We start from the raw sequence: 139743 nt of genomic DNA on the forward strand, positions 1-139743 counted from the left end.
ACCCAGGAACCACTGGAGTTGCATTTCAGTCTTGGGTGAAGATGAAATTAATGATGAGATAAATGCATTCTGGGGATAAGGGTTTACCCACAGGTGCAAAGTCATGTCCTAAGCAGGGTACTTGTGACTTACGTCATTGTGATTTGTCCCCAGATATCCGTATGAGTAGGGATGTGGGGTAGGTGTCAGGTGTCAGTGAGTGAGCTGTTGAAATGAACAGGGCAGATGAAAAGGTGATCCACCTATCAGGTTAGAGAGGAATTACAAGGGGAAAACAAATGCTTCAAATTTAAAGTAAAATTAAGTAGGAGCTTCAGTGAATCCTTTTTTCAGTCTTTTTTGGGCCACACCTGCAGTATATGGAGGTTCCCAGGCTAGAGGTCGAATGGGAGCTACAGCTGCCGGCCTACACCACAGTCACAGCAACGCCTGATCCGAGCCGAGTCTGCGACCTACACCATAGCTCACAGCAACACCGGATCCTTCACCCACTGAGAGAGGCCAGGGATGGAACCCACGTCCTCATGGATACTAGTCGGATTCGTTAACTGCTGAGCCATGATGGGAACTCCTCAGTGAATCCTTTAGACACACACATCCACGTGTATTGTTGACTTTTCCAGGTGAAAACACAAAAAGATTGAGAGTTCCCTGGTGGCCTAATGGTTAAAGATTCAGTGTTGTCATCGCTGTGGCTCGGGTTCAGTTCCTGGCCTGGAAACTTCCAAATGCTGTGGGCATGGCCAAAGGAAAAAAAAAAAAGGTAGAAGCAGTTTGATTGTCCAGGATCAGGCCTGAATAGTCTTTCCATACATTTCCTGGCCTGGTTCTATTATTGCAGATGGATTCTGCCCTCTGTTGATTCCTCAATTTTTTTTTTTTTTTTTTTGGCCATGCCCATAGCATCAGAAGGGAAGTTCTAGGGCCAGGGATAGAACCCTTGCCACAGCAGTGACAACTGTCAGATCCTTAACCCGCTGAGCCACCAGGGAACTCCTTAGACCAACTGGTTTTAGAAGAAGTATTCAGGATGGAGTCTGAGAGACATTCCCCAATAGTATTGGCTCTGGATTATCCCCTGGATGTGTTCTGGCTTCTGCGGAGGTCCTTACTGTCTGAGGTTCATTCAGCTTTTCAAATTAAAGAACTGCAATTCTGCAATTGACCGGCAGATGGACTAATTGACATAAATTGGGAAGACATGGAGCAGAAGCACCTGGTATCCTAGCCTGGCTGCTAAATACCACCCAGTTTCTATTGGGCTCAGGAAAATCTTAATGGCCTGTAAGTCTGAGCATGATCAAGGTGGGAAGAGAACTTGTCTGACTGCATGCTCTGATCTCTTACCTTCAGCTGTAGGGCCAAAAGTCTGGATGACAACAGGGAGCTAGGGAACCTCAGGGCCAAGGTGAACCTTAAGTCAGCTCAGAAGAGCTGCCTCCAGAGACCCTCAGGATCCTCTAGGCTGCCCCATCCTCTTGGGCTCTCTCATTCCAGGCCTCCACACTCTGGGTCATCACTGGCTGGAAAATAGGTCTGTCTCCTCATTCAACAGTGAAGCCCCTGAAGGTGGGATCTGGGCTGTCTCGGCCCCCACCACATCTCCAGCATCATCACAGAGTGACAAACAGATGACAGCAAATGAGCACATCCATTGTGTAAAGAAGTCACGGCACCAATTTAAGAGAAAACACCAACTACTGTGTATCGGCTCTCTACTAGGACCCAGACTTGTGCTAACTGCATTATTATTATTACTTGTGATTAATAGTAACAACACCAAATAAACAAATTAAACCATTAAGCCAGAGTTCCCACTGTGGCTTAACGGGTTAAGAACCCAACGCAGTGTCTGTGAGGATTCGGGTTCAACCCCTGGCCTCACTCAGTGGGTGAAGGATCCAGCATTGCCATAAGTTGCATTGTGGGTTGCAGATGCGGCTTGGATCTGGTGTGGCTGTGGCTGTGGATTAGGGGTCAGCTGCAGCTCTTATTCGACCCCTAGCCTGGGAACTTCCATATGCTGCAGGTGCGGCCATGAAGAAGAAAAACAAAACACCAAGTCATGAGATGACTTGCTTTCCTCTAAATCCTTCACCCCTCTGATGAGATTTCTTTCATCTCTCCTCTATTTCTCTTCTCTCCCCTCTTTATGCACCTCCCTACCATTCCCCTTTCTAGTCTTCCCTCCTGGCAGTTTCTGTTCTTTACCCCAGTTAGTCCTCCTTCCAAAACTCCTCTTCTTCCAGCACGGCACCCCCTCCCATCCCGCCTTCATCCCATCTTCTCTCCATGTAAACTCTATCTTGGTGAGCAACCGACTAATGATTGTGAGTGCGGTGTGGCCAGAAACCAAGGCCATAGGGCCAGAGATGAGTCCGTTTTAATTGTTGGGAAATTAGCTTTGGTAAAAACCCCGGCCCCCGCTCCCACCCCCGCCATGCCCCTCCCCCAGGGCGTGTCCCATCCAGTTTGGGCAGGAAGCTGCTTCCGCTAGAACAGTTCATCGCTGGGATAGCATGGAGGGCCGCTCTCTCTGAGGACGGGAGGACGGCATCACGAGGCAGCTAGGGCGGGAGCATGAGGCCTCAGAGGACGCTGATGCGCTCGGCCAGCCCCTGCATCTCATGGTCCGGGGGTGGGAGGGTCCCACCGAGCTCCCCATAGGCTGGTAGCCCCGGCCCGGGCAGTGGGTGCTCTGCCACGAACTGCTCCCAGCGCGCATCGTCACTCTCGTGTGTGATGTACCGCTCGCCCATCTTCCCCTCTAGCTCTCGGAGGTCCAGCCAGGTCTGGTACTCCTGGGCCCGGGAGAAAGGGGGTTAGTTTGGGTGCTGCATCAAGGGCAGGCAGCCAATAGGGGCCAGAGCTCCGCCTCCACTTTATCCGCCCAGCCAGTGAGAAGCCAGGTACCAAGGGAGGTGAAACCACACCCTTTGCAACCTACACAGCCAATTAACTCCAACCTCTCCTGCAGCCCAGCCAATGGAAGGGCTCAGCCACGTTCCTCACCTATGAAAATGTACCTACCGCCTTCATTTCCTGCGCAGCCAATGAGACATGTGGTTCCGCCATTTCCTCTAACCCTGTTAATGGGTCGGTCCCACCCACATGGCTCTCACCCCCGCCCCCTGCCTCACCTGTAACCACGGGTGACTGAGAGACTTGTCCACGCTGTAGCGCTTGCGCATCTTCACCTGCAGCAGGTTGTTGATGAGGTCGATGGCTGCAGAGGAAGGAGAGAGACAGCTCAAGCTCTGCGGAGTGAGGGGCCCCCGCCTCCTGCAACAGGCCACCCCGGCCTACTGGCCTGCCGTCCAGGCTTTCTTTCTGTACTGGCCCAGGTGGCTTGGAAGCTTCATCTACACTAACCCCACCCATTTCCTCATTAAATTACACATTTATCTCTCCCCCACCCCCCCGCCACGTGGCACACACCAGATCCTACATTGCTGCACTAAGTCTCTACCTCATTTTCCCCATTCCTATGTCACCTTCGAAGTTTTTCATGCACAGGTACACCTGTACTATTCTTCACTTAGTATTTTTCTTTAAGCCGATTCATTTACCCATTTACCCAAGATAACTGGGATGGAGACAAAGCAAGTTGCAAAATATTGGGTATAGTATGCTGCCATCTGAGTAAAAAGGGGAAATAATGGAATATATGTCCACATATCTGCTTGCATACGTGTAAAAAGTTGTAATAGCCATTGCCTTTGAAAGCATGGCAGACAAAAGAGTAAGAGAATTTTCACTTTAGATTTCCCCCCCCCCAGTTTTTTGGCCACACCCAAGGCATATGGAAGTTCCTGGGCCAGGGGGAGAATCAGAGCTGGGGCTGCAACCTACGCCACAGCTGTAGCAATGCTTGGATCCTTGACCTGCTGTGCTGGGCCAGGGATTGAACTGGCACCTCCACACAAACAAACCGGATCGTTAACTCAGTGCGCCACGGAGGGCACTCCTAGTGAGTAACTTTTGTAAAAATTGATAAAATTTTGTTTTAAATCAATTCGCTTTTTTTGTGTGTCTTTTTTTTGGGGGGGTACACACCCGCAGCATATGGAAGTTCCCAGCCTAAGGGTCGAATTGGAGCTGTAGCTGCTGGCTTACACCACAGCTCACGGCAACGCTGGATCCTTAACCCACTGAGCGAGGCCAGGGATCGAACCCAAGTCCTCATGGATACTAATCGGGTTCATTGACCACTGAGCCAAAACGGGAACTCCCCTCAATTCACTTTTAATTTTAATTTTTATTTTTATTTACTTATTTATTTATTTATTTTGTCTTTTGTCTTTTTAGGGCTGCACCAGCAGCATATGGAGGTTCCCAGGCTAGGGGTCGAGTCAGAGCTGTAGCTGCTGGCCTATAGCCACAGCAATGCAGAATCCCAGCCGCGTCTGTGACCTATACCACAGCTCATGCAATGCCAGATCCTTAACCCACTGAGTGAGGCCAGGGATCGAACCCGCAACCTCATCGTTTCTAGTCAGGTTCATTTCTGCTGAGCCACAACGGGAACTCCCTTAAAAAGTAAATTTTAAAAAGTGAATTGGGGAGTTCCCAATATAAATCATATCATATATAACATATATAATATATAATTATATTAAACGGAAACTTCCATCACCCCGGTCAATGGAAATCCGGTCAAAGGTCACATGCCATGTCACAAAAATCAAAAGTAAAGCATGTTATAAAATGGTACTCAATGGTATCCTGCAGAAGGCTCAGTTGGAGGCCTGTTCTTTATGAAAAGGAAGATTAGCAAGTGTCGGGCATTCAGGACAAGCCAGCACTTGTCTGAGGCTTCTTCCTTGATCATAAGCTTTGAAAGACAAGGCCTCACTGTGTAAACACTCTGAGTACAGGCCTTGTCACCACAGGCTCCCTCAAACACATCCATCCACAAAAATCCACTCACGCACACCAGAGGATGAACTTTTACCGAGGGATTCTGAGTGGGTCCCAAAGAAACCCCTGAGGATGCCCACTGACTCCAGGACTCAAGTCAATCCATATCCTCATCGCTTAGTGCCCACGTCTCAGGCTACCGCCACCTTTTCCTGCACTGCAGGACCCCTCTCTGCCAGCTTCTGAGACCACACCCCTCCAGGGCCCTACCCCCTGCGCTTCACAGACCACTCAACAACCTTCTCTCCACACGATCCTGCTCTCCCACTCACCCCAGCATTCCCAGAACCTAGGACAGTCTGTACCAGGCACAGAGTAGGCACTCAACACGCATTTGTTGAATAAATCGTTATCGTCATGAGTAAATGACTGTCTCCTTAACTAACCTCCCTCCCTATTCCCTCTGTCTTCCTGAGCTCCTGGCTTCAGGACTTTTCCCTTGTTCTAACTTATTTAGGGCTCCTTGACACACCCCAGCATCTTGGCCCTGCCTTTGGGTCACCCTCACACCTGGCTTTGCCCCAAAGCCAAAAGGCCTTGAGGCTTGACTTAATTTTCCCAGGGCCATCCCCAAGGTGGCAGGTGCCTCACAGAGCCCAGCACCACTACCAGGCCATGATGCCAAGGCCCCTATAAGCAGAGATCCCAAGGTCCACCTTGGTCCTGGCTCCCCTCTCCCTGCAGCCCCATGTGTCTCGAAACTTCCATCTGCTCCCAGGTTCTAGGTGTGACTTTGTCTCAGGGCCAGTCTTTCTCCTGGACAACTTTGGAAATCCTCCTGCCCCTCCTCTAGCCAGGCCTCTAAACCAGCTCCTCTGTTGCTGGATCCAACCCCAGGCCCATCTCCAATCCCAATCACGTTCCCAATTACCAGCAAATTAGCCGAGCCTCTGCTCCTCAACGCTGCCCCCTGGTGCCACCGCTTTTGCAAGGCTAACCCTTCTGGAGTCACAATCCCAAAGACTGACTCCAAGGCCCCGGCCAACGCCTTAGGTGGATCTGTCCCTTCTCCTGGACACCCCAGACCTTCCTCAATTCCAATCCCTCTTCTGGCCTCGCCCTTGACAATCCAAATCTTGCTCAGCCCCTAAGGCGGCAAGTGTCTGTCCTAGCTCTTCTAGGGCACTTCCTTTCCAACTCACATAACCTAGTCTAGGCCTGAGTCTTGCAACCCTAGTTCCATACTCTTGAGTCTCCCTACTGCAAGGTTTCAGGTCCCAGGGCCTCCCTATTTAAAAGACCGCCCTCCCCACGGTCCCGCCCACAGCCAGGCTCCACCCCCATGGCGCCAGGCTCTTTCAGAGCCCACCCCTCCTGCGGCCCCGCCCATTCTTCTCACCACGCCCCCACCACAAGCCCCGCCCCTCGCCTCTCCCCAGGAGTGCCCCCCCCACCTCCAGCAGAGATGCGGCTCCAAGGGCAGGCTGGGTACATGAAGGCTGCGTTCTGGATCTGGTCATTGATGTCCTCGTCCTCGTTGAAGGGGAACGTGCCGCTGAGGCTGACGTACATGATCACGCCCACCGACCACATGTCCAGTGAGCGGTTGTAGCCCTGGTTGAGCAGCACCTCGGGCGCCAGGTAGGCCGGCGTGCCCACCACCGAGCGCCGGAAAGACTTCTCGCCAATGATGCGCGCGAAGCCGAAATCACACACTTCACCTGCGGAGGTGAGGGGTAGAGGATCTGAGGGGGTATGGAGGTCGCCCCTCTCGCTCCTCCCCAAGTGTGCCCCCACCACGGTATTCCAGACAAAATCGAACGCCGGTTCGAATCCAGGCTCCTCCAGTTCACCAGCTGGGTGACCCTGGGCAAGTGATGTCCTCTCTCGGTACCTGTTTCCCCTTCTGTACGAGGAGGAGGATCCCACCAGCGCCTGTCTCAAAGGGCTGTGGTGAGGGTTCCACGAATTCATCCAGCTAAAGCTCATAGGACAGTAAACGCCCAGCATGCAGTGAGGGCTCGATAAACGCTCCCTGCCACTATACCTCTGTCACGCCGACCAGGTCTCAATCTCCTCGTGCCTCTGTTTCCTCTTTTGCACAATGGAGATGCTAACAGTCCCTACCTTAAAGGGCAGCTGTATGGACTGAAAGAGTAAATACATGGAAAATGTTAGGAGCATCGGCGGGCACAGAGCGAGCCTTGGTGATCTCAGCGGAGGGACCTAACTTCTCCCACTCCCACTTTTGTCATCTGGATCGGGGATATTAACTGCAGCTGCCTCTCAGGCTTCCCTGGGGATGAAATGGGACCAGGCATGTAAACTGCTGACCATGGTATCCAGACAGTAACAGTTATGAGGTTACCTTTCTCTTGTGGGAGGCAGTCTAGGGTCATGGACAAGCTTTACGGCCAGCGAGGCCTGGGTTCGAGGTCCTGTCTGCTGCGTACCAGTCCACAGGCAGCTGCCACCTCTATTCACACACTGTCTCTCCCCTTCTCAAAACTCTTCTCTGGCTCATAGTGCCCCCATGGCTCTGTTGCCTTCAAAAATAGCCATCCCCAACTTCTGACCCAAATCTCAATGTTTCCTAAGAACTTTTGCCTTTTTGACAGACCTTATAATATCATCTTTTTTTTTTTTCTTTCTAAGATCCACCCTCTCCTACCTATCTTACAATGGAAATATTATATGGCCATAAAAGAAGTGAAGTATTGGGAGTTCCCATTGTGGCTCAGTGGGTTAAGAACCCAACTAGTATCCATGAGGATGAGGGTTCAATCCCTGGCCTCGCTCAGTGGGTTAAGGATCTGACATTGCCTCAAGTTGCGGTGCAGGTCGCAGATGTAGCTCGGATCTGGGTGTTGCTGTGGCTGTGGTGTAGGCTGGCAGCTGCAGCTCCGATTCGACCCCTAGCCTGGGAACTTCCATATCCCAAAGGTGTGGTCCTAAAAAGAAAAAAGAAAAAAAAAAAAAAAAAGTGAAGTACTTACACATACTACAGCATAAATGAACCTTGAAGATATTAACTAAATGAGAGGCCAGTCACCAAGGACCATATATTATACTATTGTATATTCCATATATATATATATATAATATAGATTATTCCATTTATATGAAACACCTAGAATAGGCAATCCACAGAAAGTGGTTGAGGGTGGGGGGATGGTAGGACTGGAGAATGATGGCTAAGAGGTATGAGCTTTCTTTGCAGTGATGAAAATGTTCTAAATTGATTGTGATGGGAGTTCCCGTCGTGGCTCAGTGGTTAACGAATCCAACTAGGAACCATGAGGTTGTGCGTTTGATCCCTGGCCTTGTTCAGTGGGTTAAGGATCCGGTGTTGCTGTGAGCTGTGGTGTAGGTCGCAGACCAGCTTGGATCCTGTGTTGCTGTGGCTGTGGTGCAGGCTGGCAGCTACAGTTCCCATTCGACCCCTAGCCTGGGAACCTCCATATGCCGCAGGAGCAGCCCAAGAAAATGGCAAAAAGACAAAAAAATAAAATAAAATAAATTGATTGTGATGATAGTTGTGCAACTCTGAATACACTAAAAGCCACTGAATTTAGACTTTAAATTGGTGAATTTTATAGTATGTGAATTACATCTCAATAAAGCTGTTAAGGGAGGGAGTGGGATGTACTGGGAATCTGAGGTTAAGAGATGTAAACTATTGCAGTTGGAATGGATAAGCAATGAGATAGCACAGGGAACCATATCTAGTCACTTGAGATGGAGCATGATGCAGGATAATGTGAGAAAAGGAATGTATAAATATGTGTGTGTGTGTGTGTGTGTGTGTGTGCGTGCGTGCCTGGGTCACTTTGCTGTACAGTAGAAAACTGACAGTACACTGTAAACCAACTACAATGGAAACAATAAAAACCATTAAAAAAATAAAGATGTTAAACAAAAACACAGATCTTTCTACCACAGGGCCTTTGAATAGGCCGTTTCCATTGCCTAGAACACTTATTCCCCCTTCCCCCAACAAAACCACTCTTTCTTTAGATAGATTTTTCTCTGACCCTCCAACTGGGTTATAAAGTTATGTGAACTCAGAGAACTGTGTCACAGATATAACACAGATATAACCTTTTTGTGACAATTTGATCAACATTTACTCTTCCCTCTATGATCTACGCTGTCCAGTATGATGGCCACTGGCCACACATGGCTGCTGAGCACTAGAACATGGCATGTGCAAATGAGATACTATTTCTATTTAATTTTAATTAATTGACATTTAAAAAGGGATCTGAGATTTAGTTATTAGAAAACTTTTAAACATATTTGGAACAACTTGGGGGGGGTCTGTCTACTTTCCAAACTGTTAATTTTATGAAATCTAACACCAAGCATTTCTGATGGACATTTAATATCTGAATTAAGATGTGATGTAAGTGTACAATATATACCAGATTTGGAAGACTTAGTATGAAACGAAAGAATATTTCATTAATAATGCTTATTTGAGTACATGTTGAAATGGTAATATTTAGATATACTAGAATAAAGTATATTATTAAAATTAACTTGGGACTTCCCGTCGTGGTACAGCGGAAACGAATCCGACTAGGAACCATGAGGTTGTGGGTTCGATCCCTGGCCTTGCTCAGTGGGTTAAGGATCTGGCATTGCCATGACCTGTGGTGTAGGTCGCTGACCTGGCTCGGAACTGGCGTTGCTGTGGCTCTGGTGTAGATCGGCAGCAACAGCTCCAATTCGACCCCTAGCCTGGGAACCTCCATATGCTGCACATGCGGCCCTAAAAAAAAAAAAAAAAAGACAAGAGACACAAAATAAATAAATAAATAAATAAAATTAACTCCAGTTTCTTTTCTTTTTTTAAAAATGTGGCAACTAGAAAATGTAAAATTATAGATATGGTTCATATTATACTTCTAGTGAATATTACCGCTCTAAGCTGGGGTTTCTCAGGCTCTGCTCTGCTGACATTTGGGAAAGATTAGCCTCTGTTCTGGGGCTGTCCTGTGCACCGTAGGATGCTTAGCAGCATCCCTAGATGCCAGTAGCGATTCCTCCTGCCAAACAGCTGTGACAACCAAAAATGTCTCCAACACTGTCAAACGTCTCCTGGGGGACACAATTGCCCCCAGCTGTAAACCAGTGGGCATAGAGGTGGGGATGTCTGCACTTACACAGTTCCTAATGCCTCCGCATGGTGCGTGGCATATAGCAAGGCACACAATAGTTTTTAGTTGTTGACTAAAACGAACTTTTAAAATAAAATGAACTAAATCATTGCAAAACATGGATAATAAAGAAAAAACTTCACAGGGCTGTGAAAGGGCTGAATGAGAACCTATAGCTAAAGGCTCTTAAACCCAGCAGGCACGCAATAAAATGTAACTGTTAAAAGTCATCAGCCTTGCTCAATGTGGCTCACGCCCCAAGTGGATTTTCATCGACCAGTCAGAGGCTCATCAAAACGGTTTTCTTGGAGTTCCCGTCCCGGCGCAGTGGTTAATGAACGTAACTAAGAACCATGAGGTTGTGGGTTCGATCCCTGGTCTTGCTCAGTGGGTTAAGGATCTGGCGTTGCCGTGAGCTGTGGTGTAGGTCGCAGGTGCGGCTCAGATCCCGAGTTGCTGTGGCTCTGGCGTAGGCCGGTGGCTATAGCTCCAATTAGACCCCTAGCCTGGGAACCTCCATATGCTGTGGGAAGCGGCCCTAGAAAAGACAAAAAGACCAAAAAAATCCCAAAACGACTGTTTTCTTAAGAGACACACAGAAGAAATTACCAGTCCCCCCCCTTCCCCGCCCCAACCCTATTCTCCACTTCTCACCTTAATAAAACCCCTCAATTTAAGGAGCTACATGGCCAGGCAGAATGAAAACTACATTTCCCAGCACGGACCCCCCACCCCCACCCCGCAGCCAGCCATGACCACGTGATCAAGCCTTAGCCAATGAGATGTAAGAAGTATTTGGCACCCAAGGAAGGAAAGGGGTGTGTCCATTTCCTCTACCCTGTTTCTTTCCTCTCTCCCCCTACTATTATGTATCTTTTCACAAGAGGAAGAGGGGTGGTCTTGGACAATCAAGACCAAGACACAAGCCCGCAGGAGCTGTGGTGGCAACTCCATGGAACTGCTTTTCCACCCTCAAAATGCTTATGCTGGACCCTACGTGAGAAACCAGCCTCCATCTGATTTAAGCCATCACTATCTTGGGTTTCTGTGTCTGATTCATTATCTTGATTAATACAGTCCCCACCCACCACCAGTATTGGATGACCTTTCCCAAACCAGGAGGGGACATGTCTAACCTGAGGAAATGGGTCCGCTGACGCCAACAACACGTTTTCCGGTTTCAAGTCACAGTGGACGATATTCTTGAAGTGAAGGTGTCTCAAAGCCACCAGGATCTGAGCGGAGGAGATGAGGCCAGTAAGACAGTTGGAAAAGTTCCCTGCTGAGATTCTGCATTCAGCAGCCAGCTCTCCAAACTATCCATGCCCCTCTCTCCCCCTAAATATGCCTCCCAGGGCCAGGGGAGGCACTGGAGCACCAAAGAAGACTCTCAGAACCCCAGAACCATTTCTGCCAGAGATTGGAGCTGGACATACAATCCTAAGAAGGCCAAACTGGAGTGGTGGGTTTGGGAAGATACTGAGACTCTCTGTGGATCTTGGTGAAAAAGGGCTATGAATAAAGCTGTACTTTCAAGGAGGTATTACGCGATTCCATTAAAAAAAATTTTTTTTTCACCCACTGATAACCCGAAATATGAAACAATACAAACAATACCAGTGTGTCATAAATCAAACATTAACACCCTTAAGAGGTGGGAGGGATTCAAGAGTCAGTCTACCGAGGTAGTAAACCTGGTTCCACACTTACTACCCTATTGTCTTGGGCATCACTTTACCTCTCTGGATCTGTTTTCTCACGTAAAATGGGGGTAATAACAGTAGCCATCTTCGTGGGTTGCTGTGAGCTTTAAATGAGTTGAAGCATAGAAAGTGCTCAAGGCAGTGTCTGGCACACAGCAAGCACCCCATGTAAGCTGTTATTATTGTTGTTGTTTTGGGTTTTTTTTTCACTTTTTCGGCTGGACTGCAGGATATGCAAGTTCCCAGGCCAGGGATTATATCTGAGCCATTGGAATTCCTGTTGTGGCGCAGTGCAAACAAATCCAATTAGGAACCATGAGGTTTTGGGTTCGATCCATGGCCTCGCACAGTGGGTTAAGGATCTGGTATTGCTGTGAGCTATGGTGTAGGTCGCAGATTTGGCTCGGATTGCACCTTGCTGTGGCTGTGGCTTAGGCCAGCAGCTGTAGCTCCAATTAGACCCTAGCCTGGGAACCTCCATATGCTGCAGGTGCGACCCTAAAAAAGACAAACAAAAAACCCCAAACAAATTCACTGGAAGTACAAATTCTTCATGAAGCATGAAGTTGTAATCTATGTCTTAGAATTGAAATATCTATACACATTATTTTTGCTGGATGATTTAAAAAAATTTTTTTTTTATTGTGGAGTCCCTTGGTGGCCTAGAGGTTAAGGTCCAGCGTTGTCAACTGTTGTCACTCAGGTTTGATCCCTGGCCCTGGAACTTCTGCATGCCTCTGGCATGGCCAAAAATAAATAAATAAATAAATAAGTATGTAGTTATTTTATTGAAGTGTAGGTGATTTACAATGTTGTGTCAATTTCTGATGTACCACAGAGGGATTCGGTTATATATTATATAACTGAATATATATTCTTTTCCATTATGGTTTATCAAAGGATATTGAATATAATTCCTTGTGCATGCCGGATGACTTTTGAGTATGGAAATGCCACTTTTTTAAAATTTAGGGCTGCACCCACAGCATATGGAGGTTCCCAGGCTAGGGGTCAAACTGAAGCTTCAGCTGCTGGTCTACACCACAGCAATGCCAGATCCGAGCCACTTCTTCAACCTACACCACAGCTCATGGCAACACCAGATTCCTAACCCATTGTGCAAGGCCAGGGATCAAACCTGCAACCTGAGGGACACTAGTTGGGTTCATTATTGCTGAGCCACAATGGGAACTCCCAGAAATGCTACTTCAAAGCTACTGCTGGGGTCAAACTTCCTCATTCTACAGACAAGGAGACTGAGATCCAAAGATGTATGTGGACATTCTCTTCTACAGATCTTTGGGATTTTCTTTTCTTTGGCTGCCTTGCAACATATGGAGTTTCCGGGCCAGGGATCAGATCCAAGCCACAGTTGTGACCTAAGCCACAGCTGTGGCAACAATGGACCCTTAACCCACTGGGCCCAGGTGGGGATTGAACCTGCATCCCTGTGCTCCCAAGACACCACCGATTCTGTGGCACCACGGCAGGAACTCCAGATCTTCAGTTTATTGATTTTTTTTTCCCAGTAAATATGGTGAACAAAGAGGGAGGATTGGAAGCTAGAAAGACTAAGGTTCACACCTCAGCTAGATCACTGCTTAGGTGTGTGACCTTGGGTGAGACCCAGGAGCCTCCCTCCACCTCAGCTTCCGCAACTGTAAGATGGGAGTTACAGTGATACCTACCTCAAAGGTGGTTGTGAGGCCTAGGCAAATTCATGAGGTAAAGGGTTTAGCACAGGACTTGGAGTGGGGCAGGCAAGAGGCAGAAAGCAGAAATCTGCAGAGAGAAAGAGAGAGAGAAGAGCACGTGCAAAAAGAGAGGAAGAGAGAAAAGACCAGAAAGAAAGAGAAACCACCTTGGTTTTCTTTCCCCATCTGAAGTCTGGATGAGCCTGCCTCAGTGGGTTTCTGTCCCCACCCGCACACCACCCTGACAAAGGCTTGGGAGAGCCAAGGTGCTGGGCCTGGAAGAAGGAAGCCAGCACAGGGGACTTCATAACCAACAGAGTACATGTCCCAGAATCAGGTGTGGTACCAGTCAGGTAGAAAGCTCTTCCTAGGAAGGCTATGGAACCCAGAAAACGCCCTGAAGAAAATGAAGAGGAAAACAAATACTGGGATAAAAGCCGGGAACAATACAAGCAATGAGGAGCCAGTGTCCTTCATAAACAAAGAGCTCTTACAATTCAATAAGAATTATCCAACTGAGGAGTTCCCGTTGTGGCTCAGTGGTTAACAAATCTGACTAGGAACCATAAGGTTGCAGGTTTAATCCCTGGCCTTGCTCAGTGGGTTAAGGATCCGGTGTTGCCGTGAGCTGTGGTGTGGGTTGCAGACGTGGCTTGGATCCTGCCACGTTGCTGTGGCTCTGGCGTAGGCCGGTGGCTACAGCTCCGATTAGCCTGGGAACCTCCATATGCCGTGGGAGCGGCTTGAGAAATGGCAAAAAGAAAAAAAAAAGAAAAAAAAAGAATTATCCAGCTGAAAAATGGACAAAGAGTATATAAAGCACAGTCCAATAAATATGTGAAATATGCTCAACCTCACCCGTAATTTTTAAACCAACAAAGGAAGCCACATGAAGTATTATCTTACCACCTTTAAGACTGATGATAATATTACCCAGAGTTGGTAGGGAGTGAGAAAACAGACAACCTCAAACTCTGTTGGTGAAAACAAAGATTGAAAGAGGCTTTAGACAGCAACTGGGTAACGTCCTTTTTAAAAATTTAAAGCGCATTTCCCTGGACTCAGGAGTCTACTATTTGAAACATGTTCTACTGAAATTCTCCCACCAGAGCCCGCTGATGTTTGTGGATGAATGTTCACAGGATGTTTTTTGTAGGAATGGAATAGTGAAACCAATCTACATACTCAGCACCTGGGGAATTTGGTGATATTCATCATGGGGTGCAATTAAGAAAAAGAGGCAGTTCTGCTAACTATGTACTAAAATAGAACAGTCTTCCAGAAGCCCTATTAAAGTGAGGAAAGTAAGAAGCAGAACAACATAGTGTGACTTGTGATGCGAAACCAACTAAAGTGCATGCACACACACACACACACACGGATAACACAAATTAGTTTGACGTTACTAGTTAAAAGCACAGCTTCTAGATTCAAATCGCATCAGCTGTGTGACCCTGGGTCAGTTACTTAAAGTCTCTGAGCCTCAGGACAACGGGAGTAATTGTGCTACTACCACATCGGTTGCTATGAAGATTAAATGAACCAAAATAGGACCTGGCATACACTAAGTGCTCAGCAAAGTCAGGGACCATATTATTTATCTTCATCATTATCAGCAACCCACTCTCAGTGATCACTGTCCAGAGCCAGGCTGTCTTGGTCACTGCTGTGTCCTCACACTGCATGGGGCCGGGCACAGAGCAGGGGCTCAGGCAGTGCTTATTGAGCAATCTAATAAATAAATGAATGAATGAGCTCCCCAGAGAAAGGCCTTTCTCCTCTTCCATTTTTTCTGCATGAATAAAGCCAGGCCTAGGGAGCCTGACTCATTATATAAAGTAAAAAATATATATAAAATAAGCGTTTATTTTTTAATAATAATAATAGTTATCACTTTATTATTTTTTTGCTTATTATTCCGGGATGTTTCTATTGTTATTCATCTATTATTATTACTCTATTAATTGTTCCATTATTACTCTATTTAAAAATTATCATTCTAATTTTTTTCTATGACTGCTTTTATTATTACCCTATTATTACATTTCCTATCATCCACTATTATGACTCCCACTCTGGGTCGTTTGCCTTCCATCCGGGGCCTCTTGCAGGGCAGGTGGGAGCCTGGGCGGGGAAGCTGAAGTGGGCGGGGAATGGAGCAGTGGGCGGGGCGGGGCAGGGGGCGGGGCGGGCGCACCTGGGTGATGAGGAACTTGGTGAGGCGCTCGGGCAACCGGCCCTTCTCGCTGGAAAGGATCATCTCCAACATGTCCCCGTGCAGCTTCTCCATCACCACAAACACCTTCTCCGGCGTCTCGAACATACACTCCAGGTTGACGATCCCCGGGTGCCGCAGACTCTGGGGTGGGTTGAGTGGGGGCGGGGTGGGGGGGTCAGAACGCAGGCTGACTAGGAACTTGGGACCCCAGAGGGCAAGCCGTGGGAACAAGTGGAGGACAAACAAGAAGGACGTCCCCAAGGGTCGGTTCCTCCCCTGGGGGTAGGTAGCATTGGAGGAGGGGAAGGGGCTTCCACAGACGCAGGCAGAACCACCCTCCAGCCTCCTGCACCACAAGGTGTCCAGAAGGATTTTTTCCCTTCTCTTTTGGGGGGGAGTGGAGGCTGCACTCGTGGCATATGGAAGTTCCCAGGCTAGGGATGCAGCTGCAGGCCTACATCACAGCCACAGCAATGCAGGATCTGAGCCGCCTCTGCAACCTACACCACAGCTCACGGCAACACAGGATCCTTAACCCACCGAGCAAGGCCAGGGATAGAATCTGCATCCTCAGAGACACTATATTGGATTCTTAACCAGCTGGGAACTCCAGGAAGGATCTTTCCATAATGAAATTCTGGCAAAGGCCCAGGGTCTCAGGAGTGAGAGAAAGCGTGGAGAAATGGGAAGGAGCTTTGTACATCTGTATCTTTTAAATCCAGGCCCTCCTTCCTCTTCCCCCAAATGGGGTTGCCTGGAGGAACCCCACCTCTCTCACTAAGTTTCTCACCCAGCCTCCTCCCTGGGCTCCACGCTCCAGTCCACCCCCTTTCCACCTACCTTCCAACAGCAGCCAGAGGCATCTCTCTAAAATGCATATGTGAGGAGTTCCCGTCGTGGCGCAGTGGTTAACGAATCCGACTAGGAACCATGAGGTTGCGGGTTCGATCCCTGCCCTTGCTCAGTGGGTTAAGGATCCAGCATTGCCGTGAGCTGTGGTGTAGGTTGCAGACACGGCTCGGATCCTGCGTTGCTGTGGCTCTGGCGTAGGCTGGTGGCTACAGCTCCGACTGGACCCCTAGCCTGGGAATCTCCATATGCCGCGGGAGCGGCCCAAGACCAAGAAATAGGAAAAAGACCAAAAAAAAAAAAAAAAAATGCATATGTGACCCTGCCCCCTCCTTGTTCAAAATCCCTCCATGGACACTTGTTCAAAATCCCCAAGACCCTCAGGAGAAAACGCACAGGGTGTGAGCCCCCCCATCTCCCTAGCCTCACTGCCTACCACCTTCCTACACAGAAACCGTGTAGTAGCCTTGAACTCCTTCAAGTTCCTGAAGCCTTTGTGTTCCCGCTCACCTCTGGACTTTGCATAGGCTGGTCCCTCTGCTCCAAACACCCCCACCCCTTCAGTCTCAACATGCATATTGCCTCCTCTGGGAAGTCTTCCCTGAAAACCCCCAGACTGGAGGACATGGGAAGGAGGCAAAGGAGGAAGCAGGAAGGGAAGCCCCTTCCTGGGCAGAGCTGGGCCCCAGACCCCAGGGGTCACCTGCAGAATGGCCACTTCATTCCGGAGCTGGCTCTCCTGCTTGGTGGGGAAACGCAGTTTGTCAATGACTTTTACCGCCACGTCCCGGCCCGTCTTCCGGTGCTTTCCTGGGCAGGGAACAGTGGGAGGGAGTCTAAATGAGGGGAACAGGACCTTGCAGTGCCGGCAGGAAGAACCCCCCACCACAGAGACACAGCCAGAGTTTGGACAGAGGTGGATGAAGGGCCAGCAAGGAGGCTTGGTGGCGGTGGGGGGGGGGGCCGGCAGGATAGATGTGAGGGGTGGGGGGTGGGGCCTGGGAATATAAGTGGAAGGAAAGAAGGTAAAGACAGAGCTCTGAGGAAGGGAACCTATAACATGGGAAACTAGATTTGTAACCAGTCAGAATCTAGCATCTAGCTCTGTGGCCAATCAGTGCAGAATTTACCCTCCGTATTAATACCGGGAGAAATTGATCGGCCTTTCCCAGTGAGAAAAGGTGAGCCTGCGACCATCTGCCCCCAGGATCTAGCGTTGTAATCAATCAGAAAAGGAGGCGAGCATGTGGCCAATCAGAAGAGAAGGTCTGGAGCCCAGAAACCCCCAAGGCCCCTCCTCCGCTTTTTTTGTCCTTTTAGGGCCGCACCCACGGCATATGGAGATTCCCAGGCTAGGGGTAGAATCGGAACTACAGCTGCCGGCCTACACCACAGCCACAGCCACATCAGATCTGAGCCGCGTCTGCGACCTACACCATGGCTCACAGCAATGCTGGATCCTTAACCCACTGAATGAGGCCAGGGGTCGAACCCGCAACCTCATGGTTCCTAATCAAATTCACTTCTGCTGCGCCACGATGGGAACTCCCCCAAGATCCCCCTTTTGAAGCATCCTTACCGCCATAGACCACTCCGAACTGGCCTGAGCCCAGCACCTCATCGGGGAAGATCTGGTAGACAGTGGCAATGTCCTGCGGGGGTGGGGGGGACAGGGAGGGTTGGGGGTGCACCTGAGATGGGAGGGGTCAAGGAGACTGGGGAGGGCAGGGGAGCTCAGAGTCTATTTGGGAGAGGGAGGAGGGGCAAAGGGCGGGCCACGGGTGTGGGTGGGGTCTCACCACATTCTCTTGGATCTGGCTGTTAGACACTGAGATGCTCAGAGAAGCTTGTCCTGTAGAGAAAGGGAGGCAGAGGTGAGGGGACCCCAGGCTCAAGATCGTGTTCACCCCTAATGCCACCCTCTGCAGCCAGACCAATGTGCAACTTCAGGCTACTGAATGATTCACGCGTCCGCTAAGAACCTCAGTTTCCTCATCTGGGACAATGGGAACAATGCAAAGACCTTCTTCCTAAGGCCAGCGAGAGGAGGAAATGAGATGTGTTGAGAGGGCTCAAAAAGTGATAACGTGGAGTTCCTGCTGTGGCACAAAGGGATCACAGTGTCTCTGCAGTGACAGGATACAGGTTCAATCCCCAGCCCAGGACAGTGGGTTAAAGGATCTGTCGTTGCCACAACTGCGGCAGAGGTCGCAACTGCAGCTAGGATCTGATCCCTGCCTTGGGAACTCCATAAGCTGCAGGGTGGCCAAAAATCTTAAAAAAGAGAAAAGTGATGTCATGATTGAGAATTCATGGAACATTCCGCTCCGCAATCTCGGCACCAAGGGAAGTATGATGATCTCATTTTACAGAGGAGGAAACTGAGGCTCTGGGAAACTCCCAGCTGACTCTGGCATCTTCCCCTTCATTTGCCCCATGACCACCCCTGGCAGGGCCAGACGTTTCCAAAGTCTTGATCCTCCTGTCATGTGAACATCTGTCCCCTTGCTGAGGAACATCTGGTCCTCCCGCTCAGCCTCCTCCCTGGTCTCCCCATTCCACTCTCTCCTATTTACCCTCCACGGGGAAGCCAGAGGGATCCTGCCAAAGCACAAACCTGGTCTTGTCCTTCCCCTGCTCAAAACTCTGCCATGGCTCCCCAGGGCCCTCAGGAAGAAGCCCAAGCCCTCTAAATGGCCAATCAGGCAGAGCCTGGTTTCTCTGCCTCTTTGACATCACCCTCTCCTGAGCTACTCATATTCCTGACATGCTGGGCCCCTTACCGGGTCCCAGATACAGCAAGTTCTCTCCTATCTTTTGCACTTGTGGTTCTCTCTGCCAGGCATGCTTTTCCCCTCATTCTGGACTTGGCTAAATCTTCTTCTCCTCTCAGTCTTAGCTCAAATGTCACTCCTGGGGCCATGTCAGGTTCCTCTAGCATGGGCTCTATGCCCCACTTGTCATTCACCCAGGATGATCTGCTGAATGTGTCACGTGCCCTGGACTATGAGCTCCATAAGGCGGGAAACTGGGACTTTCTGATCATCCTTTGCCTCTGCCTGAAAGGAACAGCCATTTGCTTCCCACTGTCTCACCCCTTCTTAACTTCAAGTCTCAGTTCAGATGTTGCCTCCTCCAGGGAGCCCTCCTGGATACCCAGCCTGCATTAGGCACCCCGTTCTGAGCTCCCACAGTCCTCTGTCTCCCCTGTCCCAGCCCTGCCCACTGCGAGTCATCACTGTCTGGGGACAGATCTGCCTCCTTTCCTGGACTGCAAGCTCCATGAATTAAAAAGACTCAGAGAGGGGAAGTGACATGCCCAAGGCCACACAGGAGGTCTGGGGCTTAATGGTTTGGACTCAGGCCTGCTGAGTCCAGAAGCCAGTCTCCACTCTGCCATTCCCTACCTTCTCCCTGACTCTTCCCTTCCCCAGGGCCCCACCCAAGCCCCCTGAGATCCAACCTCCCCGGCACCTGGGGTGGGGGACTCACTGTGGGGCGCATGGCCTGGGGCGCTGGGTGCATCCTGGAGGATGACGGGCATCAGGGCCTGGCGGATGGCCGTTTCCCAACCCCGGGCGGCCTCAGCCCCCTGCCCGCTGGGCCCTCCTGGGGCCCCACCAGGGGTTTCGCCCACAAAGTAGGTGGCGTTGGCAGTGACAATCTCGAAGCAGTGTGGATTGGTGCCTGGTGGCACAAGGCTGAAGTTCTGGGCAGGCTCCACGGTGAGGATTTCAGACAGTGGAATTTCCTGGCAGGACACAGAGCCAGTACAGGTGAGGGCTCCAGGCAGAGCCAGAGGCTCCGCACTTACTCAGATCAGTGCACAGAATGTGGAAGGACTTAGTTTGCATGGGGTGGTCAAGAAAGGCTGCCTGGCAGAAGTTACATGGAAGCAGAGGTGGGAAAGGTAAGAAAAGGCCAGCTGGTGGGAGAATGGAATTGATGGGGGAAGCATGTGCAAAGGCCCTGAGGTAGAAAGGGCTTGGGTTCAAGGGACAGACCATATCCCCATTACATGGATGGGGCCTGGCTTCTTTCTTTCTCTTTTTCTTTCCTTTTTTTTTGGTTTTTTTTTTCGTTTGTTTGTTTGTTTTGTTTTTTCCTTTTTAGGGCTGCACCTGCAGCATATGGAAATTCCCAGGCTAGGGGTCAAATCAGAGCTGCAGCTGCTGGTCTACGCCACAGCCACAGCAACATGGGATCCAAGCCGAGTCTGCAACCTACACCACAGCTCATGGCAACGCCAGATCCTTAACACACTGAGTGAGGCCAGGGATCAAACCCACATCCTTATGGATACTAGTCGAGTTTGTTACTGCTGAGCCACAATGGGAACTCCTGTGTGCCATGTTTGATGAATAAATGAAGTTAATCAGACTACGCCCAGGCCATGTAAGGCCTCATGAGCCACAGGGAAGAGCCTGGGCTTTGTCTCCTGGGCCCTGGGGAGCCATGGAAGGGTTTAGAGCAAGGTGGGGAGCTCCAAACTGGCTGTGTGTGAAAGATGGTTGGGACAGGATAGGACATAGGAGACCAGAAAGGGGACAGAGGGGGCCCTAGGGAGAAGGTGCAGGTCTATGGGGAGGGAAATGAGTGTGCTTTGAAAACTGTTGAAAGACGAAGGAAGGGAGGAAGACACAAAGGAAAGAATGAGAGAGACTGACTCATGTAGTCAATAAAACCAGGAGACAAAGACGTTGTGGTGGGGATTGTATTTTAGACAGCATGGCTGGAGGACGACAGGCAGGATGAGAAGCAAGCAGCCCTGGGAAGTGTAAGGAAATTGCTCTCAAGGTAAATGGCGAGGCTCTGGATTTTTTTTTTTTTTTTTCACCATGCCTGAGGCAGGTATAAGTTCCCGGGCCAGGGATTAAACCCAAGCCACAGCAGTGACAACACTGAGTCCTTAACATGCCGAGCCACCAGGGAACTCCTTGTCTGGGTTTTATTCTAAGGACAGTGGGAGCCATTGGAAGGTTGTGCTGATTTTTTTTTTTTTTTTTTTTTTGCCATACCTGCGGCAGGTAGAAGTTCGCAGGCCAGGGACTGAACCCACATCACTGAGCTACAGTCACAACAGATCCTTAACCACTAGGCTACCAGGAGAATGGCTCTGACGATTTTAATCAACTCCTCTGGCTGCTGTGAAAGACTATGAGGGCAAGGGCAGAGCAAGGGCCCATGATGAGACTGGCCAGAACACAGCGCTGGCTGTGGGAGGCGCTGATGAATACAAAGAAAAAATTCAATAAATCAATTATAAAGTAATAGTGCTTACACACAATTACTGAGAGTTCACCAGGTAGCATACACTTGCCCCTAAACTAATTGCCTCGGGTAGATTATCTCTTTTAATTCTGGCAACAGGCCTGGCTATTCTTGAGGCTTTTTACAAGTGAAAGACTCCGGGTGCAGAAAGGTGAGGTCACTTTCCTGTGTCCCCCAGCTGGAAAGTGATGGAGCGGGGATCAAATACAGGGCAGGGCATCCAGGTGAGTGGCACCTGCTGATGGCATGGAAGCAGGCAAGCCGTAGGTGGGCAGAGGGGGTGATTCGCAGGTGTTTGGCTGAAGCAACTGGGAGAGGAGGGGAGAAGACAGTGGACAAAGAGGGGAGGCCTGGGGGATCTGGGAGCCAGAAGGCCCACCTTGTAGTATCTGTTGGTTGTGTTGTTCTGGAAAAGCGTGATGCACTTGCAGTCCAGGCGCCAATAGTGCCGCTTCCTCTGTTGGGAGAGGTGCTTGAGTGAGGTGGTCTGCTGCCCATGCTGCTTTGGCTCCTGCTCTAATTCCAGCCAAACCCCGCCCCAGACTGTCTTAGCCCCGCCCACCCCTAAATCCTGCCCCGCCCCTTTAGCCCCAAGCCCGCCCCTCTAATTCTAGCGCTACTTCCGGCATGACCCCGCCCACTCCCAACCACAAACAACCCCACCCCCGCCCCCACTGGCCACACCCCACCAACTCACCAGTGTGTCCTTGTTGCTGTAATGAACCACCCAACCCTCACGCAGTGTCGTGCTCGATTTCCGTGTCGTGTGTCGCACTGACTGCACCACTCTCATTAGGGGGATGTACCCCAGGGAACTGAGGATGGGTGAGAGGAGGGGATAAGAGGTTACACGCAGAAAACATGGCTCCTGGGGCCATAGTGTGTGAAGCCAGGGGCTGGGGCATCTCTGGGCAGCCGGGATGGGGTAGGGGTGGGTTGCCACACATTTTTTCCCCTGTGAGGAAGGGGACTCTTGCAAGGATCTTGAGAGGACCACCTTAAGAGGCTGGGTTCTGAGGTCCGGCTGCCTGGCAAGTTACCTAACTGCTCTCTTCCTGTCTGTTTCTCCACCCAAAGAGGTTGCTGTGAGGGGTGAAGCCTTTCTTAGGAGCTTAGCACAGTGCCTGGCACACAGTGTGCCTCCAATAAGTGCTAATTAGTATTGACCCCACTGATTGTGGAGCTAGCTGTGTGACACTGGGCAAGTAACTTAACCTCTCTGTGCCTCATTTCCTTCATGTGTGAGCGATCTATTATTTCAGGGAGGAAATGAAGGCTGAGAGAAATTAGGTGAGTTGCCCAACTCCAGAACCAAGAACTTCTTATTTATTTATTTATTTTTTCTTTTTGCCTTTTCTAGGGCTGCTTCCCGTGGCATATGGAGATTCCCAGGCTAAGGATCTAATCGGAGCTGTAGCCGCCGGCCTATGCCAGGGGCACAGCAGCATGGGATCCGAGCCGTGTCTGCAACATACACCACAGCTCACGGCAACGCCGGATCATCAACCCCCTGAGCAAGGCCAGGGATCGAACCCGCAACCTCACGGTTCCTAGTCGGATTCGTTAACCACTGCGCCATGATGGGAACTCCAGAACCAAGAACTTCTTGATCTCTGTGCTAGACCTGGACTTGGGTGGCCTTGGCCACTTCTCTTCATCTGAGACTCAGTGTCTTCATCTGTGAAAGGGGCTGCCTCTCCCCAGATCTCCCCTCCAAGTCCCTCAATTCTGATAGCCTATGATTCTGTTACTAACCACTCCCAGGAAAGATCTGGGAGAGAGAATCTGAGGCTCCCAGGCAGTGAGGGCCGGGTAGCACTAGTAAGAAACTCTTGGTGACCGCTGTGACCTGTACCACCATCCCTCCTCTGGCCTCACCTCCCTTCTCTTCCGCTCCTCCCCTGCATCAGCCACACACATCAGCTTCCTTGCTATTCCTGCACATCTTTGCTTCTACCTCAGGGCCTTAGCACTTGCTGTTCCTTCTGCTTGGCAGGCACTTCCCCCAGATACCCTCCACACGGCTCCTTCCCTCGCCTCCTCAGAGAGGGCTCCTTCAATGACCCTAAATAAGAAAGTATCTCCCCATTTTCTATCCCCTCCCATTTCTTCTAAAATGTTTATTTTTTATTTACTTTTAAACAATTTCATGGCAGCACATGGAAGATCCTGGGGGCAGGGGCTGAATCCAAGTCACAGCCGAGGCAACGATGGATCCTTTAACCCACTGTGCCTGGCAGGGATCGAACCCGTGCCTCTGCAGTGACCTGAGCTGCTGCAGTTGGATTGTTAACCCCCTGCAGCACAGCAGGAACTGCTTAAATGTCATTTCTGATAGGAGTTATCACTATCTGATGCTATGGATGCCTGCGTTTATTAGCTGTCTCCCCAGCTGCAGTGTCTGCTCTGTGAGGTCAGAGTTTTACCTGGTTTATTCACAGCTGTGCACCTGGAGTCTAGAACCCAGTAGGTGCTCATTAAGTATTGACTGATGCTCCGAGGAAGTGACAAATTTCCTCCCCATGTTTACTTTTCCTTGGCCCTTTGGGGTGAAGTCTCAGCTCCTTTCCCTTATTGATTACTGGCTGAAGCCCCTGAGCCTCAGTCTTCTAACCTGGAAATGGGGATAATGACCCTAACAGTCCTTATGGGAAGGATTTAGTTCAAGAACAAATGTTTACATCAGTGGTTGTTGAATTCCACAGGTTCCCTTCCACGCATGTCTATTTATTTATATATGCATTTACTGTATTCATACAGTGTATTAACACTACGGTATTAATATTTTTCTGGGGGAGGGATAAATTAGGAATTTGGGATTAACATATACACACTATTATATATAAAAATTGTATATAAAACAAGGACCTACTCTAAGCATAGGGAAATGTGTTCAATATCTTATAATAACCTGTAACGGACTCTGAAAAAGAATATATATATATATATATATATATATATGACTGAATCACTTTGCTGTACACCTAAAACAAACACAACATTGTAAACAAGTATACTTCAATTAAAATTTTTTTTTTCCTGGAGTTCTATGGTGGCCTAGTGGTTAAGAATCCAGTGCTGTGGCTTGGGTTCACTCCCTGGCCTGGGAACTCCTGAATGCCTCAGGTGTGGCCAAAAGAAATTCTTTCTTTTCTTTTTGTGGCTGCACCTGTGGCATATGGAAGTTCCTGGGCTAGGGCTCAAACTGGAGCTGTAGCTGCTGGCCTACACCACAGCCACAGCAATGCCAGATCCTAGCCTCATCTGCGACCTACACCACAGCTCATGGCAGCGCTGGATCCGAGACACATCTGCAACCCATGCTGGTGTTTGCAGCAACTCCAGATCCCTAATCCACTGGACAAGAAGACCAGAGATCAAACCGGCATCCTGATGGAGACAATGTCAGGCTCTTCACTCACTGCACCACAATGGGAAACCCCCCTCCAGTTTTTTAAAATAAATAAATAAAAATAAATATTTTTTTCCTAAGACATAAGGAAAAAAGTGAAAACCTTCAAAGGATGTGATGAAAAGTCGAGAAATGGAAATTCAATCTTTTTCTTTTCTTTTTCTGGCTGCACCATGGCAGGCTGCAGTTCCTGGACCAGGGATCCAACCCATACCACAGCAGTGACCCAAGCCACAGCAGTGACAATGCTGGATCCTTAGTTGCTAAGCTACCAGGGCACTCCAGAAATTCAATTATTTTCTTCTCATAATTCGGAACGGATCATCTCTTACTCTCCCCGCTTTGGGGATTCAAGATTCAAATACTTGGGAGAACTCCTTTTCCATTTTCTGAGCCCTTAGAGCCTGGCAGGCACTTTACCTGCATGATCTAATGGAATCTGCACAGTCACTCTCTAAGGCACGTCCTCATTCCCCAGGAGGAATCTAAGGCACACGGACAAGTGACCAGCAGTTTCAGGGATGGAGCCAGGATCTAGCCCAGCTCCCTTGGCCTCCAGCACCCTGAGCTTTCAGCCCTGCTGCCTTCCTACCTCCTCCATCAACAGGCATCCCCAGAGAGGAAGCCAGGCCTTTCCTGGGCACTTGGAAGACAGACAAATATCCTTGTCATCAAGCACTTGAACTCACATTCTAGTGGAGTTGAATATGAATTCCCTTTCTCACTTAAAATGTGTAATTAAGTAAAAGTTACTATTATTTTTCAGAGCTTCCCCGCCAGAAGAAAGCCTCTACGTGTTAGCTGGTTGGGGCTATTCTCCTTTCCCCATTTTCCAGATGGGAAGACTGACGCAGCAAAAGGAGAAAGGACCTGTCTTTATTATTATTTTTTTTAGTAGTTTTTTTGTTGTTGTTGTTGTTGCTTTTTAGGGCTGCACCTGCGACATGTGGAGGTTCCCAGGCTAGGGGTCGAATGGGAGCTACAGCTGCTGATCTACACCACAGCCACAGCAATGCAGGATCTGAGCTGTGTCTGCGACCTACACCATAGCTCGAGGCAGTGCCAGATCCTTAATCCACTGAGTGAGGCCAGGGATCGAACCCGCAACCTCATGGTTCCTAGTCAGATTCGATTCCGCTACACCATGACAGGAACTCCTATTACTTGTCTTTTTAGGGCCGCATCTGCGGCATAGGAAGTTTCCCAGGCTAGGGGTTGAATCGGAGCTGTAGCTGCCTGCCTACATACACCACAGCCACAGCAATGCTAGATCCGAGCTGCACCTGGGACCTACAACACTCATGGCAACGCTGGATCCTTAACCTACTGAGCAAGGCCAGGGATTGAACCTGTGTCCTCATGGATGCTAGTCAGAATCATTTCCACTGAGCCGCGACAGGAACTCCAAGAAGAGACCTGTTTAAAGCCATTCAAGTCAATCTGAGGCCAAAATGGTTGAAAGAAGATGGGTTTTCCCTTCCTTTTTAAGATTTCAGGGCTCTGTGATAAAAGCTAAACTAACACTTACTGTGCACCATGCACTGTTTTGTAATAATTCACTTTTTTTTTCTTTTTAGGGCCGCACCTGCGGCATATGGAAGTTCCCAGGCTAGGGGTCCAATTGGAGCTGCAACTGCAGGCCTATGCCACAGTAACTCCCAGATCTGAGCCACATCTGCAACCTACACCGTAGCTTGCAGTAATGCTGGGTCCTTAACCCACTGAGCGAGGCCAGGGATAGAACCCGCATCTTCACGGACACTATGTTGGGTTCTTAACCTTCTGAGCTGCAATGGGAACTCCTGTAATAATTCATTTCATCCTCACAACAACACTAAACGGTAGATTCTACTTCATCCCCATTTTACTGAGGAGAAAACTGAGGCCCAGAAAGGTTAATCTCTTGCCTAAGGCCGTACAGCACTCTGGTTCCAAAGTCCATGTTCTTACTCATTCTTTGTACTCTCCCTTTGCAAGATGGACTGTTTCTGGAAGGATCCATGACAACATGATCCCAGTGGCATCCTGTGGGGAGAGGGGCTGGGCAGCTGGAAGCAGGGAAGTGGGAGGGACAGACTATACACATTTTGAGTGACCATGTTACTAGCTCCCCCCTCAAAAAAAGAAGAAATATAATGTAAGTTAAAATAGGCTTAGAGGTCCCTGGTGGCTCAATGGGTTAAGGATCTGACATTGTCACAGCTGGGGCACAGGTTGGATCCCTGGCCCAGGAACTTCTGCATGCTTTGGGTGCAGCCAAAAAAAAAAAGGCTTGTTCAAAATGAAAAAACTTGTTCGAAATGTAAATCAGGAATAAAGGTCAAGTTTTAAAAAAAATAAAGTTTGGGGAGTTCCCACTGTGGCTCAGTAACAAACATGACTAGTATCCAAGAGGATGCGGGTTTGATCCCTGGCCTCGGTTAGTGGGGTTCAGCGTTGCCGTGAGCTGTGGTGCAGGTGGCAGACGCGGCTTAGATCCCGAGTCGCTGTGGCTGTGGTGTAGGCCAGCAGCTGCAGTTCTGATTCGACCCCTAGCCTGGGAACCTCCATATGCTGCTGGTGTGGCCCTAACACAAAACAAAACAAAGTTTGGGTGCTTGAAAAGGTTCACCTCAGGAACCTGGGGGATTTGCGTGTACGGGGTGCTGTCAACCCATTGTAGGGATGGGGAGGGGCCTTCGCTGGAGGGGGCCCTGGGTACCTCTGGGCCTTGCCTCCCTCGCCTTCCTCCTCCTCACTGGCGTGGAGAACATTTTCCGAGTGAGAGCCCGGGACGAAACCGGAGTCGTCCGATTCATCTGTGAGGGAGCTTTTGTCGGCCTCGCTGAAATCGGTGGCCTCCTCCATCGGCACATCTGGGGGGACAGGGGCATCAGAGGGGCCTCCACCCAGGCCTGCCCCCCTTTCCCGCTCAGCCCTCAGCCTCTTACCTCCATTGATGAGCGCCTCCCCCAGGCAGTCATTGGGGACGCGGGTGGCGCAGCGTTTGTGACAGTTGAACTTGCAATCTGGCGGCAGGACAGGGCACGCCGAGACAGGTGGGAAAGGGAAGAGAGGTCACCTTTCTAAGGGTTGACCCTTGACCCCCAACCCCCAGTCTCGAAAGAGTTTGCTCTTGCTTTGGGGGGCAGGAAAGCTAGCTGACCCTTCCCTGGTCATCCGTCCTTTGAGCCGCAGTTCTGACTATGGAGGGGCGCCATTAAACAGGAGGGCCAGATGAAGCATCTGTGGCTTTAGAGCCCTAGGACCTGAAGAAGAGTCTGATGGTCTAACAGTGTAAACATCCATTACCCTAGACTGCGGCAATTCTAGAACGGAATCATGTCCAACATTCTATGGTTCTAGACTCTGGACTCTCCCGGGCAGGTTTCCCAAGCTTTGGCACTAGGAACATTTGGGGTTGGACAGTTCCTTGCCGTGGGGGGCTGTTCTGTACATCATAAGAGTTTTAGCAGTGTTCCTGACCCCTGCACACCAGCAGCACTAGCCCCATGTGCCAAACAAACATGTTTCCCAGTGTCACTAAACATTCCCCCTTGGTCAAAGCTATTCCTGGTTGAGAATCATTGCTTTAGAGTTTGATGAGTCTAAGGTTCTCGGGTGCTATACATCAAAGAGCCTGGGATTGCGTGAAAACTGATTTTTCTAAGGTCCTCTGATTCTATATTTCTAAGACTCCAGAATTTGGTGTCCAAGTTTCCAGAACTCTACACATCTACAACTTGACAGTTGTATGACTCTTAGAATGCTAAGATTCTTTGATGTCTGAGGTTTTAAGTTTTGATGTATCTGAACTGTAGAATTTGGTGACTCTATGGTTCTATGATTTTAGACTTCTAAGGCTCTAGAAACTGATAGGCCCAAAGGTCTAGAATTCAGTACACCCAAGAATCTAGAACTTCATGTTTCTGTGGTTCTTTAGTTCTAGAGAGCTAAGATCTAGCATTTGATTGTTCCGATGAATTCTAGAATTGGATGGCTCCAACTTTTTATGGATGTAGACTTCTGCTATTCCAGAATTTGATCAAATTTCTGGGAACCTAGATTTCTAGGACTCTAAGATTCAGTGGGCTATATGATTCTAGATTTCTAAGATTCACATGTGTGGGTTTCTAGGTTTCTATTCTCAAATCCTATCGTTTTAAAATTCTCATATTCTGAGAATCTATAATTTGATAGTTCTAAGATTTATGAGTCAAATGTTTTGTGATTTTTTTTGCTGACTCCGATGATCCAGAATTTTTTTTTTTTTTTTGGCCACCCCCGAGGCAGAATGGAAGTTCCCAGGTCAGGGAATGAATCCAAGCCACAACTGTGACCTATGCCATGGCTATAGCAACGCTGGGTCCTTCATTGGTACAGTGAGCCAGGATTGAACTGACACCTTCACAGAAACAAGCCAGATTATTAACCCACTGTGCCATAGCAGGAACCCAGATCCAGAATTCTTTTTATTTTTTTTATTTTTATTTTTTTGTCTTTTTGCCTTTTCTAGGGCTGCACCCGTGGCATATGAAGGTTCCAGGCTAGGGGTCTAACTGGAGCTGTAGCCGCCAGCCTATGCCAGAGCCATAGCAATGCCAGATCCGAGCCACATCTGCGACCTACACCACAGCTCATGGCAATGCCGGATTCTTAACCCACTGAGCAAGGCCAGGGATCGAACCCAAAATCTCATGGTTCCTGGTCAGATTCGTTAACCACTGAGCCACCACTGAGCCATTAACTCCAGAATTCTTAAAACCTACATTTCTTAGGTTCTGATTCAAGAATTCTCAAATTCTAGAGTTTCAGAATTCCATGCTAGGTGTCCAATGAATGTAGATTCTTAAGGTGCCAGGATTCCAAGTTTCTAAGGACTGAGGCTCTAGGATTCCAGAATTTCAAAGGTTCTGGAAGGCCAGAATTCAGGGCACTCCCCTTCCCAGGCCCTGTGCTCCTAAGGGTTGGAACAGACTCTTTTTTTTTAATTTAAAAAGTTTTTCTTTTACCTGAGGCATATGGAAGTTCCCAGACCAGGGATCAAACCTGTGCTGCAGTTTCGGCCTGTGCACAGCTGGAGCAATGCCTGATCCTTAACCGGCTATGCCCTTCGGCACTTCCAGGATTAGAGTAGATTCTTGCATCCTGCCACAAGCCCAGCTGAGATCCTAAGCCTCTGAGTGTGTATGTTTGTGCCTGGGGGGGGCTTCTGACTCTGTTCCCCCCGCCCCAACCCTGGGGGCCCTGGCTGACCTTTGCACTGTAGGCCTTGGCGAAAGAGGCCCTTAAGGAGTTTCTTGCAAGCCTGGCAGACCGTGGGCCGCGTGTAGCTGTGGATGAGGAAGGTGTGTGGCACCTTCACCTTGGAGAGCAGCATCTTGTCCAGCTCGATGGGGCGACCGGTGTAGGAGGAGGCAGACGATGAAGAGGAGGATGAGGGGGGGCGGCGAGGGATGAGCTCAGTGGTGCTTCGGCTCTACCCGATGGCAAGAGTGGAGGGGATGCTTAAGTGCTTTGCCGCCACCCGGGACCCCATCACCCCCCAACACCCCCCCCCCGTCCAGGTCACCAGCCCTCCCCACTCCCCCAGCCCCTCACCAGCTCATCAGCCATGCAGGGCAGGGACTCAGAGGTGCCGAGGCGCACCGAATGGCCACTGGCCAGAGACGTGGATGACAGGCGTCGCTTGCGGGCCCCACTGCAGTTGTTGGGGATGCTGAAGGCGCAGCGCTTGTGGTAGTTCAGTCCACAACCTATTGGGGGCGCCAGACAGAGACATAGGCACCACCCGGTCTGGGCTGGAAAGCTCTGCCCGCCTCCCGCACCTCCTCCCTTCTCCTTTTCTGAGGATCTGGAACACGGATCCCTCAGGATGCCTCCTCCTAGTGTGATTAACATCAACGGAAAACTTCAAAACCCATTCAGACAGAATTGCTAATGGCTGAGAGCCTCTGGGAATAAAGGTTTGGGCCACCCCAGTAGGCAAAGCACGATGAGCAGGTGCTGGCTTTGGGCAAAGAGAATGTCCCCGCTACGTGACCAGCTGCAGCCAAAAGGACTGTCAGCAATTTTTTTGTTTGTTTGTTTAGGGCCGCACCTGCGGCATATGGAGGTTCCCAGACTAGGGGTCCAATCGGAGCTACAGCTGCCAGCTTACACCACAGCTCATGGCAACGCCGGATCCTTAACCCAGTGATCAAACCTGCATCCTCATGGATGCTAATCAGATTTGTTTCTGCTGAGCCACGACGGGAACTCCAATCTTTTTTTTTTTTGGCCACCAGCAAGTAACGGCTTCATATGGAATCTGTTTCCAGCAGGGACTGAACCTGGGCTGTCACAGTGAAAGTGCCAAGTCCTAACCACTGGACCACCAGGGTACTCCCTGAATAGTCTTGGTTTTGTTATGAACATGTGTGTACCAAATATTTTCGTTTTCTTCCCTTTTCTACCCTCTGATCACCTAACACAGGCTATTACTAATAATCAACTATATATCGTGATACTTAAATTATATCATAGGAGAAGAGGGAACATCACCCAAGGACATCGCCTTCTGGGGAAAGAGCGCATTTTCGTTGTATCCTATCAAGTGGAAGTATGACTTTGTTCTTTCTTTTCTATTTTTAATCCTTGACCATGAAAGAGTCTGGCTCAGCTTGTCATTTCCCACTGGACTTCCTGTACCCTTTGCCAATACATCTCTGGTGATTCCAAAGCATTCCAGGGAGTTCCAGTTGTGGCTTGGTGGGTTACGAACCCAGCTAGTGTCCATGAGGTTGCAGGTTCGATCCCTGGCCTGGCTCAGTGCCTTAAGGATCTGGTGTTGCTGTGAGCTGTGGTCTACGTCACAGACACAGCTCAGATCTGGCGTTGCTGTGTGGCTCTGGTGTAGGCCAGCAGCTGTGGCTCCGATTTGACCCCTAGCCTGGGAACCTCCATATGCCACAAGTGTGGCCCTAAAAAACCAAAACAAACAAAAAAATGTAAATGAGGCCATAAGGGTGGGGCCCTGATCAATGAGACTGGAGTCCTTATAAAAATAAGAGACATTAGAAATCGCTCTCCCTCAAAAAAAAGGGAGAAAGAAAGGGGAGTTCCCTTTGTGGCTCGGCGGAAACGAATCTGACTAGCATCCATGAGGATGTGGGTTTGATCCCTGGCCTTGTTCAATGAGGATCCGGTGTTGCCGTGAGCTGTAGTGTAGGTCACAGACACGGCTCGGATCCAGCGTTGCTGTGGCTCTGGCATAGGCCAGTGGCTATAGCTCCAATTGGACCCCTAACCTGGAACCTCCATATGCTGAGGGTGTGGCCCTAAAAAGACAAAAGACAAAAAAAAAAGAAAAAAAGAAAAAGAAAGGAAAGAAATTGCTCTCTCCATTCACCGTAAGAGCACACACTGAGATGGCAGCCATCTGCCAGCTAGGAATAAGGCCCTCACCAGGAAATACACCTGTCAGAACCCAGATCTTGGACTTTCCAGGCTCCAGAACCATGAGAAATAAATTTCCACTGTTTAAGCCACTCAGCCTGCGGTCTTTTGTTACCACAGCCCTAGCAGACCCAAGTGCAAGCTGCCAAGGGGTGGACTCTGACGGTCCCCTTTTTGTGTCACTTGGCTAGTCTGGCATTCCCCAGTTATTCAAATGTCAATTTACGTGTTACAGCGAAGCTATTTGGAAATGTGATTCAAGTCCACATAAATGAAGGCGATTATCCTAGTTAATCTGGGTGGGCCCATTTCAACCAATGGAAAGGTTTAAAGAGCAGAGCTGAGATTTCACAGATGGAGAAGTTCCATTTGTGGATAGCAGCGTCTGCTCCAGCCCGAGAGTTACAGCCTGCCCTTCCTGACGGCCGCCCTGCAGATTTCAGAATTACCGGACCCCACAATCCTGTAAGCAAATTCCTTCCAAAAATCCCTTATTATATGCCTCCCTACTGGTTGTTTCTCTGATTGATCCCCCACGGATATAGGCTCCGCCCTCTGCCCCATCACCTTTCTCTCCCCAAGCTCCGCCCCTCACCTCCCCTCGGCGCACCACCTCCCAGTCTCCACCCCCCAGCTGCGTTCCAGCCAGACCCCGTCCCACAAGCCCCGCCTTCGACCCCACCTCCAGGACCGCCCCCCAGCTCTGCCTCTGGCGCTCACCTCCCCGCCTCTTAGGCCCCCCCTCCCGACCCTGAGCTCTACCCCGGCCCCGCCCTCACGCCCGCACCACTCGGCCCTGCCTCCAGCCCCTCTCACCATCACACTTGAGGCCCTGGCGCACCAGGCCGAAGAGCATCTCCCCGCAGTGGTCGCAGAAGGCAGGCGCTCGGTAGGAGTGCACCGTGAGGGCGTGCGGGCGGATCTGGAAGTCCTCGAAGGTGGCGGAAGCTGCAGGTGGCCGGGAAGGGCGGATGGTTGAGCGGGGACCATTGGAGGCCATTTCGGCCTCTGTGTGTGTTCCCAGAGTTCTGTGCACAGCCCTCCCCGTTGCAAGGTTTGATCTTTCCTTCAATCATTTACTCGTGTACCACATTCTACCTGAGTTCAAATCCCAGCTCCGCCACTGGCCAAAACCCCGGTGAGCCTATGCCAGGGACTGGGTGGAGGGAGAATGGGGAGTTGTTTGATGGGTACAGAGTTCCACTTTTGCAAGATGAAAATAGTTCTGAAGGTTGGTTGCACAACACTTGTGAATGTCATTAACGCTACTGGACGGTAGACAAAAATGGTTACGATGGTAATTTTATGTTATGGATATTTCATCACAATTAAAACATTTTAATTTGGAGTTCCCATTGTGGCTCAGTGGAAACGAATCTGACTAGTATCCATGAGGACGCAGGTTCGATCCCTGGCCTGGCCTCATTCACTGGGTTAAGGATCCGGCGTTGCCTTGAGCTGTGGTGGTCGCAGACGCGGCTCAGATCTGGCTCTACTGTGGCTGTGGTGTAGGCCGGCAGCTACAGTTCTGATTCGACCCCTAACACTGGAACCTCCACATGCTGCAGGTGCAGCCCTAAAAAGACAAAAAAATTTAATTAAAAAAAAGGAGTTCCCCTTGTGGCTCAGCAGGTTAAGGACCCGACATTGTTTCTGTGAGGATTTGGGTTCGATCCCTGGCCTCACTCAGTGGGTCAAGGATTTGGTGTTGTAGGGTAGGGCTCAGCTGTAGCTTGTTTTAGACCCCTGGCCCAAGAACTTCCGTATGCTGCAGGTGTGGGCTGTAAAAAAAAAAAAAAAAAAAAAACAGATACAGATACTTGGGTCCCACGCTCAGAGTTTCTCATCTACTGGATCTGGGAATAGCCTGAGGAGCAAGAGAAGAAAACAAAACAAAACAAAAGAACAAAAAAAACCCCACCTATATATATCTCACTTTTCTCATCCTGAAAATGGAAATCCAACAAATATTTACAGGACATTGTTCTAGGGGCTAGAGACACCACACAGAAAAAAGAGACAAAATCTCTGCCTGGCCTCTACTGTGGGAGACAGACAAAATAAATAAAATAAAATAAATGGGAGTTCCCGTCTTGGCTCAGGCTCAGTGAAAACGAATCTGAATAGCATCCATGAGGAGGCAGGTTTGATCACTGGCCTTGCTCAGTGGGTTAAGGATCCAGCGTTGATGTGAGCTGTGGTGTAGGTCGCAGACACAGCCTCGATCTGGCTTTGCTGTGACTGTGGTGCTGGCTGGCAGCTATAGCTCCAAATAGACCCCTAGCCTGGGAACCTCCATATGCCGCGGGTACAGCCCTAAAAAGACAACAAAAAACAAAAAGAAAAGAAAGAAATGTTATTTTAACAATCACCCAATCCAGCAGTTACTCTGTGCCAGGCACTGCTCTGAGTACTTTAATCAACTACTTTAGCCCTCGCAAGAGCCCGCTAACACTCATCCCTGTTTTCTTTTTCTTTTTTTTTTTTTTTTTTTTTTTTTTTTTTTTGTCTTTTTGCCATTTTTGGGCCGCTCCTGCGGCATATGGAGGCTCCCAGGCTAGGGGTCTAATCGGAGCTGTAGCCGCCGGCCTACACCAGAGCCACAGCAACGTGGGATCCGAGCCGCGTCTGCGACCTACACCACAGCTCTCGGCAATGCCGGATCGTTAACCCACTGAGCAAGGGCAGAGACCGAACCCGCAACCTCATGGTTCCTAGTCGGATTCGTTCACCACTGCACCACGACGGAAACTCCAACATCCCTGTTTTCTAGATGAGAAGAGTGGGGCACAGATAGGTTACAAAACTTGTCTAAGGTCACACAGCTAGCAAGGTACAGAAGCAGATTTGAACCCAGGCCAGAGGGGCTCTAGAGTCCATGCTTTTAGCACTGTACTTACTGCCTCTTGTGTAATTTTAATTAATTTATTTTTTTGTCTGCAGCCACGGCATATATATATAAGTTCCCCAGGCCAGGGATGGAACATGTGCCACAGCAGTGACAACACCTGATCCTTAACCACTAGGCCATCAAGGAACTGCATCAAGATTTATTTTTTTGGCCACACCTACAGCATGTGGAAGTTCCTGGGCCAGGGACCAAACTCATGCCACAGCAGTAACCCAACCCATAGAGCAGTGACAACACCAGATCCTCAATCTGCTGCACCACAAGAGAAGGCCCAAGGTTTTTTTGTTTGTTTGTTTTTTTTGTTTTTAGGGCCACACTTATGGCATCTGGAAGCTCCCAGGCTAGGGGTCGAATTGGAGCTGTAGCTGCCAGCCTACGCCGGAGCTACAGAAACACAGGATCCAAGCCACGTCTGCGACCTATACCACAACTCATGGCAATGCTGGATTCTCAACCCACTGAGTGAGGCCAGGGATTGAACCCGTATCCTCATGGATACTAGTTACGTTTGTTACCACTGTGCCACAGTAGGAACTCTTGAGATTTTTAAGTAATAAAATGTATAGTAGGTGAGATGCCAGTACATTCTTGGAAGAAAAATCAGGCAGGGAAGGGAGATGGAAAAGATGCAAGAGGTATGATTTTAAACATGTGGTCAGGGAAGGCCCCCTTAAGGTGACAGTAAGACAAAGACCTGAAAAAGGTAAGGGTCTGAGCTGTGCAGGTATCTAGGAAAGAGCACGCCCAGTATCATAAAAGTATCTCCTTATAGTTCTTGTTTTTCATGGGCTAAATGAATATATTCAAAGCTCTTAAAAAGAGTACCTAGGAGTTCCCGTCGTGGCGCAGTGGTTAACGAATCCGACTAGGAATCATGAGGTTGCGGGTTCGGTCCCTGCCCTTGCTCAGTGGGTTAACGATCTGGCGTTGCTGTGAGCTGTGGTGTAGGTTGCAGACGCGGCTCGGATCCTGCGTTGCAGTGGCTCTGGCGTAGGCCGGTGGCTACAGCTCCGATTCAACCCCTAGCCTGGGAACCTCCATATGCCGCGGGAGCGGCCCAAGAAATAGCAACAACAACAACAACAACAACAATAATGCCGAGGGAGCGGCCCAAGAAATAGCAACAACAACAAAAGACAAAAAAAAAAAAAAAAAGAGTACCTGGTGCAGAAAAAATGCTCAAGCTAGTATTTTAAAAATTTCATTTTTGGATTAAATCTTGTTCTTCTCCCCACCCCCACCCTTGCCCATATTTGTCTAATATTAAGCTATTTTTCTTCGTATTATGCAATGGAAAGGGGACTCTGTTCTATGTACCAAGCCCTGTTTACACACTCAGGATAAAGTTCTGAACAAGACAGATTTATACCCCACTGTCAGAGAGCTGACATTCTTTTGAGGAGACAAGAAACATAAAAACATAAATAAACAAGGAAACCTCAGACTTTGGAGGAAATGCCATTTAAGCTGAGATCCAAATAAGAAGAAGGTGCTAGCTATGAGAATATGGGGTGATGGTGGGTCGGTGGGGAGAAACAGGGCAAAGGCCCTGAGGTTGGAGGGAGCTTGGTTTGCTCAAGGGACAGAGGGGCAGACAAGATGGCTAGAACAAAGAAAGTAAGGACAGTGTCAAGAGAAGATGAATTCCGGGAATTCCTGTGTGGCTGAACGGGTAAGGACCCGACGTCTCTGTGAGGATGTGGGTCCGATCCCTCAGTCATTGGGTGAAGGATCTGGTGTTGCCCTCAGTCACAGATGCAGCTCAGATCCAGTGTTGTTGTGGCTGTGGCATAGGCATAGCTGTGTGCTGCAGCTCTGATTCGACCGCTAGCCCGGGAACTTCCAGGTGCGGCCGTAAAGAGTAAAAAGAGAGAGATGAATCTGGGGAATTGGCAGGGGCCAGGTCACCGACAGCCCTGAGGCCACGTTGAGGAGTTTGCATTTTGTTCCAAGAGTAATGAGGAGCCACAGGAGGACTCTGAACAGTGTGGTGTCATGAACTGACTTGGGTGCTACTGCAATAGTCTAGGCAGGAGGTGATCCAGGCTTGGACCAGTGCAGGTGTAAGAAATAGATTCGGGATGTATATAAAGGTAAGACCAATAGGTTTGATGATGGATCAAGCGAAGGGGTGAGAGAAAAAGAGGAGGCGGGAGTTCCCATCGTGGCGCAGTGGTTAACGAATCCGACTAGGAACCATGAGGTTGCAGGTTCGATCTCTGCCCTTGCTCAGTGGGTTAAGGATCCGGCATTGCTGTGAGCTGTGGTGTAGGTCGCAGACGCGGCTCGGATCCTGCGTTGCTGTGGCTCTGGCGTAGACTGGCAGCTGCAGCTCCGATTAGACCCCTAGCCTGGGAGCCTCCATATGCCGCAGGAGCGGCCCAAGAAATGGCAAAAAGACAAAAAAAAAAAAAAAAAAAAAAGAGGAGGCAAGGATGCCCCAAGGTTTTGGGCATGAGCACCTGGGTTAACGGTCATACTCTTCACCAAGCTGGAACAGACTGTGGGAAGAGCAGGCTTAGAAGGGGAAAATCAAAATTTCTCGGAGTTCCCATTGTAGCTCAGTGGGTTAAGAACTTGATGTTGTCTCCGTGAGGATGCGGGTTCCATTTCTGGCCCCCTTCAGTGGGTTAAGGATCCAGTGTTGTTTGAGTGGCAGCAAAGGTCGCAGACGCAGCTAGGATCCGGGGCGTTGTTGTGGCTGTGCAATTCCGATTAGACCCCTAGCCTGGGAACTTCCATATGCCGCAGGGGAGGCCCTAAAGACAAAAGAAGAAAAAGGAAAACACGCACAGCTCAATGAATGGTCAAACTGTATCTGCAGTGTCACCAGGATCCTGATGGATAAATGAAGTTTAAACCTCTGTGCTCCTCACGCAACTCCACCTTCCTCAAAGGTACCCACTCTCCTGGCTTCTCACAAAGTATCCGTCTTTGAATGTCCTACGTGAAACTGTTCGTCCGAGGTCTAGCCTCGGTTCGCTCTGCGCGAAGTGTGAGATTCATCCGCGTTGCGGCGGATCATTTCTGCTCAGGGCTGTGCGAATTCCACCGGATGCCGGCGCCACAGTACATCTGCCCGTTCCGGGCCGGGACTTTGTACACGTGATTCTAATTTGCGGCTGGGGCTTAGGCCCACCGGCCCTTAACGTGAAGAACCAAGTTTCTGGGCCCAGCTCGCCGCCCGACTCCTCTGCTGCCCCGCCCCCACCCGAAGCTCCGCCCCTCGACGGGCCGCGGGTTCTTACCCGACAGCACCACCTCCACCAGGTCGCCCTCCTGGATGTCTCCGGCCGAGCGCACCAACTGCAGGAGGTTGGCTGACGTGGGGTCATGTTTGAAGAGCAGGATCTTGTCGTAAAGGCCGTAGAAGCCACACTCGGGGAACTGGGAGGCGGGAGAGGGGGGCGGTGACGGAAGAGCTCAGAGCTGCCTGCCGCAGGCAGCGGTCTAGAACCCTCCCGGGGCAGGGCCCTCTGTTTCCCCCGGAAACTCAGAGACCCCGCAGCCCCTCGCTTCCTGCCGGTTCCCTCCCAAGCCCAGCTCGAGCCGGGCAGGGTGCCAGGGCCCCAGGGCCCCAGGTGTGCTAGGAGAGAGCGCCAGCCAGAGTTTGGTGGCCGAGCTAGTGTACTGGGGTGGGAGGGACAGTGGCTCCAAGGAGGGTAGGCACCGAGAATCTTCTGGAGATGGGGCGGGGGAGGGGGGCTGAATTAGCAGCCCTTTATTTCCCCCTACCCCCCCAGCTTCCTTCCTGGATCCATTGTTGTCCCTGTTACCTGGCTCCAGGCCCAGCACTGGGGCTGGATGAGCTGGAAAGGGGGGGATTTACGACTCCAGGTTGGGGGTGCTGGGGGTTGCAGAAAGGCTAGGGTTCAAGGGAGCTATAGGGTGCCACCCACCCAGAGCCCCAAGGACCCAGGTGTCCTATCCCCCAGCTGGGGGGGGGCAGGAAATGAAACCTGGTGGAACAGAAAGTGAAACCGCCCAGGTGGAGCCCGGGGAAGGAAGGAAAGGGGCCCTAGGACACCTGGACAGGGAGGGCAGAAAATAAACCCGGAGTGAGGCCCCGGAGGGCAGGCTGAGGATTTGAGCATGGGACACAGCATTTCACCCAGGGGACAATCTGCATCCCCCGCCCTCCTCCCCCAGGCCTGTTTTCCCAAGGAGCAGACTGAGTTGCATGTGGGAGCTGGGCCTGATGGTTTGGGGGTTTAAGCAGATGGCAAAGGAAGATTTCGCTGTTCTTGCGGCTGGGAGGGGGGCCGCAGGTGGCCAGGACCCCCTGGGCCTTGACTGCCTGGGCAGTCTTCTTCTGAGCTTCAATTTCCTTGTCTGTTAAATGGGAGACTTGGCCTAGTGCCTAAGGTTTTCTCTGAATCTCCCAGATTTCATTTCGAGGCGTCTAAGATTCTAGAATTTGAATATTTGGAGATTCTAATATGCTCACAGTAGAGGATTACTCATTCTAGAGTCCAATAAATTATCATTATATGCTTTAGGATTTTAACAACCTAAATTAGCAGTAGTCTAATATTTTAATGTTCTAGGAACCTTTGGATATTAGGATTCTAATATTAAAATATCTCAGCATTAAAGGGTTTCAACCCAGCATTCCAAAATTCTAACTTTTTTTTTCAAAATTCTAACATTTTAATGTTCTAGGATTCCAACAACACAAAATAGAATATTCCAACATTTTAAGGCATTAGTATTTCAACAACCTCGGGTTCTAATGTTTGAACATTTTACTATCAGAGGAGTTCAATTACCTAGCATATCCCAGCAATTTAGAACTCTAATATCTTAACATTTTTACAGTCCACAATTCCCACAATAGAGAAGCCCACTATTCAGTCTAACTTTCAGCTTTCTAGGATTCAAGCACTGAGTCCCACCGGATTTTCCTTTGCAGTGACACCCCCCCCCCCGCCCCGCTAGGCTCCCACCTTGGTGACCCCTGATATCCAAAGCTAAGAGTGGGTGGTGGGGAAGGCCCGTTTTAACAAACCAATCTCAGAACGGAGGGGTGGGGACACTGATCAGGAAAGGGGGCAGAAACCTCAGAGCCTTTGAGGATTGTCAAGAGGCCCCTCCACACACACGCACACACCTCAGGCCTGGGACGGGAGCAGAGACTGGACTCTGAGACCTCATTCGGCCCTGGCAGCTAGTGCGGGCACCCACACCCACACATGTCACCTGATCGCCATGGCCAGCCTGGCTTCAATATCTACTCTTTCCACCAAATGGGAGGCCTGGACTGGCCAGGCAGGGAGGTGTCCCCCCCCCCCGCCCCCCTCACCCCTTCCTCTAGGCTTCTACACCTGGCCCGCCCATCCCTTCCTCCCTGCTGTCTGCTGCAAACAACAACATGCAGGGACATGCAATTTGGGGAGGCCTCTGGGGCACCCCACCCCTGGGGCCTCCCTCAAATGGGTAGTCAGGTGAGGAGACACCTGGGGGCCCAAGCCCTAGGCCCACACCTCACTCACCAAAGGCTTAGCTCCCCCCCCTCCCTCCTCCCCTACGCTGTGCTCCAGGTCGCCTCTGCCAGCGCTCCCCTCCTCTAGACCTCTCCCCGAGCTGGACGAGGGGGGGAACACTACGCTCTCACCTTCTGGTCCACGATGGAGCAAGCCAGCTGCTTCACATGGGCCAACTCGGAGGCTGTGGGCAACAGCACGAACTCGCGGGTCAACCCGATCTGGATGTGGAAGGAGACCCCGGAGCCCGGGGCCGGGACATGGGGCAGCAGCGGTGGCGGCGACTGCAGTTCCAAGCCGCCGGAGGGCAGAGGAGACCCTGGGCCGGGAGAGCCCGGGAGCCCAGCGGGATGGGAGGGGGCGGCGGCCATAGGGCGAGGCCCGGGACCAGCCGCCCGTCTTCCACCCGGGATCCGGCTGGAGGAGCCTGGGCAGAGAGGCTCGGGTCACTGGGTCCGAGGAATCTTGTAAGCTGGTGGTTAGACCGCGGGGATCCCGGGGCTCTGAGAAGAGAAACCTGGCAGGTTGAGGGGACTGGAGGATGGTGAGACCCTGGGAGATAGAGAAAAGCTATCTAGTGGATCAGATGCCCGCCCGAGAATCAAGGGATCACAGACGATCAGACAGTAGAAAGCTAATGGTTTGGGGGTACCCAGCGACCAGGGGAATCCAAGAAACCAAAGAAGAAAATCTAGCAGGTCGGGGTCATGGGGAGCAGAAGAGCTCAGGATCTAAAGGAGCCATGGGGAGAGAAGAAACTGGAAAGGGAGCAGGGGAAGCCAACACAGTGGCTCTAAGAGGACTCATCTAAGGGGGCCCGAGGGATTCACCAGACCTTGGGGATGGAGAGCAGGAGCCTCAGAGACGGGATTCGAGTGGATCCCGGGGATCCGACAGCGGGCCCGGGGATGGGCAAAGGGATTCCGAGGGCCGGGGTGCTAAGGTGGGAAAATCTCACGGGTTTCGGAAGTAGGAGAAAAATTCGGTCGGGACCGCGGAGAAGGGGGTGTTACCGGCGGCAGTGGGGTGGCGGGGTGGGGGTGGGGCAAAGGAAGGTGGCCGGGCGCCCAGGGCTCTTTTTCCCCCTCCAAAGTTTAACTCCGCTGCGGCGGCCCAGGAGGAAGTGTCCGGAGCGACGGCGCAGTTGGCCAACCGGCGCTGGGTTCGATGACGTCAGAGAGGGCGGAGCCTGCTGAGGGGCCGGGGACGGAAGAGGAGGGCGGGCTCAGCGCCTCCGAGTTGGGGGTGGCACCCCCCCTGCCCGCCCCCGACCGGGTCTGGGGACCTGGGAGGCGAGGCGGATCCGGAGGCGACACTGATTCCTACCCCCCAACGCACTCAGGTCGGGAAAGTCGGCTTTTCTCTGACCTAGAGAAGGAGGGGCGAGCCACCCGCACACCACCACAGGGCGCGATGCCGGGGCTGAGGAGGCGCCTGGCCCTTTAAGGAAGGGGGCCGTCTCGCGGGGCTTGCATCCGGCGCCCACCGCAGGGGAAAGGGTGGGAGACGGGGTCAGAGCCGGCCCGCTCTCCGAGCTGGGCTTCCCTCTTCCCAGAGTGTCGCCACGCCCCAGTCCATTCCACAGGTGGGAAGACCGAGGCTTCCTGAGGGCAGAGGTTCTTGCCTCTGGTCTCTCTCCAGCGACCTTGGCCAAAGAGCCAGGAGCAAACAGGAGGAGCCAGGGCTGTGCAGGCAGTCAGGCACAGGGCAGGTGGAGAAGGGGGATATTTTCCATCTGTCAGCTCCCCACTCCACCCCAGTTCTTAGGGTGAAGAGCCAAAGAAAGGCCTGGGGGTGGCTGGAAGGGCCATAGCAGCAAGGGAGCATCACACCCACACTTTGTAGCTGGAGAGCCCATTGTTCTCACGGGGAAGTGTGCACGTGTCTTCCCCTGTGTAACTTTAGGTTGGTGGCCTCTGCTCTCTGAGCCTTTCTGTCAGATGGGAAAATATTAGGACTGACTCCAGAGGGTCTTTGTGGGGATTAATGAGATAGTAGAAGGGTGACCGAAACACAGCAGACGTGGAGTGATGATGGCTCTGGCTCTAGTGCTCAGATAAGCCGGTGAGCACGTTGAAGCGCTGGGGTGTTTATGGAAGGGTATATTCAGTCATTCCACAAATATGGATTGAGGCCCTACCTACTCTGTGTCAGGCTGTCATAAAATGCCTCCTCTAGGAGCAATTCGGACTTGATTTCTCCTCCCCAGCTAATAATAGAGTGGTGGGACCTTCCCATTGTGGCGCAGTGGAAGGAAACCCCGCCTAGTATCCATGAGAATGCGAGTTTGATCCCCGGCCTCGCTCAGTGGGTGAAGGATCCAGAGGTGCCGTGAGCTGTGGCATAGGTTGCAGATGCAGCTGGGATCCCAAGTTGCTGTGGCTGTGGTGTAGGCCTGCAGCTGCAGCTCCAGTTCAGCTCCTAGACTGGGACCTTCCATATGCTGAGGGTGCGGCCCTAAAAAGCAAAAAAAAAAAAAAAAAAAAAAAAAAAAGTTGCTACCATTTCGTTTACATACAGGAAGCTGAACCCTCTGAGAGGCAAAGTGACATGTCCAGGATTACCAGGCGGGTTGCTACCACCCACGGCTTCTTCACGAGGCCAAGGCCTGGTTGAGCTGCAGAGGCATCCCAGTGGAGATGGGCCACCGCTGCTTGGGTTCCAGACCAGCAGGGCTGGTTAGGAATGAGGACCTCAAGATGAGCCCCCTTTCCCAGTAAAGGGCTGTTGGGGGCAGCTGAGGTCGGTACAGTAGCGATTCTGTCACCACATCCGGGGGCTGGCTGGGGCTGGGGAAGGAAGTCTAAGGCTGGAGCGAAAACCTAAACCACCACCTGGGGAAGCTACACAGAGCTGAGGAATGAGGGGGGAGCGAGGCTGCATGGCACCCATAGCTGGGTTCCTTTCCGTGTCATCTGATGGCCATCTGCCCACCTGTACCCTTTGTCCAGGCAGGGGGACAACCATCACAGTGAAATACTAACGTGAGTTCCCAGGCCTTCAGCTGTTCTTTTTCCCAGGGGCCCTGGACAGGAGCCAGGCCCTGTTCTGGGCACTGGCGTGTGGCCGTGTGACACGGATGGGCATTACAATCATGCCCTATTTACAGGGGACACTGAGGCTCAGGGAGGTGCCCCTGGCTGGTAGGGGTGGAGGCCTCCTAGCAGCAAGCAGAGGGAGTCCCAAGGGCCTGGATGGGAATTGCGACGACATGCCGGGCCAACAGCCAGCTCCTTGAGCCCCCACTCCCGCCTCTCATCCTCTGTAACACATGCATAAGGCTCTGCTCCCTATTTCGAAGTGAGGACCTAGTGAAATGGCTCAGGATGAGCCTAGCACAGGGGCTGGCTCCTGCTGAGGGCACAGCCCACCACTGCGACTTGGTCCCTCAGGGAAGGGAGAAGGGAGTGGACTTGGCAGGGTGCCCGCACCTCCTCCTTGGGACAGCTCCCAGCTGGGCAGGGGGGTCCACGCGGGCAGGTCCTGGATCTCCCTTCCCGCTCCATGAGGCCCAGGCATGGGCCAGGGAGAGGGGGCCTTCCGTGCTGCACGTTAGCACTCTGGCCCCACCACCAACCATCCAGCACACATGGCACCAGGTGGGGTGTGGGGGGGACACGACAGGAGGAGTCTTGAGCTGAAGTGTCACATCACATCATCTGCTAGTCAGGGCTCTTCCCCGGGCGGCTTCTGCAGCCCCTGGGGAGGGAGCGCTTAGGGACAGAAAGGAGGGGCCCAGGGAGATTCGGTCCTGTGCCCCTACTTCCGTCCCTCCACCCACACCCCACCCAAGCTCTGGGCCCCTCTGTGGCACCCCCGCCCTACCACAAAACCCCAACCCATCATATCCCCTCTCTCCAAGCCCCACCCAGCGCCAGTTACTTCCCTGAGAAAGTCCCAGTCCCCTCAACAGTCAGCATTGCCACCCGTCTTACTCCAAAGGGTTTATTGAGACAAGTTTCACATACAACAAGTCCAGGGCAGAAGGGATGGGGCTTATAAACAGGAACCTGGAAGGGGGCTGAGGGCACAGGGTGGAACCCAAAAAAGAGTGAAATAAATAGAGGAAGAGCGTGAAGGGCAGGGCCAGGAGCAGAGACGACAGACTATCACACAGTGATAACGACATGGGTGGGGGTGGGGCTCCATTAAAATCCCATTTATTTATACAGATATACAGGGAGTTATGGGGGACTGGGGGACCCCACTCCACCCTCCATGCCCCTGGGAGGGGCAAGAGAAGGCCATCTCTCCCCATGGGTGACCCCATGGGGGTTGGGGGAGCTGCCCTTGGAGGAGGGTTGGGGGAGGTAGGGGCGGGCACCTCCCCCGAGGGCATCACCTGCTCCCCAGGCAGTGACCGGCCCCAGAGGCCATGGGTAGTGTCTGGAAAGCTGTGCTGAGGAAGCTGGAGGGGGAGGCGGTTTGCTGGGCGCGCCTCTGGGGTTGTCTTGCCAGCAACCCTGCCGGCAGCTGGCTGCCCGGCCCCAGCCCCCTCTGAGCGAATGGGGGACTCGGGCTCCTCCCAGCACAACTCCCACCTGGGTCCATGGAGGTGGGGAGGAGGGTCAGGGGTTCAAAGAGAGAACCTGGCACCTTCTGGCATCTTGGAAAAGCTGATCCCCAAGGACACCCAGCCCTGGTTGTGTGGCCCCCGAGAAGGCAGCTCAGAGACCCGGAGAGGGTGTCAGGGTGAAGAGAAAATTCCCAGAGGCCATCCTGGAGGGCGATTCCTGAAGGAGGCTGCCGCCCCGGCTGGAGGCTCGGGGAAGGGCCGTGGGGAGGGCCTCCTGGGGAAAGGGCCCTTAGCACCACCAGGCTCCAAGGCAGGCAGGAAGAAGCCGGGCCTCCAGGCCTCTGGGCCTCCAGACTGAGGCTGGGAGTCACCTACGGGAGACAGCAGGGAGGGGGACTGGACCAGGACCTCCAGGGCGCAAGGGGTCAGGCAGCTCTGGCCGCTCCCCTGAATGCCCAGGGGCTACCCTGGCGCTTCTCACAGGGCACCCTGACCAGGACTTCGGGATCTGACAGCCTCCAGAAATGCCAGGCCGTCGGAATGCACATGCAGCGGGCTTCTGCCCTCCCAAGCCAAGCCTCCCCCGTCTGGCCCCTCACCTCAGTCCCACCTGCCCGGCCCGCTCCGCAGCCAGTGTGGCGGCCTGGGCGGGGCCGGGTGGGCATCATACGAAGACCTTGGCCAGGGCGTCGGCGCCAGCACTGGCAATGAGGGCCTTGCTAGGGTGGCAGGCGACAGCGTGGATGGCCTCCTCGTGCTTCTTGCGGTGGGCCGTGATCTCCTGAACGCACGTTTTATTGTCCAGGCTCCACAGTCGCAGGGAGCAGTCATGGCCTGTGCAGGCGTGGGAGCAGAAGGGCCGTCACCCAGCAGCTCCAGGTCCCCGGCTCCTTGCTCGGACCCATCCCCTGAACCTGGCCTTGTCCGAAGGCCTGGGAGTCTGGTGGGGGCCCAATCCTCTGCCCAGTCACCTCCAGACACCCGGCAGGAAGGAGAGCCCTTCTCTCCAGTCTATCAGGCAGCCATCTGGGAACCTAGTGTTTACTGAGCACCTGCTGTGTACTGCGCTTGGGAGTGCAGTGAACAAAACAGGCACCTCTCCCTGCCCCTGTGGAGCTGACATGCCAGGGTGCGAGACAGCACACAAGAGAACAGAGTAGACAAGGCCGTCGGGTCACAAGTGCTGTGAGCCCAAGTTGGTCAGTGCGACAGGATGGCCGGGGGGCAGGGACAGCCAGGGGCAGGGCCTGAGGACTGACAGCCTGAGTGGGGGTGCTGGCGGGTGGGGGCTGGGGGAGAGTGGAGAGTGTCGGGGCCAGGAGCCCCTGCGGGGAGACGGCCTGACTTATGTGTTACCAGGTCAGGGGCTGTGGTGGAGGCTGGTTCTATCTGTCTGCCTGGGGGGACTGGGCCTTGTACTGAGTCTTCGCTGCCTGGGACTGATCTCACCTGACACCCCACTGCAGGCTCGGCTCTGGTCAGGCCGCTGTGACTGTCAGCGCACACCCTTCAGCCCCTTCTCCATCCGCCCAAGACCCAGCCTATCTGGTCGGGGGGCAGCCCTATCGTCTCTGGGGCTCAGTGCCTTTAGCCACAGAGGACAGGTGCACCCAATGCTAAAATCTCTTGTGTGGACTGAGTCAGGTGGACCCGAACTTCAATTCCTGCAACCCACTGTTCAGTGACCAAGTCTTCTGTAGCCTCAGTTTCCAATCTGTGCAATAGGGAAAACAGGACTGGGCTCATTCAAGTCAAGCGAGACGAAGTGGGAGCAGGCCTACGGTGGGCTCCCAGGGCCTGGCTGTCCTCACTACTGTGACCGCTGTCACTCCAGCCACGGAGGGGCTTCGCTCTAGCTCCCCAGCCTCAGGGAGCCCCGGCAGCACTCCCTCGGGACCCATGCCCAGGTCTCCTCCTCGCCCTCTCCCCAGCCTCCCTGGAAAGGCTCCCGACTTACTTCCTGACATCAGGAAGACACCATTGGGGTCCACGGCTAGGCAGGTGACTGCATCCAGGTGGGCAACCATGGAGTGCACGGATTTCCCTGAGGGACAGAGGGTGGGCTGCAGGTTACTTTCCATTCTGCGCCCTGCCTGGGAAGGGGAAGGGGCTAGAGGGGCCACCAGTGAGCTTCCAACGTGGACCCCAGGAGTCACCCAAGCAGGTCTGCTCCTACCCCCTGTGAGCACAAGGGCGGCAGGAGGCAGGGCGGTGGTACCAGGAAGGCTGGGCCTCACCTGTCCGGTTGTCCAGGAAGCGGATGCCTCTGTCGTCATGGGCGGTGATGGTGAGGGGCTGGTTTGGATGACTCACCACCTGGTTGATCTGGGTTGGGCCTGAAAGGAAAAAGGGAGAGGCGAAGAGGGCAGGGGGCATCAGGGAGACCAGGGCAAAGGATAGGAGAGAGCCGCAATCCCAGGCAGGCCTGCGCCCCAGGCAGCCTGGCCGCTCCCTGCCCTGGGAGCCCATGCTCCCTCTGTGCACAGGACACAGCTGCTGGGGGAAGAGCAGGGACAATGAGCAGGGACAATGGACATGAAGACTGTGGCCCAGGGGTGAGGCCCTCACGAGGTCTCTCTCCTCCGCCCTCCCGAGCGCCCTGTGCGTCTGTAAGGGCAGTGACTGGACCTCATCTCCTTCCCACTCAGAGCCCCCGAGGGGGGCGTTGGGGGGCACCACCTTCTGCTGACTGGGCACCAGGTCACCAAAGCCACAGAAGCGGCGCTTACCGCTGCTCCCCCGGGAGTCCAGTGTAAGGAGGGCACTGCCAGCCTCCAGGTCATACAGGACAGTGTCGCCAGAGCGGAAGGAGGTCACGATGTGGGCCGGCTCGGTGCTGGTGAAGGCCACTGAGGTGGGGATCCCGTGATCTGGAGGCGGAGGGGAGAGAAGGGCGCCTGAGCCCCAGGCCTCCCGGGGGCAGAGGGGCGGGGCGGGCAGCTGGGGGCCCCCTCAGGACTCACCGCTGGCTGTGGGAAAGGTACAGAGGCAGCCGGGGCTGCTGCTGCTGGGGTCCCAGATGCGGACCGTGCCGTCGGCAGAGCAGGAGGCCAGGCGCTGGGAGGCGGGACTGAAGGCCAGGCCCCACACTGCGTCCCCATGGCCCTCCAGGACGTGGCTCAACACACTTGGGTCTACACCCGCCCGAGGGAGGAAAGGGGCTGCATCAGAGCCGCTGGCCTGGGAGCCCCGACTGTGGCTATCCACCCAGCTCCACAGCGGGTCCTCGTGCCCTCAGAGCCGCTTCCGCTCTGAGTGCTGGCTGCTCTGTGAAGGTCTGGGGGCTCTGAAGGTGCCCCAGAGTGGTCGCTCCAGGAGGGAGGGTCTTCCCTGGTTCCCCGCCATCCCCCTGCCCACCGCCCCCCGCCCAAGGCAGTGCCCAGCACAAAACCGCTGCTTGAGATATACCTTTTAGGACTTAGTTAAGGGGACAAGGAACTAGGATGGCTTTGTGACTCCAAGACCCTTCGCAGCCTGGCCCCTCCAGGTCAGCCCCCACGGTCTTCCCTGCCCACAGGCACAGCCTTGCTGCCTCTCTCCTAAGCCTTCTGGTCGTTCCCACATTGCCTCCCTGGTCACTCAAGGCCACACAGGGTGCTCTGGTCACACTTGCTGTGTAACAGCTTGCTTGACCTGGAGCAGATACTGCCTGGGACTGACGCTTGACCTTGGACAGGGCTGACACTGTCCTTCAGAAAAAAGTACACAGGCCTTCAGGGGAGACAACAGGCCTCTAACTCCGCCAAGACAGGCTGGAGCACAGAGCCGTGCGTGATCAAAGGGCTCTGGAAAGAGGCGTCAGAGGGCGGGGACACAGCCACCGAACAGATGCGACAGTCGGGTCACTTGCCCACTTAATCTTAGAGGTGCCCCAGGATAAAGGGCAAACTCCCTGCCGTCTGGCCCAGGCAACATCTCCCGTCTCGCCCGCTCTGCCCTCTCCCCGCTGACTCCTCTGCTCAGGCATGCAGACAGGGCTGAGCATCCAGTGCTGCCAGCCTCCCCACGCCTTGGCCTGGGCTGGTCCCCGGCCCCGAAGCTCAACCCCGATCAGCATCTCTGCGCAACCCTCCCCCACCGCCACCACTCCTGCCTCATCCAGTCCATCCTCGGTCACGTGCTGAAGCCCCTTGTCCCACCCTCTACCAGACCCGGAGCCCTGGCGCTCCCGCCCCAGTTCCCACAGCATCAGGCCCCCGGCAGCGGCAGCTGGGTGAGGGGAAGGAAGGCAGTGGGAGGAGCTGTCCTCACCGTAACCGTCGTAGGGGTCCATGTTGAGGTCTGGAATCTTCCAGCTGTGGATGCGGGCATCTGCCCCGCCACTGTAACAGTGCTCGCTGCTGCTGCCCATGGCTACCGCCAGCACGGGCCCCCTGGAGGATACCGAGGAGGGGAAGCAGGAGATGCCAAACTCCTCCCCCAGCCCCCACGGGACCTCGAGGGGCTCCACTAGCATTTTTCAAAGATGGCCAAACAAACAGAACCCAGCACCTGGACCTCTGGTTGTGCCTCCCCCCGCCGCCCCCCGGCAGGCTGCCTGTGCCCTGCCTTCCCCCAAGTCCTGAGTCTGTTTCCTCCTTCGAAGACTGTGCTGAGAAGCGGCTACGGAGGTGAAAGAGTCTGCAGAGCGCCAGAAGCCAGGCTGCCTTTGGGGGCCACTCCCTACCTGTGAGCCCGGAAGGCGTGGATAGGTTCCACGTCTAGCGCAGCATTCCTGTGGGGAGACGGAGGAGCCAGCTGTCACTGGGAGCCGCTCGTCACCCTGCTCCCTGCGCCCAGATGCCCCCGCCACACCCCTCCACGCCGGGGCTGCTGCTCTCACTTCTTGGCCGTGACCGCCTTCTGCAGGTTCCAGAGCTTGAGCGTGCCGTCCTCGGAGGCGGTAAGCAAAGCTGACTGGCTGTGGTGGAAAGCCAGGGAGCGGATGCCATCGTAGTGTGAACGGAGGGTGAATTTGGGGTTCCAGGTCTTCTTGAAGGCATCTTTGCTGTCAGACAGCTGGGGTGGGGGCAATGCCTCAGCATCTGCTCATCCAGCCCAGACACTGGGACCTCGAGAAGTCGTCCCTCCCCCTGCCAGCCCCATGTGGAGCACCCCACGGACTGGCCTCCAGCCGGGGACCCCTGCCCCTCCCTCCTGGCCCGCAGTGTCCCCTCGCTCACGCAGCAAGTTCCTGCACTGTGCAGGACTGGGCTAGCTCCTGGGGAGACAGAGGTGACTCTGATCCCTGGGGATCTCACGACTCATAGAGGGAGCCTGGCGGAGACAAGGAGAGGTCTCTGCAGGATTACAAATGCACCGAGAGGGGTCCCAGGCAGCCCCCTCCTCTCCTCTGCGGGGCTCCATGCGGCTTTCCCAAGGAAGTGACAAACAAGCAGGACTTCACCAGATAAGAGGGGGGAGGAGGACCGAAACTGCATGTGCAAAGTTCCCGAGGCAGAGGCAGCAGGAGCGGTCAGGAGATAGACAGGGCCGCCCTCCGCATCTCATCCTAAGCGGCGGGGCATGGTGGAAGGGATCAGAGAGGGAAATGGTACAGATTTCTCCAGCTGCCCTGCGGGGAGCTCAGCTGGGGAAGAGAGGGAGGCAGAAAGGTCCCGAGGGAAGTCTCCCCAGGAGATGTGAAGCAGGGACCAGACGCTGGGGAGTGAGACGGGGACAAGCACGCTCATGGGGAGAGACTGGGGAGCAGGCTCAGTGGGCCTCGGGGAGCAAGGCCCAGAGGCGTCCTGCGGGCCCTGGCGGATGGGGTCGCTCTCCAGGTGGGCGACCCGGGGAGGGCCACTCAGGAAATGAGCAGATTTTCAGGGGAGCCTCGGGGCCCTGCACCAAGACGGGGTACACGCCTGCTGAACCCCTTCATCTGCGCTCTTTCTCAAAGTCCTCACTTCTGCCACAGCTGTTGAGGGCTGGAGGGTCTAGCCCCTCGCGCAGGCTGCCCGGGGTAGGGCTGCAGCGCTCAGGCCTCACTTCCAACAGCCCCAGCAGCGCCCCAGCCTTGCTGGGATCACCGGGCAGGCAATCCCACTGCAGGTCCTGCCACGGGAGCGTGCTCACGCAGACCCACGTCAGAGACTCCTGGCCAGCCAGAGGCCTTGCACCGTCTCAGGCCCAGGACACCGGCCCTAAGGTCTCCTTTGCTTCCAGCCCATGGCCCCGAGGGCCTCACGCATCCCAGACTGGCCTGAGCTTTGGTTTTGTGGCCTGAGGTCACCTTCCCCTCCAAAGCCAGCTCAGTCCCACCTCCTGCACAGATGCTTTCACTTGCACTACTGCCCCCCGCAAGCCCCTTTCAACTCTGACACCGGATGTTGACTCAGCGCCCCCTTGGCTCCCGCCTCCTGCCCATGGCAGGTCCTGGACTTGCGGTGCATGGAAGCCGGGGTGGGAGGCAGCTTTGCTGAGAGGAGAAGCCTGGCAGCATGATTAAAGCACAGGCTCCAGAGCCACACCAGTGACCACGGTCAAGTCCCACCACCTGTCTGCACGGGCACCCCTCTGTGAAGACAGGATGAGCCGTCAAACGCTCTCACATCCTCCTCTGTCACGGGGGAGGGGCTGAGCGCAGGCGGACACCGTCGGAGCCCAGCAGGTCCCGCACCGCGCGGGACACCTGACCGGGGCCTGCGGGGGGTGGGGCACCCTGAGAACTTACATCGCAGCTGAGGTCGTTGTCGTTGGTGACGGTGAGATCTGCCAAGTCCCCCAGGCTCACCTCCCCGCCCCCGATAGTGTCCATGATGAAAACGTCTGAGGAGAAGCCAAAGGAACCTGGTAGGGGTGGGGCGGGGCGGGGCAGAGCGGGCAGGGAGAGCGAGAGAGAGCCAGAGAGAGGCAGAGCCATCAGGAGTGAGGAGGAGAGACAGGCAGAGGACCAGATCAAGAATCACAGCTGGAAAGAAAGAGACAGAGACAGACAGACAGGGCAGGACAGACAAAAAGAGAGGGAGACAGAGACAGACAGACGAACGTTTGGGACAGGGAGGCTGCAGACTAGAGGTCGGGCCTCGACCCTGAGGACACAGGAGCCCTGGGCTCAGCTCTGCAGCCTCCCTCTGCCATGGGCCCCTCAGGACTGGGCCGGGGTGGAGCAGCCTCTTACCTTCGTGTGGCCGGGGCTGGGGTGTGCCAGGCGGTGGGCCTGTCACTTTGGGGGGCAGCCCATCCACATCCCGAAGGTCGGCCAAAATTCCCTGGAGTTTGACCCGCCGACTTTCTGCAGGGATGAGGTGGGGCAGGAGTCACCGACCAGGTCAACGAGCCACGTGCAGGTGACTCTCTCCCCACTGCCGGAAGCCTCTCCTGCAACCAGGGGTGGCTAGGAAGCCCGGCACCCAGGGTGAGGGACAGACCGAGATGGGGCCCTCCATGGCCGCCCTTGCCGGGGCCTCAGTCCCCAGCCATCCTACGTGACCCCCGAGGGCCTCGTGGCTCCGAGTCACAGGACAGGAAGCAGCAGCAGCACTGCCCATCTGGCCCCCCCACTCTGGCTCTGCATCCTGTCCCTGAGGTCCACCAAGAACGGGCCGCCCGAGTGGAGGGCTAGAGGCCCTGCCTCAGGAAGAGGCCTGCCTGGTCCCCACGGGGATTTTCCAGGGAAGGGGCACAGGCCTCCCGCTCCCCTTGGCCTTCCTCTCAGGAAGCGTATCCGTCCGGTGGAGCCCTTGGGGCAGGAAGCAGCTGCCTGTGGCCATGTGCCCGCGGTGAAGGAAGGCCGGCCAGAAAAGTCTCAACTCACCCAGTTCATGGTGGGTGCCCTCTCCAGCGCACCGCCGAGGGTCTGGAGAGCCCTCCCCGTCCTCCCCGGAGCCCAGGAAATCAAATTCGTTGATGGCATCCTCTGAGTCATCCTCTTCGTCTTCATCCTCCATTTCAGGTACCAGGGCCTTGGACGGCAGCTGGGGCGTGAACACCAAGCAGAGGTCAGGGGCTCTTGCCTAGAGCCCAAGCCCCCAGGTTCTGGGAACAGAGAAGCAAGGGTTTCTGGCCTGGGCCGCCTGGCAGCGTCCAGCCCCAGCCCCGCACTCGGACGCCGAGCACCCCCTGCTGGGCACTTGACTAGCCTGCTCCTCACTGGCTGGGGTGGGGCGCCTTCTGCCTCTGCCCCCAGCTGTGACCCCCACACCCATAGGGCCGTCCTGCTGGCTTCTTCTTGGGCTGCTCGGGCTCCCGCTGCCCCCCACGCTCAGCACGGTACTTCCGAAATAACGTCAGCTAATACGACCACCTCTTTCAGGGGTGAGAGAGAATGTTTGTTTGTGTCTATGGGCCTAAGTGAGGGAAGGAGGTGCACACTCAAAGCCAGATTGGATTCACTGAACAGATCCACAGGTACGAGAGTACCAGGAAGGAGCCCCTTCCCCTCTGGGTCAGCCTCTACGCGTCACATCCGTGATTTCACAACCCCATGAATAGTTATCATTATTATAATTTCTTTCGTCTTTTTGAGGCCACACCCATGGCATATGGAGGTTCCCAGGCTAGGAGGAGAATCAGAGATACAGCTGCCGGCCTACACCACAGCCAGAGCAACACAGGATCCTTAATCTACCGAGTGAGGCCAGGGACTGAACCGGCATCCTCATGGGTACTAGTCAGATTTGTTACCCTGAGCCACATCGGGAACTCCCATTATGGTAATCACTGGTCCCATATTACAGATGAGGAAACGGAGGCTGAACAGAGTGCAGCCCTTGCCCCAGGTCGCAAGGTCCAAGCCATTTCTTTTAAGACGGCTCTTGGGTGTGTGATTACCTGAGGTTCTTCGCATCTTCCTTATAACTTTCTAAATGGGCTAAATTTTATACACATATATATATATATAAAACACGCAGGAGCTACTTTTAGAACTAGAGAAAACACCTTCGTTCCTCTTTTTTTTTTTGTCTTTTCAGGGCCGCACCCGTGCCATATGGACATTCCCAGGCTAGGGTCGAATCAGAGCTATAGCCGCCGGCCTACACCACAGCCACAGCAACTCGGGATCCGTGCCGCATCTGTGACCTACACCACAGCTCACGGCAACGCCAGATCCTTAACCCAATGAGCAAGGCCAGGGACCGAACCCGCAACCTCATGGTTTCTAGTCAGATTTGTTAACCACTGCGCCACGACGGGAACTCCTCGTTCCTCCATTCTGAGAACCAGAATGCTGGTGGGTTTGCCCGTTTCACACAGTCGGTCTTAACCAGGGGTAAGAGCTAAATCATCCTGTTTTCCTCACTTCACGAGCCTGGCCCCCCACCCAGACTTATGAATTTAGGAGCAGCACGGCTCCTGCGCTCCCCACACAGACACCTCGGGTACACGGCCTCGTGAAATGATGCTCTGCGTGTGATTCTCCACCCTCGGGTGGCTTCAGCATCACTCCACTGCACAAAGCGCCATCCGGAGCTGCACACTTGGCACTTCGAAGACTGCACTTGTGCACTTACATGCCTTAAGGGAGTTCCAGAATTTTCAAAGACAGTTTTGATATCTGAGTTCTGCTCTAAGTGCTGGCTTAAGACATAGAGCACCTCGGCACCAGGATTCTGAGGCCTCCGGGCCGGCTCCTCCAGGAAGCCTTCTCCCTCCTGGTGTTCCCTGCCTGGGCCCAGCCTCCATCAGATGGTGGGTTCCTCTAGGGTGGGCTGACCCTCACCCCGAGCTGGGTCTAGAGGGTATGAACATGGAGGCAGCCCGCTCGGGCATCCTGAAGGGCCAGCCCCGCACAGGACTGCCTTCCTCTGCCTTTCTGGGAGAAGACCTGGGGTCAAGGTCCAGACAGCACGCCCAGGGAAGCAACGGTGGGGGTTGGAGCTCTACATGCGGGTGGAACCACACCGGGCGCTCTGAAGGGCCTGCCCACACCACAGGAGCTGTCGGTGGCACCCCACTGCTGAGCCCTGGTGTGGCAGCTTCCGTGCAGCCAAGGGCTTTCTATGCATGCACTCATTTTAGTTAATTCCTTGACAGCCCAGGGACTATGAGCCCCTGAGACGGAAACTGAGACAAAGAGAATCGTGTGCCCAAAGGTACATAGCCAGGCCGGCGGGCACTCTGGGAGCCACAGGCAGGTCATGAGGCCCTGGGGAAGCAGGAGACCCCCGACAGGGCCCGTGGGACAAGACGCCGTGACTGAGGCAAAGGCCTGAGGGAGAACGCAGTCATTTTCAACGGGAGGAGCCGAGAGGAGGAAAGACTGCGCAGCGGAGGTTGCGGTGAGACCCGACAAGCGGGTGAAATCCCAACAGGGGGTTGGGGGGGGGCAGGGTGCTGGACCAGGGAGTTGAGAGACCCCCGCTTTTCCTATAACCCCCAGTTCCAGAGTCTGGCTCCACACAGTCCTGTCCCCTCAGTGTGTTCACTGAGCGCCTAATCTGCATGGGACCCTGTGCTGAGCCACACTGGGGACACTGGACACAGAGCAAAGGCTGGGAAGGACAGACCGATGAGGGAGGAGGGAGACAGAGCTGGCATGAGACGGGGGCGCCTGCCTGTGTGGGCCACTGGCCACAAGCCCCTCCACCTCAGGACCAGACCAAGTCTCCATATTCGTGCCGCCGGCACAGAGCTCGGCCATGAAGCTGCTGGTCACTGGACAGACGAGGCCAGACCCTGCCCAAGAACGGCGCCATCAGAATGGTGGGAGCTGGGTGGCTTTCCGAGCCCAGGAGTGGGGCTGAAGGGTGGAGGCAGCCATATCTCAAGGCCATGCTGAGGAGCACCCAACTCTACCCTGTGGGCAGTATCCCCAGACCTGGGTCTTGACAGCGACAGCAGACTGGACGACGAAGTCCTGGACAGGACCCCCCCCCCCCGCCCGCCTCCAGGCTGAGCCCTGGGCCCGGCCACGTTCCCTCAGGGAGCTGGGGAGAAGAGCAGAGGGTCGCACAGTCCCTGCCTCGTGGAGCTCAGCACCCACTGCGGGAGACAGAGCCAGAGTCACACCCAAAATGTCTAAGCACGGCTGCGGTAGGGCTGGCCCAAAGTGGGGAGCACTGTGAGAGGGCGTGGCGGGGGCTGGCCCAGCCTGGAGGGCGAGAAGGGGGTGCAGCGGAAGAAGGGGCCAGCTCCAAGAGAAAAGACCCAGGCGGCCCCAAAGGTCACGGAGGCCACAGCACAGGGGACTCTGCTCCAGGCAGGGATATGATGAAACCACAGAGGCAGCCTGAGGGCGCCCACAGAGGTGCTCTGCTCTGGGGCTCGAAGCAGGGGTCCTCTTGCAGAAAGGGGGAGGGAGGGCCCACTGGGCTCACGAGCTCACCTTCACCCGCTGCTTCTTGTGCTGCACGCTGTCCAGCTCGTCGTCCTCGTCACTGTCCTCATCCTCGCAGTTCTGCAGGAAGGGGATCTGCTCCAGCACTGAGCCACCCAGGCGCTCTTTGCCATCTTTGCCGGCTGCGTTCCTGCCCAGGATGGGGGGCAGAGGAAGTGTTAGTCCTGCCCAGTGACAAAGCTGTTCAGGTGGGAGAGCGCCGGGACTCGGGTCGTGCCCTGGGCCTCAAGCCCAGCCTCTGAACCCTCGCTGGGACCACAGACCGGGCCCAGCTCCTCATTGAGCTCCGAGCCCCGAGTTCTAGGGAACTAGCCCCCAGCCCGCCCACAGGGCCCCACACGTGCTGAGTGAGGAGAGCTGGATGGGAAAGTGGCCCCGATTCCCACAGCCCAGTCAAACCGTGAGCCCAGGGCAGGCGAGGGGCAGGGACACAGCCAGCAGGAAGAAAGGGGAAGTGGTCACTCCACGAACCCCCAGCCCTTCCAGCCCGCTCCCCTCTCCACCTCTGGGACACTGTTCAAAGGCTCCAACGGGATGACAAGTTTTAGCAAAGGAGGTATTTGCCGAACCTGACTCCAGGGCAGACAGGAGGGCAGAGTTCAAAGTTGAGATATGTGCAAACATTGTCCTTTTTGGCCACTGGGCTGAGGCTCTCGAGAGTCCTTGTCAACTGCCCAGGTGTCTGGCTGCCACTGGGTGGAGCTCGCCCCTCCAGGAGATCCAAGTGTGGATCCCAGATCCTGCGCTCCCTTCCCGGCCTCCGGCAGAACGTCATGCCTGGGCCGCCTCCCGCACGGCTGCCGGGGCCTCCTCGTGTGTGGGAGACCCCTGGGCTCAGCGCTCAGACCTCCCTGCGCCAGCTACACCTGGCCTCGGTGACTGCCAAGCCCCGGGCTTTTAAACCCACCACTGCAGGTGCACTAGAGGCGCTTTAGGAGTTAGGGGCTCCCCACCCCCAGCACTGGGGTCAAACAGGCACCTCGAACTCCACGGCCCTTGATCCCCCCTCGTTCTCTCCTTCTCGGTCAACACTGCCCCAGCGGCTCAGACCACACCCTTTAACTTTTTTTTCCTCTCCCCCAACAGCCAATCCTTGAAATAGTGTCGGCTCACCCTAAAAACCTACCCCAAAGAGAAAGCAGACCGCTCCTCCCCCTGCCCCGCTAACGCCTGAGTCTCCGCCGGGCCCTCCAGCAGCCCCTCCTTCTCGAAGCACAGGACAAGCACACGACGTAGTAGTAGTACGGGTATCAGATGATGTCACACCCCTGCTTGAAACCACGGGCTTCCCACAAGCCTAGACTCTCAGCTCCACATCGTGGCCTTGAGGCCCTACATGCTCTGCCTCCTGAGATTTCAGCCCTGCTGCAGACCACAGCGCTCACTCCCTGCAGCCTCGGCCAGCTCTGAACAGGCCAGGTCTTTTCCACCTGGGAGCTTTAAATTTGCCGTTCCCTCTGCCTAGAACACTCTTCTTTCTCCCAGCTACCTGGGCGGCTGAGCCTCAGTTCCATGCACTTCCTGCCCAAACAGCACCTCCAAGAAGAGGTGCTCCCTGCTCACCCTCTCCCAAGTGCCATGACTGCCCGTCACTTTCTCACTGCCTTTCACACGGCACCTCGCGTCACCACCCTGAAGGTGTTTACTTTGATCAGGCGATTAGTGATGAGAGAGTGAACAAGTGCTCCTAGGGCTCTGTGGCCCGGGGTCTCCCTCAGCAGGGGCTCCGGGGGGGCCAGGGAGCACCAGCCTGAGGCTCAGGAGGGGATGGGCCTGGAGCTGTGGTGCACACCAGCACCAGGGCGGCACCGGGGAAGGGGTGGTGCAGGGGACCCAGGACAGAAGGTTCTGGAACAAAGAAGCCCACGACACCCTCCAGGAAGGAAGTGGCTCCCAGAGCACTGTTGACCTTCTGACCCCAACCCATCAGGAGGGAGAAGGCGCACACGGATGCACCCACCAGGCCCAAGGGCTCACCTCTTGATCTGCTCCTCGATCTGTTTCACCAGCAGCGACTCACCGCCACTGAGTCCCCCAGGGCCCGGTGTAGTCCTGAGGCCCCCTTCACTGGGCTCCACGGCCCCGTTGAGCTCCAACGAACGGCCCAGGAGGGACCGCACGCGCTTGGACCGCATGTCCAGGATGGTGTCTGTGTAGCCCACCTCTTCCAGGTACCTGCAGGGAGGCGGAGCCAGGGCAGGTCAAGGGACCTCCTGGCTTCTTTACATACTCTGGGGGCCGATGCAAACTGGGACGGCCCTCTTGGAGAAACAATTTAAGACGCCACACCGAGATTTCAAATAAGCATACCCCTGATCCTGCTGCTTCCCTTCTGAGACTGTTTCCAGGGGAAGCCTTTATACAGAGGCACCGTGCCGTCACAGGCGCTCAGAGAGCCCAGACGCAGGGGCCAAGCTACACGTCCACCTGTGGAAGCGAGCGACTGATGGATACTATGTGCCAAAGAAAGAGGCCCATGGTAAACGGCTTCGCAGGATAAGTTACATGTTCCTTAGAACTCAAGTGTTTATTAAAAAAAAAAAAAAAAAAAAATTTACGGAAAAAAAGAGGAGTTCCCGTCCTGGCTCAGTAGTTAAGGAACCTGACTAGCATCCATAGGACACGGGTTCGATCCCTGGCCCTGCTCAGTGGGTTAAGGATCCGGTGTTGCCATGAGCTGCAGTGTAGGTTGCAAATGAGGCTTGGATCCCACGTTGTTGTGGCTCTAGTGTAGGCCGGCAGCTATAGCTCCAATTAGACCCCTGGGAACCTCCATATGCTGTGGGTGCAGCCCTAAAAAGACAAAAAACCCAAAACAACAAGAACAACAACAAAACCTGAAGCCATTTGGTAAATTGGTCCAAAAACTTAAAAAAAAAAAAAAAAAAATCAATTTTGGGTATCTGTGGCTTCAAAAGACTGGCAGACAAGAGTCCCATGCTGGTCCTCAGGAGGCGCCTACAGAGCCCTCTCCGTCGACCCTGACTCTGTCCCTGTGGGAACATCAGACAGCCCCCGCCTTCGCCTGCCGTCTCCTCTCCAGGGCCTGTGTGGAGTCCCAGGCGGAGGGGCAGGGAAGCGGGCTGGGGAGGGACCGCCTGAGATCACACTGCAGACCCTCTCTGCGACCTTAAGCAAACAGATACCCTCTCTGCACCTGCTTTTGTCATCTGTGAATACAAGGGGAATGCTAGCAGTCAGGTCACACGGAGATTTATGCGAGGAATCCATGTGTGCGAAATGTTTAGCACGTGCCAGGCACCATAACAGGTACCTGGCAAGCGTCCCTGTGATAATCATTCTGTTGTCACCATTTGCACACACCTTAAGCTTGCAATTGAACTCACAGATATTTAGCTTAAGGAAATCAAGGAGATGGACACGTAATTTTCTGGTATTTGTCACAATGTCTATTAAAAACATCTTCAACAAAATAGATCAGAAGCGATGGCCACAGGAAATTATGACTATCCACGTGACAAACTATGATAAATGTCTTGAAATGATGTGACACAACTAATTTACATGGAAAGATGTTCACAACACTTAGCAAAAGCAACACATTACAGAACATTGCGAAGGAGAAACCCTCGCTTCTCTAAAACACACACACAGGCACAAATACATATCACAGCAGAAGAGACAGCATATGTGCCAAAATGTTTCCAGGGGCATGAAACTCCTTGGGGGGTGGAATTACGAGTGACTTTTATCTTTGTGTTTCCCAAATTTTCTAAAACATCCAATAAAAAACAATTTTAACATTACCCTCAGAGGAAAAAAGGCACAGAGGCACTCGGGGTCTCCTTCCAAAGTGCCTGCCTCCTGCAGGAAGTCCTCCCTTGCTCCTTCCCAGGGAGAGGGAGGGGGACGGGCCATCGCGCTGTAGCCGGCAGGGATCCTGATAGCTCAGGGTCCCCAGTGGAAACAGGAAGGACGGTGGCGTCCTCGGGCTTATCTCCCGAGCTAAACATGCCTCCCCCACCCCGTCCCTCCACACACTCACTGTCGGAGAAGCTGCCGCCCCTCCTTCCACACCAGCGGGCTGTTCTCCAGGGTGACCGACTCCACGGGGCCATTGGAGACTGGAGGGCAGAGAGAAAAGAGGCAGGCCTTCTCAGGCAGGGCTCTGCCATGCCCTGCCACCTCCTCCCCCTCCCAAACCCCAACACATCAGTCACCGTCACCATCACAGTTCCAAGGGAGTCATGTCCTGAGAGCATCCGAAACCCACCCTCTCCCCTCCTGGCGCCTCCTCTCTAGTTTCTTTTGGTCACTGCCCGAACCAGCCCCAGACCATCTTCAGACTCCATCTACTTGTGTTATTTTCCCACACTGGGGGCAGGCTCCGGGCTGAACCAATGGGCGGGCTGGGCTCTTTCCCCACTGTGTGGCCTCGGGCAGAGCAGGCTACTGACCTGAGCCTCAGTTTCCTCTCCTGAGAAACAAGGTTAATAACCCACCTCAGGATGGGTGTGAGGATTAAATGAGGCAACCTGTTTATCTTACCCACCGAGTATTTACCGGGCACCTACTCTGTACCCAGCTAGGCGCCGGGCGACATCAGTCAGCCCCTGGCCTGCGGAACTCACGCTCTGAGTGGAGGAGTCTGACGTGAGAACAGTGGTCACTGTGAGCCTGGCCTCCCCGGCCTCGACAGGCCGCCCAGACCCAGGTCCCTGTTCCCCGGTACCTGCGTCCCTCCGCCTGGAAGGCCGTCCTTACTTCCTGCTCTCTTTCCAGGCGCTCGGACTACCGGGGCCCTCGAGTGTCTGTCTATCTCACAGAGGGATCCAGGCAGGACTCCGAGGGCTTCTGCACCCCACCCCACTCCCCGGGGCGCCCAGCATGGTCCTTGGCAGAACATCCTACGGGGACGGCCCTAAGAGTGAGACCCGGCCCCACCCCGCCCGGCCAGCCCTGCTTTCTGTGGAGCACAGGGAGAAAGAGGCAGCCGTCTCTATTCTCCTCGGTCACATTCAGTTTTGCAAGGAGGGGGCGGAGAGGATGGGGGGGTACCTTGTTCTGACAGTTCGGGTTTCTTCTCTCCCTGGTTCAGGTCTGTCCCAAATTTCAATTTATGATATTTGGCCCTAAAAGAACAAATGATTCATGAATGAGAGACACATAAGAATAGACAGGGCCAGCACTGGCCTCAGGCATCCCAGATCGCAGGTGGTCCCTCTAATCCCCTCCCCTCTCTCGGAAGCTGAGCTGCCCCCTCAGGAAGCAGCCCTGGAGGAGGCGGCACGGCACACGGGGCTGGGAAGAGTCACTCTTTGGCGTCAGGCAGACTGTCAGCACCGGAGTCCGTGAAGAACTCCTCACCCTCCGGAAGCCTCGCTGTCCCGTCAGGCTGGTGGAAGGGCTACATGAGCCCACGAAGCACCGTTACCGATACTGCTCCTGGTGCGGCTCCTAAACCCCCCGCCCCGCCCCGCCTTGTTCTGTCCCCCTCTCCTAGAAGCATGCGCACTGGGTGACGGGGAGGAGAATGACTGACCCCAAATCTCCCCCAGCTGGGAGGCAGCGCAGCCGGCCTCTGACCCTCCCGACTGGTCCTGCCCTGAAGCGGGGACAGGACGGCAGGGCTCACCTCTCCTGCTTCAGTGCATATTCTAACATCTTGATCCGCCGCACCAGGTCTGTCTTGAGATTCTCTTGCCCCTTCCTTTCTCCCTGGAGGAAGGCCACCTGAGCCTGCGCAGGGAGAGGAGGGAACAGGAAGACAGCAGGGCTCAGGCCCACTGACACGTGTCCCTGGCTCACTCAGGGACACTCAGTTCCAGGCCCACCCCCGCAATGACACAAGGCGGCCACTTCTTCAGGCGTGAAGACCCTGAGCCAGGGCTCAGTGGAGCAGTGAGAGGGTGAGCTGGATCTGTTTCCATGTCACCTACAATGAAGAGAAGGCCTGAACCCCTGAAACTGAACAGGGACAGCCACAGGGAACTATATTCAACATCCTGTGATACCATAACAACAGAAAAGAAAATGACAAAGGATGTATACATATGTATGACTGAATCACTTGGCTGTACAGCAGAAAGTAACACAACCCTGTAAATCAACCATACTTCAATAAAATTGCAATTAAAAATAATAATAAATGAGGACAGCTTGGGCCTAATGTGGTCCCTGCTTTGTGGGGAGAAGGCGGGGGAGATAGGTATTAACAGCCCCGGGCTCCTCTTCCCCCACCCTAGGCAGGTGCTGTCCCTAAGGTTGCTGGTGGCGGTGGCGTCACACTATTCCTACCAGAGCATCTGTCCCTGGGAGGCGTGGGAAGTTACTGGAGTTTAGGGACAAGAGTGGGTGGCTCGGCTCAGCTCCTGCTGTAAGGCAAAAGCTTTACCACCCAACCCCCACAGTGGGGACCAAGCATCCCACTGGAGCCTGCCCAGGGCAAGGGAGACATGCCACAGACATGACCAGGGGCCCCTGCCAGCCACTTCACACCGTCTGCTGGCACGGGCTGCCTCGGTCTGCTCTGGTCTGTCAACAGGTCTTTGGAGACACTGGGCCAACGGCCTTGGAGGTAGGATCTTGGCCCCTGACCATGTCCTGGAAGGCCAGTGCCAAAGCCCTGAGCCCAGGGCCCATCCTTGGCCTCTCCCCAAGTGCTCCTCTGTTCCAGGCTGGGACCATCTGAGCTCCAGGCCTGGCTCAGCTGCTTACTGGCTGCATGATCTTCGGCAAGGCCCCAACTCTCTCTGAGCCTCCATTTCCCCTTCTAGAAAACAGGGCTCACAGAGTGCCAGCTCCTACCTCTTGTTATCTTATTCTTCTCCCTGTCCATTCCTCCAGTGTTGAAATGGGCCCAGTGCCTCAAGGGAGCAGGATCCCTCTGGGGCCTGAGACCCGTGGAACAGAGATGCCCGCAGCTTACAGACCTCCTGCCCCACGGCAGCTGCATCTTCATGGAGCCAATCGCACATACCATGTGCTTACTGAAGAACTCCCAACAGCTCCACCAGAGAAGCCCCATACACCTCTTCCTGGCTGAGAACATTCCCAAAGCCTCGCTCTAGGACTGTCAGTTGTTAGTGGCTTCTTCCTCTCCCCGGGGCTTGAAGGGCCCTGACGTATCTGCCCCCGGGCACTTGGAGCACAGCATGCCCTCTGCCCACAGGCCCACTGTCATCCCTGTCCTGCTCCAGGGAGCGGTCTCTCTCTCAGGTCAGCAGGGAACCAAGTGTGCTCAGTAACGCCGAGCACGGTCGGCCCTGCGACCGGGGAAACAGGCGCACTCAGAAACCATTGGTGGGGCCGTAAGTTGACGAGCCCTTCCGGGAGGGCAATCTGGCCCCATCCACAAAGATGTTGACTGCATGCCACTCTGGTCCTAGCAGTTCCACTCTAGGAATCTACCCGACAGGCATAACTGCGATGGCAGGCTTCCCTTTGAAAAATCCAAAGGGATATACACGCATTAACGTATGGATCGTTCGTTCATTCACGCATTTATTTACACCTCAGATATTTACTGAGCCCTGAACTATGTATCAGATACAGCTGTAGACAGAGAATACAGCGCTGAACAAGACGAGGTGTATATTCTAGAGGAGGATGTGGGAGAAACAAGGAACAAATAAATACATGTCACAGGTATGCTACGGAAAAGAAACCGCATCTGTCCTTTGAGGGAAAGGGACACCCCCCAACACTTTTTTCTTTATACACTTTTTGGTTTGGGGGGGTGGTGGTGCTTTTTTTGGCCACATCCACAGCATAGGGAAGTTCCCAGACCAGGGACTGAATCCAAGCTACAGCTGTGACAACGATGGATCCTTAACCCACTGTGTAGGGGCTGGGATCAAACAGCAAGAGATCAAACTGCTACACAGTTGGATCCTTAACCGGATGCACCACCATGGGAACTCCAGGAACTCCTCTTTCTAAACTTTAAATCAACACTTATATACATATATACTTAAGGCCAGAAAGGTGGGCTCACATGTGATCAACATCATGGAAATTTGAATTTCTTTTTTTTTTTTTTTTTCTATTTCTTGGGCCACTCCCGTGGCATATGGAGGTTCCCAGGCTAGGGGTCGAATCGGAGCTGTAGCCACTGGCCTACGCCAGAGCCACAGCAACGTGGGATCCGAGCTGTGTCTGCAACCTACACCACAGCTCACAGCAACGCCAGATCGTTAACCCACTGAGCAAGGGCAGGGACCGAACCCACAACCTCATGGTTCCTAGTCGGATTCGTTAACCACTGCGCCACGACTGGAACTCCGGAAATTTGAATTTCTATCCCTTATTGTTTTTAAGGCCGCACCTGAGGCATTGGGAGTTCCAGGCTAGGGGTAGAATCAGAGCTGCAGCTGCAGGTCTACACCACAGCCACAGCAGTGCCAGATCTGAGCTGAACCTGCGACCTACACCACAGCTCAAGGCAATGCCCAATTCTTAACCCACCGAGCGAGGCCAGGGATCAAAGCTGCATTCTCAAGGATACTAGTCGGGTTTGTTACTGATGAGCCACAACAGGAACTTGAATTTCTGTCCTTTATGTATCTTCTCAGTCATGCACATCTACTGTCTGTGAGTCATTTTAGAAGGTTGGGGGAGCAGTGGAGAAGAAAAAGTTGATCACCAAACACAAGCCCTGGGTTACTGCTCCCCTGTGCACCCCTCCCGTCTGGGCTTCAGTCACTGAGCTGCTTCCCAGCGCCTGCCCAGCCTGCTGAGCCCACATCTGTGCAATGCCCGATACTGGTGGACCGCCTGTGCCAGCCAGGCACTGCGTGAGGCTCTGGCAAAGTAACGGAGCCCTCGGGCACAGGTGATAAGCACAGCAGCAACATTAACACAGGATGTGACCAGGGTCCCGGTGAGGCAGCAGAGGAGGTTATGGGAGGAGGGACAACCAAGCCAGTTTGGAGTGAAGAAGGGACAGTTCAGCTAAGACCCCAAGGCTGAGTAGCAGTCAGCCAGCGGGGTGGAGTGCGCAGCTGGCTGAGGACAGAGACAAGGAACTCTACAAAGGCCAGGCTGCCTGCATCTGAATGGGTATAAGGGTTAGGGAGGAAAGTTAGAGAAGCTTGTAGGCCCAACAAAGGATCACAGACCACGTGAGCAAGTCTGAAATTTATCCTAAGAGCACAGGGGAAGGTATGGAAGGGTTTTTGGTGTTTTTTTGATTATTAGTTGGTTTACTGGTTTTGTGCAATGGCCGTACCCATGGCACATCGAAGTTCCCGGACTAGGGGTTGAACTGGAACTGCAGCTGCCAGTCTACACCATGGCCACAGCAACACCGGATCCAAACCCCATCTGCCACCTACACCACAGCTGGCAGCAACTCAGGATCCTTAACCCACTGAGTGAGGCCAGGGATCAAACCTGCATCCACAGAGACAATGACAGGGGTTCCCAACCACTGAGGCACTCCCTGGAAAGGTTTTTTAGGCAAAGAGAGATGTAATCAGATTTTCATGTTGCAGAGGTAATTCCACAAGCTCTAAAGTGGAGAAGTGATAGCTGCAGGGGGCAAGGGGAGAGCAAAGCTAAAGGCAGAGACCAGCCACTGAAGGAGGCAGTCCCAGAAATCCCAGTGGGAGATGACAGTGGCCCAGATTAGGACCAGGAAGAAGGGGGTCATGCGTGGATTTAACAATAAGGAGATGGGACTGTTAACACCTAGTGACCCTCATCTGTGGGGGAGAAAGCAGAATCGTGCCCGGCCCTCATACCTGCTCAGCCTCCCCCTTCACCTCCTCGCCCCCATATCAAGCCCTGATCTCCCCTCTCCTAATGATGACGTGAGAATCTTACTAAGCCCATTCTGCTCCGATCCTCTGGCAAAGAAGGGAAAAAAGAGAACCAGAAACATGTGGTTGAAGTATCCCAGGTTGGTGGAATACCACAAAGGGGGAAGTGTTGGTGGCCAGTCCCTCCCACCCCCGCAGGATCTGCCAGCGCTGCGGTGGGCTGGCAGGTAAGGCCGGGATCTGGAAGTTCTCTACCCACCGCCACTCCCTCTGGCCAGACTGTTGGAACACATGCGCCCCCAAAACCGCGCTGAGACAGGGCTGCCGCCTCCCCTCCAGCTGTTCCTCTCCACCCCGGCTGCATCAACAAAGCTTTTGGAGGGGCTGAGATGCCCAAGAGCTACGACGCCTCCACATCCCAACCTTTCTGTCCCAGCCCCCTTCCCGTGCCAGTTCAGTTCCGCCTGGCCCTCCACTGCATCTGCTGCACTCCACTCCTCTGGGGCTCCTGGCAGGGCTAGGTCCCCATGGATCCCTCAGTGCCCCGTGGGAGGCTGGAAGTGGGGAGGGGCCAGCTCCATACCATCTCTGCCGGCAGCGCACTCGCCACAGCTCCCTGCCGCTGCCCTACGTGAAATGTCCAGTTCAGACCCACGTGCCCCACCCTGAGCTTCCTCTTGTCCTCAGAGAGCTCACATCCCTTCCCAGAAGAGCCACGGATCATGCACAGAGCCACACAGTCAAAACCTTTACCGTGGGAGTTCCCGTCGTGGCGCAGTGGTTAACAAATCCGACTAGGAACCATGAGGTTGAGGGTTCGATCCCTGCCCTTGCTCAGTGGGTTAAGGATCCAGCGTTGCCGTGAGCTGTGGTGTAGGTTGCAGACGCGGCTGGGATCCCACATTGCTGTGGCTCTGGCGTAGGCTGGTGGCTGCAGCTCTGATTTGACCCCTAGCCTGGGAACCTCCATATGCCGCGGGAGCGGCCCAAGAAATGGCAAAAAGACAAAAAAAAAAAAAAACACCTCTACCGTGTGACCGTGCAGAGGTCTCTGTAGCCTCCTGCACAAACCAGTCTCTTCCATCAGCCTGGAAGTTTCTGAATGGCAGAAACTGCGTCATCTCCTTCTCAGAATCCCCCCACTGGGCAAAGTCCTGCTCATTATCACCTGTGCTGATGCTGCCTCCCTGCTTGAATTCTTGGGCGCCTCCTGGCAGGACCTCACAAGGCTGTGTTTTCTGCCATTCCCCACACACTGACTGCACACAGGTCCTGTGCCAGGAGCAGCTGCACTCAGCTATTTGGAGAAAAGGTATTCAGAACTGGAAAAATCTGATACAGTCCAGGCCTTAAAGGATCTCACAGGAGAAGTCGCACCTCTCTAAGTGATAAGTGCTCAAGTCAAAGTGTATAAAAAGAGGTGCTGCTGATGCGAGTGTAAATGCGGGGCAACCTGCCAGACCCAGTCCCCGCTTCATAAACACACCTCTTCTCCTGTTCCACCCCCTCCACCCGTCTCTTCTGCTGTACTCACGCGGGGATACAAGGATATTTGCTGCAAACAACCTAAAATTCCATCAAGAGGGCTCCAATTAAATGAGCTGGGATACAAACACCAGTGGAATATAGTTTTCAAAAACAGTGAGTATTGCTCTCTGTGCTGATATGAAAGGAACACCAAGACGCATGACTATGTGGGAAAAAAGGTCACAAAATGATACACATGATATGATCTCATATATTACACACATGGAGCTGAACTACTTTCACAGAAAACAGTTGGGGAGGCGAGTTAGGGAGCAGGTCAGGAAAGGGACGGGGGTCCCCTTCACTCACATGTATGTAATATGTGCACACAGATGCCTGAGCGCTTTGAATGTGCGCTAACATAACAGAACAAAAGAAAACAAAGTGAGTGGCGCCGGAGGCTAGACAAAGGAGCGTCTAAGCGGGTGCTATCCACAACTTTCTCCCAAAGCCCAAGAAGACCACTAAGGAGGGGAACAGACACATCTTTTCTCTTGTTTGTCTCAAAGATGAGGAGGTGGGTTGGGGGGTGCTGCAGGCTGCACAGGTGTGAAGTCCCAGACACCAAGCACCAAGATTTAACCCCAGGTCTGCTGTGACTGCTTGGACGTTCCCGCAGAGGCCAGAACTTCCTGGAACAGGCTTCTCCTCTGTCCTGGGCATCAGAGAAGTATAACGCATGGGCTCGAAAGCCCACAGACCACCTCTGCCACCCACAGGCTATGAGTCTAGATAAATCACTGACCTGCTCAAAGCCTCCACTTCCTCTTCTGCTTGATTTCTTTAAAGGGGAGGGAAGGGGGGGAATATCACTTACCCTCCCAGAAGGTTGCAAGGATTTATTTAAAGTGCCTGACACAATGCCTGGCACATAGTATGTGCTCAATAAACAGCAGCTGCGATAGCAGCTGCTGAGCGAGGGCAAGGACACTGGCCCTGCCTACATGAAGGGGTACTAAGAAGATCTAAAAAGACGTACTCTGGGAAAGAGCTCTGGAAGGAGAGATGGAACACAAAAACAAGGGGTACTTGCATAAGGATTTCTCTCCCACCCAACCCCCCCAGCACCAAGCCTCAGCTACCACAGAGCCAGGATCCCTACAGGGGTGGGAGAATTGCGGGATGCTCTCTCTATTCATCCCATGGACAAAATTCTAACCAGGTGTTTCTTTCAGTCCCCACCTCTCCTAGACAGGAAACAGCAAATCAGAGGGGGAAAGATGCTAGAAGCAGGCGCTGACTTCTGCTGATAACACCACAGACCAGGACCCCTCAGACTCCTGGCAGCACATCCTTAGAACCCTTAAAATCCTCACAATTCTGATACCCAGGCTCCTAGGGACACCCAGCAAACGGACCCACATCTCTCAAGGTCACAAAACCCAGCCCAGCTCCTCGGCGCCTTCCAAACATCATCCCAGGGGTACAGCCCTCCCTCAAGCTACTCCACAAACCAGAGTCCTTTCCCAGAAACTTCCACAAACACTACCCCCCACCCCAGGATCTTTGTGAGATTCTTCCTCTGGCTGCCTTCCTGCTCTACAAAATGCTCCCCGCCACCCCCAGATTCGGCCAATTCCTCGTGTCTTCACCCCACGCCCCAGCTCCACCGCTGGACACGGCCGACCTCCTCTCATTCCAGGTCGGGGCTCTGCACCTGACATCTTCCACACCTCCCATCTCTGGGCGGGAGTCCCCCCATCTCCCACATCCCCGAAGAGTTTCTCGGCTCTCAAGCTCTTCCAGCACAGGCTCCTGGGGCACGTCCTGGCCCCCTCCATGATTCCACCCCCGGGATCCCTTCCCGGGAGGCGGTAGCGACGCACTGCCAAGGCTCCACAAAGTTTCCTCCTCAGAGGGAAGGGGCACACACCTTCATCTGACACCCCCGAGACCTCGCTCTCCTCCCCGGAGTCCCGGCAGAGCCATCTTTCAGTCCCCGCCGTCCTAACACTCCGAAACAAACCCGTCCTGAGCTCCCTGACTTCCTCTCCCTACTCACAAGGGAGCCCAGCCCCGACCTGCTCTCGACTCCGGCGAGTCCCAAGTCCCCCCAACGTCCCCTCTTCCCACCCGGGGCCCGCCGGGCTCCACCTCCAACGGGGACGGAGTGTGACTCCCTCAGCACCCTGCATGTTCTTTGCTCACTCCCGTACAAGACCCCTCCATGCCCTCTCATCACCCTTGGCCGAGTTCTCTTGGGGTCCGCTCGGGTCCCCGAGGCCACTCTCTCAGGGACCCTTCGGCCAGTCCGTTCACCCCCACTCCCACTCCCAGCCGGTTCTGGTCCCCTGCGCCCTTTCTCTTGGCTGCCCCGGTCGGGCCCTCCAGCCCCTGGGCCCCCCTCCCGTCTCCAGCCGCCCAGGAGCCCTCAGGACCCCCCTCGGACGGCCCCTCACTCCGTCTGCGGGCCGGTCGCGGTCCCCTCCCGCCCCCCCCCGGCAGTCCCGGCGGCCATTGCTCCAAGATGGCGGCGGCGGCAGCGGCGGGTGAGGCCGGGCCGGGCCGGGCCGGGCGGGGGGGTCGAGGGTCCCTGGGCGGCGCTCACCTGTAACTCGGCGCGGCGCTCACCTGTAACTCGGCGCGCTCCGCCTCCCAGCGGGCCTTCTCCGCTTCGAAGCGCGCCCACTCGTGCTGGATAAAGTGTAGGATCCCCGGCAGGCTCAGGGGCTCCGGCCCCGCCGTGGGGCCGGGGCTGCCTCCGCCGCCGCCTCCCTTGGCAGCCGGGCCGGGCCCGGGGGCGGGGGCAGAGACCGGAGCCGCCCCCGTCGGGCCCGGGCCCGCGCCGGAGCCGAGTGGGCGGCTGGAGGAAGCGGCGGCGGCGGCAGCGGCGGCCGCTCGCTCCTCCATCATGGAGGCCCCGGGGCCGGCCCGCGCGCCCGCTGTGCTTCGCGCGCCTGCGCGGCCGCGCCAGCCCTCGAGCGCGCGCTCGGCGGGGGCCGGGGGGGCCGGTGCCGGGAACGATGTCGGGCGCGCGCCTCGCCCACCCGGGTCGACCCCCAAGGCGCGCGCATGGAGGGGCGAGGAGGGGCGCGCGCCTGGAGGAGGGCAAACGCGACCCAGACCCCTTAGGAAGCGCAGGACTTTGGGAGGGGCCGCTTCCTGTACCCCTCCTCCGGCTTCACCCCAAAGAAAGATTCTAGCCCTCTCCAGACCCAAACACCACTCTCCTAGATCACCGTCCCTCTTTGAGAGAAAGGGCGACCACCAGGGGTGGTTTCACCGATGGCCCCATCCTGATTCCTGGCCCGGGGCGGTTGTCATGGTAACTCTTCCTCAGTCGGGGACACCCTTAGCCTCCCTTCCCCTCCACCTTTATGGTCCTGGAGCTCCACCTCTCCTGGCCCTGCACCTACCTATAGGAGGTTGCTAAGGTCACCCAAGTCCCCGGTGGTCCTTCGGCCCCTACCCTCCTTGGTTACTATGGCAACCTCACCTAGCGCTCAGGTAGAAAGGAGCCTGGCCCCAAGGACACTGCTGAGGGAAACATCTCTTTCCCAGCCCCTCTCCCCAGCCTCCTGGTTGGCATTACCATGGTAACCATCTCCCCCTTTCCCATGGTGGGAGGGCCTTGGACCAGCCAGGTGTTTTTATTTAGAGGAGGAGATGCTCTGCTGAGGAGTAGTTGTTATGGTTACAAGATGCGGGCTATCCCTAGGGAGGTGAGAAACTGGCAGAGCCAAGTCCTGGGTACTATGGTAATGGGGGCACTCTGCCTTCCAATGACCCTAGAACCAGGCCCACCAAGGTAGAAGACATTTTAGGATTGTCTCTCAGAATGTAATGTGTCTAGGGAAGGGGTTGTCATGGTAACACCTTCTATCACTTCTACCCCTACCTTTCTGGACACATTCACGAAAGAAGGGATGGGTATAGGTTGCTATGACAGCCTTCCTTTCACTGCTAAGATGCTTCAGGTAGGTGATGCCTGCCTGAGCTTATGAGATTTCATAAGATGAAATTGTGCCCTGTTGTGTGAAGTTGGTTGATTTGGGGTTTTCTGGTTCATCTTCCTTCAGCAGTGCAGCTGAGCTGGGCTGGAACCACCCCCTTGGAGTTCCGTCAGCCTGCACCCTAGGAGGTAAGCAGCCCCTCAGTGTCACCAGCACTCGTGGGAACTGCCCTTGTCCCCAAAGGTTTTTCTACATATCACTCATTTGCTCTACCCATCACATTCCCATTCTACAGATGCAGCAGTTGAGGTTCAAGCCAGGGCAGAATCTGGACCCACTTACATTGTTTTGTGGGGAGAGGAGAGACAAAATCTCAGCTTAAGTGTTCTCTCCTCCCATGGCCACCTTTTTCTCTCTCACGCCCCCTGCTGGTTTCCTGCCCTGTCAGTAAGTCATTTTCATGGTTTTATCTATCTTCCTCCCTCTGGAGGGCCTGTCCAACAACCGCCTGGTTCATCCTGTGTCCCCAGAACACAGAGGGCACTCAATAAATATCTCTTTGTTGAGTTAACGACGTTGAACTAATTAATTAAAGTGCCATATTCAGCTTTGAAAGCACCTGTCAGGTCAGGGCTGGGGACAGGGGTTATCTCGCTAAAGATAGGCTGAGAATGGACTGTCTTTATGCACCCAAGAGAGACAGCTTTTATTGGTTAAAAGCACAACTCTTGAGGAGTTTCCATCGTGGCTTAAATACTAGTGGTAACAAATCTGACTAGTATCCGTGAGGATGCTGGTGCGATCCCTGGCCTTGCTCAGTGGGTTGAGGATCCCACGTTGCTGCGGCTGTGGCATAGGCCTGTAGCTGCAGCTTGGGTTCAACCCCTAGCCTCAGAACTTCCATATGCTGTGGGTGCGGCCCTAAAAAAACAAAACAAAACAAAAAACAACTCTGGAGCCCGCTTCCAGGTCAAATCCTGGGTCTGCCACCTCCCAGCTGTGTGACCTCAAGCAAGTGACTTTACCTTTCTGAACCTCAGTTTCCTCATCTTCAAATGTGATCATAACACAAAGATTAAATAAGTTAGTATTGCTAAATTTCTTTTTTCTTTTCTTTTTTTTTTAGGGCCTTATCTGTGGCATATGGAAGTTCCCAGGCTGGGGTCCAATCAGAGCTACAGCCGTTGGCCTGCGCCACAGCCACAGCAACATGGGATCCGAGCCACGTCTGAGACCTACACCACACCTTCCAGCAACGCGGGATCCTTAACCCACTGAGGGAAGCCAGGGATCAAACCCGAATCCTCATGGATTCTAGTCAGGTTCATTAATTGCTGAGCCACAAAGGGAACTCCAGTATCAGTAGAGTTCTTAGAACAGGGTCTGGCACATCACGAGCAGCTAGAACTGTTGACATATTATGATCCTTTAAAATCATCATTTCATCCACTTTGCCCCAGTGAAGGGATTTTAAGTCCTTACAGTTGGGGAAGCCAAGCCTGACCTTGTCAGGGACTAGATGATTCCTCTTGCTTTCCTCTCTGGTCCCCTCACCTCCTCATCTGGTTCTCATTCCCCCTGGTCCCTGAGGAACTAGTTTCTGTTCTCTGTCCTGTTGGGCACTTCCTGGCAAGAGGCAGCTGGACAGTGTGTGGTGAGAGCCAGGGCCCGGGGCTGGAGGCCTGGGCTCTACTCCCTCCAGCCTTCCTCTCTCTGGGCCACAGATTCCCCCTCTGAATAATGGGAGTCAGTCAGTCATTCCACACAGATGTCTTGAGCACCAGCTGTGTGCCAGGTACTGAGCTGTGCTCTGGGTATATAGCAGAGACCAAAACAGACAAAAGAGCAAACAAAGTAAGTGAAATCTACATGATAGCTACTAGGGGAGGAACATAAGGGGGGGGGGGCTCATAGGAAGTAGGTGGGAGATAGGAAGCGCTTTTTTTTTTTTAAAGTAAAGCCACCGAAAGAAGGGTTTCCTGGACAGATGACATTTGAGCAAAGACTCAAAGGCCAAGGGAGGAGGCATGCAGCTGCCGCCCAGGGCGGGGATCATGCAGGCAGAGGGAACAGCCAGTGCTGCAGGTGGAAGCTCCCGGGTATATTTGGAGAATGGCATTTTGTGGCCCACGTGGCTGCGGTGGAGTGAGCAAGTGGGCAGGGGCAGAATCCTCATCACTAGACCACCAGGGAACTCCCTAATTCAAAGTTTAACAGGATCCCTTTGGGTTCCGATGGGGAACAAACTGAAGAGGACATGGGTGAAGCAGGGGGATGGTCTCTTTAGAATCGTTAAAATCTTAAACCCCCCAAGGTTCCCTGCTGCGTTTCTCTATACCTAAGTGCTCCGATTCTAAGATTTTTTTTAAGACCCTGAAGATTCTGTGGTTCCAAAGATTCCTCCCCCTACAATCATGTGAGTTGCTTGAGCACCCCCCCCGGGGGGGGGGGCGTGTTCGTCTCTGTGTGTGCTGAGTCCCCTGCTGTGTCCCCAGTGCCTCGGACAGTGCCTGCTGTGTTGTAGGAGTTCCCCAAATAGATGCTGAAGGATGGAAGGAAGGAGGGATGCGTCAAAGGCCCAGAAGGCAATTCTAAGGTTCTAAAGAATAATAAGTCGCTCTGAAGTGCAACTCAGGTTCTTAAGTGCCTTCTGAGCGGGGTCAGAGGAGGGCAGGCAGGCCTGGGATGGGTGAAGAGGGCTGGGAGAGCGTGCCTGGTAGGAGAGAGAGAGAGGAGACAGGGAGACCAAGGCAGGGCCCCAGGCACATGGCCACAGTGCAGAATTTGGCCCCGGGGACCTGAGTGGGCTTTACAGAGGCACAGAAACCCAGAAACCCTGCCCCTGGTCATCATCTTTTTTTTCTTTTTTTTTTTTTTTTTTTGACTGTCCCATGGCATATGCAATTCCTAGACCAGGGATCAGATCCCAGCTGCGGTTGCAACCTACACCACAGCTGTGACAGTGCCAGATCCTTTAACCCACTGTGTCAAGCTGGGGATCAAACCCGTATCCTGGCATGAGAGATGCCGCCAATTCCATTGCACCATAGTGGGAACTCCTGGTCATCATCTTTTCACCGAATGCATTTTCAGTGCCCAGCCACACGCTAGACAGACAGGAGTGACGGAGACAGCGCTGGCTCTCCCCTCCTGGGGGAAACACAGTCTAGAACAGGCAGCCCTGGGGGGATTTCTGGCCCAGCCTGCATTTCAGAGAGGGCTTCCTGGAAAAGGAGCCATCTGAGCTGAAGCCTGAGCATAAGCAGATTTCCAGGAGAAAAGAGGCATGGAGAGAAGGGGGGTTCCAGAGGCAGAAGGAACAGGATCTGCAAAGGCTTAGAAATAACATCTGTTTGAAGAAAAGTCCAAGGTGGCTTAAGCATAGAGCTCAAGGAGGCGTGGCAGGAGCTGGGGCTGGAATGGGGGGCAGGCAAGGGCCAGGTCACACAAGGCCTGATGGGATGTTGTTGGAAACTTAAACTTCCTCCACACGGCACTAGGGAGCCATGGCAGATTCTGAGCAGAGAGGGAGAGGTCCGATGTGTGCTTTATGGAGACCCCTCTGCTGCCGTGAGGAGGGGCTTCATCAGGAGGCCAGAGGGAGGCCGGGCAGTGTTCTGGGTGAACCCAGGTCAAGTGGGAGCTGTGGGAATGGGGAGGAGGGGTCAGAAGTGTTTTGGAGGCAAGACGGCTCGCTGGGCCTCTGATGTCCCCCTCTCTGGGAGGGGCAGAACCTAGGAAGATCCTTCTTGGGGAAACTTTCTGTATCTGCTCAAAGCTGGAGAGTTGTTTATTCCTTCTGTGCTGGAGACCTGCCAAAGCTTCAAGTTGTGATTGGGACAGGGAGACAGCGCCACCTAGGGGTTGCTTAGGAGTGTAGCCAAGGAGTAAAGGTGAGGCACTAACCCCCCACCCCACCCCGCCGCCCCTTTTTTGGCCATGCCTGAGGCATCAAACCTGCACCACAGCTGTAACCCAAGCCACAGCAGGGACAAAGCTGAATCCTTAACTGCTAGGCCACCAGGCAACTCCAGCACAACCTCTTGATGCAGCCCACTCTGCTTTAAAAAAGATGATTTTTTGGAGTTCCCACTGTGGCTCAGTAGGTTAAGAACCTGACTAGTACCCATGAGGACTTGGGTTCAATCCCTGGCCCCGCTTAGTGGGTTAAGGATCTGGTGTTGCCGTGAGCTGTGGCGTAGGTCACAGACGCCGCTCGGATCTGGTGTTGCTGTGGCTGTGGTGCAGGCCAGCAGCTGCAGCTCCTGTTCCACTCCTAGCCTGGGACCTTCCATATGCTGCAGGTGCGGCCCTAAAAAGAAAAAAAAATTGATTTTTTAACTGTGATAAAATAACACATAACAAAACTTGTTGTCTTAAGTTTTCAGGTTGATAGTTCAGTAGTGCTAAATAGATCCACGTTATTGTGCAATCTCCAGAACTTTGTCATCTTGCAAAATTGGAACTCTACAGCCATTCAACAACAACCCCCCCCTTGCTCCCTCCCCCCAGCCCCCTGGCAACCATCATCTACTTCCTGTTTCTGTGAGTTTGACCCATTCTACTAAAAAAACTAATTAGAGGCCAACATTAAAAATTCTGATTTAAAAAAAATTTCTAGCTTTTCTTGCAAAACCAGAACCATCTGGCTGATGATCAGGAAAGAGATGGCCAGATGGCACAGGATTTGAGGAAGTGAGAAGAAGGTGGGGGGAGGGGCTTGGTGGCGAGGCTTTGACCCCTGGGGGCCAGGGTGTGGGAGGGAAGGGAAGGAGAGATCAGGCCTGGCTTCCTGGAGCAGGGAACATAGAGAAGAAGGTGCAAGTTTGGGGACAGCAATGGGATCCAGGCATTTATAACTGAACCCGAATCTGAGTGAGAAGTTGACAATGAATAAAAGGGTGAGATCAAACATGAAAGAAGGGAAGCTGATTCATTTGAGAAAAACTTCCTGAGCACCTAATAAGTACCTAGCCCTGTGCTGGGTAGCCTTGGGCACCCAACAGTGACCAGTCAGGCTCAGGACCTGCCTTCATGGGTCTCATAATCCAGTGGAGGCCACAGGCTGGACCCTACTCAGCAGTGAATTAGAGTGGGAGGCTAGAGTGGGAACCCAGGGGGCTGAAGGAGCCCTGAGGGGGTTGCATGACCCAGGGATCAGGGAGGGCTTCCTGGAGGAGGAAAAGTTGAAACTGAAACCAAATAAGCACTGGGAAGGGAGTTCCTGATGTGGCTCGGTGGGATGGGGACCTGATGTTGTCTCTGTGAGGATGCGGGTCCCATCCCTGGCCTCGCTCAGTGGGTTAAGGATCCAGTGTTGCCACAAGTGCAGGTAGAAGATGCATGGCTTGGATCTGGTGTTGCCAGTGGCTGTGTTGTCAGCCATAGCTCTGATTCAACCCCCAGGCCGGGAACTTCCATATGCCACAGGCGTGCCCCCCCCCCCCGCGCGCCCAAAAAAAGGGCTGGGAGAGGAAGGCAAGGCTGAGGATGGGTAGGGGAGCTTCTGACAACCAGCTTTTGTTCCCCCCTGCCCAGGATACCCCGGAAGCCCAGCTAGGGCCTAACTTCAGCCCCATGCGGCTCACCCGCTGCCAGGCTGCTCTGGCAGCCGCCATCACGCTCAACCTCCTGGTCCTGTTTTATGTTTCGTGGCTGCAGCACCAGCCCAGGAACTCCCGGGCCAGGGGCTCCCGCCGTGGATCTACCTCCGGTCCGCGCGTCACCGTCCTGGTGCGGGAGTTCGAGGCCTTTGACAACGCGGTGCCAGAGCTAGTGGATTCCTTCCTGCAGCAGGACCCAGCCCAGCCCGTGGTGGTGGCTTCGGACACACTCCCCTATCCGCCCCTGGCCCTGCCGCGCATCTCCAACGTTCGCCTGGCGCTGCTCCAGCCTGCCCTGGACCGGCCCGCCGCAGCCTCGCGCCCCGAGACCTACGTGGCCACCGAGTTCGTGGCCCTGGTGCCCGACGGGGCAAGGGCCGAGGCACCCGGCCAGCTGGAGCGCATGGTGGAAGTGCTCCGAGCCGGAGGCGCACGCCTGGTGGCCGCTCCCGTCGCTTCGGCCAACCCTGCTCGGTGCCTGGCCCTGAACGTCAGCCTGCGGGAGTGGACCGCCCGCTATGGCCCAGCGCCCTCCGCACCCCGCTGCGACGCCGTGGACGGGGACGCCGTGGTTCTCCTGCGCACCCGCGACCTCTTCAACCTGTCGGCGCCCCTAGCCCGGCCCGTGGGCACCAGCCTCTTCCTGCAGACCGCCCTTCGCGGCTGGACGGTGCAGCTGCTGGATGCACCCTTCGCCGCGGCCCACCAGCCCCCGCTAGCCACAGCCCACGCGCGCTGGAAGGCGGAGCGCGAGGGGCGAGCGCGGCGCGCGGCGCTGCTCCAGGCGCTGGGCATCCGCCTGGTGAGCTGGGAGGGCGGGCGGCTCGAGTGGTTTGGATGCAACAAGGAGACCCCGCGCTGCTTCGGGACGGTGGTGGGCGACACGCCAGCCTACCTGTACGAGGGGCGCTGGACTCCCCCGTGCTGCCTGCGCGCGCTGCGCGAAACCGCACGCTACGTGGTGGGTGTGCTGGAGGCGGCCGGCGTGCGCTACTGGCTGGAGGGCGGCTCGCTGCTGGGAGCGGCCCGCCACGGGGACATCATCCCGTGGGACTACGACGTGGACCTGGGCATCTACCTGGAGGACGTGGGCAACTGCGAGCAGCTGCGGGGCGCCGAGGCAGGCTCAGTGGTGGACGAGCGCGGCTTCGTGTGGGAGAAGGCGGTAGAGGGTGACTTCTTCCGCGTGCAGTACAGCGAGAGCAACCACCTGCACGTGGACCTGTGGCCCTTCTATCCCCGAAACGGGGTCATGACCAAGGACACGTGGCTGGACCACCGGCAGGATGTCGAGTTCCCCGAACACTTCCTGCAGCCTCTCGTGCCCCTGCCCTTTGCCGGTTTTGTGGCGCAGGCGCCTAACAACTACCGCCGCTTCCTTGAGCTCAAGTTCGGCCCCGGGGTCATCGAGAACCCTGAGTACCCCAACCCGGCACTCCTGAGTTTGGCAGCAAGCAGCTGACGCTCCAGTGCCTGCTCCTGGGTCCGGAGAACATTCGGGCACAAGGCAAGGCACTGTCTTTTGTCTTGGTGCTGCTGGCATTTGGTGGGTGGGCCAGGGATGCCAAGCCGCCCTGCAGGGCTCTGCATGGTCCCGAACATCAAATCCTGCGCCCTGCCCAAGATTTCCAGAACTGGGGCTCCAGGGCTGGGACAGTTTGGGAAAAGAGGAAGAGTGTAAGTTCCGGGGCCAGACTGTCGCGATTCCAACCTCGGCTCTTGCACTTGTTCGGTATGTGGACCCCTGGCAAGTGTCCCAATTTCGCTGCCTCCGTTTCCTCCCGGATTCAGTGCCAGCCCTCAGGGTCAAGCACACCCGGAGCCCCAGGACACTTGGCTGTTGGGGTTGCTTCCGCCACTAGAGGGCGTCTTTGTCCTACCTTGCAGCCAAGACGACTGTCCGCGGGGCCCTCTGTTCCATGACTTTCATGTCTCTCGAGCCTTTGGTCCCCTCTCCAGTCTCCTGCGCCTGGTCAGGACAGGATGACTCTTTCCTTCTTTCAGAAAACGAGCTCCTTCCTCCTGGGAGAGCCCTGTGCGGTGCATGCTGCTCTTAACCCCATCTTGCACAGAGCAAACAGGCTCAGAGGTCTGAGGGTGCTCTGGTTAAGAACCTGGTTCTGGGAGTCCCCTGGTGGTCTAGTGGTTAGGAGTCAGAGCTCCCTCTGTGGCGGCCGCCCAGGTTCAAGCCCTGGTCTGGCAGCTGAGATGCCACATCAAGCTGCTGCAAGTCGCTGCCAAAAAAAACCCAGAGGAACCAGCTGGATCCCAGCCTCACTCCACTTACTGTGTTACCTCATTACATTAGCCCTCTGCCCCTGTTAGCCCCCTGGCAAGACAGGGTAAACCACAACCATAGCTGACATTTCCTGAGCACTTGCTGTGTCTCAGGCATCGTTCTCAGTATTTCTCATGGAGTAACTGACTTATCCCTCGTCCCAACCCTGGGAGGTAAGAGCTGCTGCTATTTTGATTTTACAGACGAGGAAACTGGCCAGAATGGTAACGTCACTTGTCCAAGGTCAGACAGCTTGGGAAGTGTCAGAGCAGAGACTTGAAGCCAGGCTGTTGCCAATATGCCCCTCTCCGGAGATGGTACCCACACCACTTAGCAGGTAAAGTCAGCTTCCTCGTGATCATGAACCTAAGAGGAATTACTGTTTGGGTGTGTCCCTCCAAAGTGTGTCTTTATTTATAAATTATATCCAGGTACGACTATCATTCTGTATATTAATAATAAGGCTGAAGTTACTCTATCTTAAAATTACGAGTTCCCTGGTGGCTGAGCCGGTTAACGATCCCACATTGTCACTGCTGTGGGCCAGGTTCCATCCCCGGCCCAAGAACTTCCACATGCCATGGGCACAGCAGGAAATTTAAAAATAAAAAAATTAAATTGAAAATAGTTTTGTTTTGTTTTGGGGTTTTTTTGGTTTTTTTTTTTTTTTTTTTTTTTTTTGCCATTTCTTGGGCCGCTCCTGCAGCATATGGAGTTTCCCAGGCTAGGGGTCTATTCGGAGCCGTAGCCACCAGCCTACACCAGGGCCACAGCAACGTGGGATCCGAGCCGCGCCTGCGACCTACACCACAGCTCACGGCAACGCCAGATCCCTAACCCACTGAGCAAGGGCAGGGACCGAACCCGCAACCTCATGGTTCCTGGTCGGATTCGTTAACCACTGCACCACGACGGGAACTCCTGAAAATAGTTTTGTTTACCAGCATCATCCCGACAACTTTGTCCCACCCACCCCTTGGGGGTGTGCCCCTGGCTTTGAGATCGCAGGCTCTAAAGTGGGAGAGAGGCCTGAGGTCAAATCCTGGCACTGCAGGTTCCTTCCACTGTGAACTTGGGCCGCCGAGACTCAGGCTCACCACCTCAGCTTTGCCCCCGGGAAATGGGGCTAATGGTGGCTCCTGGTTTGGCTACTTATTTTGTGACCTTAGGCAAGTCACTGCTTCTCTGAATGGTGGGGGCGGGGTGGTGATATTGCAGAAGTGTGAAGCCCTTGGAGAAGGAGGCTTCACAGGCCAGCGAGAGAAGATAAATACCAGTTTGCCCAATCTCCTGAGGCGCAGACATCCAAGCCTGACTTCTGATAACACAGCTTCTGTGTTTAACCACGGCACCTGCCAGTGGCCTGAAGTCTGTTGGGTTCCCAGGGAGCATTCTGGAAACATAGGGAAGATTTGCATCATCACTGCAATGAGACAGTCCTCTCGGCTCCCAGAAGGCATGGCCCAGAGAATGGAGTGTTTTTTGTTTTTTGGTTTTTTTTTTTTTTTTGCTTTTTAGGGCCACACCCACAGCATATGGCAGTTCCCAGGCTAAGGGTCTAATCAGAGCTACAGCTGTTGGCCTACGCCACAGCCACAGCTACGTGGGCTCTGAGCCACGTCTGCGACCTACACCACAGTTCATGGCAATGCCTGATCCTTAACCCACTGAGCAAGGCCGGGGAGCAAACCCACAACCTCATGATCACTAGTCAGATTCGTTTCCGCTGCACCACGATGGGGACTCCAGAGATGTCTTATAATACCTGCAGGGCACCTCCACGCAATGAAGCAGTGTCCCTTGTCACATACTGTTTAAAAATGTCCCATCAGACATTTATGAAGAACGGGTGGCTTTCGAAATATTTTTGTAATTGTTATGATAATGTAAATATATGAATCAATATGTGTTGCATTTTGAAAATATTTTTTTAATTCTCAAAATAGTCAAAATTATCTATCTATACATACTTAAGTTGTTGCCAGAAGCATAAGTCAATGCTCAAATCATTCTTAAATTATTATAATGGTTTTGTTTGATTTAGAAATTGTTGGTAAGATTTCTTGATCGACACAGCTGTGCCTAAGTATTGAGATAAAATAACATTATATAGATATTTAAAATAACCTTGTTTTGGCTGTGGTTTCATAAGGGAACCACATCAAATGCTTCTAGAAACTTCCCATTAAGAACCAGGAGTTTCTGCTGTGGCACAGTGGGTTAAAGGTCTGACTGTAGAGGATCAGGTTGCTGCAGAGGCGTGAGTTCAATCCCCGTCCAGCACAGTGGGTTAAGGATCTGGGGTTGCTATAGCTGTGGATCACAGCTGCAGCTCAGATTCAACTCCTGGCCCGGGAACTTCCATATGCCATCAGTGTGTCCATTAAAAAGAAAAAAAAAAATAAGAATGTTTCAGCACTTGAGATCTCAATAAAAATTTCTCTTAACATCATCCATAGTGTTTGATGTTTTCTCTTTGCTCTTCCTGAACTGACAGCAGTTACATTCGAAGCTATTCTAGCCCTTATAATACTCTCTGATAGCTCTGAATAAAATTCAATCTTTATTATCAACTAAGTAATGAGATGACAGAAAACCCATCACAACAACGACCTTGAACTAATGAATCTGTTGCAATGTGTTATTGAATTTTACTGCTTTCTCAATTAACTCTTATTCTGTTAACCAGCCAGAACAGAAGTATTTCCATATTTAACAACCAGTGCATACTAGTGCAAACTAACGAAATTTTAGCCTTACTTAGAAAAACTAGGTTAAGAATAATCTGAACCCAGGAGTTCCCGTTCTGGCTTAGCGGGTTACAAACCTGACTAGTATTCATGAGGATGCTGGTTCAATCCCTGGCCTCACTCTGTGGGTTAAGGACCCAGTGTGGCTGTGAGCTGCAGTGTAGGTTGCAGACATGGTTCTGACAGCTCCGATGCGACCCTGAGCCGGGGAACTTCCATTTGCCACAGGTGTGGCCCTAAAAAGAAAAACAAAAACAATTATCTGAGCCCAGAACCTAACTCCTTAGGCAAACACAAAGGTCCTTTTTGGAAGATTTTCCCAAGTTCTGAATTTTCCAGGAAGTGCAACTACCATGTAACATGAGGGTAGCTTTTATTATGTTTTGTTCAAAACTTGGCCAAGGATTGTCAACAATTTCAGAAAACCACATTCCACCAGGTTTCACCAGGTTCTCTGTAATTTGATAGCTACGCTGTGTGTTTACAGCCGGGGTTGGGAGCTGCCTGCCTCACAGGTGTAAAGGTTTGGCTGCCTCCTCAGGTTCCAGGAATGAGACCTCACCTCACACATTTGCACATTAAAATAGATGTTAGGAGTTACCTAGTGGCTCAGCGGACTAATGATCCAGTGTTGTCACTGCTGTGGCTCAGGTCGCAGCTGTGGAGCAGATTTGATCCCTGGCCCAGGAACTTCCACATGTCACAAGTGTGGCCAAAAAGGAAAACAATGAAATGTACATTACAAACTCCTATCCTTTTATTTCTCCTTTATTTATTTGCTTTTTAGGGCCGTACCCATGGCATGTGGAGGTTCTAATCAGAGCTACAGCTGCCAGCCTACGCCAGAACCACAGCCACGCCAGATCCGAGCCACGCTGAAACCTCCACCACAGCTCATGGCAACGCTGGATCCTTAACCTTCCGAGCAAGGCCAGGGATCGAACCCGAGATTTCATGGTTCCTAGTTGGATTCATTTCCACTGCGCCACGATGGGAACTCCTCTTTCTCCATTTTATTACAATTCAGGCAATATGAGGGTTTTTTTTTTTTAGGTAAAAAGTAGATTTATTGATAGAGACAGACAAAATGGGGGCCATCCCAGGTGAGATCGGCCTAGAAGGGATGTATTCCATAGACAAAATGCAGTCCATTTCAAAAGGCAAGGCAGCAGCTGAGCAGCTGGGATTTTTTTTGGCAGAGCCCACAGCATGCAGAAGTTCCTGGCAAACCAGTGCCACAGCTATAACAACGCCAGATCCCTAACCTGCCGAGCTGCCAGGGAACTCCCATCATTTTTAATATCATGTGCAATAGGTAACATAACCCTATGAGAGTCATTTCAGCAGAGCCAAGAGGACTTTTCCCAGAGCTGACATTCAAGCCAGCACATGCACTGGTGTGACCATACCTGTGGTCTAAACACAACAATATTAAATTATGGGTTATCGGGAGTTCCCGTTGTGGCGCAGCAGAAACAAACCCCAAACTCAACTGATGTCCGTGAGAATGAAGGTTTGATCCCTGGCCTCGCTCAGTGGGTTAAGGAGCCAGCGTTGCCGTGAGCTATAGCATAGGTTAGCAGCTGCAGCTCCAATTTGACCCCCAGCCTGGGAAATTCCAAATCCTTCAAGTGCAGCCCTAAAAAGCCAAAAAAAAAAAAAAAAAAGAAAAAAAGAAAAAAATTATGGGCTATTAATCTGTTGGTAAACGGCCATTACCAATGGTCCCCTATTATTGCCTTCCCGGTTCCCCCCAGGACCCCCTGCGTCTCCCCCTGACCTGGCAGCCCAGGGGTTAACACCAGGCACAGTGGGCATGAAGGGGTGCATGTCCCAGGTGCTGTTAGATGGGCCAATACATTTACCAGCAGCAAATCTTTTGTGTATCACCCCAGACGTTACAAAATATTTGCTCTGAAAGGCAGATGGCACGAAAAGACACGTCTCCTAACGCACCTTTAGGCATGATCGCTCCAAACTGGAAACTACCCAATGGCCATGAACACGTGAGACACACGGTACATGCAGACAATGGACTACTCCTCAGTGATTAAGGAGAAATAAAAAGAAGCGAGCTACTGATATGTGTAAAAACATGACTAAATCTCAGAGCATCTGGCTGAGGAAAAGAAGCTGAGGCAGAAAGCTACACACTATCTGATTTTACTAATTAGAAATTCTGGAAGAGACAAAAACGAATCCTGAGGGGCCAAAAGCAGATCGGTGGTGGCCTGAGCCTGGCGGGTGAAGGGAGGGAAAGAGTCTACAAAGGACCACGGGGAAATTCGGAGTTAGTGGGACTACTGTGCTGTTTTTGTTTTTTTTTTCTTTTTAGGGCTGCACCTGCAGCCTAAGGAGGTTCCCGGGCTAGGGGTTGAATCAGAACTGCAGCTGCCGGCCCACGCCACAGCCACAGCCACGCCAGATCCTTAACCCGCTGAGCAAGGCCAGGGATCGAACCCGTGTCCTCCTTGATCCTAGTCATTAACCACTGAGCCACAAAGGGAAATCCACTATTGTGTATTTTGATTGTGGTGGTTTTTCACAAGTCTATGAATTTGGCAAAAAGATCCCATTGTCTACTTGGATGGATGGCGTTTGTTGTATGTAAATTATACCTCAATACGGTGGACCCCTGCCCCAAAAGCATGTGGGGGAGAGGGTCCAAGAGGCCTAGAAAACACTGATCTGTCGCCAGAAGACAAGGCTGAGTCATGACTCTGCCTGCCGGCCAGGCTCACTCTTGAGCTTGAACCCAGGCCCAAGCCCAATGCAAAGCCAGCCTGAGCCCTCCCTCCTATGCCAGGCTCCTTCAACGAGCAAGGGGGTGTCCTGATAACAGGAGTGGGTGAGGCAGGGGCAAAAGGAAAGGGCGTTGAAAGCTGGGCTCCAGAGAGTGGCATACGTACCTAGCCTTTTCTTTTTCTTTTCTCTTTCTTTCCTTCTTCTTTTTTTTTTTTTTTTTGTCTTTTTGCCTTTTTGCCTTTTCCAGGGCTGCTTCCTGCGGCATATGGAGGTTCCCAGGCTAGGGGTCGAATCAGAGTTGTAGTCTCTAGCCTACACCACAGCCACAACAACGCCAGATCCGAGCCACGTCTGAAACCTACACCACAGCTCACGGCAACACCAGATCCTTAACCCACTGAGCCAGACCAGGAATCGAACCTGCAACCTCATGGTTCCTAGTTGGATTCATTAATCACTGCACCACGATGGGAACTCCCTTTCTTTCTTTTTTTGGCTGCATGTAAGGCATGCAGAACTTCCCAGGCCAGGGACTGAACCTGAGCCACAGCAGTAACCAGAGCCACAGCAGTAACAACCACCCAGTCCTTAACCCACTATGCCACTTGGGAACTCACAGGTGCTTTTGCTTCTGCTCTTTTTTTTTTTTTTTTTGTCTTTTTGCTATTTCTTGGGCCGCTCCTGCAGCATATGGAGGTTCCCAGGCTAGGGGTCTAATCGGAGCTGTAGCCACTGGCCAACACCAGAGCCACAGCAACGCAGGATCCGAGCCGCGTCTGCAACCTACACCACAGCTCACGGCAACGCCGGATCGTTAACCCACTGAGCAAGGGCAGGGACCGAACCCGCAACCTCATGGTTCCTAGTCGGATTCGTTAACCACTGCGCCACCACAGGAACTCCTGCTTCTGCTCTTATAGAAGCTTCATCAGTGGCCTTTGGGTGAGGTGTAACAGAGCCGTTGTCACCAGAGGGTGACCCCTGGCAGTGCTTGCCCAAAGTCACATAGCTGGCAGGTGACAGAAGCAGGATCTGTCCCAGGGTAACAGCCCCTTGTAGCCTGTAGCCAGGCAGTTCTGTGGCTGGAGCCCAATTCCTTCATTCTGCAAAATTGATTATCTGTGATGTGCCAGGCCCTCTGCTGTGTTCTGGGTGTTCAGTGGCGAACAAGACAAAGGTGGCTCCCCGCTGGAGTGCACATCCTAGTGGGGACCAGGTCTGGGAATCACAAAAGGCCCTGTCCACACCAAGGAGGCTTGAGATGGTTCTGGTCTTTCTATAGGACCTAGATCAGCATTTTAGGCAAATTAGTGGCATATGCCTAGCAAATTTAGAAAAGGGAATTTAAAAAATGGCTAAGTACTATAGATTGCATATGCAATATATTACATGTCAGTATGTATCTCTTTAAACAGACATGCCTCATCATCTAAATCTAATCCATTCCCAAAAAAGCATTAAACAAAAAATTTGGAGTTCCCGTCGTGGCGCAGTGGTTAACGAATCCGACTAGGAACCATGAAGTTGCGGGTTCGGTCCCTGCCCTTGCTCAGTGGGTTAATGATCCGGCGTTGCCGAGAGCTGTGGTGTAGGTCGCAGACGCGGCTCGGATCCTGCGTTGCTGTGGCTCTGGCGTAGGCTGGCAGCTGCAGGTCTGATTCGACCCCTAGCCTGGGAACCTCCATATGCCGCGGGAGTGGCCCAAGAAATAGCAAAAAGACCAAAAAAAAAAAAAAAATTTAAGGGAGTTCCCTGGTGGCCTAGTGGATTAAGGATCCAGTGTGGTCACATCTGTGGCTCTAGTTACCGCTGTGGGAGTAGCTATGAGACCTTCCATATACTGCAGGTGCAGCCAAAAAGAAAAAAAAAAAATTTGAAGATAAGCAACTTTTTTTTTTTTTTCTTTTTTGGTGGCCCTCAGCATATGGAGCTTCCGGGCCAGGGATCAGATCCGAGCTGCAGTTACAACCTAAGCCACAGCTATGGCAATGCTGGATCCTTAAGCTCCTGTGCAGGGCCAGGGATGGAACCTGTGTCCCAGGGATCCTAGGACACCACCGATCCCATTGTGCCATAGAGGGAACTCCAGCAACTATTTGAAGCAGGGAAAATAAAAGGAGTTCCCATAGTGGTGCAGCAGAAATGAATCCAACTAGGAACCATGAAGTGGCGGGTTCGATCCTTGGCCTCGCTCAGTGGTTTAAGGATCCCGAGTTGCTGTGGCTGTGGTGTAGGCCAGCAGCTACAGCTCCGATTGGACCCCTAGCCTGGGAACCTCCATGTGCCTGGAGTGCAGCCCTGAAAAGACAAAAAAAAAAAAAGAGGGAAAAATAAGGCACTCCTAGCTTCATCCTAAAATCCCACCTTCCCAAATATCATTCAACACTCTTATTAAACACTTAACAACCCATCAAGGATCCTAGCATAAGAGAAAGCATTGTGAACACCCATTACTTAATTATTCAACACTCAATGGACTCACTAGTGTTCTACATTTGTGTGCAAGACACAATTTTGACCAGCATCAAATTATGAATTAGATTTCCCTGCTACACATCAGAAGATGCTAAAGCTATGAGATAACATCTATAATAGGACCCAGACTGCAGGTGCCTCCAGGCACCTGGCAGAAGTCTACATAGGGACCTAGGAAGTGGGAGATGGTATCAGTAACGAGTAACACACTGCAACAATGCACAAGGCGGGATCCTGTCACCACAGGGGAGTCCTGGTTGGTGTTGGGACTCACATAGAACTGAGAAGTTTTGCAGCAGGTTTTCTTTTTTTTCTTCTTCTTCTTTTTAGGCTCGCACCCACAGCATATGGAAGTTCCTAGGCTAGGGGTCAAATTGGAGCTGCAGCTGCCAGCCACAGCCACAGCAACACAGGATGCAAGCGGCATCTTCGACCTGCACTGCAGCTCACAGCAACACCGGATCCTTAACCCACTAAGCAAGGCCAGGGATCGAACCCTCATCCTCATGGATACCAGTGGGATTCATTTCTGCTGCGCTACAACGGAAACTCCAGCAGCAGGTTTTGGATCCAAACAGGAAGTTGGGGGGTTAAAAAAAAAAAGAAAAAAAAGAGCAAGGGAGTTCCCTGATGGCTCAGTGGGCAAAGGGTCCAGCATTATCATTGTTGTCGCTCGGGTCACTGCTGTAGGGAGGGTTCGATCCCTGGCCCCAGAACTTCTACATGCTTTGGGCACAGCCAAAAGGATAAAAAGACCAAGACATCGTTAGAACTCTTAGGATAATTGAAGCCATGCCTGCATTCCAATGGTGGTGGTTACAGTGCCAGTTTACCATGGGCTGTACAAAATCATTGACTGGAAGATAACATACCTAGGGTATATTATGCACCTTAAGTGTACTGGGTAATTTTTCCTAATGTTTACATCTCTGTAAGCAGTAGTCACATCAAGATACACATTTACTGTCTCATAGGAAGTTCCCTTGTGCTCTCGGCCTCTTTGAACCCCCAGAGGTCACCACTGTTCTGACTTCTCTCACTGTAGACCAGTTTAACCCATGTAGACCCATATACACGGAATTACACAGCATGTGCTATTTCCAGTTCCTTTCAACATGTTATGAGATTATAACCTGGTGGTTAGGGTTTGGTGCTTTCACCCCCACAGCCCTGGTCTGAGCGGCATCTGCAACCTGCTCCGCAGCTCACAGCAACACCAGATCCTTAACCCCCTGAGAACCAAGATTCCATTAAGCTACTGCACGTGACAGCAATTTAAAAATAAAAACGTTGGAGTTCCTGTCGTGGCGCAGTGGAAATGAATCTGACTAGGAACCATGAAGTTGCGGGTTCGATCCCTGTACTCGTTCAGTGGGTTAAGGATCTGGCATTGCTGTGAGCTGTGGTGTAGGTCACAGACCTGGCTCAGATCTGGCGTGGCTGTGGCTGTGGCTGTGGCGTAGGTGGGCAGCTACAGCTCCGATTCAACCCCTAGCCTGGGAACCTCCATATGCCGAGGGTGCAGTCCCAAAAACCTAAATAAATAAATAAATAAAATAAAAAATAAAAATGTTACCTGTGAGATGCATCCACGTTGAGTTTTTTTTTTTGTTGTTTTTTTTTTTTTGTCTTTTGTCTTTGTTGTTGTTGTTGTTGTTGCTATTTCTTGGGCCGCTCCCACGGCATATGGAGGTTCCCAGGCTAGGGGTCCAATTGGAGCTGTAGCCACTGGCCTACGCCAGAGCCACAGCAACGCGGGATCCGAGCCGCGTCTGCAACCTACACCACAGCTCACGGCAACGCCGGATCGTTAACCCACTGAGCAAGGGCAGGGACCGAACCCGCAACCTCATGGTTCCTAGTCGGATTCGTTAACCACTGCGCCACGATGGGAACTCCAGAGTATATCTTTTTTTTTTTTTTTTTTTTTTTTTTGCTGAGCAGCCTCCTGTCAAATGATGATGACTCAGATGATCAGTTTCTAAATGTTGGCAATTAAGAGAACAGCTATAAACATCTGGTACAGTTTTTGTGTGAACAGTCCTCATTTCTCTTGGGTAAATACCTAGGACCAAGATTCAGGAGTTTCATGGAAAGTAGATATGTAAGTGGGTGGAGTGGTATCTCATTGTGCTTTTCAACGGTAGACTGTTCTGGGGGATTTTTTTGGCTGGGCTTGCATGGAAGTTCCTGGGCTGGGGATCAAACCCACGCCACAGCAGTGACAACACAGGATCCTTAACCTGCTGTACCACCAGGGAACTTCCCAAGGGTGGTTTTGGATGAATAGTTATTTTATTTCAGTGAAGTCCAATTTGTCAGGGTTTCTTTTTTTCCTTTTTACAGGTGTACCTGTGGCATATGGAAGTTCCCAGGCTAGGGGTCCAATCAGAGCTACAGCTGCCAGCCTACACCACAGCCACAGCCACACCAATCCAAGGCACATCTGCAAACTACACCACAACTTGTGGCAACACCGGATCCTTAACCCACTGAGCAAGGCCAGGGGTCGAACCTGAACCCTTAGCAACACTATGTCAGGTTCTTAACCCACTAAACCCCAAGGGGAACTCCTATCAGGTTTTTGTTTGGCTCTGGTTGGTGTTTGTTGTTTTCTGTGTAGCTAGCACTTTTCAACAAATTCTTAAAAACATCTGATTAGATATACTTGACAGTTTTATTGCTAAAAAAATGTACTCTGGAATAACATCGGTATTTACCCTCAGTCTCCCCTCAGGGTTCCCGGGAGTGTTTCTGTTACTGTGGAGGGAACAGGGGCCTGGGGACAGGGTGGGATGTTTGTGGAGAGTCACACACACAGGCACACACGCACGCACATGTACACACAGAGCTAGAGCCGCCACCAAAATAACCAGCAAAGGAGGCAGCAACCCATCAGAACCTCCTTCTCTCAGAGGGCAGAGTGCGCTGGTGACCTGTGTCCTGTGCCCTGAGCTGGGCAGGCTCCCAGGATGGGGTGTGGAGGCTGCTACTGCTCCATCTTGTCATTTCCTAGCCTTGGATGGGGACAAGAGTCAAGAACGGGGGAGATTTGGAGACAGACAGGCCCACACATGCAAGCAAACACCTGTGCCCCAGCTGCAAAGCCTCTGGGACCCGAGGTCAGGGAGGGTTGCTGAGAGCAGTGGCTCCCCAAGAGCCCCTGTTTGTCAGTTCATTCATGATTCCAGGTCCAAAGCGCCCCCATCAGGGCAGGGGAGCCCCGCACTTGGATTTACATGACTGATTCCTTCTCACAGGGGTCCGCGTCCCCGGCAGCTCCCGGAGAGGGTCTCAGGAGAGGGTTCCCCTCCTCGGCGGCAGCCGGCGGCAAGGCCAGGGGCGTCTCGTTCTTCACCTGGATCAGCTCCGGCTCGGAGCTGGGGGCCTCCGTGCGATCCACGTAACTTTGGAGGAGTCCAGCCCCGAAGGCATCGCCTTCCACATTGAGGACGGTGCAGGACCGGTCCCTGAAGGGGGACAGCGAGGGGTTCGGTGAGCAAGAGGGGAGGGGCTCAGGGACTAATCCTCCCTCCTCTCCCCTGGCATCTTTTTCTTGCTTTAGTTCCTGGGTCAGGGATCAAACCTGTGCCACAGCAGTGACAACCCCTAGGTCGTCGAGAACTCTATCCCCTGGGATCTTGAAGATCCCATCCAGCCCTCCTTCACAGAGCTCTGTTCTATTCCTCCCGGACCCAGAAGCTTCTCTCTCCATCCTCCCAGGATCCCAAATATCCTGGGAACCTTCCTCTAGAACCTTAAAGAGCTTTTCCTGGAGTACCCCAGAATTCACCTTCTTTCCCCTAGGATCCCAGAATGGTCCATCAAACTTTCTGCCTTAGAACCCCAAGGAGCTCCCCTACCCAGGGATCCTTCTTCCAAGAGAACACAAGATTTGTTCCTTCTGGAACCTCAAAAATTCACCCCTCCCTGGTCTGGGGGTTAGAACGCTGTCACTTCTACAGCCTAGGTTCAATTCCTGGTCTGGGAACTGTAATCCCCTATCAAGCTACTACATGTTGCAACCAAAAAAAAAAAAAAAAAAAGATTAAAAAAAAATTTTGGAGTTCCCTTTGTGGCTCAGTCAGTTGAGAACCTGACACGTATTCATGAGGATGGGGGTTTGATCCCTGGCCTCACTCAGTGAGTTAAGGATCTGGTGTTGCCGCAAGAGGCATGGCTTAGATCTGGTGTTGCTGTGGCTGTGGTGTAGGCCGGCAGCTGCAGCTCCAACTTGACTCCTGGCCTGGAAACTTACATATGCCAAGGGTGAGGCCCTTATAATGAAAAAAAAAAAAAAAAAAAAAAAAAGAATAAAACATCAGGAGTTCCCACTGCAGCACAGTGGGTTAAGAATCCAATTGCAGGGGCTCATGTTTGATCCCCCAGACCAGAGCAGTGGGCCAAGGATCTGGCATTGCTACAGCTGGCAATCAGATTTGATACCTGGCCCAGGAATTTCCATATGCATGGGGGCAGCCAAAAAAAAATTTTCATCTCTCCCTTTTCTTAGGGCCCCAGGAGACCCAGCAAGGCCTCTTCTTCCCTCTGAAATACGAAATTCTCCCTCAGGCCTTTCTCCTCCCCAGAATCCTAAGGATCTTTTTTCTTCCTCTTTATATATTTTTTGTGTGGGTGTGTATGCCATTTTTAAAAACTGAGATATAATTCAGATACCGCAAAATTCACCCTCTAAAATCATATAACCCTGGAGTTCCCGTCGTGGCTCAGCAGAAATGAATCTGACTAGCATCCACGAGGATGCAGGTTCCATCCCTGGCCTCATTCAGTAGGTTAAGGATCTGGCGTTGCTGTGAGCTGCAGTGTAAGCCGGTGCCTACAGCTCAGATTCAACCCCTAGCCTAGGAACCTCCATATGCCACGGGGGTGGCCCTGAAAAAATAAAAAAAAGCATACCACCCAGTCGTTTTTTAATTTATTCCACCACTCCAGAAAGAAACCCTCATACCCATGAAGTAGTTATCCTCCATTTCTCCCCACCCCCTGAGCCCTAGGCAACCACTCATCTATGCGCTATCTGGAAATTTGCTTACTCTGAACCACTCATATAAATGGATTCATATATCTGATGTGGTCCTTTGCATCTGGCTTCTTTCAATCGGCATCATGTTTTCAAGGGTCATATGTTATGTGTGTTTGTATCACTGTTTCATTCCACTTTGTTGCGGAATAATATTCCACCGTATGGATATATGACACTTTGTTTATTCATTCATCAACTGACGGCCATTTGAGTTGTTTCTACCTGTTCACGCTTATGAATAGTGCTGCTAGGAACATTCATGTATAAGTTTTTGTGGATTTTTTTTTAAATGATTTTTATTTTTTCCATTATAGCTGGTTTACATGGGGATATGTTTTCAGTTCTCTTGGGTTTATACCTAGGCATGGTATTGCTAAGACACACAGTAACTATTTAACTTTTGAGACCAAACTGTTTCTTTTTTTTTTTTTTTCTTTTTAGGGCCACACCTGCAGCATATGGAGGGTCCCAGGCTAGGGGTCCCATCAGAGCTACAGCTGCCAGCCTACACCACAGCCACACTGAGCAAAGCCAGGGATTGAACCCACATCCATATGGACACTATGTCAGGTTCTTAATCCATTGAGCTGCAGTGGGAACTCTTTGAAACTGAACTGTCTTCTAAACTTTATGCTCTTAATAGTTTAGTCGTGAAAGCTAACAATTTCATAGCATTTACTATTTACCCTTCTAAGTAGTTGTTCTAAGAGAGTCACATGCAAGAAGTCATCTAATCCTCCAGGGGAAACGACTCTCTCCACTGTACAGATGGAGAAACTGAGACACAGGGAGATTAAGTACTTGGCCAAGGTCATAAAAACTAGCAATAGCGGCTCTGGGAGCCCGGCCTAAGAGTCTGCTCTGTTAACCACTGGGGCAGGCTACCTTTTTGGGGTTCCTCTTAGAACCCCAAAGACGCCTTCCTTCCCTCTGATTGGAACACGCAAGGTTCCATCCCCTTTCTTCTAGAACTTCTCCTTCTTCTCCTCTTCTGCCCCGAGGCTCTCTGTGGCCCTCCTGCTCTTCCTCTTGGCCAGGAGTACCCCAGCCGCACCCTCCCACCCCCGAAACCCCAAACCCACACTCACACTAGCCAGTCCACAGCCAAGATCAAGGAGATGTCGTGAACTGGTAGGTTGACTGCCTCGAGGATGATGGCCAGAGTGAGGACGCCTCCAGCGGGAATGCCCGCTGCGCCCACACTGGATGCCGTGGCGGTGACCCTGGGGAAGAGAAGGGAGGTCAGGGCCCTCCATAGTGGGAGAGGCTGGGAGAGGGCCGCCCTTCCCCGTCGGTGTCCATCCTCAAGGGAGGAGTCAGGGGGATCGGGGGTTCTAGCCACAGCCACCCCACACTCACAGGATAGTGATAATGTTCACAAAGTCCAAGGACCGCTGGTTGAGCTGTGCAATGAACACCGCGGCCACGCACTGGAAGAGCGCGGCCCCGTCCATGTTGACAGTGGCACCAATGGGCAGAATGAAGCGGCTGATGTGCTTGGCCACGCCGTTCTTCTCCTCCACGCACTTCATCATCAGCGGCAGCGTGGCGGAGCTGCGGGGGACCAAGGATGTCAGTTAGCACCAGCCCTGGGCAGCCCAGCCTGGCCCCGCCCATCACTCAAGCCACGCCCCCACCTCGCTAGACCAGGCCCCGCCCACACCAGTGCCCGTACTGCCAGCGCAAGCTCCGCCCACCAGCCTAGACACCCCCCCTGCCCCCCCCCCCCCCCCCCCCCCCGCTTCCCACATCCCCAGTCGGCCACACACTGCCCTCTACCTTGCTTAGCTCTCCATGCTCGTCTCTTCCTAGGGAGCCCCCAGAATGGGAAATTCCAAAATATAGGGTATCCTAGACCCCCTGGGAGAGTATTGACTGCTACTCCTCAAAATACATATAAAATTCATACCTAAATTCTAGACCATCTGACTCACAGCCTTTCCTCATCTCAGACCTTGACCAAGCATTCCTCTGCACTCAGGGATGCTGCAGTAGGGAGCGTTGGGAACGCCCACGAGATGGAAGCTTTTAGAGGTGGGGTCCAGGGTAAAGCACTAGAGTCCCCCAACATCAGGCCTTGGGGCGAGGCAGGGTTCTTAGGAAAGGAGGAATAAACCTCCAAGGCAGTAGTTTTCTAAGTCGGATGTGAAGGGGGTGGGTTGTTGCAGGAACTTATGAGAAACTTTTAAGTAGGGCCCCAAGGAGATCCCATCGTGGGGCAGCAAAAATGAATCCGACTAGGAACCATGAGGTCTCGGGTCTGATCCCTGGCCTCGCTCGGTGGGTTAAGGATCCAGCGTTGCCATGAGCTGTGGTTTAGGTCACAGACGAGGCTCAGATCTGATGTTGCTGTGGCTGTGTCAGAGGCCGGCAGCTGTAACTCCAATTTGACCCCTATCCTGGGAACCTCCATATGCTGTGGGTGCAGCCTTATAAAAGCAAAAGAAAAAAAAAAGGGGGAGGCCCTTATACCTAGATCCCACATCCCCAAACAAAATGTCAGGTGTATTTCAGACACCTGATGCTGTTTCAGGCCCCTTAGACTTGAAAACTCCGCCCTGGCCTGCCCCAAGGTCACACCTGGATGAGGTTCCAAAGGCAGTGGCCAGTGGTGTCATGATGCCCCACAGGAAGCGGTAGGGGTTTTTGCGAGTGAAGAGGAAGTAGATGAGAGGCAGCACCAGGAGCCCATGGATGGTGTGGCCGAGCAGGCAGCACAGGATGTACTTGCCCAGACTGGCGAAGAGCATCCCCACATCCTCCATCTCCACAATCTTGCTGGCCACCAGGAACATGATGCCCACAGGGGCATACCTAAGGACCCAGGAGACAAATTGCCGCCTCTGATCATGTGCCCACCAGGGCCAGGCACGGGCTGGCACGTGTCCTGACCGCATTTCTCAGCCTCCCCCGAAGTCAGGAGACGGCCCACAGCAGCCGGGGCTGAAATTCAGGCACCTCCCCGCCGCCCTCCACTCTCTGCCCTTGAACATGTGCTGCCGGGAGATAAAAGTAGTTTGGGTCCCGCCATCACCTCTTGGAGTAGAGTCACCCACCAGATTTGGACTCAACACACAACCAGGAAAGACACACCCAGCAGGCATCTCATTTACAATTTCTGGGTTGGTTTGTTAACAGCAGTGACTTGAACCAATACACTCTCTCACCAAGAAAACGAAAAGACTGTGGCTCATGTCTTAAAGACAGCTCCCAGGTCTGAGGCATATCTGGTGTGCTGAGCCCTTGAATGTGATTGGATCTTCACCACCACCCCACTTGGGAGCTCTTTTGTGGAGTCTCTTACAGCTGTCATCGCATTAAACAAAATCGAATAGGTCTGTAAAACAGACACCATAATGGCCCAACCTCAAAGGAATTTTGGATGAAACGAGACACCAGCTGAAATGAGTTGAAAGCTTTTTGTACACAATTAATGATCTAGGAGAGTTCCCATTATAGCTCAGCGGAAACAAATCTGATCAGCATCCATGAGGATGCAGATTCAATTCCTGGCCTCACTCCGTGGGTTAAGGATCAGGTGTTGCCATGAGCTGTGGTGTAGGTTGCAGACGTGGCTCAGATCCCGCGTTGCTGTGGCTGTGGTGTAGGCTGGGACCCCTAGCCTGGGAACCTCCATATGCCACAGGTGTGGCCCTAAAAAGATACACACACACACACACACACAAGTGATCTATACTTCAGCTGGGATTATTATCTCTCTCTTCTGGAATAAAGATCCCAGGAGTTGCTCACGTCTCCCAGGCACGAGGGCTCCCAATATCACCTCCTTGACCGCCCGATCACTCTGGCTGTTTGTCTCCAAACCCCTTCTCCTCTTTAGTAACAGAAGTAAGCACCAGTTCCTAGCCACCAGTGCATTAGGTTTGGCCAAATGCCCAAGTTCTGTCCAGGGCGACATGCCCAGAAATTCTACAGTACTAGGTAAATATTAGCTCAGGCTGTTTACTGTAGGCATGTTCTAGGTCAGGCAGAGTCCCAAGAACTTAACAGGTATCAACTCACTTGTGCCTGGAACCATCAATGCCATTTTCCAGATGGGAAAACTGAGGCCCGGCCGGGTAAGTAACTTGTCTAAGGCCACACAGCTGGCAAGTGGCAGTGCCGGGATGGGAACCTAGGCTGCCCGCTGTAGAGCCTGCTCTTACCCACACACACCCCTGCCTCTGCAGCAGAGAGCTTCTATTAGTTTCATAAAGCAGCTTCTTAGGCATCAGCTGCACTGGAATTGGGATGGGGGAGGATTTTAAAATGCAGCAGTTCTGGGAGTTCCCATTGTAGCACACAGGAAACGAATCTGACTAGTACCCATGAGGATGTGGGTTCAATCCCTGGCCTTGTTCAGTGGGTTGGGGATCCAGTGTTGCCCTGAGCTGTGGTGTAGGTCGCAAATGTGGCTCGGATCTGGTATTGCTGTGGCTGTGGCATAGGCCAGTGGCTGTAGCTCCAAGTCGACCCCTAGCCTGGGAACTTCCATATGCCGCAGGGTGCAGCCCTAAAAAAAAGGCACCAGTTCTAACCCACCTTCTGATTTCTGACCTTCTGACTCAAGATGGGTCATGTGAATCAGTGTGACACCACGTGGAGATGAGACATGAGAGGTGACGAGAGTGAAGCCGGAGGCCTCTGCATGTTTTTCCCCTCATTATCTGAGATCATTTAACAAAAGCACATGTACAATGGTAACCACTGTAGCTGACATTCAGTGAATGCTCAGTAGGTGCTGGACATTTAAAGCACTGTAATGCTTTACCTACAGCTCATGTCATCTTCATTAAGCTTATAAAGTAGGCACTATTTTTCTTTTCTTTTTTTTAGGCACTATTTTTCATCATCTATCCAAAGGTGAACATTTAACACAGGCATCTCAAAAAGTGAGATTTGCGTTAGCCAGGCTGTGGCCACAGCTTGGCTGTCTTTTCATCACCTTTCAGTAGGATTAAGAAGGTTCTGGGATCAGTCTTTTTTTTTTTCTGCGGCATGCAGAAGTCCTGGGCCAGGGAGCGAACCCACATCACAGCAGTGACCCAAGCCGCAGCAGAGACAATTCCAGACACCTAACTGCTAGGTCACCAGGGAACTCCTGGGAATCCGTCTTGGCTCTCAAGGAATACAGCACTGTCCTCATTTTATTAGTATTTATTTATTTTTACAGCCGTGCCTGCAGCATATGGACGTTCCCAGGCTAGGGGTCAAGTCGGAACCACAGCTGAGGCCTAAGCCACAGCCATGGCAACACCCAGATCTGAGTCACATCTGCCACCTGGGCCACAGCTTATGGCAACACCAGATCCTAATCCAGTGAGGGAGGCCAGGGACCAAACCCACATCCTCACAGATACTATCTTAGGTCCTTAACCCACTAAGCCACAATGGAACTCCTCCAAATTGTAAAAATGAGGAAATTGAAGTTCCTGCTGCGGTGCAGTGGGTTAATGACCCAGCTTGTCTCTGTGAGGTTGCCAATTCAATCCCTGGCCCAGTGCGGTGTGTTAAGCATCTGGTGTTGCTGTAGCTATGGCACAGGCTGAAGTTATGGCTTGGATTCGAACCCTGGCCCAGAAACTTCCATATGCCATGGGTGTGGCTGAAAAGGGAAAAAAAATGTTGGAGTTGCCGCATTCCCATGGCTGTGGCACAGACCACAGCTGCAGCTCTGATTCAACTCTTAGTCCAGGAACTTCCATATGCCACAGGTGCGGCTGTAAAAAGAGTTAAAAAAAGATAAGGAAATCGGAGTTCCCGACGTGGCTCAGTGGTTAACGAACCCGCCTAGTATCCATGAGGACGTGGGTTCAATCCTTGGCCCCCCTCAATGGGTTAAGGATCTGGCACTGCGTGAGCTGTGGTGTAGGTCGCAGACGAGGCTTGGGTCCTGTGTTACCGTGGCTGTGGTGTAGGCCAGAGGCTACCGCTCCGATTGGACCCCTAGCCTGGGAACCTCCATATGCTGCAGGTGCAGCCCTAAAAAGATCAAAAGCAAATGAGGAAATTGAGGCACAGAGAGAGGAAGTCACTTGCCCCAAATCACACAGCCAGGGAATAGCAGACACTGGGTTTGAATATAGGCCATCTGGTTCCAAGGAGCAGACAGGGGGGTCACCCCATTCCCACCCCTATCCCCGCCCATCACTTACCACATGATCCAGGAGACCAGCACCATGGTGGCATCGTTGAAAGAGTTAAAAAAGCGGATGAGAAGCTCTCCCTCAGGGCCCAGCTTCCGCAGGGCCACGCCAAAGATGATGGCAAACACCACCAGCCCCAGGATGTTCATGCCCTCCACCTCAGCCCCGACGGGCACCTTCGGGCAAGAAGAGATGGGGCCGGGAGCGGCCCTCAGGTCAACCTGCGCAGTCACTGAGGGCCTGACCTGGGCATTGCTGGGGCCCGGCAGACACAGACCATTCCCCTGGCCCCTTCCTCCCAAGGCTCAGAGTCCAGGTCCAGGGACCACCCGGGGGGCAGGGCTGGGCTGGGGGAAACCAGGGCAGTATGGGAATCAGAGAGGATGGGCTGAAGACCCGGAGACCAGGGGTAAACCCAGGAAAGAGTGTCGGGGTGGAAAGTTCTAGAAGGAGGTAACAATAGGCAAAAACCTAGAAATGACTCTATCTTGGGCATTCAAGGAACAGAAAGAAATTCGCTGTGGCTGGAGCAGAAGGGGCCGGGTAGAGTCACAAGATCAGGTGTGGCTGGAGAAGGGGCCAGGTAGAGTCACAAGATCAGGCTGGGTAGGCAAATGGGCAGAGACTGGACCTCGCAGGGCCCCACAACCTGTGGTGAGGAGCCTGGGCTGCCTTCCGAGGGCTCCAGGAAGCATGATGGGGCTTTAGGCAAGAGAGAGGCCGGATCAGGTTCAAGCTTTGAAAAGGCCACTCTAGGAGTTCCCGTCGTGGTGCAGCAGAAATGAAACCGACGAGGAACCATGAGGTTGTGGGTTCAATTCTTGGCCTTGCTCAGAGGATTAAGGATCCGGTGTTGCTGTGGCTGTGGTGTAGGCTGGCACCTGTAGCTCCGATTCGAGTTTCGACCCCTAGCCTGGGAACCTCCATACGCTGCAGATGTGGCCCTAAAAAGCAAAAAAGCAAAAAAAAAAAAAAGACCACTCTAGGAGTTTCCGTTGTGGCTCAGCAGTAATGATCCCAGCTAGTATCCATGAGGATGTGGGTTCGATCCCTGGCCTTGCTCCATGGGTTAAGCATCCAGCATTGCACGAGCTGTGGCAAAGGTCAAAGACACAGCCCGGATCTGGCATGGCTGTGGCTGTGGTGTAGGCCAGGCAGCTGCAGCTCCAATTCGACCCCTAATCCAGGAACTTCCATATGCCCTGGGTGCTGCTGCAAAAAGAAAAGAAAAAGAAAAAAAAAAAGAAAAAAAGAAAAAGAAAAAAGAAGAGACTGCTCTAGAGGCCGGGCTGAAGGGGGGTGGGGGAGGGAAAAGGGGGGCTGGAGGAAAAGAAGGCAGGATGGAGGTTCCAGAAAGACAGAAAAGACAAGAGGAGGGTAAGAACGAAGTGGAAAAACCATGACAATGGGCCAAGGCGCAGGGGCCCCCCACCGTCCCCAGCCCCCGCTTACCTTCACCACAGTGCCATTGAATGGCCTCTCCGAGTAGGACGTCGCGTACTGCAGGTGGGGTTGGGAAGAGACAGGGTCCACTGTCATCGCGGCCCCCCCATCCCATCAGGCGCAGACAATCCTCAAGGCCCACCCGAGGCACCCCTTAAACGTGAGCTCATTCCAGCCCACCAGCAACCCGGCTGGGGTAGCACCATGCAAAACCCCCCTCTCCAGAGGCAGAAGCCAAGGCTCAGAGAGGCGAAGGTACGCGCTCGGGGGTCACACAGCTAGAATTAGAACCCAGAGCAGGCTCAGGGCCCATATTCTCAGGAGGGGCGTGGATGGGCTGCATTCAGAAGTCACCCAGGAGCCCCGCAACATGGCCTATAAATATGTGAGCAGGTGTGTTTTTCCAGGCACCGCCCCCAAATCAGGCACCAAAAGACTGCTCCCGGCTGTCTCCCTCCCTGCCCACCCCCAACCCTGAGGGGACACCCCCTACCCCAGGACTCACTGAGCGGAAGGCTGCAGACACCAGGTTGGAGGGGAAGAGATTTCTGCAGAGACAGACAGGGTGGGAGTATTAGATACGGCAGGAGATCAGGGGGTGTCAAGGGGGCTTGGCTGGCCTCTGGGGGTGAGGGGAAACCTGCGAGCACCTGAATATGGTCCCCAAGCAAACCCCAGCTGGTTCAGCCAGGCAGAGAGGGACCTGGGCGGGCACATTTTTCCAGGGTGTGGGGAGTCAGAGCAGGGCTCCTAGAGCCTCAGGAGGCTGGTGTCCTGGCCCCGAGGGAATGTGGATTGAGAGTGAGGAATGCCAGCTTCCCGGGGCAGGCTGGGGCAGGGTTCCGGCCTTGGCTCCACCCAACGCAGCACACTTAACACTCTGGACGTCTTGCATCAGCTACTTCCTCCTTGAGGCCCTGAAGAGCTAAGAAGAGGGCCAGGGGGGGCCCCCCCTGGGGTGGGTTGCAGGCTATAGGGAAGATGTGGGTGTGTTGGGAAGAGGTAGTGAGAAAGTGACAAGGGTGGCTGTGTTGTCATGACTGTGCCTCTGTGTTTCCGTGGCCACGCCTGGGCAAGGGTGTCTGAGTGTGATTAAGTGTGCAGCAGCATGCCTTAAACCCCACTGAGCAGGTAAGGGGGTTGGACAAGGGCCCCGTGTGTCTCAGGGTGAAGCAAAAACCACAGCCAAGGCGTCTGTGGGCGCTGCACTAAGTGCTTTATAGAAATTGACCCATTTAATCCTCACGACAGCCCTCAGGGCTGTGCACTGTTAGTCCCACTTCACAGGAGAGCACACTGAGGTGCTGAAAGGTGATGAAACATGCCTTGCTAGGAAGCGGCTGAGATTTGAACTCGCCAGCTGGCTCCATAGTCCTAACCACTGGGCAACCTCGAATCCTCCCTCTCACCAATGATGCAGTGTGCAGCTGTTGCCGGTGTGTGTGTGTGTGTGTGTGTGTGTGTGTGTGTGCATAAGCCCATGTGAGATGTCACAGCTGTCGGGGGAGTGTCTGTGTGCCTGGGTCCAGCTGTGTGTGCGCTGCTTATACAGTTGTGTGGGGTGTCCCCTTGTGGCACAGGGGGTAAGGATCTGGCATTGTCACAGCTGTGGCTCTGGTTACAGCTGTGGCGTGGGTTCAATCCCTGGCCCGGGAATTTCTGCAGGCCGCAGGCTCAGCCAAAAAAAAAAAAAAGAGAGTTGTGTGTTGTGTGTGGCTCTGAGATGTTCCAGCTAAGTCACCAAGTGTCTGGCCAAGTGAGTTACATCGATTCTGGCAAAAGGGGAAAAAAAGCTTGCACACATAAACAGCCTTCGAGTGGGTGTGCCGGCCTGCTAGTCGGCCTGTATCCACCCAGGCTAGCCAGGGCTGGGTCAGGACCTAGCTAATCTCCGCCGGCCAGGAGGTTACCTACACTCTGTAACTTCTGGATATTACGCCTCCGCAGAGTCTCCCCTCTCTGCCTGCGTTGATGCCTCTAGAGGCTGGGGGAACCCAGTTCCGTGACTCATCACTTCCTCGCCCCACTTCCAGGAAGTCCCCAACCAACCTGGAAACACTGAATCAGCAGACCTCAAAGGCAAGGCCATGTGGACTCAGCAGTCTGCCTTCCTTAAAAGTGGGGAAGTTTTGAGGGGCGGAGAGCTGAAGCCAGAAGGAAAAGAATCAGGCCCCCTTTCCGGGCAGACTAGTGCGAGGGGAAGATCAGACAGAGTAGGAAATGGGCTGGAAAGTTTGCAGAAGTGGCTCGACATACCGGGAACATATAAAGGGGAAGCCAGGGTCCAGGCCAGCTGAACTGGGTGGGGAAGAGAGGCTGAGACAAGGACCTGGCTTTGTCTAGGTGACACGTGGTATGGGGAAGCCTGGGACTGGGAAGAGGTCACTCTGATGTCCTCAGGTTCTCCAGGGACCTCTTACTCAAGGCTCCCAAAACTTGTACCCAGACCCTGGACTTGAATCGTTATTGGCCAGCCAAAGATCCCCTTCCAAGATCCCCTCGGGATCCTCTCCCCACAGAAAAGACCCTCTTATGTCCCCTCAATCCCCCCAGGGTCACTCCTTCTCCCTCTAGACGGCTTCCATGCCTATCCCCTTCCTGTGGGGCCCGCTTGCATACCCAAGCCCTCTATACCCTACGAGGGGCCGGAACTTCTCCAATTACTCCATCCCGTTTTCCCGGGGCCCTGGGGCTGTCCTGGCCCCAGAGGACCCCAAACCCCCGTCCTGTCCGAGTGGCCACTCCCATCAACCCCAGCACACGGCCCCTTTCCACATGCCCGAAGCGCCCCCTTCCCCCCCACCCCTCCACCGGGTGGGCAGGGCAGGGTCTGACCTCACAAGATCCAGGAACGAATCGAGCACCTCCTTGCTGGGGGCCTTTTCCACCGAGCCGGGGGCCCCGACCGAGGCGTTGATGGCGGCGAAGGCGGCGCCCGGCTGCACCGCGAGCGCCAAGCCCACGCCGAGCGCCGACGCGAGCAGTGTGGTGACCAGGAAAAAGAGCAGCGCCCAGGCGCCCAGGCGGCCGAGCGAGCTCGGGTCCAGGCTGGCGGCGCCGCCGATGAGACTGCACACCACCAGCGGCAAGATGATCATCTTTAGCAGGCGCAGGAGCATCTCGCCCGGGAAGGCGAAGGCCGCCAGGCGCGCGGGGCCCAGCGCTAGTGCGCCGCCGGCCCCCGACACCCCTAGCCCCAGCGCCACGCCCGCCACCACTGCCACCACGGTCAGGAGCACCAACAAGTTGGCGCGAAGGCAGCGGCGCACCTGGTCCCGGGAACCGCAGCAGCCGTCTTTTCCCGCGTCCGAATCTTCTATGGGGATCAAGGCCGAGACCCCGTTGGCGGTGGGCTCCGCCGCCGCGAACGCCTTGGGGTCGGCCTTGGGCGTCTCGGCCACCATGACGGACGCCCCGGGGTTCCTTAACGCCTGGAAGCTGGGAGCACTTGGGGCTCCTTTCCAAGACGCTGACGTTCCTTAGAACGGAGTTAACAGAGCCTGGAGGCTGGAACTTTGGAAGGTTCCTTGGAGCTGCGAGTTCACGGCGCTGAAGTTCTTGGCTCTCGGAAGCGTGAGTGTTTGAGATGCCCTAGGCTGGGCGCTGGGGCTCCTCCGCTCTTCGTTTGCGTCTGGCGCTCGAAAGCTGGGAAGTGGGAGCGAGCCCCTGGGGTTTCTGGTCCTGAGGGTTGGGAAGAAAGAGTTTCTCAACCAGCGACCTAGGGTCCTTGGCTCCGAAAAGCTCCAGACGACGACCGTCTTCAAGAGGCTAGGTCCGGGTGGCGCAGATCTCGGACGCGTGGATCCGGGAGGCGGGAAACTGGGGTGCCTGGGTCCTGGAAACCGAGGGCTGGGGAGCTTGAGCCCGGGGGCTGGAAGACAGAGCTCCAGGAAGAAGTGGGGGCCAGGCTTTTGGGTCCGAGGGGTCAGAGCTCGGCCCCTGGGTCGCTAAGGCAGCGGTCCAGAATCCCGGGAGGGAACAGCTGTTAGCTGAGACCAGACCTCCCCGGCTTGCCGCGTGGCTTTCAGCCCGCTCGGCGGAAGCTGCCAGAATTAAGAACCCGGACCAGGCTTGTTAGAGCCGGGACCCACCCACGGGGCGAGCCGATTGGCTGAGGCATGTTCAGAGCCCTCCAGGGCGGGGCTTAGGCCTGAGTAGGGCCCAGCCACCCCAGATAGAAGGCAGAATAACAATAGGGGCGCGGGACCCGGGACCGGGTTCGAGGGGGCGGGGCGTTGGGAGGAGGCTTTTTCCCGCCAAAGGATCGGGTATTGGGTTGGGGCGTTTAAACTACCAAAGTTCCTGGCGTGAGTTGTTTGTACAAAGTGCCGATTATCCGCGGGGCGGCTCATCTGCAGATCAATTTAGCCTCCTAAGGGCGTCATTCCGGTCTTTTGCCCCTTCTCACAATGTCAATTCCTCTAATGTAAAATGCAGATCCCTCACTTAATTGGTGTAAGATTTAAATGAGATGGAGTGATTTATTTAACAGTGCTAATAATTTGAGGGACTTCCCGTCGTGGCGCAGTGGTTAACGACTAGGAACCATGAGGTTGCGGGTTCGATCCCTGGCCTTGCTCAGTGGGTTAACGATCCGGCGTTGCCGTGAGCTGTGGTGTAGGTCGCAGACGTGGCTCGGATCCTGCGTTGCTGTGACCCTGGCATAGACTGGTGGTTACAGCAACAATTAGACCCCTAGCCTGGGAACCTCCCATGTGCCCCCGGAGCAGCCCAAGAAATGGCAAAAAGACAAAAAAACAACAGTGCTAATAATTTGAAAAATAAAGTTTCTCGGTTCAGAGCCCCACACGTTCAATTATGGCTTTACTAGGATTGTAATCCACTTCTGTCTAGGTATGCAATTTGCAATTTATCCATTAAAATTGTAATTCAAGGAGTTCCCTATGTGGCTCAGTGGGTTAAGGAGTCACCCTGAAACGTTAGCTCGCAGATGTGGCTGGGATCTGGTGTTGCCGTGACTGTGGCATAGGCCTGCAGCTCTGATTTGACCCCTAGCCTGGGAACGTCCATATGATGCAGGTGCGGCCATTAAAATAAAATATAAAATCAAATAATAAAAATTCAGTTTAACAACTGTTAATACTTTTACTTTCACCAAATATGTCCCCGTTTTTATTATGAAAAATTTCAAGCCAAAAAAATTAAAGAATTTTACAGTAAACATCCATATACCCACTACCCAAAGGCTGCAACTATTTCACCATACTTTTTTTTCTTTTCTTTTTTTTCTTTTGTCTTTTTAGCGTCGCCTCTAAAGCATGTGGAGGTTCCCGGGCTAGGGGTCTAATTGGAGCTACAGCTGCCAGCTACGCAACAGCCACAGCAACGCCAGACAGATCCAAGCTGCGTCGGTGACCTGAACCACAGCTCACGGCAACGCCAGATCCTTAACCCACTGAGCGAGGCCAGGGATCAAACCCTCAGCCTCATGGTTCCTAGTCGGATTCATTTCTGCTGCACCAGGATGGGAACTCCAAGTCCCCATTTATTAATCAGAGTTCAGTATTTGTATGTAGTCCTTTTTTTTCCCCACAAAATGCACAAACTGTAAGTGACATTTGCTGCCTTGTGACAAATGCATATGCCTGATTTCATTGGAATCTTCATAATTGCTTAGTGAGGTTGGATCCACCACTATACCCATTCTCCAGATGGGCAAAACTGGGGCTTATGGTGAGGGCAATTCACTGGCCTTGAGGCCACACCTGGGGAGGCTAGGTGTTGAAAGCCTGCCTCTCCAGGCTCTAACCTTAAAGAGAACCAGTTGTGAGTCCCTGTGCCTCCCTGCCTCCTATTGAAATCCTAATTCCTTCCCCACCCAGCCAGCTATCTGATAAAATATCAGGTGTTCACACTTGCTCAGAGACTAAAGATAAAGTGATCCTCTCAGGAGCTTCCTACTGAAGCAGCCATGGGGCCTCAAGCAAGTTACCACTTCTATGTGCCTGGTTCCAAATCTGTAAAATGGGAAGAGTCACCATATCAGACTTCTCTGGTGATGCAACAGGTTAGAATGAGGCCTGTCACTGCCACGGCTTGGGTTGCTGCTTTGGCACAAGTTTTTTTGGGGGGTGGGGGGGGCGTTGTATTTGTTTTGTTTCGCTTTGCTTTTTAGGGCCACATCTGTGGCATATGGTTCCCAGGGGAGGGGTCGAATCGGAGCTGTAGCCGCCAGCCTACGCCACAGCCACAGCAGCACCAGATCCGAGGCGTGTCTGTGACCTACACCACAGCTTACGACAATGCCAGATCCTTAACCCACGGAGTAAGGCCAAGGATCGAACCCGCATCCTCATAGATCCTAGTCCAGTCCGTTGACCACTGAGCCATGAAGGGAACTGCTGTCATTATTATTGAAGAATAGTATTTGGGCCCCTGACCAGTTCCAGCTGCTTCTGGGCCCTGGTGGTTAGCTAGTCCTCCTGGTCCCTGGGTCACCATGGGCCCTACCTAAGCCTGCGTGGGAAGGACTTTTGCGAGCTTGTGATGACATCCTGCAGGATCTGAGGCATTAGGGCCAAACTGAGCTGAGAATATGCCCAGGATCTGAAGAACTGGCCCCCCAGGCACAAGTGGCCTTGAGAACCTCCTCCTTGTGTCTCTCAGACACTCTGTCTTCCCAAATCTTCCCAGCTGCAATGCCACCTGCTTCAGAAAGTCCCTGGCCCCCATCCCACCCTCCTCATATGAAATCATCTGCATTTAACAAATGCATGTTAAACTCCCACGTGCTTGGTTCTATGCTAGACACCGAGGGCAAGGGCACTGAAGCCACACGGACATTTGTTCGAATCCTGGCCCCACCACTTAGCAGCTGAGCCTCAGTTTCCCCATATGTCCTAGAGACAGTGCAAATATATATACATATATATATTTTGTTGGTATTTGGACGTTCCCAGACCAGGGATAGAACCCCCACCACAGCAGTGACCTGAGCCACAGCAGTAATAACAATGGATCCTTAACTTGCTAGGCCACCAAAGAAATCCTCCCGTGTGGATTTGAGAGTGTATAGGACTTTGCCTTGGGGCTCAGGAGTAACAAACCCGACTAGTACCCATGAGGATGTGGGCTGGATCCCTGGCCTTGCTCAGTGGGCTAAGGATCCAGCGTTGCTGTGGCTGTGATGTAGGCTGGCAGCTGCAGCTCCGATTTGCCCCCTAGCCTTGAACTTCCATAGGCCGCAGGTGCGGCCCTAAAAGGTGGAGGAGGAGGAGGAGGAGGAAGAGGAACGCCTTGGGACAATACGGGAAGAATATTCTAGTGAAAGGGAAGAGCAGGTGCAAAGCTTTGAGGCAGCAGGAGAGGCGTTCAGCCCTGTTTGATGATATCTTATCTCCACTAATCCCTGAGCGCTCTCCTATTTTAGTGACTTAGAAGCTGATGGCGTAGTGAGGGTTCCTGTGGCCTGAGCCTTACTTGGGTAGGGGATTCAAACTCAGGTGTCTCTGCATCCCCGACGACCCTTGTCTGACACCCCAGCTACCCCTGCTATCGGCTCCTCCCCAGGTAGAAACATTTCCTTCAAGGGGCCATCATTTATTCTGAGCACAGAGACGGACCCTACGATGGGTGGTGTGACGAGGACCAATTGATGAGCAAGGCAAGGAGGTACAGTCCAGAGGGGGACACAGGCCCATCCCCGGACAGTGACAACACAGAGTGAGTGGGACCGGGATGGTGGAGCCTGAAAGGGATGCTCGATCCAGGCTGGAGGTCAGAGAGAGGGCTTCCTGGAGAAGGAGGCATCCCAGCTGGGATAGGAAGGGGTTGGCCCAAGCCCAGGGAAAGAGTCTTGCAAGTAAAGGAACAAGTACATGCACATCCTCAGAGCTGAGAAGAGCCTGGAATGTTCTAAAGCACAGATCTAATCCCTCGCCCCAGTGGCTTCCCTGGGAATAAAGTCTAAACTCTCTAGCCAGGCATCTGTCTATTCAGTAATTCATTCCTTCAATCATTCATCAAACCATATCCGCTGAACGGAATGCTGAGAGGTGTTTGATAGAATGAGACAGATGGGGAACTGGGTGGAGTGCAAGTTTCAATACCAAATCCGGGGGTTAATAAATGCTGCTGGAGGAGTTCCTGTCGTGGCGCAGTGTAAACGAATCTGACTAGGAACCACAAGGTTGTGGGTTTGATCCCTGGCCTCACTCAGTGGGTTAAGGATCCAGCATTGCCATGAGCTGTGGTGTAAGTCAAAGTCGCAGCTCGGATCTGGCATTTCTGTGGCTGTGGCATAGGCCAGCAGCTGTAGCTCCAATTGGACCCCTAGCCTGGGAACCTCCATATGCTGCGGGTAGACCCTAAAAAAGACAAAAAAGATAAAAAAACTAAAAAAAGAAATACTACTGGAGTTCTCATTATGGCTCAGTGGTTAAGAACCTGTCGTTGTCTCTGTGAGGATGTGAGTTCTATCCCCGGCCTCGCTCAGTGGGTTAAAGATCCTGTGTTGCTGCAAGCTGCAGCCTCGGTCACAGCTGTTGGGATCTGGTGTGGCTGTGACTGTGGCGTAGGCCAGCAGCTGCAGCTCCAATCGACCCCTAGCCTGGGGACCTCCTTATGCCAAAGGTGCAGCCATAAAAAGAAAAACAAAGAAATAGGAGTTCCCGTCGTGGTGCAGTGGTTAACAAATCCAACTAGGAACCATGAGGTTGCGGGTTCGGTCCCTGCCCTTGCTCAGCGGGCTGACGATCTGGTGCTGCCATGAGCTGTGGTGTAGGTTGCAGACGCGGCTCGGATCCCGCGTTGCTGTGGCTCTGGCGTAGGCCGGTGGCTACAGCTCCGATTCGACCCCTAGCCTGGGAACCTCCATATGCCGCGGGAGTGGCCCAAGAAATAGCAAAAAAAATATATATATATATATTGCTAAGGAGGTAAAGAAAAGTCGCAGGGGGTGTATAGGATAGGACAGCCTCGCATCTCTGGGAAAAATGAATATATAGCAGCTCCTACTGCAAATGCAAGAAGCATTTGACTTTCTGACCGTCTATGCAAGAATTCATAGAAACTGCTCAGAGTGGGTGCCTTAGAGAGAAAATCTGTGTCTTTGTGGTTCAACCCAGGGGCTGTGAAATCTTCTTCTTGTCTCCTGGCTTAGGAGCTAAATAACCTCAGGCAAGGCACTCAACCCTCCAGCCTCAGTCTGCTCAACTGTGAAATGGAGATAAGGGTGGCCTCTGAGGTCATGTGGTGTGTGCCGAGTTCATGTGTATAAAATGCTATGGGGAGTTCCCGCTGTAGCTTCGGGGGTTATGAACCCCAGTAGTATCCATGAGGATGCGAGTTTGATCCTTGGCCCCACTCCGTGGGTCAAGGATCCAGCACTGCTGTGGGCTGTGGTGCAGGCCGGCAGCTGTAGCTCCGATTGGCTCCCTAGCCTGGGAACTTCCATATGCCGCAGGTGTGGCCCTAAAAAGCAAAAAAAAAAAAAAAAAAAAAAAAAAAGAAGAAGAAGAAAGAAAGCTTTGGCTGGTTCCTTACAAATCACAGCCTCGTGCCAGGATGACCTTTTGAGATCAAGCTGATTATCTTATCTAAGGATGAAAGGAAAAAAGGCCTCAGACACTCACAGGCTGGTGCCTCCCCCCAGGAGTGTTCAGGCCCCAGCGATCACTGAGCATAGGGACCCTGAGAGGCTCCAGGGACCACCTGGCTGCTGGGTTTCAGGTGTTGTAGCAGCACGTGGCCAGGCTGGGGGCCAGCAAACTCCTGACAGCCCTCCTGCTAACTGGGTCCCTGGGGGATGGAGACGCAGCCCAGGCCAATTGGGCAACATGGACATGGGCCAGGCCCAGCGTCGTCACTGCCCACCTGCAGGGAGGGGAGGCAGGAAGAAGGTTCCAGGATTCAGGGGACCCTAGAATCCCAGAACCTTTGGGAAGTGAGGGGTGGGTCGGGGTGGAGAGGGCAAGGTTTGAGGGTTTGGTTCAGGATTGGCCAGGAGTGTCCCACCCCCTACCCTCCTCCAGCTTGGAGAGGAAAAAAAACCAACTGGTCTCAGCCAGCTCTCTCCCTACTCGGCCAAACCTCCTACCCAGATTCAGATTTCATCATCAGGGTTAAAAAAAAAAAAAAAAGGATTTCGAGAAGGAGGCGAGAGGGTCTAGGAGGAGGCTGGCCTGAGTGGCGGAAACCTGAACCCCATGGAGCAAGAAGGCCCTTCCTGGCCTCAGTGTGCCCGTCTGCGAAATGGGTGTTCTTCTGAAAGGTGTCCTCCCTGAAAAGACTGGGTGGCTGACAGCAGGAGGGACTGAGTACACTCTGGGCCTTCAGCCTTCTCCACCAGAGCTGTGATCAGGCCTCTCCTCCACCCTCAGATTTGCATTCATGCAGGCGGCCAACCTTTCCTAAGTACCTACTGTGTACCAGGCAGTGGCTGAGACAGGCCTAGCTCCTGCCCTCCTGGGCTCCTAATCTAGTGGGACAGACAGACAGACAGTGATGACCCAGATTGAGGGGGGCTGGGATGGAGGAGCCCAGTGGGGAAGCCCAGCTTGGGACGTGCCGTCACGGAAGGCTTCCTGGAGGAGGGGACATCGGAGATGAATTTTGAAGGCTATCAGAACAGGGTCAGGAAAGGGAGGAGGAAAAGCATTCAGGCAGAGGACACAGACAAGGCAAAGACCTGGAGGGGAGAAATTTATGAAACCAAGAATAGTTCCATTTGGTCAGAGTGGAAATTTCAAGGGGGAAACTGCTGAGAAATGAAGCTGGAGCATTGAACTAGATCAGGTAGGCAGAAATTTTTAAAACCTGAAATTATTATTACTTTTTTTTGTCTTTTTTGTCTTTTCTAGGGCTGTACCTGCGGCATATGGAGGTTCCAAGGCTAGGGGTCCCATCGGAGCTACAGCTGCCAGCCTATGCCACAGCCACAGCCACACCAGATCTGAGCCGTGTCTGTGACCTACACCACAGCTCACAGCAACAGCGGATCCTTAACCCACTGAGGGAAGCCAGGGACCGAACCCGAAACCTCATGGTTTCTAGTCAGGTTTGTTAACCACTGAACCACGACGGGAACTCCAAAAAACTGAAATTAAAAATCAACCACTTGGAGTTCCCATTGTGGTGCAGTGGAAATGAACCTGACTAATATCCATGAGGATGCAGGTTCGATCCCTGGCCTCGGCCTCACTCAGTGGGTTAAAGATCTGGCGTTGCTGTGGCTGTGGTGTAGGCCGACAGGTACAGCTCCGATTCAACCCCTGGCCTGGGAACCTCCATATGCCGTGGGTGTGGCCCTAAAAAGACACACACAAAAAGAATCTGCAGCCCGGTGTGACATGAGGGGGCAGTCTGGGTGTTGATTAGCAGGCCCTGGGCCAAGCTGCCAGAGCTGAGGGGAGGGTCAGACTTCTTCTAGGGTGAGAAGGGGAGGGCGAAGGAGGCCACCACCTCTGGCTCAGGTAAGGCCTGGGCCCATGACATGTGAGGACACGTTAGAAACCAAAGGGTCAGATCCCCCCTTGGTACAGACAAAGAAAGTGTGTCCCAAAGACCCAGAGCAAATTATTGCACGAGCCAGGGGAGACGCTATGAGCGATGCCAGCAAAGGGCGGGGGTGGCATATCAGGCCTGGAAGAGGGAAGGGCACACACTGTCCAGGACAACAAAAGACACAAGGTCTCACTCACAGCCTAAGAACATCACAGACACATTCCATCCAATTTTTTTTTTTTTCAAAGTTCCAATGAAAATTTTTTTGAGATAAAATTCACACAAAAATGAGCCAGTTTTAGGCATTGAGAATCCAACTTCCATGGCTCCAGTCGCAGCAGCAGAAGTGTGGGTTTGATCCCCAGCTCAGGTGCAATGGGGTAAATGATCCCACTGTGGCTCAGCTTCAATCCCTGACCCAGGATCTTCCAGGTGCAGCCATGAAAATAAAAGAACTATGTTAAAGTGTGATTCAGGAGTTCCTGTCGTGGCACAGAGGAAACAAATCCAACTAGGAACCATGAGGTTGTAGGTTCGATCCCTGGCCTTGCTCAGTGGGTTAAGGATCCAGCGTTGCCTTGAGCTGTGGTGTAGGTTGCCGATGCGGCTCTGGTTCCGAGTTGCTGTGGCTGTGGTGTAGGCCGGCAGCTACAGCTCGGATTCGACCCCTAGCCTGGGAACCTCCATATGCCCCAATGAGGCCCTAAAAAGCAAAAGAAAAAAAAAAAAAAAGAAAGAAAAAAAAGGTATGTGATTCAGTGGCCTTTGTTGTGCAAGCTTCACCTCTGCATAGCTGCAGTCACTCTCATCACCTTCCCAGAGGACAGCCTGGAGCCTCTCAGCCCTCGCTCCCCATTCCCTCCCCAGATCCTGGCCAGCACTAACCTGCCTTCCGTCTCTATGGATTTGCCTGTTCTGGACATTTCATACGGATGGAATCATACACGACGTGACTGTGGTAGTCTGAATGTTTGTGTCTCCCCACCCAACTTCATATGTTGAAACCTAACCCCCAAGGTGATGGTATTCGGGGGTGGGGCCTTGGGGTGATTAAGTCATGAGGGTGGAGCCTTCTGGATTGGGATGAGTGCCCTTATAAAAGCGGCTCTGGGAGTTCCTGTCCTGGTGCAGCAGAAGTGAATCTGGCTAGGAACCTTGAGGTCGAGGGTTTGATCCCTGGCCTTGCTCTGTGAGTGAAGGATCTGGTGTGGCTGTGAGCTGTGGTGTAGGTCACAGACATGGCTGAGATCCCACGTAGCTGTGGCTCTGGTGTAGGCTGGCAGATGTAGCTCCAATGGGACCCCTAGCCTGGGAACCTCCATAAGTCATGGATGTGGCCCTAAAATAAATAAATAAATAAATATATAAGGCTCCAGAGACATCTCTGGTCCATTCTCCCTACGTGAGGATACAATGAGAAGCCTGCAACCCAACCATTTATACTGACCTTGAACTTCCAGCTTCCAGAACTATGAGAAATAAATTTCTGGGGTTTTTTTTGCGGGGGTATCCCCATGGCATGCAGAAGTTCCCAGGCCAGGGACTGAACCTGCATAATGGCGGCAACCCAAGCCACAGCAATGGCAATGCCTGATCCTATAACCCACGGCACCGTGGGGAACTCCTCTGTTTTGTTTTGGGTTTTTTTGTCTTTTTTGCCATTTCTTGGGCCACTCCCGCGGCATTTGGAGGTTCCCAGGCTAGGGGTCCAATTGGAGCTGCAGCTGCCAGCCTACGCCAGAGCCACAGCAACTCGGGATCCGAGCCGTGTCTGCGACCTAAACCACAGCTCATGGCAACGCCGAATCCTTAACCCACTGAGCAAGGCCAGGGGTTGAACTCGCAACCCCATGGTTCCTAGTCGGATTTGTTAACCACTGAGCCACAATGGGAACTCCTCCTCTGTTGTTTATAAGCCACCCCATCTGCAGTATTTTGTTATAGAAGCCCGCACAGGCTGCGGCAGTGACCTTTTGAAGCTGGCTCATTTCACTGGGCAAGCCACCCAATATTTTGATTTAAAATAATAACTAACATTTACTAAACACTTAACTATATCCCGGGTACTACCCTGAGCACCATGCATGTATTACCTACCTGAGCCTCTCAACAAGCCAGCGAGGTGGGGAGGCCTGTTATTGTCCTCATTTTATAGGCCGATAAACAGAGGTACAGAGAAGTCACTCAGCTGCTACGTAGTCGCACCAGGAATTTTTCTTCTCATTTTTACTTTTTTTTTTTTAATTTTTATTTTTTTAGCATTGTCAGCCTCTTGTGTTTGTCCTGTGGTAAAATATACTTAACACGACCTTAACCCTTTTAACCATTTTAAAGTGTACAATTCAGTGGCCTTGAGCAAGCACATTCACGGTGTTGTGTAACCATCACCACGATCCAGTTCTGAACGTTTTTTTCACCCCTCTAGGATTGGAACCTAGGTTTTCCACCCTCAGAGCCCAAGCAGCTATTCCTAGCCTGACCCTCAGTGGAAGAATTTAGCATAGGGGCAAGAACTTATCTCCTTGGGGTTCAGCCTGGAGGATGCTACGTAGCTATAGAGTTGTCTACTATGCCCCACCAAGAGCTGGGTTTACTAACACCAGTTCTGGGCTGTTTTCTCTGCCTAGACCCTTCCCTTCCACCTCTAGCTCTTTGCCTCCTGTGACCATGAGGGGCATTTCTAAGGCAGGGGCTGGCAAGGGGTCCCGACATGGAAGAGAACCCACAGGCCAAAAGTGGCTTCATGGGATCATCCAAGCCCCTGGAACCAGCTATACCTGAAGCCATCCAACTCAACAACTTTTTATTGAGATGAGCCAATCCATTTCCAATTTTGCTGAAGACAGTTACACTGGGGTTTTTAGCTTTTTGAAACAGAAAGGGACTGAACTGATAGAGCGGGGGTTAGCCTCTTGATTAAGGTACTGGGAAGTAAGCTCCCAGAGAAGGGAAAGGCATGAGCCAACAAGAGTGGGTAGGAACACGGCCAATTTCAGGAGACAGACAGCATATCATCAAGGTGATTGCAATGTGGAATTTATGAGAGGTCACAGCGGGGGTCACGGTGCAACCTTCTAGTTGCAAAAAGAAAAGGGACAAGGCCTGACCTCAAGGGGCCTAGGCCATGGGAGAACCTGAAAGCTTCACCCTGGGAGCAGCGGGAGCCATCAAAAGGTTTAAGCAACAGAGTGACACAATCAAGTTTGCCTCCTTAGAAGAAGCCTCTGGCCTCTGACCCATTTGCTGGTGGCTCTCTGGAAAATCATTAGGCAACAGGCATTGACGTTAGCAGGGCCCATGCCCTCTGACATGGCAGTTCTGCTTCAAGGGATTGATTCTACAGTTAGAGTCACACACGTGGGAAATCAGCACTGTTTGCATTTGCAAAAGACTGGACACCAGCCAAGCGCCCATCAGAAAGGGGCCAGCGTAATGCGTTATGGACCATCCATGCATGGGAATACTATGCAGCTTTGCAAAAGAATGAGCCAGATCTGCAAGTGCTTTGGTGGTGTGTTGGTGAATGTTTAACCGCCAGCTCTCTGGGGGAGAAAACAGTCCTGAGCTGCAGCGTTTGCCCGTGTCTGTGGTGTAAATTACTCCCCCCCCACAGCTGGTTTTAAGCTACCAACACGTGGAACATCCTGGAACACAGACTTGGAAGATATCCTCCAGGTGGGATTTTCCTAACCTCTAGAACAGAGATGGCAGTAAAATGTAGTATAATAATGAGGAGGCAATAAATCGTTGTGTGCAAAAGAATTTATTTAGGAGTTCCCCGGTGGCTCAGTGGGTTGAAGGGCTGGCGTTATCACCGCTGTGGCTTGGGTCACTGCTATGGTGAGGGTCAAACCCTGGCCCAGGATCTTCCACGTGCTGTAGCTGTGGCCAAGAAAGAATTTATTTAGTTATAAGTTTATATACTTTTTTAAAAAATGATTTTATTTTTTCCATCATAGCTGGTTTACAGTGTTCTGTCAATTTGCTACTGCACGGCAAGGTGACCCAGAGTTTATATATGTTTTAGTAATGGCTATATTTAAAGCAGGCTTGCAAAATTCCCAGAGGTTTTGCAATCGGGCCTCACAAACTGTTACAAGCCAGCCCCCACACACACATTCAGGATGAGACAGCAAAGCCAATTTGTGGACAAGGCTCTACAGGACTGTATCTCACCCCCGCACAAGCTCTCCTCCTTACTCACTCCTCTCCGGCCTGGACTTGGTACATTTCGGGGTCACTCCCACCTCAGGGCCTTTGCACTTGCTGTTCCCCTTGCTGTTCCACTCTTACCCTCTTATAACCACGTGACTCGCTTCCTTACCACCTCCAGGCCTTTGCTCACATGTTACCTTTATCAAGGTCATCTCTGACCACCTCGTAATCAAACAGAAACCTTCCTGCCACCTCAACACTCCAGCTTCTCCGCCTGCTTTATGTTTTATCAACAGCACTGACTGTGCCATCTGACCTACTATGTAATATTAAAATGCACTTGTCACTTTATTTGTTGACTGTCTTTATTTGTTGACTAGAATGTCAGGTCAAAGAGGGCAGGAAATTTTGTCTGTTTTCTTCTCTGCTGTATCCCCACTGCCTAGAAGAGTGCCTGGCACATAGCAGGTGCTCAATAAATATGTGTTGAATGAATGAATATACACTTAAGTAAAAAAAAAAAAATAAGGCACAAACTAGTAACAATAGCCCAGACATGGAAGCAACCTAAGTATCCACTGACAGATGAATGGGTAAAGAAGATATGGTTCAGAGTTCCTGTTGTGGCGCAGCAGAAACGAACCTGACTGATATCCATGAGGATGTGGGTTCGATCCCTGGCCTCCCTCAGTGGGTCGGGGATCCGGCGTTGACGTGAGCTGGTGTGTAGTTCGCAGGTGGGGCTCAGATCTGGCATTGCTGTGGCTGTGGTGTAGGCTGAGAGCTGTAGCTCCGATTCGACCCCTAGCCTGGGAACTTCCAAATGCCGCAGGGGTGGCCCTAAAAAAGCAATAAATAAATACATCAATAAAGATGTGGTTCATATATACAATAGACTATTCCTCAGCCAAAAAAAGAATGAAATGATGTCATTTGCAGCAACCTGGATGGACCTTGAGCAGATCATCCTAAGTGAAGTAAGGCAGAGAGAGAAGGACAAATATCATATGAGATCACTCATATGTGGAATCTAAAAAACGACACAGGAGTTCCTGCTTTGGCGCAGTGGGTTAAGGGGCTGGCATTGGCACAGCTGCGGCTTAGATTCCATCCCTGGCCCAGGAACTTCTGTAAGTTTCTGGTGCGGCTGAAAAAGAAAAATTTTCAAAAGGAGACAGATGAACTTATTTACAACACAGAAGCAGACTCACCGACAGAAAACAAACTTACGGTTCCCAAAGGGGAAAGGGAAGGGAAGATAAATCAGGAGCTTGGGATCAACACACAGATGCTACGCTCTAGAAAATCGAGAGGCCACAAGGTCCTACTGTACAGCACAGGGAACTGTAGTCGATATCTTGTGATGATGAACAAGAATCTGAAAACGAATCTGTATCTGGGTCTGTTATTCAGTTAGTCACATGTGTCACCGAATCGCTTTTTATACACCAGAAACTCACACAACACTGTAAATCCTCAGTACATCAATCAAAAAAAAAAAAAAAAAAAGTGAGGTGCAGCATCGTGGGAATGACCAGAATAAGATGCCCCTGTGTGTTCTTACAAATGATAGATTGTCTCGGGGAGAAAATGCAAGAGACGCATGGCCCCAGCGCCCCGGGGAGGACAGAAGGCGTTCACACTGCACCCATCCTGTACCTTTAGAAAGCTGGGCCGGTGCCTTTCATTACCTATTCATATTTTTTTCAAGCGTTCTATTAAAAGCAGCGCCTCGGGCTGCGGAGGGGAGCTGGCTCTCGGAGGAGGAGCATGAGCCCGGGCCAGGAGGAGGCCGGGGCAGTGACCCTGGAGCGGGGACCGGATGGGGCTGCCAAGCCGTCTGGCCTGATCCAGAGGCCTCTCTGCGGAAGGCGGACCCGGAGCCCTTAGAAGGCGCTGCGAGGTGACATCTGGCCCTCAGGCCTGGCTTTTATGAGCCAGACAGGCGGGTCTCCCAAAAAGGCACCTTGGCCACCTCCACCCCTGCATAAAAAGATTCCAGTAAGATCCCACCGTCTTCGACAGGCCAGGGGATGAAAGCTCCCCTCCAGGGCCTCCCTCCTCTTTCGACCTCTGCCCCTCTCTTCTCCCGCCCTCCTCCCTCCACCTCCTCCTCCAGCCTCCTTCTCCGCCTCCTCCTCAGGCTCATTGCTCCAGCCACATGCCACCTCCCCAGCGCCTCTGAAACACCAGCCCTCTCTCGGCTCCACGCTTTTGCCCCTGCTGTTCCCTCTGCCTGGAACGCCTTTCCCTGCCTCCTCACAGGACCCTGGCTTATGGCGGAGATCTTAGCTTCCTTCCTTCTCATAACAGTGATTTACGGGGCATCACCCTTTGTCAGGCATCCTGCCAGGGCTTGGATTAGGGAGCAGGCACGGAGGAGAGGCCGCATCCTAGCTGGGAAGAGCAGGAAATGAAGCAGTCAGCAGAAAGTAGAAATAAGAGAATTCTTAAAAAGAGCTAAATGCCGCAAGAATAAATGGTCGGCTCTCTGAACGAGGAGAAGGGGCCTGCCTGCTGAGGAACTGGGAAAGAATCAGAACAAGGGAACAGCAGGTGCAATGGCTCAGAGGGTGAGGATGACGTTGGAGAATTCAGGAAGCAGAAAGAAGGCCAGGAGTTCCCACTGTGGCACAACGGGATCAGCAGCATCTGGGGAGTGCTGGGACTCAGGTTGGATCCCTGGCCCCATATGGTGGGTTAAGGATCCAGCTTTGCCACGTCTGTGGTTTAGGTCACAGCTGCGGCTTGAATCGGATCCCTTGCCATGGAGTGGACAGAAAGCAAGCCAGCCAGCAAGCAAACAAGCCAGTGTGGCTAGATTGGAGGGAGTGAGGGAAAGGGTCGCCAGATGCAGACCAAAGGGTAGGTTTTCATGAGGGATGTCATAGACTCTGTTAGGAACTCGGGGTCTCCTCCTCCAGGAAGCCCTCCTCGACTGCACCAGGCAGCCCCCACCTAACCCTGTTCACTCTAGGTTGTAGTTCTCTGGTCACTGGCCTGTCTCCCCCACTGCCCTGGGAGGACAGGGGTAGTCACAACTAAGTCCCCAGTGCAGGCCTGGGGACACAGCAGGTGCTCAGCAAAGGCCCTGGTCCCCCCCCAGGAAGGCTTGCCTCCTTGCCTCCCCTTTGCCCCAGCCCCTTGCTGACCCAGCTGACCCATGAACTCCCCACCCAGCCCAGCCTCTTTCATCCCATCCTCAAAGGCCCAGCCAGGGAGGATGCCCAGCTCCAGCCACCTCTGATGGGCTGCAAGCCCAAGTCAAAGGCTCTGAAGTGGTCAGATCAAACACCTCGGAGCTGGCCTTGGGCTGGGCCAGCGTGGGAGGCTCAGGGGAGACGCAGCACCCCAGGCATGAGTATTCCGGGATGGAGAGGTGGCGGGGGGAAGCACGTGGGACCAGCCAAGGGGACCATTTTTTTCCCCATCAGCACAATAACATAACTTCCAGTTGCTGACTCCCTGCGTGCCAAGTGCTGGGCTAATTTTTAAAAAGAATGTCATTTATTAATTTAAATGGATAAGATCCGGTCAGGGTGCAAAATTCAGAAGACTCAAAAGGCCTGTGGGAGAAAGTAAATATCTCCATTTCACAATTTTAAAAGGTCTGTAGGAGTTCCCACTGTGGCACAGTGGTTTAAGAATCCCACTGAAGTGGCTTGGGTCACTGCAGAGGCACATGTTTGATCCCCAGTCTGGCACAGTGAGTTAAAGTACCTGGCATTGTTGCGGCTGCAGCTCAGATTCAATCCCTGGCCCTGGAAGTTCCTGTGCAGCTATTAAAAAAAAAAAAAACTTGGAGGAGTTCCTGTTGTGGCTCAGCAGTAACAAACCTGACAGTATCCGCGAGGACGTGGGCTCGATCCTTGGCCTCACTCAGTGGTTTAAGGATCAGGCATTGCCGTGAGATGTGCTGTAGGTCACAGATGCGGCTCCGATCTGGCATTGTTGTGGCTGTGGCTCCAATTCAACGCCTAGACTGGGAATCTCCATAAGCTGTGGGTGGGCCCTAAAAAAGACCAAAAAAAATAAAATAAAATAAAATAAAGACAAAAAAAGGAAAATGAGCAGGAAGGGAAGAGGTGTAGGAGTTTGAAGAGAGAGGAGAAGCTATTAAAAAGTTCTGCGGTGGCCTAGGGATTAAGGACTTGGCATTGTCACTGCTGTGGCTCATATTACTGCTGCGGCATGGGTTCGATCCCTGACCCAAGAAATTCTGCATGCCACCAGAATAAACATAAATAAATAAACAAAAAAACAAGCAGTCTAGGAAACAATCCAGGTGTCCATCAAATAAGGAGAAACAAAATGCAGTATATTGGTACAATGGAATGTTATTCAGCCACCATCTTTTCGTGCCATTATGATGCTGGCATGCATGCCCACCGACATTCTCGAGAGCATCGGCAATGCCAGAAAAAGAGGCACCTGCTGGGTTCTTGTTAGGCTAGGCTCCAAGGTCATTTTCTAGTTTCTAGTTGTGATGGTGAAGCATGATTACATTGGCGACTTGATTATCACTGATGGGAGCTGGGAAAATTGTCGTGAACCTCACCAGCCTGTCATTAGTTTGGTTATGGTTTCATTGTACTGACAACCACAGCTAGCCTCACCAAGAGGAAGCGAGACAAGAATGTATAGGTGGGAAAGTCCTGAGATTCTTTTTTTAAAAATTTACATACATATTTATATTTATATATTTTAGAATATATATACAGAATATATATATAGTATTCTACAATACATATTCTAGAATATACATATATAGTTTTAATTTTTATTTTATTTTTTTATTTTGTTAAGGGCCGCACCTGCGGCATATGAAAGTCGAATTGGAGCTGCAGCTCCCGGCCCACAGCCACAGCCACAGCCAAGCCAGATCCAAGCCCCATCTTCGACCTACATGGCAGCTCACAGCCAGCCAGATCCTTAACCACTGAATGGGGCCAGGGATCGAGCCCAAACCTTCATGGATGCTAGTCGGGTTTCTTACCACTGAGCCACAATGGGAACTCAGCATATCCTTATTTTTTAAAATCCATTTCATTAAATTTTTTTTCTCTTTTGGCCACCCCATGGCATATGGAGTTCCTAGGCTAGGGATCAGATCCAAGGTATGACACTGCAGGAGTTCCTGTCATGGCTCAGTGGTTAACGAATCCAGCTGGAAACCATGAGGTTGTGGGTTCAATCCCTGGCCTTGCTCAGTGGGTTAAGGATCTGGCGTAGCCATGAGCTGTGGTGTGGGTCACAGACGCAGCTCAGATCCCGAGTTGCTGTGGCTCTGGCGTAGGCCGGCAGCTGCAGCTCCGATTAGACCCCTAGCCTGGGAGCCTCCATATGCCATGGCAGCTGCCCAAGAAATGGCAAAAAGACAAAAAAAGAAAAAAAAAAAAAAGCCAAGGTATGACACTGCAGCTGCAGCAACCCTGGATCCTTTAACTCGTTGTGCCAGCCTGGGGATCAAATCTGTCTCCTGGTGCTGCAGAGACACCACTGAGCCCATTGCACCACAGTGGGAACTCCGATCTATTTTATATATAGTAGTGTATATCTATTACTCCCCCAAACTCCTAATTTATCCCTCCCCCTGCCTAAGTTTGTTTTCTATGTCTGTGAGTCTTTCTGTTTTATAAGTAAGTTCATTTGTATTATTTTTTAGATTCCGCATATAAGTGATATCCCATAATATTTATCTTTCTCTGTCTGATTTACTTCACTTAGTAAATAACTTCTAGGTCCATCCATGTTGCTGCAAACAGCAATATTTCATTTATTTTTATGGCTGAGTAATATTCCATTGTACATATACGTACCACACCTTCTTTATCCATCCATCTGCTGATGGACACTTCTGTTGCTTCTGTGTCTTGGCTATTGTAAACAATGCTGCTATGAATATTGGGGTGTATTCATCTTTTAGAATCGTTCTCAGGAATATGCGGGGAAGTGAGATTGCTGGATCACATGGTAAGTCTATCTTTAGAACCTCCACACTGTTCACCATGGTGGCTGCACCAGGTTACATTCTCGCCAAAAGTATAGGAGAGTTCCCTTTTCTCCACACCCCCTCCAGCATAAAATGGTACATTTTATGTTATGCATCTTTTACCACAATTTCTTTTAATTCAATTTAAGGGTACAGGAGGCCCTGGTCTCTTTAAAAGCCGTTTGCCAGACAAGAGCGCCCCCTGGAGGTTCAAGATCCTGAAGTAAAAGCGAGACCTGAGAACGTCTTTATCCAACCAGAGCAGGTGCAGCCCACCTTAGCCGGAGAATTGGGGGCGGTGAGTGGGGGGGAATCTTCCTGGAGTCTGGTTAGCAGAAGGATGAGCTGGAAAGGTTCAAATGATAGGGCAAGTGCAATATGCACAAAGTTGAGATCGTGGATGGAGTGAGTGTGGTTATTGGTTGTGACAAGGTGTCTTCTCTGATCCCAGGAAGGAGGGAGAACCGAGGCAGGGTGGAAGGCAAGATCTTTGGGGGAGAAGAGGCCAAGGTACTCAGGAGCCAGAGCATTGGAACAGCCCTCTCTGTGCGTTTTGGAATGCCCAAGCATTAGGACAGGAAAGAGGGATAGAAGCTGGGCGACCAAGGGCCAGACAGCTGGGGGTCTAGCCATTGATTGTAACCAGACTGCACAGCAGGTGGTAGAATGTGACTCCCCAGAGCTGCTATTTTTATCTCATATCACTCTAATTCCACCCAAAGGACATCTGCCATCCTGAGGATGTGGGGTCGTCATGGCAACAATACTTCCATCACTTTGAGCCAAGGGGCGGGACCTGGCAACCATCTCCATGGAAACAGCAGGTTCACATTCCTGGAGGGAGTGTCATTATCTGGAAGACCTTTTCTGGCCTGGGAGTCCTTCTCTTACCAGCCTTACTCCCTCCTAAAGGAAGCCTTCCAGGATTATTCCAAATCTCTCCACCTCTCACCTGGCCCCTCCCTGCCCAATCTGGCTCCTATGCTGGGTCTCTGAGAGAGGAGGAAGAAGCCAAAAGGGTAAAGTAGGAGGAGGGAATATAAGAGAGTTCATGGGAGAGATAGTTTATCAGGAAAAAAATTCATAATACTTATTCATTTAACAAATATTAATTGAGGACCCACTAGCGGGAACTGTGCAAGCCCTGGGGACACAGCGGTAAATAAAACGAAATCCCAGTCTTCATGGAGTGGACTTTCTATTAGTAGGAATGAGACAGATAGTAAGTAGACTAGCAAAATGTATAGAGCAGTGCTGTCAAATAAAAATAGAATGGAACAGGGTTCCCACTGTGGCTCAGTGGTAGCGAACCTGGCTAGTACGCATGAGGACCCAGGTTCGATCCTTGGCCTTGCTCAGTGAGTTAAGGATTGGGTGTTGCCGTGAGCTGTGGTGTAGGTTGCAGACATGGCTCAGACCCTGAGTTGCTGTGACTCTGGTGTCGGCCAGTGGCTGCCGTTCAATTCAGCCCCTACCCTGAGCTCTTCTATATGCCAAGGGTACGGCCCTAAAAGCAAATATATATACATATACACATATATATATGTAAAAATATATATATACAATATATATTTACACATAAATTTATATTTTAAAATATATTTTAAATATATATAAATATATTTTAAATATAAATATAATGCATATATATGTATATATTTTTTTTTTCCCCCCTGGTGGCCTACTGGTTATGGATCCGCATTGTCACTGCTGTGGCTCAGGTCATTGCTGTGAAGCGGGTTGGATCCCTGGCAAGGGAACCCCTGAATGCAGCTGTCAGGGTCAAAAAAAAAAAAGTGTCTTCTCTGGAGCCACTAAATTTGTGGTAATTTGTTTGTTTTTTCTTCTTTTTAGGGCCGATTCTGTGGCACATGGAAGTTCCCAGGCTAGAGGCTAAATCGGAGCTGTAGCTTTGGGAGTCAGACAGCCCTGGCTTCCAATATTGAAACTACTCATTTCAGAGTTCCCGTCGTGGCGCAGTGGTTAACGAATCCGACTAGGAACCATGAGGTTGCGGGTTCGGTTCCTGCCCTTGCTCAGTGGGTTAACGATCCGGCGTTGCCGTGAGCTGTGGTGTAGGTTGCAGACACGGCTCGGATCCCTCGTTGCTGTGGCTCTGGCGTAGGCCAGAGGCTACAGCTCCGATTCGACCCCTAGCCTGGGAACCTCCATGTGCTGAGAGAGCGGCCCTAGAAATGGCAAAAAGACAAAAAAAAAAAAAAAAAAAAGAAAGAAACTACTCATTTCTCCTAGACAGTGAAAACGAAGAGGGAGTCACAATTTGAGGAAGGAGATGACTGTCAGCTTTCTTATTCCAAACCCTCAATATAAAACTTTAAATTATGTTATCTGTTATTAAAAAGAAAAAAATGGAAATTCCTGTTGTGGTTCAGTGGCAACGAATCTGACTCGTATCCATGAGGATGAGGATTCAATCCCTGGACTCGCTCAGTGGGTTAAGGATCCGGCATTGCCACGAACTGTGGTGTAGGTGGTGTAGGTCACAGAGGAGGCTCAGATCCAGTGTTGCTGTGGCTGTGGTGTAGGCCGGCAGCTGCAGCTCCTGTTCCACCCCTAGCCAGGGACCCTCCATATGCTGCAGGTACAAATAAATAATAAAAAGAAAAAAATGGACTGATGGAGAATTCAGTAATTTCAATACTTAAAATGGAAAGTAAACTGAGGGAAAAGTTTTTATAGAGCTTTGATCTCCAGACCCCTTTTCCCCCCACTTCCCAGAGGTGGGGGGGGGCAAAAGTTCCCAGCCCCTAATCCCTTGATTTCTCTGGTGACCGGCTCCATCCAGAGGCTATGAGGTGACCCCGTGCTCATTAGCATCAACTTGGAGATGAGTAAAGGGGCTCCTTATGGATAACAAAAGACACTTCTGTCACTCAGGAAATTCCAAGGGTTTTGGGGGCTCCTGCCAGAACCAGGGACAAAGATCAAATACATGTCTTATTACAACACAATATTCTCTCTTCAAGTCAAGGAACCCAACCCCCCTCTCTCTGAGTGTGAGCTGAATTTAGTAACTCAACTTGCAATGAATAGAATACAGCAGAACCAAAGGCCTGTCCCTTTCTCGATTGGTTTTTTTTTTTTTTTTTTTTTCTGTCTTTTGTCTTTTTAGGGCCGCACCTGCGGCATATGGAGGTTCCCAGGGTAGGGGTTGAATGGAGCTGTAGCCGCCGGCTTACGCCACAGCCACAGACACACCAGATCCAAACCGAGTCTGCAACCTACACCACAGCTCACGGCAACGCTGAATCTGAGCGAGGTCAGGAATCAAACCCGCAACCTCATGGTTCCTAGTCGGACTCGTTTCTGCTGCGCCACAATCAGGAACTCCCTAGATTGGGTTATAAAAAGGTTGCGGTTTTCACACTGGGGCCTCTCTTTATCTCTCATCACCTGCTGTGGAGGAATCCAGCTGCCACGTGTTACAAAGAAACTGAGGCATATACAGCAATTTTAAATTGAGCAAATTTAAATTTTAAATTGAGCAAAAATCAATCCCAATCAAGCAGCAATGAACTGGAAGTGGTTAAGAGCACGCCACTGCCACCGACAAGAGCTGGGGTAAAACTTTTGGAAAGACCCAGAAGCGAAGCTGAAGCCGGGCAATTATTTGTTTGGCTGTAGCTTAAGCATTTACCTTATTTGGGAAAGCTGGGATTGGCTGGGATTGGTTATCCTCGCATTTTTGAGACTTCAGACAAAAAAGCCATTGCCTGCCAGGTCAGCAGATGCTGTAGGTTGCATCAAGGCATGAGCCACTGCAGCCACGTGGATGGTGAGTCCTGGGAGGAATTCAGGATGGAGACAAACAGGATACTGGCCCTAGATAGATCAACTATATAACTAGGGAAAAATTTCTTTTTTCTTTTTTTTTCATTTGTGGCTGCCCTGCGGCACATGGAGCTCCTGGGCCAGGGATCGGATCTGAGCCATATTCTCCACCTAAGGGGCAGCTGGATCAACGCCAGATCCTTAGCCCACGGTGCATAGCCGGAGATCAAACCCTAGTCCCAGAGTTCCCAAGACGCCTCCAATCCCCCATCCAGTTGTGCCACAGCAGGAGCTCCTAATTTCTTTCTTTCTTTTCTTTTCTTTTTTTTTTTTTTTTTTTTTTTTTTTGGCCTCCCTGTAGCCTAAGGAGTTCCCCAGGCCAGGTATCATTGGGACCTACTGCTACGAGGCCATGTCATTTAACCCGTTGCACCTGGCCAACCATCAAACCTGTGTCCCGTCGCTCTGCAGGGACACCACCAATCCCTTTGTGCCACAGAGGGAACTCCTAAGGAATGATTTTAAATTTTATTTATTATTTTTTATTTTTAGAGCGACACATGCAGCATATGGAAGTTCCCAGGCTAGGGGTCAAATCAGCTACAGCTGCTGGCCTACACCACAGCCACAGCAGCACCAGATCTGAACCGCATCTGTGACTTACGCAGCAGCTGACGGCAATACCAGATCCTTAGCCCACTGAGCAAGACCAGGGATCGAACCCACATCTTCAGGGACAATATGTCATGTTCTTAACCTGCTGAGCCACAACGGGAACTCCTGTTGTGTGTTTTTCTTCAGTGGTCATTTGGTTGAAGCCTTTATAGGCTTATGTGTGGGTTTGCTTATGCAGGCTGCTAAGGTACTAGGGCTACCCCAGTTTAATGGCTTCCTTATGTAATTAATTTTTTTTTAATCTTTTTGCCTTTTTAGGGCCCCACCCGTGGCATATGGAGGTTCCCAGCCTCGGGGTTGAATTGGAGCTGTAGCCGTTGGCCTATGCCACAGCCACAGCAAAGCCAGATCTGAGCTGTGTCTACAGCCTACACCACAGCTCATGGCAATGCCAGGTCCTTCACCCACTGAGCGAGGTTAGGAATGGAACCTGCCTCCTCATGGATGCTAGTCAGGTTCCATAACCGCTGAGCCACGACAGGAACTCCCTTATTTAATTTAACACATATCATAAGGTCTCTCTGGAGAGGCCCACAGGTCCAACAAACAGCCAATGAAAAACGGAGGCCTCCTGCCATTAATCACCTGTGGCCTTGGGAGCCAATCTCCAGCTCCATAGCTTTCAAATGACTATGGTCCCAGCGAATAGCATGACCACAACTTCATGTGGGATCCTAAGCCACAGCTGCCCAGCTCCTGGATTCCTTACACCCAGAAGGAATGTGAGATAATAAACACTTGTTGCTTCAAGTTGCTGAATATGGGGGAAATTTGTTATGCAGCAATAGATAACTAATACATTCTTCAATAAAATTTATTGAGAAAGCAAAAACCTTCCATGGGTGTTCTCTTGTGGTGCAATAGGATCCTGTGTTGTCTCTGCAGCAGCTGGGGTTGCTGCTGTGGCTCGGGTTTGATCCCTGGCCCCGGAACTTACAAAGACACAGCCAAAAAACAAAACGAAACAAACTTCAGTGGCTCCGGGGCCAGGGACAAAGCTCCAACTGCCTACCATGGCCTATGACTCCACCTCCCCTCATTCACCCCTTTAGCCTCCCTCTCCCAATTCCTTTTGTCTTTTTTTTTTTTTTTTTAGGGCTATACTTGCAGCGTTTGGAAGTTTCCAGGCTAGAGACTGAGTCAGAGCCACAGCCGCTGGCCTACACCACAACCACAGCAATGTGGGATCTGAGCAGTGTCTGGGACCTACACCACAGCTCACAGCAACGCTGGATCCTTAACCCACTGAGGGAGGCCAGGGATCGAACCCACGAAGGGAACTCCCCCATGTGCACTTTTTGAAATACAACATCAGAGTTAATGGCCAGACTCAGAGTCAGAAAGTCCTGCAGGTGATTCCTAAGTCCACTGCTAACCAGCAGAGTGACCTTGGTGGAATCCGATACCCTTCCCTGTGCCCCTGCTGTATCATCTATAAACTTGGCCTTCCTACTAGGGTGATGGTGAGGAATGAAGGAGCTAGTTCAGGCAAAGTGCTTAGAACAAAGCCTGGAACATACTCGATGCTTTTTAAGTCTTTGCTGCTATTATTTTCATACTACTCCGGCCACAGAGATTGTCATTTCCCCAGATTCTCCCATGTGCCTTTTTCTTCCTGGCGTTTGCACATTTGCATTCCTTTCCTGGAACTCCTCCCTTACCCTTCTTCTTTTTGATTTGAGTTTATTCATCCTCTAGAGGGCAACTCAAATGCTACTTCCTCCAGGAAGCCCTCTCTGATTTCTCCTTCCAGGCTGGATGCAGGGCCCACACTGGGATCCTTCTCTCTCAATCCTGCCTAATCTGGAATGTGTCTGTCTCCACCACTGAGCTGTGAGACCCATGAAGGCAGGATCTTCAGCATTGCCCAGCACAAGGTGGGCACACAGCAGTTGCTCGGTGAGTATTTGCTGACTAGACAGATAAATCTCCAAAATCAAAGTATGTGTGTATGTGTGTGGTGTAGTGACTTCAAAAGCTGTTTCCAGCATTCTGGGCCAGCATGTTATTTTTATTTTTTATTTTGTTATTATTATTATTTTTTTGTCTTTTCATCTTTTCTTGGGCCGCACCCACGGCACATGGAGGTTCCCAGGCTAGGAGTCGAATCGGAGCTGCGGCTGCCAGCCTACACCACAGCCACAGCCATGCCAGATCTGATCCACATCTGCAACCTACACCACAGTTCATGGCAACACCGGATCCTTAAGCCACTGAGCGAAGCCAGCGACCGAACCCAGGTCCTCATGGATACTAGTTGGCTTCTTAACCCACCGAGCCACAACGGGAACTCTCTAAACTTTTAAATATGAGATCATTGTAAATTCACATGCAGTTTTAAGCACTGAGATGAGGACATCTTGTGTGCCTTTACCCAGTTCCCTCCTGATGGGAACATCTTATAAAACTACAGAGCAGTTGATTCTCCTTGCTCGATGCAGTTGTGTTCTGTAAAGTTACCGCAAACACTGCATTCGTGAATACTGAACCATGGTTCCTGGGAAATACTGGGTTGGGTTTCTGTGAAATTCCGCTCACAATGTTTCATGAATCCATCGATATACATAACTTTGTGTATTTCTGTTTAAAGATACTTTGTGTAATGTCCATTGTTGACTGGTTTACACTGAACTCAGGCCAACGGCATTATAAGTGGTGCCCAAAGGAAGCTTATGTAACAAATATAAAAATCTTATGCATTTTCTCCGTAAGGCACATCACTGCCTTCTTGCACTTAGGAGCCCTGGACAGCATTTCTGCACTGTGGCTCGGGAGCTGTTTTAAATAGCAAACGTCACCAACACAAAGCAGAAAAATGTGAAAAACGTGGCACCAAAGAGACCGTGAAAGGGATGCTTGTTTACAGGGTGAGAGCTGAAAAGACTAGGCAGAGCCTTGCCTCGGCCGACCTCAGCCGGGAATGTCTGTATTTGAAGACTAAATTTTTTTGGCTGCTCTGTGCAGCTCTGCAAATGACCTTACATTGATTTTGGAGTTTTTCTGTATTTGCTTTTACAAATAGGAAATCCGCAAACAATGGGGTGGGCCCTTCAGTACCACATCCAGGATGTTGACACTGCTGTGGTCAGAACAGACAATGCGGAGTTCCCGTTGTGGCTCAGCAGTTAACGAACCCGACTAGTATCTATGACGATGCGGGTTCGATCCCTGCCCTTGCTCAGTGGGTTGATGATCTGGCGTTGCCGTGAGCTGTGGTGTAGGTTGCAGATTTGGCTCGGATCCAGCGTTGCTGTGGCTCTGGCGTAAACTGGCAGCTACAGCTCCGATTCGACCCCTGGCCTGGTAGCCTCCATATGCCGCGGGAGTGGCCCAAGAAATGGCAAAAAGACAAAAAAAAAAAAGACAAAAGATAAAAATAAATAAAAAATTTTTAAAAATTTAAAAAGCGGCAATTTCCATCACAAGGATCCCGCCTGGTGCCTTTAATAGCCACGGCCACTTTCTCTACTCCCACCTCCTCCTGAAACGCCTGGGGACCACTAATCTGTTCTCTGTTTCTAGAATTTTATCATGTCAAGAATATTATATTAATGGAATTACACAGCATGTAACTTTGGGGGATACTTTTTTTTTTTTTTTTTTTTTTGGCCATACCTGCACCATATGGAAATTCCAGGGTCGGGAATCATACCTGCACCACAGCAGTGACAACAGTGTATCCTGAACGGCTAGGCCACCAGGGCATCCTTTTATTTATTTTTTTTATTTTTTGTCTTTTGTCTTTTTTTGTTGTTGTTATTTCTTGGGCCGCTCCCGCGGCATATGGAGGTTCCCAGGCTAGGGGTTGAATCGGAGCTGTAGCCACCAGCCTACGCCAGAGCCACAGCAACGCCGGATCCTTAACCCACTGAGCAAGGGCAGGGACCGAACCCGCGACCTCATGGTTCCTAGTCGGATTCGCTAACCACTGCGCCACGACGGGAACTCCTGGGCATCCTTTTAAAATATACAACTTGGAGTTCCTGTTGTGGCTCAGCGGGTTAAGGACCTGACATAGTGTCCGTGAGGATGCGGATTCAGTCCCTGGCCTCGCTCAGTGAGTTAAGTATCCAGTGTTGCCGCAAGCTGTCACATAGTTCACAGATACAACTAGGATCTGGCATTGCTACGTCTGTGGCGTAGCCCAGCACCTGCAGCTCTGATTCGAACGCTAGCCCTGGAATCGCCATATGCTGCAAAAACTGCTGTAAAAAGGAAAAGAAAAGAACAATTTGATGGTTTTTAATATATTCAGAGTTGTGCAACTATCACCACAATCCATTTTAGCACATTTTCTTTACCTTAAAAAGAAACCTTGGACCCCTTAGCCATCACTTCACTCTCTCCATCCTTCCCCGCCCTTGGCACCATCATCTACTCTCTGTCTCTGTGGATTCACCTGTACTGGAGAATTCATATAAATGGAATATACATTATGTGGTCTTTTGTGTCTGGCTTCTTTCACTTAGCATGTTTTCAAGGTTCGTCCATGTCTCCCCATGTCGTAGCATGGATCAGAACTTCATTCCTCTTTTTTTTTTTTTTTTTTTTTTTTTTTTTTGCTTTTTGGAGATGCACTAATGGCATATGGAAGTTTTGACCCCTGGGCTAGGGGTCAAATCAAAACTGCAGCTGCCAGCCTACACCACAGCCACAGCAACGAGGGATCGGAGCCCCTCTGTAACCTACACCACAGCTCACGGCAACGCCAGATCCTTGACCCACTGAGCAAAGCCAGGGATCGAACCCTGGTCCTTATGGATACTAGTCGGGTTTGTGTCCACTGAGCTGCAGTAGAACTCCAGAACTTCATTCCTTTTCAAGCCTGAACAATATTGCCTTGTATGGAAGTTCCTGCCACGGTGCAGTGGGTTAAGAACCCAACTGTGTCAGCTCAGGTCGCTGCGGAGGCATAGGTTCCACCCGTACCCCAGCCAGGGGGTTAAGGATCTGGCATTGTCAGAGCTGCAGTTGTAGCTGTGGTTCAGATTCAAGCCCTGGCCTCGGAACTTCTTTATGCTGTGGGTGCAGCCATTTAAAAGAATTACCTTGGAGTTCCCGTCGTGGCGCAGTGGTTAACGAATCCGACTAGGAACCATGAGGTTGCGGGTTCAGTCCCTGCCCTTGCTCAGTGGGTTAACGATCCGGCGTTGCCGTGAGCTGTGGTGTAGGTTGCAGACGCGGCTCGGATCCCGCGTTGCTGTGGCTCTGGCGTAGGCTGGTGGCTACAGCTCCGATTCAACCCCTAGCCTGGGAACCTCCATATGCCGCGGGAGCGGCCCAAGAAATAGCAACAACAACAACAAAAGACAAAAAAATAAAAAATAAAAAAAAAATAGGAGTTCCCGTCGTGGTGCAGTGGTTAACGAATCCGACTAGGAACCATGAGGTTGCGGGTTCGGTCCCTGCCCTTGCTCAGTGGGTTAACGATCCGGCGTTGCCGTGAGCTGTGGTGTAGGTTGCAGACGCGGCTCGGATCCCGCGTTGCTGTGGCTCTGGCGTAGGCCGGTGGCTACAGCTCCGATTCAACCCCTAGCCTGGGAACCTCCATATGCCGTGGGAGCGGCCCAAGAAATAGCAACAACAACAACAACAAAAAAAGACAAAAGACCAAAAAAAAAAAAAAATAAAAAATAAAAAAAAAAAAAAAAAAAATAAAAAAAAAATAAAAGAATTACCTTGTATGGGTGTACCGTAGTTTGCGTATCCATGCATCAGTTGACCGATTAGGCTTGACCCTTAAGGTCTGAAACAAAGTGGAGAAGATGGAATTCAAAGGCCATCTTTCTATCTTTCTTTCTTTTTTTTTTTTTTTTTTTGGCTTTTTCCATTTCTTGGGCCGCTCCCACGGCACATGGAGGTTCCCAGGCTAGGGGTTGAATCGGAGCTACAGCTGCCGGCCTACGCCACAGCCACAGCAACACAGGATCCGAGCCGTGTCTGCGACCTACACCACAGCTCACAGCAACACCGGATCCTTAACCCACTGAGCGAGGCCAGGGATCGAACCCGCAACCTCATGGTTCCTAGTCGGATTCGTTAACCACTGCGCAGGAACTCCGTTTCTTTTTTTTTTTTTCAAGCTAAAATAAAATATTTGTGTTACTAAGAGCATTTTGACATTTTTTTTAAAACATGTACCAAAATACTGGTTTAGTCATCTTCACCGACACCGCCACAGGCAGTTGTGCCCTGGTATTTGTTTGGGATGATTGCTGCAATTTTTATCACTCAAAGATTTGAAATCTCCCAAAAACAAATATTTGTTCTAAATGCAGGTCCTGTTCTAAGTTCTTGGTATATATTTGCTCATTTAAATCCCAACCAGGAGTTCCCTGGTGGCCTTGCAGGTTACCAGCCCAACTAGTATCCATGAGGATGCAGGTTTGATCCCTGGCCTTGCTCAGTGGGTGAAGGATCCGGCATTGCCACTGCTGTGGCTCAGGCTGCTGCTGTGGCGTGGGTTCGATCCCTGGCCCGGGAACTTCCACATGCCGTGGGTTCGGCCAAAATAAATAAATAAATAACCCCTCCTCCCCAACAGCCCTGTGCAGTAGGGACTGTTATTATTGCCCCCACTTGACAGATGAGAAAACAGAGGTTCTCACCTGAGGCTGCACAGCCAGTGAGTGGGAAAGCTGCTTTGAACCCAGGCCATCTGGCTTCAGTGGCCTCACTGTTGGCCATGATGCTAAGCAATTCCACAAAGTCAGTCAGCATAGAGGAGGCCACAGGATCACCTCCAGTGACTCTCATGCTGAAGATGCAGTAATTCTAAGGCTGCCTGGATACCAGGGAATGTGTGCCTGGATGATAGACTCCTGGGGATTGCTTCAAGATAAATGCAAGGGTAGACCCTGGATGGTGAGGGCCCAGTGAGTCAATGGGTTCATAATGAAAAGCAAACAAACAGAGAGTTCCCTGGTGGTCTAGTGGTTAGGATTTGGCACTTTGACTGCTGCCACCAGGATTCAGTCCCTGCTCTGGGAACTGAGATCCCACATTAAGCCAGGGCATGCCACGGCCAAAACAGACACTCAAAATAACAGCCCATGGGAAATCCCATTGTGACTCAGTGGAAAAGAATCTGACTAGTATCCATGAAGATGCACATTCAATCCCTGGCTTTGCACAGTGGGTTAAGGATCTGGCGTGGCCGTGAGCTGTGGTGTAGGTCGCAGACACGGCTCAGATCTGGTGTTGCTGTGGCTGCAGTGTAGGCCGTGGGTACAGCTCCGATTCCACCCCTAGCCTGGGAACCTCCATATGCCACCAGTGCAGCCCTAAAATGACCAAAAAAACCAAACAAACAAACAAAAAAAAACAAAAAAAAACTTTAACAAACAAAAGCAAAAAAACGGCCTATGACATGAGGACTCTTGATTTTTCCATGAAGGCTTTGGCAAAAAGACTCCGCAGCTATAAAGGTGAGACGATGGCCCTGGCCACAGACAGACTTCCTACAATCCCAGGACTTCTGGGCTGTGCGACTCCAGCGAAAGGACTTCACATCTCTGATCCTCCGGCCCCTCACCTGCCCAGAAGAGGAGCCAGTCCCAACCTCCTTCGAGAGCATGTGTGAGGGATTTCCCTTCATGGCTCAGCCGTTAATGAACGAGACTAGGATCCAAGAGGATGTGGGTTCCATCCCTGGCCTCGCTTGGTGGGTTGGGGATCCAGCATTGCTATGAGATGAGGTTAGAGAGGGGACGGGGATCTTGTGGGTCTTGCTGAATGAAGCGGAAGCCACAGGAGCAATTTGAGGAAGGAAGTGACATCATTCTCTTATCATTTGCTTCCTGCGAAAGGATTCTGCTAACGAGCAGGGAACTTTCTGTTGGCAAAGAACAGCAAGGCGGCGACTGTGATAGTCCAGGTAGGAGATGCTGGAGGCTGGCCCAGTGGTTAGCTTGGGGTTAAGACCTTGGTTTTTTTTTAGTTAATTTAATTATTTTATTTTGTTTTATTTTATTTATTTATTTATTTATTTTGTCTTTTTGCTATTTCTTGGGCCGCCCCTGCGGCATATGGAGGTTCCCAGGCTAGGGGTCGAATCGGAGCCATAGCCACCGGCCTACGCCAGAGCCACAGCAACGCAGGATCCGAGCCGCGTCTGCAACCTACACCACAGCTCACTGCAACGCCGGATCGTTAACCCACTGAGCAAGGGCAGGGACCGAACCCGCAACCTCATGGTTCCTAGTCGGATTCGTTAACCACTGCGCCACCACAGGAACTCCCTGTTTTGTTTGTTTTATTTTATTTTTAGGCCACAGGTGTGGCATATGGAAGTTCCCAGCCTGGGGGAGGGGTGTCGAATCAGAGCTGCGGGAGTGAGAGCCCCTGTCCTGGCGCCGCAGAAATGAATCTGACTAGGAACCATGAGGTTGTGGGTTCGATCCCTGACCTTGCTCAGTGGGCTAAAGATCTGGCGTTGCCGTGTAGGTTGCAGACACAGCTCGGATCCTGCATTGCTGTGGCATAGGCTGGTAGCTATAGCTCTGATCGGACCCCTAGCCTGGGAATCTCCATATGCCATGGGTGTGGCCCTAAAAAGAAAAAAAAAAAAAAAAAAACAACTGCAGGAGTTCCCATTGTGATACAATAGAAATGAATCTGACTAGTATCCTTGAGGTTGCAGGTTCCATCCCTGGCCTCACTCTGTGGGTCAGGGATCCAGCATTGCATGGGCTGTGGTGTAAGTCACAGACAGGGCTCGGTTCCCGAGTTGCCATGGCTGTGGCATAGGCTGGCAGCTGCAATTCCAATTTGATCCCTAGCCTGCGAACTTCCATATGCTGCACCTTGAAAGCAAAAAGCACAACAAAACCAAGAAAACTGCAGCTGCCAGCCTGCACCACAGCCACTGCATAGCGGAATCCTTAAGCCACTGACTGAAGCCAAGAATTGAATCCCCAGCCTCATGGATACTAGTGGGTCTCAACCCACTGAGCCACAGTGGGAACTCCAGGATTAAGACTTTGGATGCAGGTTGAAGCTCACACCAAAATGATTGCCTGCTGACTAAATGTGGGATGTACGAAGGACAGAAGAGGCATGAACCCCATCCAAGGGTCCAGCCTTCATACCTGAAAAGACAGTGGATTCCATGCTGCTCAAGGAAATAGGATATTCCAGCGCTTAATGTGCAGCCACTCATAGGAAAGTGCCCAACTTGTGCCATGTTAGTTTAAGAGGATGTTGTCAGCCAAGTGCAGGATTGCATCCCAGGGGAGGGAAGGCAAGGCTGACCCTGGCCAACCTTGAAAAGACTCAGGCAGGTGTCAGGCATGGAGCCAGTTTTCCAGCTAACATTACCCTCTGGGCTGGGCTGGGCTGGGCTGGCCTCTCCCTTCCCCAGACCAGAAGGAAATAATCTCTCCCATCCCCACCTGGAATTCACTCTCAACCAGGTTCCTGAGGCTCCCACACCCTCCTGCCAGGCCTCTCTTCACTCAGCCCACCGATAACTAATAGGCTACATCTCAGCTGTTTTGTATGTGGCTTGAGCTAGAGATACAATCTCCTACCCCATGTACCTAGCCCGCCTCCTGTCCGCATCTTCAGGGACTTCTAAAGATGTTTCCCCCTTCCTCTTTTGCACATTAGCCCATTTGGCTGTTCCTCATCTTCTTTTTTTTTTTTTTTCCCCTTTTTAAAAAAAATTTTTAGGGCCACACTCGAAGCATATGGAGGTTCCCAGGCTAGGGGTCGAATCAGAGCTGTAGCTGCCGGCCTACACCACAGCCACAGCAACGTGGCATGCGAGCTGCGTCTGTGACCTACACCACAGCTCACGGAAACACCGGATCCTTAACCCACTGAGCAAAGCCAGGGATCGAACCCTCAACCTCATGGTTCTTAGTTGGATTCGTTTCCGCGGCACCATGATGGGAACTCCATCATCTAAGCACTTTGTTCTGCAACCCACGGGGATGACTTTTGTGTATGGTGTGAGGGAGCAATCAGATCTCCCAGCCCATGGGTGTAACCCACACCCTCCCCCAGGGTCTGGAAGGCCCCTTCTGTCTTGTACTAAATCTCCATGGATTTGTGTGTCTGTTTCTGGCCTATTCTCTCTCTCTTTTTTTTTTTTAATGGCCAAACCTGAGGCATATGGAAGTTCTCTGGGCCAGGGGTCAGATTGGAGCTGCCACAGCCACAGCCACAGCACCTGGGGATCTGAGTCGCATCTACGGCAACGCTGGATCCTCGACACACTAGCAAAGCCAGGGATCAAACCTGCATCCTCATGGATACTAGTTGGATTGGTTTCCGCTGCATCGCAACGGGAACTCCACAATGCCAGATCTGAGCCAGATCTTCAACCTACCCCAAAGGTTGCAGTAACACCAGTTCCTTACTTAACCCACTGAGCAAGGCCAGGGATGGAAGCTGCATCTTCATGGAAATTAGTTGGGTTCATAATGACTGAGCCACGACCCAAACTCCCAGTTTTTATTTCTCTTGGCCAAACAGGAGTCTGTGTGCTGAGTCATAAAGTAAGCATAATGTTTAACTTTGTGAGATCCTGCCCCATTTCGCAATCCCACCAGCAATATATGAGAGTTTGGTTGCTCCGCATGCTTGCCGGCACTTGTTTTTTTTTTTGTTTGTTTGTTCCCGCCCTTTGATTCCGGGGCCAGGGATCAAATAGCATTGACCCAAGCCACTGCAGTGACAAAGCTGGGTCCTTAATTCAATATGCCGTGAGATAACTCAACGCACTTGGTTTTCAGTTTATTTTATTTAGCTTTTTTGGCCACACCTGTGTGGCATATAGACGTTCTCAGGCCTGAGGTCAAATCAGAGCTGCAGCTGCCAGCCTATGTCACAGCCACAGCAACGCCAGATCCGAGCCTCGTCTGTAAACTACACCATAGCTCATGGCAACCCTGGATCCTTAACCCACTTGAACAAGCCCAGGGATCAAACCTGCACCCTCATAGATACTAGTCAGGTTCTTAACCCACTGAGCCACATCGGGAACTCCTCAACCCACATTCCAGATGAAGAAACAGAGGTCAGAGAGGTTAAGTGACTTACCCCAAGTCTTCACAGTGTGGATGTGGCTGAGCTGGAACACGCCTGCCTCTGTAGTTGGGAGAGTGACGCAAAGCGCTGGCACATTAATAAGAGCAGAGTCAACATGCCTGGTGCTGTTCTTGGCTCTGCCAAGGGAGCTGGTCACGGCTGCAGCCAAAGGCCATCACGCTGCTCTCAATGGGCAGGGGCTGGGGGAGTGGGGGGAGGGGGACGCGACCAGTCCAGAGGGGACCAGAAACATGCAATGATGTTTTCTTGTCACAATGGCCAAGGGCCACTGAGGACTGGCAATTGGCAGATGGAGGCAGACAATCAGGCCACTACTGGCACAGTCTCATGCCAGAAAGAATCAACCCACCCCAAGTGCCAGCGGGGCCGTGCCTGAGAACCACGAACACTGGGTCCAGTGCCTGCACTTGCAACCACCTCCGGTCTGGCGGTTATTGAGGATTCTGCGAACTTCCGCTGGAGCGCAGTGGGTAAATGATCCGGCGTGGCCGCAGCTGAGGCATAAGTCAAAGCTCCAGCTCAGGTTCAAGCCCGGCCCAGGAACTTCCATTTGCCATAGGGTGGCCAAAAAAGAAAAAAAAAAAAAGAACATGGAGTCTGGAGCCACCTGGGCTCAAAACCAACCTGGTTCAGCTGCAGACTAGCTACGTGAGTCTTTTTAAACTCGGCGATCTCCTCTGGAAAATGGGGCTACTCATCCCGTGAGGATTAAGTAAGGTAATAGGCATGGATCCTTAGAACTGAGCTTAAGAGCTGTCAATGTGGGCTAAGAGTACCACCATTTATTATATTCTTTTGGCTGCACCCACAGCATGCAGAAGTTCCCCGGGCCAAGCCACAGCAGTGACAACACCAGATCCTTAACCTGCTGAGCCACCAGAAATAACAATGCTATGATTATTTTAGTAGCAAGTGCTCAGTGTCTCAGTCTGTCACCCCTTCCAGGCTCGGGTACCCTCTGTGGGCAGAAGCAGGTGTGAATGCACCCATCCCCCAACCCCACCACCTTGCTCAGGATGAGGAGGGTTTGTTGACTATCTGACACACTGATGGCAGGGCACCGGGAGCTGCCCACGTTTCCCAGGGAAGACAGACAAGTGCTCAAAGACATGAGGCCAGGCGGGGACCACAGATTTATTGGGGGGCTCCACGCACGCACTCACAGCATCACACAATGACAACAGGCACGGGTACTCGGTACACGCGAAGTGGCCTCTGCCCGCAGTTGGGGCCCAGGGGCCGTGGGGTGGGGCTTCCTCCCTTGTGGCCCAGACCCAGCTGGGTGCCTTCCTCCTGGGCAGCTGAGGGAGGAGCCGCAGGGGGCAACGATGCCAGGCCTGGGAACGGGGAGGGAGCAGGCTGGTCCGGGGAGGGGTGAGAAGCCGGGCGGCCGCCCTCACTCCAGGGACTGCAGCATCAGCAGCTGTTTGAGCACCTTCGTCTGGCTGGTCTCACGGATCTCACCGGCCAGGAACATCTCGTCCACGACCGTGTAAACCTGAGTGAAGGGAGGTCAAGGGGAGATCCCGGGGCGATCACCCCAGAATGCTGATCTGAACCTCAGGACCTGGGGGGCGCTCTGACGCCTGACAGCCAGGGACCAGGCATCAGCAGAGGCACTGGGGCAGCTGTAGGGTTCTGGCCCACCCTCCTGCCCCCAACTCCCAGCCCCTCGGCCAGGACCCACCTTGTAGAAGTTGAACACCAGGTCCAGTTCACAGACATTGTGGAAATACTCATTTAAGACCTGGGCGAGGAAGACAGAGTTGCTGAGAGACAGGCAGGGAGGGAGACACACAGCACCAGCAACGAGGGGCATCGGGAAGCGACGGCGGAAAAAGGTCAGAAAGAAACCGAGGAAGAGGGAAAGCCCAGAGCAGAGGACACAGCGAGGGGGGGGCGGGAAAGACCTCATGTCTGTGCCTCCTCCCGCTCCCCCCCGACTGAGGGGAAAACAAGGGGGTCCCGAGCACCCCAAGGGAGGGGACCAGGGCTGCCCGCCCGCCCGCGCACCTCCACAAAGTTGTGGATGGCCTCCAGGTAGGCCAGGTTGTTGTCGTTGACGTCCACGCAGATGCAGAAGTAGAGGCCGGCGTAGCGTCGGTAAATGATCTTGAAGTTCCGGAACTGCGGGGCGGAGAAGCTGTGAGCGACAGGGCCCGCCCGGGACCCCACGTGCCGGCCAGAGGGGCACCAACACCCTTAGCCCTTTGTTCCATGTGAGGTCCGA

General features: G+C 52.5%; 5 protein-coding genes across 20 annotated transcripts in view; 1 reads left to right on the forward strand and 4 right to left on the reverse strand.

The window, feature by feature from the left end:
- On the reverse strand, window positions 2041-42149 carry PRKD2 (protein kinase D2). Of its 5 annotated transcripts, none has more exons than XR_002344707.1 (19): window positions 41815-42117; window positions 41111-41482; window positions 38745-38883; window positions 33402-33533; window positions 30750-30904; window positions 30405-30627; window positions 28100-28177; window positions 27871-28024; window positions 22455-22572; window positions 22137-22214; window positions 19979-20237; window positions 18286-18338; window positions 18066-18138; window positions 17190-17296; window positions 15617-15778; window positions 11159-11257; window positions 6315-6581; window positions 3141-3226; window positions 2343-2801 (listed from the first exon to the last, which is right to left on the reverse strand). XR_002344707.1 is itself a non-coding variant. In XM_021094608.1 (19 exons), the coding sequence occupies exons 1-19, from the start codon at window positions 41348-41350 to the stop codon at window positions 2589-2591; spliced, it is 2637 nt and encodes an 878-aa protein (XP_020950267.1). In that variant the 5' UTR covers window positions 41351-42118; the 3' UTR covers window positions 2343-2588. The 5 variants fall into 5 exon arrangements, 2 of the variants coding, with proteins under 2 accessions (XP_020950267.1, XP_020950266.1); XM_021094608.1 differs by adding an exon at window positions 10670-10676 and having other exon boundaries at window positions 6315-6575; window positions 41111-42118; XR_002344708.1 differs by having other exon boundaries at window positions 2041-2801; window positions 13414-15778; window positions 41111-42119.
- Window positions 44909-70885, reverse strand: STRN4 (striatin 4). 4 transcript variants are annotated; one of them, XM_003127236.4, is made up of 18 exons: window positions 70576-70882; window positions 62352-62455; window positions 61775-61848; window positions 60762-60840; window positions 58733-58930; window positions 56744-56885; window positions 53234-53393; window positions 52598-52711; window positions 52151-52266; window positions 50318-50493; window positions 50162-50209; window positions 49747-49868; window positions 48459-48629; window positions 48225-48365; window positions 47733-47831; window positions 47453-47539; window positions 46095-46329; window positions 44909-45866 (listed from the first exon to the last, which is right to left on the reverse strand). In XM_003127236.4, the coding sequence occupies exons 1-17, from the start codon at window positions 70855-70857 to the stop codon at window positions 46160-46162; spliced, it is 2283 nt and encodes a 760-aa protein (XP_003127284.1). In that variant the 5' UTR covers window positions 70858-70882; the 3' UTR covers window positions 44909-45866; window positions 46095-46159. The 4 variants fall into 4 exon arrangements, with proteins under 4 accessions (XP_003127284.1, XP_020950276.1, XP_020950274.1 ...); XM_021094617.1 differs by having other exon boundaries at window positions 52151-52245; window positions 70576-70881; XM_021094615.1 differs by having other exon boundaries at window positions 47733-48365; window positions 70576-70885.
- Window positions 70441-82230, forward strand: FKRP (fukutin related protein). Of its 5 annotated transcripts, none has more exons than XR_002344710.1 (4): window positions 70442-70493; window positions 72024-72085; window positions 77436-79232; window positions 79982-80426. XR_002344710.1 is itself a non-coding variant. In XM_021094621.1 (4 exons), exon 3 carries the CDS (start codon window positions 77475-77477, stop codon window positions 78960-78962), a length of 1488 nt encoding a protein of 495 aa, XP_020950280.1. In that variant the 5' UTR covers window positions 70442-70493; window positions 72024-72085; window positions 77436-77474; the 3' UTR covers window positions 78963-79007; window positions 79982-80426. The 5 variants fall into 5 exon arrangements, 4 of the variants coding, with proteins under 4 accessions (XP_020950277.1, XP_020950280.1, XP_020950278.1 ...); XM_021094621.1 differs by having other exon boundaries at window positions 77436-79007; XM_021094619.1 differs by having other exon boundaries at window positions 77436-82230.
- On the reverse strand, window positions 90407-104439 carry SLC1A5 (solute carrier family 1 member 5). 2 transcript variants are annotated; one of them, XM_003127238.5, is made up of 8 exons: window positions 103217-104439; window positions 100887-100929; window positions 100391-100438; window positions 98948-99114; window positions 95373-95606; window positions 94152-94346; window positions 93881-94015; window positions 90407-91218 (listed from the first exon to the last, which is right to left on the reverse strand). In XM_003127238.5, exons 1-8 carry the CDS (start codon window positions 103783-103785, stop codon window positions 90984-90986), a joined length of 1626 nt encoding a protein of 541 aa, XP_003127286.3. In that variant the 5' UTR covers window positions 103786-104439; the 3' UTR covers window positions 90407-90983. The 2 variants fall into 2 exon arrangements, with proteins under 2 accessions (XP_003127286.3, XP_003356032.3); XM_003355984.4 differs by lacking the exon at window positions 103217-104439 and adding an exon at window positions 101032-101053.
- Window positions 138615-139743, reverse strand: part of AP2S1 (adaptor related protein complex 2 sigma 1 subunit) — a 7624-nt gene continuing 6495 nt past the window's right edge. Inside the window, exons 3-6 of one of the 4 annotated variants that reach the window (XM_021093323.1) lie at window positions 139527-139640; window positions 139201-139260; window positions 138906-139011; window positions 138624-138782 (exon numbers count right to left, since the gene is read on the reverse strand). In XM_021093323.1, coding sequence (XP_020948982.1) covers window positions 138910-139011; window positions 139201-139260; window positions 139527-139640 — 276 coding nt within the window. In that variant the 3' untranslated portion in view covers window positions 138624-138782; window positions 138906-138909. 4 annotated transcript variants of the gene reach the window in all.

Source organism: Sus scrofa, chromosome 6 (assembly GCF_000003025.6).
Source record: "Sus scrofa isolate TJ Tabasco breed Duroc chromosome 6, Sscrofa11.1, whole genome shotgun sequence".
NCBI lineage: Eukaryota > Metazoa > Chordata > Mammalia > Artiodactyla > Suidae > Sus > Sus scrofa.

Bases quoted from the DNA above. Each gene is read 5' to 3' on its own strand.
- PRKD2 (XM_021094608.1), bottom strand. From the start codon at position 41,350: ATGGCCGCCGCCCCCTCCCATCCCGCTGGGCTCCCGGGCTCTCCCGGC. The intron at 38,884-41,110 runs GTGAGAGCGTAG...CCCGCCTCCCAG, and splicing joins GCTCCATCGTGGACCAGAAG to TTCCCCGAGTGTGGCTTCTA. The intron at 11,258-15,616 runs GTGCGCCCGCCC...TCCTCCGCTCAG, and splicing joins CCAAGTTCCTCATCACCCAG to ATCCTGGTGGCTTTGAGACA.
- STRN4 (XM_021094615.1), bottom strand. From the start codon at position 70,857: ATGATGGAGGAGCGAGCGGCCGCCGCTGCCGCCGCCGCCGCTTCCTCC. The intron at 50,494-52,150 runs GTAAGTTCTCAG...CCCCCACCCCAG, and splicing joins ACAACGACCTCAGCTGCGAT to CTGTCTGACAGCAAAGATGC. The intron at 48,630-49,746 runs GTGAGGACAGCT...GGGCGGGTGTAG, and splicing joins GGACCCCTACGACGGTTACG to ACCCAAGTGTGTTGAGCCAC.
- FKRP (XM_021094618.1), top strand. From the start codon at position 77,319: ATGCCACAGGCGTGCCCCCCCCCCCCGCGCGCCCAAAAAAAGGGCTGG.
- SLC1A5 (XM_003127238.5), bottom strand. From the start codon at position 103,785: ATGGTGGCCGAGACGCCCAAGGCCGACCCCAAGGCGTTCGCGGCGGCG. The intron at 100,930-103,216 runs GTCAGACCCTGC...CTGTCTCTGCAG, and splicing joins TCGTTCCTGGATCTTGTGAG to AAATCTCTTCCCCTCCAACC. The intron at 100,439-100,886 runs GTGAGTCCTGGG...CCCCACCTGCAG, and splicing joins TGTCTGCAGCCTTCCGCTCA to TACGCGACGTCCTACTCGGA.